Below are 144,179 nucleotides of genomic sequence, written 5' to 3'. Positions count from 1 at the left end.
GTAAAGACTTCATCTTTCAAATATAGTTATCAAACTCTGACTATTTCACCGCGATGAGTGAGAGTATAATTTTTGAAGCAAGTTGTTGCATTAAAAATTTTCGGTTCCGACACCCTCAATAGAGATAACGGTTCAAAAAAAAGTGTTATTCATTGTAATGTAGAAATCGAATTTTTTTCTCATCTAATTTTTTTATAAAATATGTTGCTGTAGAAACAATCACTTTGATACTATAATATAATCATATAATATATTACCTATGTAAAATATTTTATGACCGTTCCTTTTCTTTGCAAAGGGATTTTTGATTTTTCAGTATTCATTCCCGTAAACTTTATAAAAACTTCGACCCTTCTCGACACCTAGTAATCTGTCTCATCGTATTAATATTTTAATTATCAAAATATATCACAACCGTTATATTATAATATAATTATTGTTATTATAATCAAGCGTTTTCTGTGTGCAGTATGTTTAGTTTAAAAATTAGCCGACGGGTTACATGAGAACCAGTTCCACATACCTATATATGCATCACTTGGCCGGGTGTAACGTGGACCCGTCAGACAATTTAATATATATATACCTATACAAGGTGACTTGCTCGTACATCGTAAGTTTTCAGTCGATTTAGTGTAAATAATATTATTTTATCATACAACATTTACAATCAACAAGTGTAACCCGTGTAAGTAAAGCAGCATATATAGCCGATAATTAGCTAACACGGGAAGATATAAGTACAATAATAATAACAATAAAAATAATTCATTAAAAAATATGTAATCGTGTCGCGGTTCATCGAGCATAGGTGTCAACAGGTTGATGGTTTCGGTGATTCCGAGAAGCGACTAAGAAAAAAATGTCAAATGAGCGTCATTATATATTATTATTAACACGTGTAAACGTATCTCGTCTGCTGCTGCTGTTAATTTACTTTACAGTTCTGACAATGCTGCGAGTATTTCATAATTATCGGTGCGAACCGAAATGGACTATGTGATTCAGCGTTTATTCGAACACACACGATAGGTATTACCATACATTCTCTTTATCATTATTATTTTTTTTTTTTAACATTTTAAGTTTTTCCTTTTTTTTTTTTTTAATGTACATATATTTCTATTTGTACCTGTCCGGGCAACAACCGGTAATTATGAAAACTGGAAGGTTTCCATTAACCGAACCGCGTATGTATATAATACGTATGTATAATGTTATGGTAGACGAACCTTTAGGCTCAGACCGTGCAGTCATTTTCGACTGGTAATTTACACCGGTTTGGTGAAATAAAATCAAATCATAATGTATTTTTTCCGACAAAAATACCATTAGCCAGTTGAGAAATCCATTAAAATGGTGGCGATTTATTCGATCGAGGTTAATCAAGATCGTAAAAATGATTTTTATTAAATGCCTATTAGTGTGTGCGCGCGCGCCGGTAACGGGTTCCGTGTGACTATATTATATGCATTTAATTTCGAGCTAATTTCGAGCTGTTATATGGTACGTCTGGTCACGCCCGCCGACGATGTGATCCGGCCAAGAGTGAAAACCTATTCGACCGGGCACATAACATTATAATAGCATACAAGACGCTCACGCCACGAGTTTCCGATCGGCCGCTACCGATTCGACTTATTGGCGAAATCAGCTCGTTATTCGTGCCGCCAGTCGCGATGATCCACGCCGATTTATTATTAAATTTTCGATCGGAACCCGCAGTCGTCGATCCGATGTTGAACGCCTATACCCGCAGAGCGCGACTGCATCAGTAATAATAACTAATAATAATATTATAATACATGGACACAATATTTATGACGTATAATACATACCTACCGACTCGCATATTACTCTACGCGAGCGGTTAATGAAGTTTTACACACGCGTAGGCGGTACTCCGCGGCCGAACTACCGCAGACTAGATATTATTATAATAATGATGATAGTATTATTATAACAATATAGGTAGGTAATGGAAAATCGAAAAAAAAAAAAACATTAATTCGTAAAAAGTGTTACGAAAACCGAATAATTCCACCATAGAGACCATATTATAATATTATAATAATAATTATGCCAGTATTATTATTATTATTATTATTATTACGTCCTGCGGGTCGAGTCTCGCTGCTTTTCGTGTGCTACATTATTTCTTTCGTTTCTGGACAAATTCGCGGGGAGTTGAACACCCGTAAAGGCATTAACGAGCTCGACCGACGACGTGCGGTTATTACAGACATGACTCGAACAAAATATTTTTTTACTTGTTATAGAAATATAGACACAAATCCATGGTAAAATGTTAACGAACCAGTTGTGTGCGTATACAGACAAATAATATTATTACGGAGCGTTGTATGTGTGACGTATATCGTGAGCGCATGGAAATCACTTCGAATATTACAATAAAAATGAGCTATGGCCAAGCACTGCGGGTACCTATACGGTTTAATATTTTTCGATGGGCGTTAAAGACGCTTCGAATGTAAATTCCCCGTTAACAATAAGTAATAACTATATAGATATAGTAGCTGTATGTACGTATTACCTACAAAGTGGTTATTTTAACATGAAAAAAATATTTTTTTTCGGTCAATTTTACTCATGTATTTTTGAAAATAAAACTATCCTTTTTTAACATTTTTTTTTAATTACTATACTTACTTATTTTCTTTTTAAAACAATAACACGCGTTTACATAATTAAAATATTTATTTGAGAAATTTGAATAATTCAATTATTGTGAAAATAGAATTTCAAATCAGTAATCAATAAGTTTAAATTAGCGGAGTAGTGCACTAACATTTTGTGCGGTAGGTACCATACCATACTCTGTGTAACAAAATACAAAAATAAAATACTAATAATTAATTGACATACAATTTCAAAGTTTTATTTTCATGAGGAAGAAATTTGTCTGCTTCAGAATATCAAATTAAAAATGTGCGATGTAAACAGTAAAAGTTTAAAACGTAAAATACGACACTGATAAAAAAAATAAAACTTCTTAAGACACATCAATTTACATAGAAAATATGCGTAGGTAACTAATCCTAATTTGTGTTATACGGAAAATTACATTTTAAAAAGCGTATATAATGCCGTATGAACCCGCGATAGTTGACATTCAAATCGATGCAGAAGGTCGGCAGGTGGAGACGACACGGGGTATAATTACCAGCCATATACGAATCGGGTACCTATTATAATGACTGAGAATAAAGGAATATTGTTATATAATAATATGCCTATATATATATATTTATATATATTGTGAATGAACGGCTACAGAATATCTATTCAGAGCGGTTCGACTAATAAGTTAACAAAAGACTACGGAATTTCTAAAAATCATAACATAACACGCGTTATCAGACGGATGAAAGATATCGGAGGATGTACACGAGAATATTGTATTTATTTCTTGAAGAAATGTCTGTACGAAATAAATATAAAATAGAACACAATGAGTAAATATTATCAATTAAATTGTATGTATATTATATATATATATATATATATATAATATATTATGTAGAATTCATAGACAAGATACCACAAAAAAAAAATTCAATTATTTTCGTTTAAATGATATTATAATATACAGGATGATTCATCAAGCTTCATTCCTATTCTTCCTAATCTTTAATAATCCGTTTATTCAAATTCTGATTTTTTGAAATTTAAGTACCTAGGTTACCTATTGCTTAAAAGCCTTATTTTTAAATACTTAGATTTTTCTATTATTAAGGAATGTTTATTATAGTGCAACAAAATTATTTTTTTTAAATTAAGTTAACTGCCCTTTTCTGCTGTTATAGTTGTTAAGTGTATAATTTTTTAAATGCATCAACATTTACATCAAAATTTAAACGAGTTGTTTCTGAGTTATTAAGCTTTATAAACCAACGATTACCTAGTTCTTAAAAATGGTCTTTATTACATAACATATATGAAGTTGGTGTAATATTTAGTCTATATTACATATAGTAGTTTATTATATTTAGGCAGTTTTACAAATTATACAATTTTAGAAGATTAATATGAGTTGACATAGTTTTATTATAATCTATTATCTTTAGAGCACAAAGTTTATTAAACTAAGAACTATTAATTCAAATTTATATTCATATTTAGTGACATCAACATTTTCAAAACAATCATCTGCTTAACAATTTACAGTAAAAAGGATGATTCTAGTTTTAAAAAATAAATAATTAGGGAGCACCACAAGAAACATCTTAAGTGATATTGAATAAATATTAGTACTAAAAAAAATAGCTTTTAATACCTATACGGCTATACAATTCAAATCTGTTAACTATTTACACTTTAACAGAGTTACTAGAAGGTAAAATATTAACTACTCACACGACACAAATACAACAACAGAATATGAATTGAAAAATTTCGTTTATGGACAATGTTATAAAATACTATAAGACTCTACGGTTTGGAACTCTGGGCTCTGGACAGTTCAGTTCGTCATGCACAGACATCCAACCAACACTAACTCACTGGCCACTATATAAGGCCGGATATATATTATGCACACGGAAGGGGAGAAATCTTTAACCATCATAACATAAGCATAATACAATATAAGCCATACGCTGTTTAACAAATCAAAATTCAAATAGAGGATACACTTAGGAATGCTTCGTGATCCACCCTGTATATATCGGTGTAGTGAAAATATCGAATTATAGTTATATATAGTCCATCAGCCAGTGTATAATATAATGTGGTTATATGACGATCGACGAACATTTGGAGCGTCCGCATATGTGTATGCGCGTAAGGTTTGTGATTAATCGTTATGTCCTTTCTTTACGCCGAGTTTGAGAAAAAAAAAAAATTAAACGAAAACGTTCGGAAAAAAACCTACGAAAAGTCAACGCGTAAACTGTGTGAACAAACGCCCGTCAGATGTATAATAACAATAATTTCGTGTATAGGTATGAACAGCAGTCTGCGCGTGTGCGTTTCATCGATCATTATTTGTTCGTTAACCGTTCTAAGCTGAAGAAGTTAACACGAAACGCGTACATCATATAGGTATATCAGATAGACGATAATCGCATATTATTATTTTTAGATTAGAACGGTAAATCGGTATAGGTATAGGCCGTTATTATAATATTATTGTATCCCGTCATCGTCGCGTATACGGTTTTCATAATATGCCTATACTCAGTCAAAGAATTTATGGGATTTATACGAAAATGGCTAAAATATTACGTACCCACGCACATATATATGTATGACACGATCATTATCGTTTGATAAGAAACCGTAAGCACTAAATAATGATTGAATTTCTATTAGTCATTATCACTGCAGTCTTGGACTCTGGTTTAGGTCTGATCGAACCCACGTCGCGAGTGAAATCGCCGGTCGCCCGGTGTAAATTGAACGCAACTATATTGTTCTTGAAAAGTTTGTCCGACAGATGTAACAAGACCGACTCGGCCTGTCGACCAGATATATATATTATAGCGTCGCGTGACAGCTATTGCTATATTATATACGTATAGGTACCTAAATATATATATATTTATGCGGCATCCGCGGCGGAGGAATTCCACGGCGGCGACGGGGCGAACAATTATTATTAAAAACGCGCGAGCGGACATAATAAAATACGTCGTACCTACAGCTGCGTTATAATAATAATATAGAATGCCTATAATTATATGACTTATCATTGTTTCGGAACGACGATTCAGCGGTATCGGCACACTGTTGCACTGCACCGGTACACATCAAAGTGTAGGTCGCGTGCGATATTGTATATATATTCTGTAAAGTGTAATTAGACCGATCCCGGGCCCCTCTCGCGTACATAATTTTATACGTACTTGATACTAAAGCTGCAATAATTTCACTCGACTCCACCGTCTCCGGTAATAAAAATACTATACATTATTGTGCGTTCGTCGGCGGTGGCGGCGCGGTGCAGGGTATACCACACTGCAGCATCCGTACTTTAAAACGGCGCAGATGATAATAAATTGTCCTCCTTTTCGCTCGCGTGCAACTCTGCGAGGACGGTTTTCTTCTATTTTTCACAACATACCTTTGCGACTTGTTTACGAGCCGATTGCCGTCGTTATTATTACCGTCATCGTGGCCGGCATCGTCTATATTATAATACCTGACTGACTATATTATGTAGAATTGTAGAAACACGACGAGATTCGATAGGTGGTCGATAACCGACGGAAATCTGGAACAAAAGTATATTCAACTCGCCAATGTAATATAATATGATCGCTCCTTCGGGTAACGAACCCCGTCGCCTATCAGACAGATTTTGTCACCAAGTATACGGGTCCACGAGTTGCTGCTGCGTCATACGTCAGATCTACAATTTCAGCTAGTCGTGTTCGTCACCCCGTTACGTGGACCAACCGCAATTTTTTCTAACGCCCTCGTCCGGACAGCGATTCACAAAATGTCATTGGAAAACCTATTTTGTGCGTACAGATCGCCACGCCAGTAAAAGAGTATACCGTACCCATAACATTATGCCGGGGATCCTTCGCAATGCCACGTCGATTATAATGCAATAACAGTACTTTTAACATTTCCTCAACGTCCCTTGTGCTTTTACACACATGTTATTTTTATTTTTCGTCCACGTGGTTTCATACCTTGCAGCCTTTTTATATTTTGAATTATTGCGGTATTCATTCAAACGACGAGATCAAAACGACAAGTACTAACGTCCACAATTAGGTATACAACTTTCGACTAAGTAAAGCGACGGTCTCCGAATCGACGAACAAATAATTGTAACAAATTCAAACATTCTTGCAAAAGTTTTTGATTTAATAAACATGTCATCGCAGTGGAATAATTTTGAATTTCTCAATATCTAAATATACTTTATTTAATGTGTGTATAATATAATATAATATAATTATTAGCTTATCATGCGATCGTGATTATTGTAAACGTTAGAATAATAGCATCTATATATAAGTATAAAATGGTTTGTCCTGACCGTGAGTGTGAAATTTAGTCAACGGTTACGTTTTATGATGTATGTACTTACTTAATAAAAATTATTAAATACATAAACATCCGATCCCCAATTATAATATATTATATTGTGCACTACAATTCTTCGAACCGTTCTAAAAGATGTTCGATCAACGAATGAAATGTATACGATCGTGATTTGTCAAATATAAAATATTTATTATATTATTTAGTATTTGGAGTGACGTGCAGCAATATAAAAGTCACACGGTGTAATACCTTATAACGATAATTATCATAATGCCGGCTTGGCCTGCGAGACGCGGCATTGTAAATATTTTATTGTCTCTGTTGTCCAGCTGAAATTTTCATAATTATACGTTTTTAAAACCTGTTACCAATACAAAGAACAATGATAATATGATTTAGGTTGTCAAAACTCAAAAGTGACTATTACTTTTTTTAACACTATAGTTTTTAATACCCAACAGTAAAATCGATCACTCTACACGTCATCAAAACAGTTGAAGTGTTTGAAACATAACTATTATTATTTATTTAAATTACAATACGTAGTATACGCGTAAAATTTTAATTTCGATGTAAATAGTAACATATGATAACGTTGTCAATTATTTACATTCGTGAACTGCAATCTTATTTAATTTTATATTAGGTATAATTAATTTAAATAACATGATTTTTAAGTTATTTTCGTAGACACATAAATTTTAATTATATTTAACTGAATATTTACTAAATTTAATAATTGTATAATGAATAAAAAGCAACTTAATCGGCTTAATCCACGAAGCGTTTTATTTAAATTACCACTTTATAAAGTACCATAAAAAATGTGATTTTTTTTTATTTATGTGGCAACATAAAAGGTGTATATAATATAATATTATACTATATTATACTCTGCAAAGCGAAGCATATTTTAAAAAGAATCATATACTGAGATAGGTATAATATATAATATTAATCTAAATGAATATTGTTTGAAGCTCATAAGTTATAACTATTGTAGTTAAACCTCTACCAAAAAAAAATAATATTAGTGTTAATTCACATATTTGAAAATATAATCGATTATTGAATTTTGGTATTTTGACACAAGACTTTAAAATGTACGTGTATTTAATATTAAATAAATGAAGTAAATAATTCAAATTTTACAATTTAAGGATATAGTTGATTAATGGATACGTTGTATAATGTAGGTAAGTAATTTAAGTTGAATATGGTTGAGGTCAAAAGCTTTATGAATACCCAGTCTACATCAGTGATAATTAAAAAATGATTTAAATTTTGAATAATAAATACACTATTTTTTTTTAGTGACTGTGTGAAAAGTACAGAACGCAACATTACGATTTGAACATTTAAATGATATGATGTATATTAGATTTGTGGAAGTGTGGTGTGGTGTGGTGTATGGTGGGGGCGAGTGGATGACTTGTATAATATAATGGTTTGTACAAGCATTTTTGTTCTTTAGTCGTGGCTATTGTTTTAACTTCCATTCGAATCTAATGTAAGAAATCCAAATACAACCATATATTTATAATATTTTTATATTCTTTAATAGATATTTTATAAACTGATTTAAATATATTATGGATTAAATCAGATCTGATTATGTAAACAAATAAACCATTACCATTAAATTCCGTTATAACAAAATTTTTTATTGTTAAAAAAACTAGTTTCCACAACATGGCAACTGCAAGCTATTGGCTATTGCATAAACGTTTTACAATCAAACTGTCAAGTGCAGAATACTAGCATTTTAACATTAAAAATTACTTTTATTTAATTAATTTGTTTTTTATTGTCTATTGATCATTATTGATTAGTTCAATGCACTTTAATAAACTTTAAAGTTCAAACTAACGTTTGTTATGTTTTTTAAACAATAATCAAGACGTTATCCAGGTATTATCTCAACATAGAATTTAGATGAGTTATACAAAAATTAATTTATCTCTATAAAGGTTTTGCATTAGATAAAAATAATACGTTAAGTCTACAAGAATATACATTTGCTAGACAAAGAGATACCTACCGAGTTTGTGGTAAATGTGTTAAGCATAAGATCGTGATTTTTTTCTTCAAACATAATACGATATCACCTAATAGACAATTTAATGACCATGGCACGAACCTTGTCTTTAAGAACCTGTCTGCATTTACTATGATTACGCATTATGTTCACAAAAAAGAAAAACACACATATATGATACAGTACATATTTCAATGTTAGTTTATGCTTTATCTCTATATTTTATAAATAAGTTTCATGGAAACTCGGTGCAAGTATATTGTAATTATTTATAAGTAAGTAACTGATTTAAAAATTTTAAATTTATGTAAAAATATAAACATGAAATGTATTATCTATTATTGTTTTATATTATTATTATTTTTTTTATGGTTCATACAAAATCGTGGTGATATTTTTGTGCGAAAATAAGAATATAATATTATAGAAAAAAGTCGATAAAAAAAAAATCGTATTAATAATTTACAACTATGATAATTTTTATAATTACCTATAAGATGCAATGATGAGTATCGATTCGGATGGTGCATTTATATTTTTTACTGATAATTAAGACTCAATCGGGTATCATATTCGAAATATGTCTAAAATTATATCACATATCCAAATAAATTGTTGGGAAATCAACAAATCGAAACGAACGCGTACAATGGATATACACAGAGACCAATTGACCTAATTCTGAAGAGCTTAGACGCCTTATAGACGACGTTAAACAGTTCATTTTCATTTCGTATCACAAAAGTGTTTACGTTGCATTCTATTTGGAAAAAAAATGAAAGGAATATTATTGAAATCATTACATATCAGTATTATATCACATATCACTTATAAATAATATAATATATCAGTCGGACAACGCCTGAAGTGTTTCGGTTATCAGAAGCCGATACATAGCAATCCAAAAGTGTTATTTATTTTGCATTATATATTATGTCACGTTGCGTTCGATTCGCCGGCAGATATCATAAAGGTACTTGAATTGTTCGTAAATACTAAATTGTAAAATATTATATACTTTTACGTACCGCAGTAAAATACTGCAGAAATCTGGGTTTCTACGACCTCGTTGTCTCTATACAAATACATTTTGTAGATTTTAACATTTAAATGTTCTTTTATAAATTATTATAAGTACCTACATAATATTGCCGTTGATGCTCCATCCCATTGTATCCTTTAACTATGCATTTATTCAAATTCTAATTTTTGTAATTTATAAGTATATGTATATACTTACATAATATCTCTATACTTAAAGACCATAATATTATTTTCAAATACTTCGATTTTTTCTTCTATTTAAGGTGTACCTATAGTAAAAACTTATTTTTTTTCAAACAGGTACCTCCTACCTCATATTTTTAACAGTCGATTTTTGGGCAGATGTTGATAGGTATAAGTATTTAAATCGAAATTCAATTTTAAACGCGTATAACTCTAAAGCAGATTAATTACACGGTAAAAAAATACAAATGGAAACAAATAGGAACGCTATTATTATTTTCAATGATCACAAAATGTAGGTATTCGTTTACCTGCAAATCAACGATGGTAAGTAATACAATGAAAAAACTAGAGTACCTCATGAACAGTTTCACATGACACTGTGTAGGTAAACTATAAAATGCTTCGGTAAGTATATAAACAAGGCTGATGGAGGGATTCGCTAAGTCGTCGGGCTGATACGGCAACAATACGGCAATATAATATCATATAATACTTGGGTACACATATATTATATACCTATAAAGTGCGGACATATTGGGCTGCGAGCCAACGCGTATCGATACCGCGCCCGCGCATACACACACGACCTACCTGGTGTGCTATGTGTGTCTAAGTATATATATTATGTACATACATTGAAATATCGAATATATATACATATGTGTGTGTGTGTGTGTGTGTGTGTGCGTGTGTGTGTCTGTGCCTGTCCGTTTGTTGTATACACGAAAAAGATCAGAAAATTATGCGTGACGTCCGATTACAAATCCTGTCGACGACTTTGCGCGCACAACATGCACTGCAAAACGTATGGTATAATAATATAATATATTATTACAGTACGACACACTCGCGGTCGCCGGGTAATACGACTCTTGTACGTCACCGCGGTCGCCGTGTTCACAAACATGTTTATAATATAGTGGTCGTCACGTGTGCTTACCGGGTCGTATTATAATGTATATGCTATTATACCTATGCATTTAACGTTATTGCGTGTGTACAGTGTACTAAGGCATACAGCGCGATAAATTTGTGCCGTCCGTCCGCATTATATAGGAACTTACCGGGACCGCAGTGACTTGGTCGACGAGGTGGTCGTTTCAGACTAAATAGGCAATAGAAAGATCCCGGAAAAGAACATAATATTTTTGTCTGTGTACATTTTTTATCACAGGTTTTCGGCCGCGAGACATAATAATATATTCCACTGAAATCATTCCGTCGTTATCAATTAATGAACGTGGGTAATTACTAATTAAGTAAACAAAAGAGTTTTGTCGTTTAAACAATAACTGTAAAAATAACTTAAAAACAAGCCGTAATAATTGTGTATCTCTGGTCAAATTATTTTTAATAACAACGATAATCACAAGGTTATCAATGATTATTTACTAATTATTTTTAAAGCGAGATGTGACTAGTCCACACCCTTTTTATGGACGAAACTTACACACAACAAGGTGTACGATACAAGGAACCTGCAAGTATAGTATTATCCCGGTTGCCCAGGTCTTCGACTGTATAATGATAATAATAATAATCATGATACGCAGGTGTATTATAATATAAATTATTGTTCAGGTATTCAGGTGTTCAGACGCCCGATCCGACGACGATGACGACGAAGACGTGCCCGCGGTATCAATGATTAATCGCTCGGATGGAAAAGCGGAAAAAATCTCAAGAGGATTTGTGCGTCGGTCGGTCGGTCCACCAAAAACAAGGTGGTCGGGGACTTGCGATCGTCGAGCGATAACGTGGCGCAATCGTCGGATTCGCCCGCGGGAAAAATCACTAATGACGACGGTGATGACACGATTGATGAAACACCTCCGCCGATGGAATTTTTTTGCATAGTGCTCGTACTCGAACGGTTTTTCGTATTTTTGTTTTCGGGACAGGGAAAAGCTGCAGACGGATTGATAGAAAAATATCGTTTAGCCAGATAGCATACGATTCACCCAACTGCAGGTTTTCGGCCGAACAATAATATCATTCTCGCCTTTGGACGGAAAGAGTGATAAACGTATCAATACGTGATAACGATGACAATAGCAATATCGCAATAACAATTCGAAAAATTCGGAAAATTCTCAAAAACAAAACAAATCAATAACCGTATAGGGTAATTATAATTATTATTTTATTGATCATTATTGCGTTTATCGCCGTCTGTACATGGCCGTGTGCGTTTTCCTTTTGAGGCGGCGTACTGTTGTAAGATTGTCGCACAACAGGCAACAACTTACAGTATCGCTGCGTATTAGGTGTAATATATTATATTATTATGCAGGAAAAGAAATAGGATCCCGAATCTATATATACAGATATAAATAAATTCTGTGTCTAAGTGTTGTTGATGGCACTCGTTATTTCCGATGCAACGCTTCTTTTACTACCATACTACAACTACGCTCGTTTTGCTTTTAGTTGTTTTCACACTCTCTCCCCGCCGTTTTTATTTATTTTTTTCCGTTAATCACCGTTTGCTCATTTGAACTTTCAAACCAATTTTTAAATCGAATAACGGAAGAGTCAATTCATTAATCACCACAGACACGCTTATGTGAGTATTGCATTCGCACAAGCTGTAATCTGTTATGTTACGTAAATACAATTTCTCTAATCCGACAAAACGATTATAATATCTAAATATTATTTTTTCTCTGGCATGATATTGTTTGTGAAATCTAGTTTAAATACAATACAATAAGTAATACAATAAAACGTTTTGTGTATTTTTCTGCACAAGTTCGCGTTTCGGTGATCCTAATTTGATACGTCACTTTAGTGTCCACCCACTCAGTTTTTACGGCACAACACTATTGTGTCGTTGAAAATATCTTTTATGTCATATTATTGACTATTTTGTTTGAACTGTTGTGTATACTTTAGGTACTGTTAAATAATGTGGGTATACTTTGTACTAATTTTTAAACGATGACAATTGTATTTTTTTTTAATATATTCGCTATTTTATTCAAGTAATATTTTAAATAAATTCAGAATAGTTTAACTTACCAAACGTTTAGAATGAAATCGTCGCGAGTCTGGTTTTTATCGAATAAAAAATAAATCGGTTCCTCCGCGACGTCTGGGTCACACCCTTTTTTTTCCAATCACGAATCGATTGTGTTTGAATAATAATAAAATTTAATAATAGGAAAATAAAGAGAGGATGGACCACATCGGGTACTCGACCGAGAGAACAAAAAAAAAAATAAAATGTAAAAACTCTATACATATATAATATATATATAAGTATACGTAAAATGTAATATAATAATAAATGGTGGCCATAAGACAACCGAGGAATATGCTAACGAATGAATGACTATCTTAAAAATGATCTTGACGTGCCCTCACGATGATTTATCATTTTTTTTTCTCCTCGTTCTATCCTACTCTATGGGCACACCACCACCATATACCCGCCTGCCAATTGAAGTCCCAAGACCATTAGAACCGACGGTTTTCAAAAGGAAAACATTCCATTTCTAGTTATAGTAAATACATACACATACATAGGTATATTTATATACATGTGCATACGCCACATGCACTATATGTACCTATATTGTATATAATATAATAAAAATGCAGTCGCTATACATATATATATTTATATACATACCAATCAAAAGGATTATTATTGTATTATTTTTTTCATCTTATTATTATTATTATTATTTCTTTTCTTGTAGTTACTATTATTTAACAAGTTTCAGTGGAAAAAAATAAAATTGTCTCAGATTTACAGACGGATTAGATTTTTGTATTAGTGTAACCAAAAGACCCAACACGGTGCGCCCCCGGGGGCTGTGACTTCGGAGTGCGCACCTCCTACAGCGTGCGTGTGTGTTCGGTCTAATTAAATAGCGTGGCGATTCGTTGCGTTTATCGACGTGGATATTAAATAGATAATACTATAATATAAACGACAATACAATACGGCAACGCCGTTATAGTAATCTATATGATATTACAAGCGGGTCGAAACCAACAATTCCGAAATTACGCCTTTAAATATTATACTGTAAAGCGTTATTCATTCCTTTTCTCGTGGATATGAAAAATTCATTTAATCGATATGAATCCACATAAGTGATGAGATCTTATAAATAAGCCGTGACAGTGAAAGCGTTTACCGTTTAAACGTGAATTTTCCCCGGGGATCTCAACTTGTTAGGAGCCTTATATACTCTCAAATTTAAATTTATAATCGATATACCTAATATAAATATATAATTTAATTTGAATCAACATATATGCCGACAAACAGAACTCAGCGAGCCGCACTATTAAATTGAATTAGGATAAGTGCCAAAAAAAAAAAAAGAAAAACAACCTATAGATTAGGTGACGCGTTATTGTCATTTGTTGTACTAAAACAATTATGAAGTAAGTACCTATAAGTTATAACGTATTTCATTTGAACGAGTTGTTACAGGGGTAATATCCAACGGAATAAAGTTTAAAATAAATCGATTATCGTCGTCGGATGTTTTCGGACCCTTTGTATAAGTCACAGTATATTATTATTTATTACATATTATCGTCACCGATTATTCGAGAATTATTATGGAAGTTACGATTCCTAATGTTGAGTGGACGCCGTTGTAAAAAAAAAAATCCGCAATTAAATTATACTTATTATACAGTTATCACTATGATACCGTCTTGTTCGTATTATTTACGAAGTGCGCGAAGCCGATCGTATGCGTATCATTTTTACTGTGCAAACGTAAAAACGATTAAAATATTGTCCACGTCTTATTATTGATATCGCCTACGTGTATAATATTATGTATTTTTTTTAATTTCAATGAAGCAATTTCCAACAGTAAATCGTACTATTTTCATCGATCGTCCAAGTACCTATATATACCTATTTACAGCCGACCGCGTTTTCTAAAATCGATTTCTGTGGTCCGTTATATTATGTTCGCGTGCGTTAAACTTGAAGCACAACGACGTCGTATATATACACGTCCTACCGATCCGTGCAATGAACTTGATAAAGCGCTCTCGTATAACAATTACTTTTTGCGGTCCGTGCTCAGTTTTGACCTTGAACTTGGCCCCATCGTTTTGTGGGTATAAGCCGTAGACAAATTATTTATACGTCATCGTCATCATAGCACACGATAGTATCGTCGCATCAAAATCCAACACAATGTATTATATATAATATATTATAATAATATATTGTTGTACTATAATATACTAAATAGTATATATTTTACTCTGCAGCTGAAAGGATTAATTAAAGTGATACATATTTATAGAGATCCTTTATTTTACCGGATTTGCGTTCTATTACAGTATAAAATATGTCAATCGTGTGAATGATATTATTTCCATCTCACATTCTCATATAATAATTTAATATAATATAGGTACTTAATAAACGCGTACCTGAATCATAAAAAGCAAAACCTATAGACATATTTCAGGTGTATTAAAAAAAATATATGTTTAAGGCTTACCAACCTGCAATGTTTTAATTTTTTAATTTGTTTAACTAATTACTTCATGCATTAGTGAACAACACCGGTACCCGTATGATTCAAAATAGGGAAGCCATTTTCTGGTATCGGCTTTTTTGGTAAATATCCCCTCCAGCTAAGATGTTCTCTTAAACTGTTCTCGGTTTCGGATCGGCGTAATTTTCAACGTGTATTTCAAGAAATATTTTGGCATTCATTCGAGTCCAGTGTAAAAACGATTATGCTGAGTTCAAATATACATGTATACAAATATTTACGCGTATATAAAAAGTTTAAAAATTATTTCGGGGGACATAAAAAATTAACGCTGTCCACAGAAAAAAGCAATCTCGCTTCACTGTCAGACAGTGGTTTTTTTCACTTTAGTATTTATCGTGCGCAAACTAATGGAACCGTGATAATTTATACATAATTTTTATTCACTCGTTTAGAGGTGTCGACTACGTGAAAAAAATATAAATCGACAAAAAACACTGTGTAAAAATAACGCCCGACCGCATTACGCTACAACGGGTCATTTTCAACCGCAATCGACGGAAACGGCCAAAACGTGTGTAGGTATATTATACTATAAAATATAATATAATAAACTACGAGTGTCCAATTTCGGTGTGGCACATTCTTTCAGATATTTTTTTTTCTTTGATTTTAAATCGGCTTGGGGAAAAAATTGTCACCGATTTTGCAGGATCATCCGGATCCGTTTTTTATTTAGATGATTTGAAACTATATATAGGTAGTTGGGTGATATGCCGCCCTTGTACACAACGCGTCACTAGAAAAATAATATTTCCGGTGAGGGATGACTGGTGAGAGCCGGATTGAATGTGTGAATATTTGTTTTTTGACGTATTATTAACGAATTACGATTGCTACATAAATAGAATAAGTGTGTTAATGGCTTCTTACCAATGAAGCTTAACAAAATGTGTATTGATACGCGTAAGATGAATAGAATTTATAGCTGATATAATTTAAGTTAGATTTAGACCAATAGAAAAAGATATCAGCAATAATTAATAATGCATGCAACATAAAACATTTAAACTCTTGTAAGCAGTAATACAATTTTTACGTTGTTCGGTATTAATGCAGTGTTATGTTATTTGGTCGGACATTTGATTGAATTATGAAAATTGAATAGGACGTACTGTCTACGATGTACACAGATAACAGAATAACTCACACTTTTAGATAACAAACACCATTGATATTTATTTTAATGAGATTTTAACAGTTTCGTTTTGAAAAATAAACGGCAGACGAAGAACTGCGTAAAAACAGCGAAGAGATGACTTAGGTACCATACGACAGCGGGTAAACGTGGTTCATCGCGGCGGTGCTAATAAGTGGTGAGAGAGAGAGAGAGAGAGAGAGAGAGAGATTGAGAGAATACAACCCGTCGTTGAGGTCAGAACAGTAAACCGGGTGGTTTACGAGTTACGACGTGGACTATAAAAACAATCCCTCGTCGTGTTTAGGTTATACGTGTATATACTATATATACATATTATTATATTTTTGACCTTTACGACCCGTATTCCGTAACCGTCTGGTGTCCAGCTCGCGTCCCCGAGACGAAACAATATAATATCGTAATCATATTTTCTCTGCTTTTCTCTCTCTTTCTATCTCAAACACACATACACACACACACACACACACACACACACACACACACACTCATCCTCTCTCTGAAATTCAATACAATGTTGAATGATTGAAACCTCCTTAAAGCGGACACTATGAATATATTATGTTTTGATACCGAAAAGTGTGTGTAAGATAGGGTGAAAATATTTACAACCACGTACACACTATATACATCATATAATTTTCTTATCCATAACTCTCTCAATTCAACAACAGTGACATGACTTTCCATACCTACTTAATAATAAATATCAAGTAGGAAATCTAAATATAATTAGTAGGTAACGAATGGGATTTTTAAATAATCACCCCAAACAAATATAATTATACTTGTAATTAATGTAATAAATGTATAACAGCAGACTGTCTCATAACTCATAAAATAAATACTTAATATGGTGTAAGTACACTAGGTAGTACCTACAGGCTACAGACTAAACGCAGACAGTATAAAAAATAAAACATTTATTTTTGTATACATGATTCTAGATCACGAGAACCTCTGAATAGCGGACGTGGTCCTGTAACACGGTAAATAGAGATTCATTCAAAATAAACGGTCATTAGTATATTATACATTTTTCAAAACGGCGATAAAACGGTTATGTTAATTGTGTATCGTACACGCGTGGCACTTCGCCGGGAGACCCACTTCAGACACGAAATAACATTATAATAATATAACGTGGTCGTTTTGTTGACGTTTTACGCGGCCACAGCAGTTATTTATTTCGACCTCAAAGAGGGTAGTGTGGTTTTTTTTCAACCCTCGTTTACACTCTAAATTTAAACAAACGACGTCCAATTTTAAACCGTTTCACGTAGGTACGAACCCAAAGTATGATATACTTAAACCAAGCGCTAATACAACTAATATCCTTCTCGCGTGTCTCCGCACTATAATATACCTATATAAAACACAAGCGCTTTAAATATTCGAAAGTGAATTTAATAGCATCTTAAAAGAGTGTTATTATAAAATGTATATATACGTGTAACGCGAGTGTGTGTATAAAAATGCCAACGACCTCATAAAAAATGTTAAAAATAATTTTCTATGTACCAAACACTTAAGACTGACATGGTAATTTGGTCGTAACAATAATTATCGTTGAAATATTTATCTAACGACTAAATATTATGACGAGATATTCGTTGAAAATCCGATACAATAGTCGACTAACTAAACACGCGTCCCATATAATATATACAAAGCCTACCATCAAACTATTATTTGCCCATATTTATGGCAGTGAAGTGCACAAGTTCTAAACCGATATATCACAACGTTATATTATTTTAGAAGTTGTGAAAAACAATTTTCTAGCATCAATGAAAAATGATGTCGTCGGAAAACGTATTGAATTTGATTTAGATTCCGAAGGTCTCCGTTGTTCAGAAAATGAAAATCAATTGAATTTTTCAGTTGTATAGGTAGGATTACTATATACTCGATAAACGTAAAGTTAAATATCAATATAAAATATTGTGTTTACAGCTCCACGATAGTTAACTATTTCAAAAAAAAGGAATACACAAATAATGGACTGTTACGCACTAATGTCACGTCTACACAATACAACAAACTATAATATGTTAGTTAAATATATTAAAATAATATAGTACAAATCCACAATATAAGCATTGTAATGCAAATGTAACAATTGTATTTGTTTATTTATTTTGTTTTAAGACTCGTCTTCAACGGTCGGATCAAATGGCTCGCTATAAATTAGTCAGTCACTAACTCGGCCATTACTATAACATGGGCATGAGCGACGCGACCGATGATGTACAACTACGTGTAGATTTTTATTAGTGTACCAACGCACACGGAATGCCGATTTCGTGTTTGCGAATAACCGAACACAATATTATTATCAAAAGATATTATATTATTATACATCGAGTTATAACGCGTGTACTGTTTTAACTGCACTGCACACACACACTGTTAATATTTGTCCGTACAGAAAGAGATCACGATTTACGCTCAAATAGAGAGACGGCTAGACGAGACGCTGCAGTAGAGAAAGGGGCGCGGGCTCTTCAATAAAACCAAAGACTGTATAGTGACTACTATACAATATATACGTGACCCCGGTATAATATGCAGCAGCAACAGCAGCTATATGTAGTGGATGTAAATAATTCGAAACGACCAACGGCGTAATGAAAACGAGGATTGATGAGGGAAGGCTGTACGGCGAGAAAAGTGTAAATTGATGATGATTGGAATTTGACCTTTTATGATTCGTCGGGTTCAAAGTGATTAAGTCTCGGATATTTGATTTTTACGAATGCAATTGGTTTTTTATTATTATATTTTCCACACGTGTCGTGTAACACCCGAACGTTGATACTATAATATGGTAGGTATCTATAGCTGCTGCAGTAGTTCAATATCGGAACCCTATATATGTACAACCATAGAAATGTAGAATTACTTATTTAAGTTTTTGAAAAAAAATGAATGTAAATCGTTTAACTGTCCCACATTAGCGCCAGTTCGTATACGCGTAGCCTTCTGTCGTACATTAAACGAAATATATTTATTCGTATATAATCCAATTAGTTGAGATGTCGATAGCTTAAAATTTAATTTTGTTTTTCATCGACAGAAATCCATTTATACTTCACCTGGCGTAGGTATATGCTAGATTATTTCGAAAGATATTAACATTATTATCATTACGTACATGCACTATATTATAATATTATATATATATACGCGCACGTGTGTGTGTGTGTGTGTGTGTGTAGACGGTTTATAATACTAATTTAATATTCGAGATTTTTTTTCCGTAATAAATCGAGCGAGTGACCTGCACGGGGGTGTGGTCCTGACGGTACATTTTTCCACGAGCATCCGTCGAGATCGGAGGTACTGCAAATAATGAGTTACTGTCATCGTGTCTTCTACCCGTCGTACCTGTGCAATATAATAATATTCGTACGCTATTAATTACATTATAAGTGAACTGTCAAGGTGGTTTGGAACGGTCCGTACCGGTCCGGCAACGGTAACCTATACATATTATACCTACCTAATACCGCGCGATGTGGGATTTCGCGTGTGAACGAATACATTACAATAATTGGCGGGCTTTGATGTTCGTTAATGTATCACGTCCGAATAAAAAACATTGAAAGATTTATTACGTGTTTAATATGGTGGTACCTATTGATGTTTAAACTTTTTTTAACACTTTTGTTGTGTGCTCGAAATTATGATTATTCCGTAATTTCTTATTTGTATGTTCGTTATTTGTTGTTGTTACGATCAATAAACATAATATTATGTAGATATTTCTAACAAAAAAAAAAAAATTCTGGATATCGCTAGATCAAAGTATTCACACAAATGTTCACAAACGTTTTTCGATACGTAAAGACCATAGAATTCTATACAAAACACATAGAAAGTTAATGATTCCTCACAATCAATCAAAAGAAACCGACAAATTAATATTTTTTTATTTAAATGTTGTGGGAATATTATAATAATGTATACTTTATAATAATAATAATAATATACATGTTAGCGAGTTTAATGGATTTTTGTTATCAACACGTACTTTTTAAGTATGATATAATATATTATAGGTATGTAAAATTTAAATACATACGCGTGATATTGGTTGCCTGTTGAAAAAAAAAAAAAAAACGAAAAAATATAAATCATAAATCTTATTGAAACGTTATTTCTAAGCCGAGGGATTATAATAAATAATCGTAAACCCCAACATCCGTGAATACCTAATTTAGCTCGCAAAATGTGTTTAATTATACATATATCCGTTCCATGAGTATAATATACGACCAGCGAACAACAGGTTATAACATATACCTACCGAATAGTCAGTCAAATGTACAAATGGTTTTGCATATTATTTTTGGTAAACCGGTCGTGCTGTTGTTTTGGGTTTATTTTTTCCTCAACTTCGTTCGCCGCCGCATTAATGGATTGAACATTTCCTAATAGCTTATTTGGATACTCTATTATATATTATGACATAATAATAAAATAATCTCATTGTGACGGTTTATAATATTATTATTATAATGTAACTATCACTTGTTAGGTATATGATATATTATTATATTAGGCTCCTTGTGCGGACGACTAAAACACAATGCACATGCGCAAGACATGTTTGTTTTTATTTCACGCATGGACGTATATAAAATATAATGAACATATCCTCAAAAATTATTCACATATTATTATTATAATATTTCAAAATTGATTTCGAGGTTAATGATTCGCATAATTACACGCTACTATCTTATTTCCACTCCATCATCGCATACATAATAATATTATGTATAATATACTCGATTAGATTACTGACGTCGTGTACTTAGAATAATTATTATTAACTGATAAGTAAATGAAGTATAATATATGAACACTGAAACATCGAGTAGGCGGGTTATCTTGATAAAGTTGTTTTTTCTTTCCTTTTTTTTTTTTTGTTTTTTAACTCTGTCCACTTTTAGTCAGTATATAGGTGCACACGCGTTATCGCGGACAATCAATATAAAATTCACGCATTTAATACAAAATTATGTTCAATAAATTATTATACACGCGTTTGAATAATTCAATGAAAGCCTCGTGCATTTTTTTTTTAAATGTATTTTCTCTCCGAACGTTTTAACTCTCTGAGACGTATTGAAAGTAATTTCGCACGTATTGCCGAGTCATTTCAAGAAGAGAAATCATTGTTTTAAAAATATATTTCCTGGAATGTTACAAAGCGATGTATAAAAAGTTGAGATCGTGAAACAATATAGTTAGTAAAATTTAGAAGGAATATTATGTTTTGTTAGAAAAAAAAACAACAAAATAATAATGTTATATTATGCAGTTGACCAGTGATCAGTCTAATTTTATTACACGCAGTGAAGAGTGTGCGTTAATAAAGCTGAAACGGCTTTTAACTGTTTATGAAGATATATATAATATATTAATAGGAAATCCGTGGGATGACCCTCATAATGATAATATAACATCCTTTTTTTTTAATTCATTTAATCGCGTTTTAGTTTTATAAATTGAGAGAGAACGGTTGCGTGCAACCGGAAGAATGAACTTCAAAACTACATAGGTATTGTACGTAACACACTTTATTCTGCAGCAATATAGCATGATACTATATAATATTTTATTCGATTACCTATAACTGTATCGATATTTATCGTACTTTTTAAATATTTTTTCAAATTGAATATTATGAACCAATAAAATTATGACATACTATATTATATTGTAATTTATAATAGACAATTGGGATACATAAACTTATGTAGAAGAACTAATAATGATTGTACAGTAATGAAATCGCTCATATCGTAATATACAGGCACCTGCTTGATACCCACTATAATATTATTATACTTTAGTAATGTTTCGGGTGCATGCAAAACCGCAGTGATTCAATATTCTCGCCGCTCTTTCTGCTATTTAAAGTACACGCAAGTGCACGGTGTAAAAGTTTAAAACTGTATCGAATTATTTTCATGTACATTTTTGAAAAACACGAAAATCGACCGATGTAATACGAGTTAACTTAAAATTTGTATGCAAAAAAAAAATTGTTGTACATACTATTTTGGGCGTTCATAAATTATACTGATCTTTGTTTTCCCCCCTCTGTATACACTTTAATATATACTTACGTACACACAGTTTAACGAAATACAATGTTATACTCTTAAAGGAAGGTACATAATAATTTCACGTTTCGCACCTTGCCGTGAATTGCCGATTCGAAGACAATAATATTATTATACATTCGTGTGTCATAACTCATCTCCCCCCCCCCCCTTCTTCCTCCACCTATAGTAGGTGCCTGGTATTCACACATCTGCTCGCGTCCTGCAAATAGGTCGACGAATTATTGTTACGTACACATGTTATTAAATTTTGAAACCTAAGACACGTACCTTTGCGCGCGCACCCTGTATATGATTACTGCAATCTTGTACGTTTAATAATAATATAATATTATAGTCGCCATACGCGACAATCTGCTGGGACGGCGAGGACGGCGGCGCTCCGTCTGAACGAATAATATTCTATTATTTTACATTTTTTTTTTTCACAGGAAACCGACAATTTGAAAACGGATGAAAACGTTAAACACAATATATTTTCTAACGCTCGTAATTTAAGTCGTTAAAAAATAAAATAAAAATATGTATTAACATCAAGCGACTGCAACGCGCGTTTGTGTGTGTGTTTTTTTTGTGCGTTTGATAAATGTCAACGCCTATAATATTATGTGTGTTTAAACGGTGAAATTAAAATATTATTAAGTTTGATGAGATCATATCCTGCGGGAATTATTTACACGTGTGGTCAATTGCGGCCTTCGTGTAATAAGACGGAATAATAATATAATATCATTAGACCCATTTCTCGAGCAACGCTAGTAATAATAAGTATAATACCGATTTATCTGTTCAGATATTTGTTGTTTGAGTGCGTATGGCTTTGGACCTCTGGTCAAACCATTAAAATTATAATAATATTGACAGTACCAATAGTCATTTGAGTAAATTGCTTTGGCGTTCGTTCAACTATAATATCCCTCAAACCGAATGAGATGTACATTATTTAAAAATGAAAAAAAAAATTCAAACCACTACATTTTTTTGTTAAGACTTCCGGACTGCAATATCCAAATAATGTATCCTCTCGAGATTACGAAATAAAAAGTAATATTAATTTATTTGTTTGTCAGTATTTATAAATCAATAAAATGTATATTGTTTTTTTTTTTTGAAGTACCTAATAATGAATGTTGTAAAATGTCTAGCTTTATTGGCAAGAAGTGTAGCTTTATTAATCCTGCAATTAAAGGTAAACAAATATTTTAGTTTCAAGAATGTTATTTTAATAAAAATGTGTCTACTGAAGAATGGTATTAAATTATCAATAATGATGTAACAAACAATTGATAATTTTAATTTTAAATTTTTTATTTAAATGAAAGAAATAAGTATCGGGGAAATACAAGTTATATTTGGTTATAAATTTAAATTTTTGGATATTTTGTATCATACAAACATTAAGTGAATTAAATTCTTTATGACTAATAATACCATATTATAAATAAGACACTTTTCGGCTTCTCGTAGTGTATTCCGCTATAACCTAACTTGAAGTAGGATCTATATTATATTATTAAAATTGTATGAGTGTTTATAAGCTGATATAAACTATGGCCTATGGGTTTGTATAGAAATATAGTTTAGGTATACTTAGAACTAACCTACGTCATAATGAAATATTCAGTGGTGTAACTGATACGTGGTGTATTATACGATTAACTTAAAAAAAATTAATATTATTATCATGAATACTTGTGCAGTTGTGCCACTTATTTTTAAGACAGTTATGTTTTGTCATTTAAGTATAGACAATAATATATATTTTTAGCTATAAATTATAACATTTTTCTATGATCGACCAGACGTAAATAATTTAACAATCAATTTTTGCTATTATTTTTAATTTGTTAATTCATTCGTGGTGATTAAATATTAATTGTTACCTTAATTGTTGCTGTTTCTTTTCTATGTACCTATATAATAATATGTTATGTCAGTATAATATGTTTTGAATGGGTATATACCGAACAAATATTAAATGTATTACGTGACCTAAGTCTAAATTATTGAATGCTAATTATTCCACATAAATAACTAAATAATGTACCTATAACTCAAAGAGGCGGTGGCCGTAGCGTAATTTTTATTTAATTGATTATATTATATTTTTATGATTTCAACTATATATACGACGACCAATGCAAACCAGCGAAATACGACAAGCGATGTCGAGTAAAAAAATATAAATTGTTAAATTATGTATGGTATACAGCATACTCGTATTTATAGTCGTATAATACTGAACCGTCTGAATCTGAGCGCGGGAAAAAATTAACCCTTTTTACGACGTGATCTCGTTTACTCGATAATAATATATCCGCACGCATGACGCATCGTCACAACAAACAACTACTATGCTTTATTTAATTCAAATCGAACAGGAGAATAGTAATAATTATCGCTTCTGTAATTCATACATACACAGTACATACATTCAATTGTGTAGGAATTATAACTGTATCGTTCTGACCACACAATATTACGCTCACGAGTTATTGCCTCGTATTTTATGTACGATGATATAATATTTATAAAATAATTTATTAAATACTTTATATCTATAGAAGGTGATACAGGCACGCCGAGTGCATACATACGTTTGTGGTAAGTATATAAAATTTAGGCGCATTGGCGGGAATATAGAAATTCGAATAATGGACGAGTATAAAATAGTATGACGAGGAACAATAAAATATCATTTTTTATCCGTCGATTCTAAAATATTATATAATATTGTTATACTAAATTATTGTATTCATCTGATGTGTTTGATGATTGTACAAGGTGTGGTAGGTCGCATAAAGTGAATGATTGTCATGCATATAGTAAAATATGTAATCAATGTGGTTTAAATAATCATTTTAGAAATAAATGCAGAAAAGGAGAAATAAGTGATGTGCGACACATTGCAATAGTAATAATTATAATAATAATATGGTGGTCGTTGTGTTGGAGATTTCCCGACGGGATTGGTCTTACGGCCGGGCGATAAGATTCGGCCATCAACAATAATATTATTGTACAATAGCACAATATAATAATAATATATAGGTAGGTGAAGCCGTGAAGGTATATACCTCGAACGCAACTTAGGACGTTCTACATACTATAGGTACCATATACCTATATCTACGTACTGCGTATACATCAGTGGACAGACGTCTTCGTCGTCGGTCGTCGTGTGTACGCGTTGTATAAAAACGAAAAAATCAAAACGTTCTTACGGAATAGATAATATTGTAGAATACTCCGGGAACGAAGGATGTTGATTGGGAACGGCGGGGGGAGGGGCAGAGGACTGACAGAAGTTTTAACGAGAAGAATAATGATTAATGACGTGTAGGGAATAAAAGAAAAAAAAAATAGAAAAAATAAAGAAAGGAAAAAAATGTACAATAATATTTTATAGGTATTTGTGGGGAAGGCGCTGCGCACGCTTTACTGCAGGATAAATGTGTGTGTGTGTGTGTGTGTCTGGACGAATGGACATGAGACGCCGTGTTATGTGTATAACCTACCTATATTATACTATCGTCATATTATTATTATTATTATTTTATATCAGCGCACTTTTGGTCTTGTGTCCAACATTTAAGACGTCTGATGTGTGCCGTGTTTTATTGGTGTCGTGATCCGCCGAAACGAATATCATATACTAATGCGTGTTGCCTATATAATATGTATATATAGGTACAAGCCGCGCAGTTGTCGACGTATTAAAAAAAAAAAAAAAAAAAACAAATACACACTTGTAACATTCATGTTTTTTCCATTTTGTCTTATTCGACGTTTTAACAATGATCGTTGTATAAACAACATATACTACCTACCTTTACTGCACTATACTAGCTAGTATCAGTCCATAACTTTTCATTGACAACAACAAGATAAAATATTATTATCAAATAGAAAACGAATTTTAATATTACGATCGAAAGAATTCTATACATTACAGTTGTTTCTCTTACGCCGTTAACCCAACGCGAGCAATGTCCCCATACCTATGCGCCTAATAATTATTATGATTTTTTTTTGTTTTATTTCACGTATCCTTCGACTTTATTGCTTCGGTAAAGCATTTATTGCTTTTATTTTTTTTTTTGTGAAGATTTGCCTCCTGCTTTTATATGATCAACTCTTTGCACTTGCTATATGAAATAGCATGCAATAGGTATAATACGCACCTACACGACTTAAGCGTATATATTACATGCTTTAGTTAGTTATGGTCTTATATAATTATATTATATTAGTTAAAGTTCCAAAGTACATCATGCACGTATGTTATAGAAAACATTTATTAGGTATTACCTAGGTACTTTCATACACGAGGAAGTTGTATAATAGCAATACAATTTCCCAATACAATTAATAGTTTTATATTATTCAATATTATGACTAAGGGTCTTAGGATCCTATAGTAACCACGTAAATAGTTTTATCTGTTAATAGTTTATTGCTAACTATGTGATTTATTGTGGTATTTTTTATTTATTTGATCTATGTGCAATTGTCGATGTTTTAATGAATTTAGTTTAACGTTATTGCTGGTTGTTTATTCAAATTATGTAAACTTTAGATAACTCACAATTATTAATGTCAAGGAATTACCTTAGGAATACGAAAATATGATTTATATATAGGTTTTAGGTTGTTTAATAGAAAATATGTATAATTTATTAGCATTTTTTTCTTATCTAAATTTGTATTTCTGAAGTCTGTAAAAATAATAATACTAATAAAATGCTTATATTAAGTGTACTTATCGTTGAAAATGGTTTTAAGTCTGAAATTAAATATTTTATTTAAATTCCATATACGCAATATACAATAACATTAAAGTACATATTATTACATTATTGATAATCCCTATACACTAGTTAACAGTTACAATATGTCAATATTACAATATAATAAGTCAGAAAGGTTTAGTTTTGTATAAAATATAATAATAACAGCTATGTTACCTACATAGGATTTAAATATAATACGTTCGTTTAACCGAAATTCCGTTTTTTCTTCACATTTTAATGATCGCTTTCATGATTTTTTTATGATCTCGTTCCATCCACAACAAGTTCGACTCGATTTTCTGATAAATGCCGTCCAGTACGGCTTTCAGGTCGCCCGGTTTGACGGATCGCCTTATCTTGTCCATCTGCACCACAAAATCAATAAACATCATCAAAACTCACAATATTACGATGAATTGACGAAAATAATATCATCAAACTGGTGACGCATAATATTTACCACAACGATCTCTTCGTCCGTCGCCACCTTGGGTGCCAACGCGGAGTACACGACAGCGATGTACTTGTGCAGGTCATCGCCGACCGGTGACGATCGAATCGTGTCCAGTTTACGTGACAGAAACCCGACAAGGGCCTTAACACCTGCCGGTGTGGCAACCACGTTCTCGCAAACGGTTTTGAAGCTCTGCAAGCTCCCGCGGTTCGCAACGTCCAATCGCATCAGATCTAGGTGACTTGAAATTTATAGTTACACAATTAATACACGCTAATAATATATTATTAGAGGACCTATAGGTACATTTATTGTTACTCCATATCGCAGATCGATGTTGTAGTTAGATAGAGGCCAATATATTTTGCAGAGTATCTCTGATTTTAGTATTTCATTTCTTAAACGTGGGTAGTTATTTGAATTAGCGTTATAGAAACTCGTTGAATATTGATCTTAGCATTTGAATTGTTCAAATTATCGAGTAAATGAATATAAACATTAAACACTAAACAGGCTTTTATATAGTCACCTTCTATGGAATATTTTCATATTTTCATTATATATAGACAATTGTTTAAATACCACCACGCGAATAACTCTTAAAAGTAATTCTACTAAACCACTTCACTTAAAAGAATTTATATCACCATGTGTACATTTTGCTAAATGTAGCCCCTTATTAAATAGCTGTTGCCGTTTCATATAATGTCGTCACAATATTGTGATCATAAAACAATAATAATTAATAAGCATTACCTCAACAGCGTTTGCAAATTTTCAGCGCAGGCCAAAGCTCTTAAAATTATTTTTTGCTGCGACGGTGATCGTGTCGTCTTGTAGAGTTTGTAAATTTTCGATAAGGTTGTGAGGTTAGCTTTTTTCATGCCCACGCACAGGGCAGCTTCTTCCATTTCCGACGGTATTCTAAAAATAACCCATTAATAAAGCGCACACGTCATAAAAGTCGATAATAATAATAACAATATAACTGTGTAGGTACGACTTTTTCGGGACGAAATATTGTTTTTGGACATAGAGAGACAATAGTACTAATTAGAGATTAAGACTAGAATTATAGCCATCGTGTAGAAAAATATCGACGACTTGGTGCAAAAGTGTGAAGACACTTGCGTTTTTTTACAGAAGAAAGTACGTAAACTACACGATTTAATTTTATAATTGAAAAAAAAAATTGGACACCAAAACACGGTGGTGTGAGACGGAGTGGCAAATGCTCAAACTTTTCACCGTCTCAGGGTGCCCAAGGCTGTGAAACATGTCTTCTTATCGGACGTTCTTATTACAGAATTACCCAACACGATAAATATTTGAACATATTTGAACAAGTTTACAATGTTAAGGTGTGTGAAATATATTATTCGCTTGAGAGATAAGTTAAAAACTCGTTGAGATTTAGGTTGACGAGAATAATATTATTAATCGTTGGTACCTACGTATGTACTATGTACACGTAGGTATACCTACTATATTATACATTATACCTATATTATAATATATCACACATTGGCCGTTATCGGATTACAAAATGTCAAAGCTATAACAACAACACCACTCGACCAATCGTGTCGCCTAGAATGTAATATGCATTAATATAAATTCCTTCATATTTTTAAAAACCATCCCACTCATCGTATAGGTATATGTTTAATAATATTATAATGCCAATCAAAAATACGAAACTTCACTAGTTCGTACGATTTGAACAGTATATGCCGCTATTATGATCACCACCGCGTAATTATTGATTTATTCAAAACATTTAAAACTGTATAAAATTCGAAATGTTAATGCACTTCGTATATTATCGATGTGCACAATCACTGCAGCGTGGCACAATGCGGTATCCTACGCGTTCAAAGTGTGTACAGTAAATAAGGTTTTTTGCTCGATAAGTGTGTAAAATACACCTTAGGTACGTAACATAATATCTGTGCTTCGCACATGCTATAGACAACAATAACTCACTACATTATACTAAGGCAGATACAAAGGTGTATTCGCGTTGTCAACGTGTCCATATATATGTGTGTGTGTGTGGGTGTACAGGGTGATCTATTTGACTGGCAACACTGTTTTTTATTTTTTTTGTTGTGTACAATATTTTATCAAATAAGTTTTTCACATAATTTTTATGTCCTGATATCGCGAATGGCATTGATCCCGATGGATTGTATGGGACTCTGTGCAAAACTCGACTTTTTACAATTTTTTCCCACCGTTGATAAAGATGATTTAACTTACTCGTGTCCGTTCATCCACCCGTCAAAGTGCGTTGACGCAGATTTCACGCAACGCGAGTTGCCCATGTTACACGTCCACGACAATAGTTTGCTCCAACCTATTTTCGTCTTATTGTTGTGGATCTGATTTCCTGATAATTTGTCGTACAAAATGTCCGCCAAGCCCTTTGCATATTCCTGTTAGAAATTAACGTTTATAAATATTAAAATATTCCGGAGTATATAATACGTATTATATTATTATTGCATGGAAGAAAAAATAGTTATATTATAATAGACTATAGGGAGTACTTTGAACATTGAATATTCCGTGGGATATCGCCGGATCGCGCCCATGATCGACGACAATCCGGTGACCGCCGTGTTCCAGGGCGTCACGTGGTCCTCCATCAACAGGTACTCGAGCAACGAAGTGTAATAATTGTACGGCACCAGCGCGGCTCGGCACAGGTGAAACGCGTCGTCTATGATTTGAGCTCTGTTAAGCACGTGTATCCGGTCGGGTTTTGTTATCAACTGAATCAACAGGAGTTTCCAGTTTTTTTCGTCGTAATTCACTCTGTAGAACCCTACGTCACGTTGACGGATGTATAATATATCACCGGTATAATATTGTATCGTATTATTAGGCGTGGGTACAGTTACGCAGTTGCGTATGCTTACCGGACGATTGTATATTGAACATTATCCATCCCGAATCTTCGGGGACTGTCATTATTGTATGCTCGTCTGTGGGTTTCAGCCAAACGCTCGGCGTGAGCTCTTCGAAGTCCATTTCGGTCTCAGTGGTGTACGTTAAGCCTACAAACCATTTTACGTCTTCGGTAGTTTGGCGCGGATACGACAGAGAAAAACGTTTCTGCGGGATTATACAGTCGATTAACAGAGATCAATTATTTACGTTGCAGTACCACCACGGGGGCACATCATACATAACAATAAGGTGAATGCAATTTTGGAACTATTTTTTTTTTTCATTACCTGCGACACGTTGTAACGACCGTCTCCCGTCGACGTCACTGTTATCAGTGGATACCCGGGTTGTTTCGTCCACGAATCCATATACATATTGATCGAGACATCGTCTTCGATAACGTAGTCAAAGTCGTATAGCACGTAATCGAAAGTATTCCACAAGTCTGTCGGTCCCGCTACCATGTACCTGTAACAGTCGTGCACGGGTAATGGGTATATAGAAGTGATGGCCAACGACATAATTTTAAATATGGACTTGATTAACCACCATAAATAAATCGACATTATGAATTTCGATAGCTAATCAAATCGGAAACCGTTTTCAATATAATTATTATTTATTGTGTATATTTTGGTGATTGTTATTTTTTGTTGGATGATTTTTTGTTGTATGATCCTTTGAATTGATTTGAAGTAACTCAAATTATATTTATTGCCAAATCATCGATCGGCGTTCGTTAGATAAAATATTACACAACGCAGCTTTCAACCAGAACGGATTGGATAAAATTAATAATTCTACAACGATATATCGGTATTTTTTCTGTGTACTCACGCATAGTCATCGAGATATTTGTTCACCGAAATCCTGAAGTAATCCTCGCCCACTACGCATTCCAACATCCTAAACAGCGCCGCGCTCTTGTCGGATGAAATGGTATCAAAAGCATTCACGATGTCGTCGGGAGTCGACACTGCAAACGTCAAAGGGTGCGTATCGTCATACTCGTCCCAGGACAGTGCAAACTGGTGCACGTTCTCTACGAACGATTCCTCCATCTCCCATTCAGGTTCGAGCTACGACAATCGAGCTTTTGTATGTAGTTTGGAGAACAGTCGTATTTAAGGTTAAAGCCAGACACATACCATATTTGTTATGTAATAGTTCAAGTAATTGCACATGCCCTCGTTCAACCACTCGACGTCCCACCAAGGAGCGGTTACCATATTGCCGAACCACTGGTGTAGGATCTCGTGTAGTATGGTCATGGTTCCCTGTATTTTGTCTTCCGTTTGTGAATCCTCCGACAAAGTCACGAAAAATTCTCTAAACAAAAATAACAACGTAGCGCAAAACATAAATTGGTTTTCCGTTTTAAACGATAGGTACATATGAGTACGTAACCTGATCCTGTTATAGAAACTCATAATAATAATTTATATTTCACACAGTTTTTATACAATTATTATTATAACGAATCGCACCGTTAGGTATACACTACAATAATGATATGTTCATCATATTATTTTTGTCTCGATATTTTTATTTTTATAAAGATTTTCCAAACTTACTCGTAAGAATTCAGTCCCCAATTCTCCATATTGTATGCACTCAGTAAGGGAATGCCGACCAAATCCAACTTCGGTAACATGTACGGTATTCGAGTGAACTTTTCTACACCCTTGAGTAAGTTTGGTGCTTTCCCCATCATATACGTCGTATATTCGATGTACTCTTTGCGCGTATGCATGGCGATATTATCACCGTTTACAGAGTTTTTGTCGAAATCCGACACCATAAAAGCCACTAAATACGTGGGTATTGGCTTTGTGGTTTCAAAGTGGTCCCACACCATATCGCTTTGCTGACTGAAAAAAAAAATGAAACATACCTTATATAACATTGACACGTTGTACTTATATTATTTTGATCATAATTTCATAATAGGTTATAATATGTTTAAACGTAACGAGATGGCAGTATACAACGAGTATCGACCTGGGGACTATAATGGTAGACGTTAAGAGTGCCCAAGTGAAATGTCAAACTTACTTGAATTTAATGCGTTTAAGTGGCATATTGGACAACGCAGTATGTTGTCTTTCCCTGGAGATCGATATCGTATACGGAGTCTTGAATTTCGGTTCGTCGTAACATGGAAATACTCGTCTGGCGTATATTGGTTTGAACTGAGTCAGAGCTATCCACCTGTGGAAACATGATTATGACTAAGTTATATTCAATTTTACTGTTTTCCGACTAAATTATTGCGTGACATGTATGCGTAAACCATTTCCATACGTGGTACTTACAACTGGTACGGGGGTGGGCACAATAAAAACATGACGACTATCAATTTTTGAAATAAAAAATAATTATAGGATCTAAGTGTAATTATGTTATAAACGGTGCAGGTCTTTTGTTCCAAATTGTACATATTATATAAATACCTCGATTGATTGCCGGAGTCGTAGAAATATTTATGAAATCCGGTATAGTCTTCTCTTAGAATTCCGCTGAATACGACGGTAAACTTATAGAGTCGCGATGGCAAAATCAATTTTTCGAGTTTGACGACCAACCGTTCATTGCGCTCTTCGTACACGTAATCCTTTATCGCCAGGGTCCGATTTGTCTTCAAGTCCTGGAACGTGGACAACGACGACACGATCAAATCCTTCGAGTTTAGGATCACCTCGGCCGTGTACTGTTTCGCCCTCAGAACGATGTCAACTTGTCCGTGAAATGAGTTACTTTCGATGGCGGGCGTTATCCACAACTCGTAGGACACCGGTTCTGTGGTATCCGGTAAACGGTATGCGTCGCTTAGGCCGTCATTGACGACGTTATTTGTGTCTCCGGTGAGCGCCGCTAAGCCTTTGCCATTGTGAAATACCGTCGTCAGCGAGAAGACAAAAGTTAACAACAAGACTTTCGACATCATCGTTCTGTATTACTGTTACGACCGTCGTCGATAGCCCGATGACGATATGCGACTAACCAGTGAGTCCCGCACAGTAATTTGGACAATGCCGAGACATGTCGGAGTATATATATAATAATCGTAAAGCTTATCGGTGGATTAGAATCGTTTGGCTTAAACCATAATCCCGACTGAAGTGCGTGATACGTATATTGTAAATACATAATTAATTTGTTTGCAATTATGATTTAGTAGCGTAAAACAATATAGACAATACTTACAGACTTTTCTATATGAAATTCGTTTGCAAATAGTATTGTTTTACTTCAAAATCATTTGTGAAAAATGTGTCATTTGCGTCGTTTGCAGTAGAAATAAAATATATTCAGAGTAAATGGTATTTTCGATCAATATAACATGCGCTGCGCCGGGTAGACGATGTAAGCTTAAACAACTGGTTGTAAACTTTATCGCGTTGCCAATTATTCACAGGCACGTCAATAAAGGTATTGCACTACAACTACAGCGTAGAACAAAGAAATAATTAGTTGTTTTTAATGTGTTCGTACATTAATATTGGCTACAAATAGAATTCGAGTAGTGCGTTTGAGGTAGAATATTTTTCTTTTCTTATTTTAGTTTAGACAAAGGATTCAAATAAATATGTCATTACTGATAACTATTAAATCAAGAAATCTTTGTTTAAATCGTAATATACTTCAAACATAAGTTTATAAATGTACCCACTAAAATATTTATATTTGTGTTAGCTTAAAAAATATTAATACTTACCATTTTTAATTAATTCAATAATTGAGACCAATATCCAAAATAGTTCTAGAAGTTAAACGTTTTAATTAATTGATTATTATGCCTTTAATATTCGTGGATTTAAAAGCAACCGTCCATTATAGTACCTCATAATCTAATAGTTTTTAATATATTTGGATTTATCCGGTGTCTAGTTTTTTTAATTTAAATATCTTTCATGGTACTATTGAATTTCAAAATTACTTAAATATTTTTGGTCAAATAGTTGTGAATTAATTATATTCAAAGATTTGTGATCGCTTTGTATTCATTATGAATTATGAATCATAGATGTAATATTTTGTCAATTTTTTAGTCTTGGAAATAGACACGGGACATGTAATTTAAAGGCCAATTGTGTTTCTTAGTTTATAAATGTTGAATTATTTAATGATTCGCTTTTTTAATGTAATCCAATCATAACTGATGCACCCAAAAAAAAAAAATGATATTTCCTTGTTGAATTACTGACGGCTTACTTTTTATATTTAGAGAATAGTATTACTTTAATATTCATGTCTGACACAATACGATATGATAATTAATATGATTAAAATTGAATTGAATTTAATGTTTATACTTACACAATATTGTATATTTATATAAATTATGTGAAAAACAGTCATAATTATCAGAAAATAAAACGTTATTTTTCGTAATAAAATTGAAGTAAATATAATTAAATTGAAATGTGAAGAGTTAACGATAATGATTTCAATGGTCCCAATAAATCATTAGGTAATATAATAAAATATGTAAAAAACAAAAACACGAGTATTTAAGAAACATTGAATAATATTATTTAAATAATGCACACCTCCTACTCATATAAATAGAAGAGCAATAATTTAATATAAGATATGTTATAATATGATGACTATAATGGATAATTTATCAAAAATGTAAATTTGTTATATATTATAATTAAATCTACTGTCACAGTCAGGCGTACCTATATATACATTTACGTAAAAACGAGTAATAGGATTGCAAACTATAACACGAGAACATTTGGTAAGTTGTGTTCTAGTGTGATTGCCTACATTGTATTTAATTTCTAATAAAAAAATGATATTAAGTAATAACAGTTATCGAATGACGGTCATGTCGATAATGTGTTGGATTATGATGTCGCAAAAACGTAGGCGGCGGATCACATCGAATATTATGTAGTAGGTCGTGATTTGTGATATTTGAAGAACGAGCTCGTTCGTATTTGTGCAATAATAATGTATTATATTGTGATTTCTGAACACGTTATGACATATTTTATTTATTATTATGAATGTTATTTTTTTGTAAAAACTTTTTAAATAATATTTATTTAGGAAAATATACACTATCAGATTCTGTGCCTAAAAACACACTACGTACAAAAATTGAAATTCAGCCATTTGCAGTGTTTCTTTGACCATTCGGGGAACCACTTCGATCAATCAAAGCCCTAGTGCAACAACAACTATTGAAACGTGGTTGACTCTTTTCGCTCAATCATTACCCGCTGGATGTATCTAAATTAAGGAATACAATTATGTAAATTGCGACACACTTTGTCGAATGTGAAAAAAATGTTAAGTATAACGAGAGTCGGATGGGATCCTGTAGCTCGGGTAAGTGCAATTTGTTTGAGAAAAATTATTATTATAAGTTACAAAATAAAGTTATTTCTTAGTCAATGGTAAGAAAGTCTTTCATAAAACATTTTCGTTAATAGCATCGTTCCACTCAGAATAAAAAAATAAAAAACCGTAATATACAATATTTTTAATGGTACACATAATATTTCAAACATTTTATTACTTAATTAATAAGGAAAATAACAAGAAGGCGATAAAATCACGGGGGTTTTGGTGGTAAAAATTGCAAGGAGTTCGGAGGCATGTAAAAATAGGTGCAAGGATGTTCGACAAATAGCTATCAGTCGGTAGGAAAATAGTATAATAGTTTATCGTTTTGTTAAATAGATAGAAGAAAGAGAGAGAAACATTTTTAAAGCTGGCTCGTATTATGTTATATACAATTTATATATTTGTCATTATACATGTCATAGGCAAAAAATAATATATTAGTGATGAACTTAAAAACAATTAATGCATGCCTTTCGGATTATCGTATATTAAAGGCAAAGGTTATGAAAATAAATTAATATTAATGAAACAATAGGTACCTATATGAATTCCATACAATCATAATGGTTAAAGAAAAATGAAACAGCATTAATTATTTTCTGTAAAAATTGTTCGTTCCAAACCTTCCAATATCAATAATAAACCAAAAAATAATGGCACCAGCAAAGGCACGGTACTGACTGAAACAGTGCGACTGATTTTACTGATATTAAATTTAATATTTATATTATGATACAGTGTTGGCGCTAGGTCGGCAGTCACATCTTGTTAGAAATAATATAACATCAGTGAACAGCTCCGTTTCGGACGGTGACTTTTGCGAGGACGGGCCATTCCAGAGAAATAAATTATCACTAAGACCCAACGTATACAATGTACATACCGACCAATGATATAATATCAACGTACCTATGTAGAAATGTGGTAGGTAGGAGCGCATACAATATACGATATACCAAATATTATAATATGTTATGGACTTTTTTGCACTATATTAAATACTTCGGTATTTCATATTATCATAAAAACTATAGTACTACTATAATACCGTTTATGCACTCTCTTTTATACACACACACACGCGCGCGCGTACGATTATCTTGTAGATTATGACGTGTAAAGAAACTAATAATAATTATAATTATAGTATGGTCTTTAGAACAATTACAGGCGACGATATCGAATTACACGACCACCGCGGTGACCTTTTTACTCTCTCACGTGTATAATATAGTGCATAATGTATTTACTACACTACTATACAGACTTTTCGATACCTAAACCTATGTGTAATTCAATAAAGCTATTTATAGACAGTACGCATATTACAAAGTGGCAGCGAATGTGTTTATTTCGGTATGTTGTAATATATTCGCAATCATTTTTTTTTGTTTCGTCGTGAGTTCTCATCGTAGTTTCAGGTAGATACTTGCAGTATTTTAAGTTTTTTTTTTTTTTTGTTTGTTTTTAATTGCCACGTTGCTCTAGGAATATTAAAAACTGTGAAAAATTTAATTTTTTTTCAGTTATTAATTTTTTTTTTATCATTATTATTATAGACAGTCACGTCGCTAGATGTATGTATATTTTGTATAGGTAGCTATTATTATAATAATTTCAAAATGTATTATATAATCTTATACCATTATTATAATTTATGGTGCAGGATAGTTTTAGATCTAACAGAAAAAATTCAAAAGGGGAATATTGTGTTTAAAGTATATCAACCAATCTATATTCTATATATTACCTATAGTACATACTACATACATTATGTACTAGGTACTTAATTACTGATGAAATGTTTTGTTTTAGATATTTTTGTGAGGAGTAAGGAAACTAAAATAAAAATCTAATATAAAGTGAAACAAATGTTTTGTTGGTTATTTATCGTGATCCTAACACTAGAAACGCCAGCAAAATTTTCCTACGATATACACCTATAATAGGTCAGGAACACCGAAAAAATAATGGCTCTCCATTAATTTGATCTACATTCATTAGACTACACGTCCAACAACGTAACACTTAAAAAATAATTTTCGTATTAAATTGTTTTATTTGGTATCTACAAGGTTTATTGCTTGTTATATTAATTTTTTTTTGTATTTATATAATATCAAATCAGTGAATTTCAATGGTACCCATCGATTCCACTAATATAGCTTCGATCCCGCCAGTTCAAGTACATATACCTACCTACAATATACAATATACAAATTTCAATTGAAACCTAATGTTTTGTTTTTTATATTCATGAGCCATAAGTGCTTTTTTAAATTTAAATCTCTATGATTCCCGTGAATTACAGCGTGTTCCTGGGAACAACCCATCCAACGCTGCTGCAATTAATTATAACGATTAAACGCTATTATCATCGTTAAACCGAAGAAAAAAATTTAGAAAATTAATTGGATTTTTTTTATTATTATTATTATTCTGATTCTGGTTGATTTTGAACTTTCGAGAATTATTTTATAAAATAATCAAGAAAAAGTATATTAATTAGTTTAATGTCTGATCCACTTGTTTTTAACTTTATTTTCGCTGTATAGGTAGCTTTAAACATATTATTATCATTATTAATGTATAGTTTATAAGTCTCTTTAGATCTTCGAGAAAATTAACTTCTGTTTTGTGCATTATTTGTATATTGATGAAAGACTTTGATTTTTTAGACACAAGATCAAAGAATAACATATATTTTAAGGTTCATAGTTGTGTTACATATAGTAAATTGTGAAGACTTCATGTTTTATATAAATATAAATTATCAGTTTTAATTTGTAAATGTAAATGTAAATGTAGGTTAGTGTAATATTTAAACTCGGGTTAATTTTGTAATAAAACAATTTTGATCAATAATTTCTTCGGTGTTTTGAACTATTGAAGTCGAAATATTCTTAAAAATAATCTAGATTTTGCAATATACTTTTTGGTTTTTTAAAAATAAGTGTTTATTATGGATATTCATAAAAATCGTTTAACCGTTATTCTGATATAATATTTTCGGAATCGTTCGATATGTCTTCTCCTCCCTGTTAGAAGAAACTTATTTTAAATAAAAAATTACTTTTATAATTTAATGCTAAAAATTGCTAAATAAAATTGTACAAGCCTAAAAACTTGATCGCAGTATAATTTAAAAAAATCAATAATTGCAAGATGTTAAAAAACCAATTATACCATTCACGATACGATTTGAACATTTTATCTAATTTTCGAAAATGTGTGATTTATTTCTCGTTAATAAAACCATATTATGTTATATACATATAAGGAAATATTTATATTACGTTCACAAGCAGTTTAACCGACAAAGATAGTGCTAAAATCTGCAAAATAATGGCATAGTTATGCAATCTAGACGAAGCACTAGAATCGTCTTCCGACGTGCTCTGCGGAGTCGTATACTGCTGGGAAGGATCCAGTGCCAATCCTTTCGACAAAGGATTTATGTACTCCCAAATCGCTTCTGGACTACCATTGTCGTACCATTTTACGTTGTCCTCGATTTCTCTCCGATACACAGGGACGAGTGTATTTCTATATTCAACGGGCGTATTGCTTCTAAACGCCATTTCCATAATCTAAAACCGAACATTCTTACGTGATTATAATATCACGAATTTATTATAACTTTTAAACAACTGTAGATTTATAGTGTAACTTATACTGGTTGTTATCTAAAAATCATATCACCCGGTAGGTGGGCTAATTCACATATTGTGCGAACTGCGAATAATGGTCTCTGTGTGGCCGTGTATGTTATACCCTGAAGTCCATAGATGTCTTTATACGTTTGAATATATGGCACATTATAAACACGAATTGATTGTCATAATGGACTTAAACTTAAATTATCTCGAATGGTATGTTAAATAATTGTAATAGGTAATAGAAATTATAGAACAACATTATTATTAGATAATGTACCTACTATTATATAAGTGTTTAGTGCATATTGCGATGGCTATTAAATGCACAATATTATATTATAAAGTGCAGTCATAATAGGTACTATCATGAATGGAATTTTATATTATCAATTGTTATAACTAGAGCTTCACTATAGATATATAATAAATTAATAAAATGTCTCTTTACATTTTCGATTTCGCTCTCGGTGGAAGCCTTTGCAGCTAAGATTGAGTATATAGTCGTAGCTATATTTCTACCATTTTTTACGTTTTTGACAAGGTCTGTGAAATATTTGCCGAGAAAGTAATTCATAGCAGTTATCCCATTCGACGTCGAAGACAAAGCATTAAAGAAGTCCTCGTAATCACTTGGTTCAATTGGACATTTGTCCTCCATTATTAATGTCAAATACCTAAAACACGTAAAATATACTATTTAGTATTTTGGATACTAATTAATTTATCACTCGTTGTATTTCCATCATTTCAAACTATTGTCCTGGGTCGTTCGTTCCAATCAATACTGCATGGGTCTTACCCATACTATTTCGAACCGTACTACTAACTGAACATAGTACGTGTAATAACTCAAGCATTTTTAATTTTGAGTTACACGTCGTCTATTTGTATATACTTATATTTTATTTATTTATTTATTTTTTTATTGAACAAAATGCTTCAACGCCAATGATTATTAGCGTACAGTTATGGAGTTCCTTTTTTTTTCTGAACGATATTATTATTAATTTTTTTTAATACTTTGCTAAATTAAATTATATAATTCTATACCTATAATTATTATTATGAAATATAGCTATCCAAATTAAGATTGGACATAAAATATTTTTTGTGTTACGAGCATTTAAAATATTGTGCATTATCGTTGAACTCGATTATTATAAGGTCTAGACTTTGAGTTACTTCAATTATTTTCTAGGGATGTGTTAATAATCGAAACTATAGAATATTATAATTTATTACAATATGGTCACAAAAAAAATATTGTTCTCACGTCAAAAGTGTCTGTATGTCAGCACAGGGCAGTGCGTTAATCACCGACGCTCTTTCCGAATACGTTTTGGTGGTGTTGTATAAGTGTAAAAGTTTGTCCAGACTTCCTGAGACTTGTGACTGTCGAGCCCCGACACAGAACGCCGCGTCCTTAATGTCAGCCGGTATTCTAAAACGGATAAAAAAAACACACGCGCGTGCGTTATTATTTTACGTTTTACCTATAAAATACATTGTGACGATCGAATGGACTACCACGCTGGTGATAATAATATTATCACTATTAATATTATGAACTAGGATTTACTCTTCGCCGTTTTTCCATCGCCGAAAGTATTCCGGAACCGTACTCGTCCGATAGATGATATACTCGTCCAATTTACACGCCCACGTCGCAAACGTGTTCCAGCCGACATTGATGGGGTACTTGGGACTTTTTTGTTCGGCGACGAGTTTGTTGAACATTTTGAAAGCAGAGCTAGATAGGTTGGAAACAACGGCCTGCGTGAACACGAATGCGATTTAATAGGAATGTTATACATCATAATATTATAATATTATGCTGCGTCTTAAACTTATACAACCGAATGACGCTTTTACATTTTGCGTTATATTTATACTATTTTATTACTTGGCATTCGTATAGTGTTGCAGGACTAAAATAATTTATTTCAAGAATGTCGAGAATGTCCAACGAACGTGGATAGGTGTGCTCTTAAATTTGCATTATTAATGTACTTTAATTAATTGTTACTCTCATGTTAATTATGCATATGTTACAAATTGTTGCTTTAAAATTTATGCATAGCGTGTCACAATATTGTCATTTTATTATGTTGCGATTAAGCAAAAACTAAAAATTAAATTTTTTTAAAGTTGAATATTATACATTATACATGTTTGCAAGTTATTATGGTTTATTCTATTAAAAATGAAAACATAAAACTGAGCAAGTCGCTTTTATCGTCACGGCTTACGTTCAATACTTATATAGACATAATAATATTATATAGTTAATGCAGACCGTGAATAATAAATATAAGGCGCTGATCTTGTTTATTAAAGATGAACAAGTATTCAAAATTTAATGGGAAATGTATATTAAATCGTATCGTAAATTAGATACACGTTTACTCTATGATATGTTCATCATAGAATATACGACAACTGCAAAAAAACTAATTTAATAAATTAGCTGGTACTTATCTATAAATCTATAACATAAAAAGTTTCTTTCTGACCATGATGTATCAATGTGCTTTTTCAGCAAAATAATTAACAGTGACGATAACAGATTTGTATATCATTATTATACTATTATGTAATACCAGAATATGAGTAAAATGTATTTCAAGGTGATACCCACCTTGACATCGGGTAACGCATTTCTGCAACGTCTCATACGGTTTAATATATAGTTTAAACTGTTCATGGCCGAGAACCATGGTATTATGTCATCTTCCTTTTCCAGATACTGTGTGAAGCTCATTGGTATCTTGTAATTCAGCAGACCCGCTTTTGCCAAACTGAACGAATCGTCAATTAACTGAGCTCTGTTGAGAATGTGTACTTCTTTAGGTGAATCATTTAGTTGTTTGATCAACGACAACCAATTGTCTTCCGTGTAGTTTACCCTGTAGAAACCTAACGTGAAAATAAATACCTATAACTTATACAATATCATAACAATATTATGCTCAATGGCTTGAGCCCAGAAGTTGAAACGAAAGTATTATGAAAACTAGGTAGGTAATAGTTTGCGACAAAAAAGTAGTCCACCTGTTGATTGTACATTGAAAATGTACCATTCGACGTCATCGTCGATCGGGATAACTGTTTCGTTTACGAAAGGATTCAGCCAAACGGTCGGGGCGGACTTGGTGTCGAAATTTTTTTCTTTATTCGTCGTGTAACTCAAACGAATAAACCACTTGGATGTATCATTTGATTCCGTAAAACCGGATAAAAAGCGTTGCTAAAAAAAAAAAAAATGAATTGCTTGTCGTGATTGTTGGGTACTTGGGTTAGTTCTTACTTGAGTTAAGACGAGTGATTTGTCTTTTTTAATGACGTTCACAACGGGATATCCGGCTTGTTCCGTCCATGTGTTCATCACAGTGCGAACGCTGTTGCCGTTCAAGCCGGACTTTGTCCGGTCGAATAGCACATTGTCGAACGCGTTCCACAGTTTTTCCGGTTTCACTGCGGTATACCTATAATATTATGGTATTATACCGGATGCTACCTGCACTTATTAGATTAGTTTTCTCCGTATATCGTTATGATTGAAAAGTTTTTACGCAATTTTTGGATTTCAGATATTTTTCAAAAAATATTATTGTTGTTAAAATGTTTTTAAGGTATTTTAAAATTATAATCATTTAAAAATTCTGAATAGCTGAGAAGTATATACTTACTGGTTATGGGTCAAATACATATTAATGGATGTTTTGAACACTTCTTCACCCACCCAATCGTTGAGCATCATCATGATCGCCGCGGCCTTCTGTCCGGACAATCTGTCGGCCGTGTAATAATCCGCCTCTCCTGGCATGATTGCTGGCGCGGACAAAGGCCGTATTTGATTTCTGTCGTCATCCAGGGCCTGCCGTTGCTGGTCGACGATGAAAAAGTGCTCTAGTCGCCATTCCGGTTCCAACTGTAACAGTGAACACAATAATATGGCATTATTATTATCTTCGCGACGATATTGTATAATATTATTAATACGTTATGCACATGCCCGGTGCGCGATCGAGACAATGCCAACATAATAATGTGTGGTATAGACCACCGGTATTATTATACCGCATAAATATTACCGTTGCGGTGGCAAAGTACTCCAAATAAGTAGCTAGCCCTTTGTTCAGCCACGCAAAGTCCCACTGGGCCGGCGTCACTAAATTGCCAAACCACTGCGTCGCCACGGCGTGTCCCACCGCTGTCTTCGCCGACATTATTGCCCTGGAGTTCGTTTTCATGTCGACAAAAAGCGTTTTCTCCCTGTCACGCACAAACATGCCGTTAAAATGTAATTATTTTAGTACAAATACAGATGTGATTTGCAGATTAACCATTATACGAGACCGAGTATATGATTTCACTAAATGTTAACGAATAGTAATATTACAAAATACAAATTTAAACGGGTCGAAAGTTGGTAGTTATCGATTAACTCATCAGCTGAGACACTGAATAGACACTCTCTGTAGAATCAATAAATTAGGTGATCACGATACGGCATTTTAAGGTATAATCTATGCATAACTCTTAGTTCAAAAATCAAATAATTATTTTTTATTTTTTAATATTATTAACTACGGATTTTTTATTTTTTACTTATCTAAATTGCCCACAATAATAGGTACCATTAATTTGTTTGGTGTACCACGTAATGGCACGAATAAAAGATAAATACAATTTAAAACTGGGTGGTATTAAGTCTTAGATTACTATTGAATCGGAGTTTAAAAATGAATGTTTCTGCACATGGAAGTAGTTTTAACTCGAAATCTTTTTGATTTACCAACGCTATTATGAATAATAATATGATGCGATTCTCGGCCGTGTGAAAATGGTTTCCTCATGTACCTTACCGGTATGTGGTTAATCCCCAATTATTTTCAAATTGTCCTAAGCCTAGAATCGGCACGGCCAACAAGTTCAGTTCGGGCATAGCGTACGGTATGCCAGTGTAATTTTCCATGACCCCCAAAATGTCAGGTGCCGCTTTCGTCATGTACTCGATCTGATACAAACGGCCCAAATGAGAGTACACATTGATCTCGCTCAGGCGAGTGTTGTCGAATTTTTCGAATTCGCCGACAAAAAACGCGACCGAAGACGTGGACATGCACGGTGTCTGCGCAAAGTGAACCCATTTCCTGCTATGATATTCAACCGAACCATTCGCGAGTATCTCGTCCCTGCAACACAATGTAATAATATGGTTTATAAGTTAATTTTTAAAAGACCAATAATTGACACACTGTAAATATGTACACATCAATATAAAAATATATAATATTATAGCGTCATGACGTTGCTTGAAAATCGTGAAGTCTGAGTTAAACTCGTATGGTTTTTTTTATTCATATTTATTTTTAAAAAACAACAATACAAGACGGAAATTATCATACAATTATTTATATAATAAACTGTTTGGTTTAAAATAACAACAATGCGATACCTACATATTATTATAAACAAAGATAAAAACATCAATTTTAAAAATAGACGAATAAAAATATTTTTTTTAAAAGTTGAAGTGCCTATGCCTCCACTGGGAGGCTCTTCACTCTGTTTTCCAATATTTTAATTTATTTATTATCATCAAATAAACTTATTGCTCTAACTTGTAACAGATAACCTAATAAATAAATATGAGAAAAAAATATCTAATAACAAATATAATAAATACCTATTATATCAATGTCACACGAATATACACATAAATGACAACAATTCACACATTTTTACCTACAAAGTTTTTTTGAATAATAACCATTCCCAAGTCCCAACATATTATGTTCTATATATTAGCTGGTATTTATATCGTTCCATGCAAATGTATTATCTGTGAAGTCAATGTTTGTCTATAATAAACGATAGTCTTAACAGATAATAGCTGTATAACACACAAACACAGCATTTTTAAATATACGACCATGTAGGGATCTGTAGGCATTTAGGATAATCTAGGTTTCACATTTATGGGAGTGATATAACTCTTAACACATTGATAGATGATAGGATTATACAACAATATTAATATCACAGTCATTTTAATGCAAAATAACTGAAAATTCTTTGATTGTAAATTCTAATGGAAACATTGGAAACTATAATAAATTATAGATGCACGATTTGTAAACCAATTAAATCATATACCTAGTACTCGTAGTACCTTTTTTTTTCACAAATAGTAGTATATGTATACCACAATATTGGAAAGCTCGTTTTAAAATTTTAAGGGCTACTTCACAGTTGAAAGGTCGGTACTTTATGTACTAAATAACTATGAACTGTTGCATACGCCGAAATAATCCAATGGCGGGGAAATATCCAATCTTTATGAATTCTTGATTGAGTTAATGAAATTAAAATCACAAATTATTTTTATTTTGAATTAATACTAAATTTAGTTTTTAAATCTTATCATAATATTATTGGGTATTCAATCTGCTCAGATGTGAATTTGTATTTTATAGTGATATTGTGATATTTAAAATTGTGTTATACGAGGACACGAGGTACCTACTACCTATTACACACCTGGTGTAAAATAATTGTTTACAGGTTGTATATGAAATAAAAATATAAGTTAATATTATTGGAAAATTAATTTGATATTTAATAATTACATTTATTCAGAATATTATAGGTACATTATTTTATATTAAAAATATTTCTAGTCATAGGTATATCAGAATATTCGTAGGCGATAGCATGACTTTAAATATTAATTTACTCTAAACAATTGTTGCGTTACTGTGGGTTCTAAAATATTTTCTTCAATTATTATGCCATTTTGAAAATCGTCATTATTTTTATAATATGTGTTCAATTTCAGATAATTTAAGGTCTGCACGGTTCAGTATAGTATAATACAGTAGTATAGAAAAAAACCGCATTTGAACATATCTATACTTACACATGAATGGTATCTATAACTGGCATATTTGATAGAGCGATTTCATTCTCTTTAACTTTTATTGATATATTGAAAGGTGTTCTAAAATTTGGTTCATCATAACAAGGGAAAGTACTTCTAGCCAGTGTGGTTTGAAATTGGGTGGCAGCTATCCATCTGAAAAAAAAATGATTAAAATAAATAGCAACTATTAATATAATTACAATGTAATTATATATACTATATTAAATAATTTAAATATTGAATAATGTTTTAGGAATATATAAATTGCTGTTAATATTGTTATATCATTTTTAATATACTTGAAGTTGAGCACTGTAATTCATTATAGGTATAGTTTAATTAATATAGTCTCAATTCTGTATTTTGTGCATTAATTTATTACACCTGAATGTATTGAGTTGGTATATTAGCTTAAAATAGCAGCTTAAGGTTTTATTGATCAATATAATTTGTATACAAAAAAAATAATGTATAATTGAGCTTACTTTTTTCCATCCGAATCGGTTTCATAACCGCTTTTAAAAAAGCCCGTTCCGTCGTCCCTGAGAATGCCTTCAAACCTTATGCGGATCGTGTATCTTCTGTTGGCCAAGACGTGTCCGTCCATGGATATCACCACCTGTTCCCGGTCTTCCGCGTAACTCCAAGAGTGTACATTGATGTCCCTGTCGGTGTTTTCGTCCGTCACCCTGATGTCGTGCAACACTAAGCCCTTAGAATTCAGCGTGATCGTGGAAGTGGCGGTCATCACAGCGACCGTGATATCCACGCTGCCAGCGAACGAAGCATTTTCCGGTTTGAGGTTCGGTTCTACTCTCAGCACGTACGACCGCGGTTCTGTGTTGCCCGGCAATCGTCCGGAAACCACGGTCTGGCCATCGTAGCCCTGTACAAGGCAGAGAACTACGATAGAAACCACCGTCGTCCACAACATTGTGTATGCAGCGAACAACCACGGTGTTTGGATAAATATTGGTAACCACAGCGCTGTACGGTGAAAAAGTGTGTCGCAATGCAAATATGACTATACAATTAGTAATAATATATTAAACATTGTACTAGAACAATAAATTCGCTATAATCTTATCTATTGTAACGTCCGGATGAGTCTTCGTATCGGTGTCACGAAGTATCGACATGTTTGGACACTTCAAGCAATAAACAGTATTAAACCTAATAAATAAAAAATGATTGTTCTACTGTGATCGTGAAATAACAAGTACGTAAAGGCAGAAATTACGGCCCTGTATGAATGGTTTTTTAATTTTTTTTTTACCATACGTATATGATCACCTGGTAGGTAACCTACTTACTTAGGATTTACATAATACGTCCTATATCACATGGATATTCCCACACGTGGTAAACGTTCGTAGTAAACTTACTACAAACGTTGAAAATCAGCGACCTTGTGTCGTTAAGCTTTAGAAGTTAAGTTTATAATGTGCTGGTGTTGTGACTGCGATTACGTCATACAAATGAAGTAAAATACGTTTGTAATATTATGTAAATATTTCCATACCGTATCTATATACGTATCATTATGCGAATGTTCTCGATTAAATAGTTATCATTAAGCCAGAAAGTTGTAGGAGTTGCATGTTTTTATATAATCTTATTTATAGCGAACCAAGCTAATCCGTTATATACAATTACGAGTTTGAAAACGATCATTTAAAATTTGATACTTTTGCATATTTCATACATTTTAGGAAAAAAGTTTATAATTCTTAATTTTTATCCACATTTAATATTACTAATTTATTTTATTATCGGCTGTGTACTTTATGATCAATTATTCAAATGTTTTTTTCAGACTTGCAAAGTTTCAAAAAGCAAATTTTACCATTTTATGTAACAAAACTTTTTTATACAATGTCATATTATTTTATATCACAGTATACCGTAAATGCCACGACGAGGTATTGTATTTTTTGTCCATCTATAGTTTTCCGCCATATTTTATTAATATATATAGTTTTTTTTTAAAAAAAAATAATAATTTATACCTATTCTAATATTATGTAACTTATAAATGACAAGTTCTAATTTATGTTTGAACTTGTCATAACTTTTATTAGCTTTTTGAGTACATCTTTTTAGGTTTGTATGTGGTTTTTATTCTAACTTCCTAATCATCACAATTCATAGTACAATATTTTCGCTGTTTCATTAATCGATAATAATTGTGTAACATTGTGCATGCCGTGTGGCACTCGTATGTAGTAGAGGTATTATATTATGTCTTCCTTAGTTATGAATTTATGATAAACAATCATAAAATAATAAACTATTGACTTACAGTATTAAATATTCTAATAAATGCACTACATGTATTATAATTATTAATGAATTAATTTAGTGATTGTACATAATATTATAACGAACACGAATAATTATCACTTCACCAAATAAAATATAATAACACACGTTTCAGGAATATGAAAAAAATTATAAATATTTGCAAAAATACAATGCACATTGTACAAATAATTATTCAAAAGTAAAATATTTCACTTAGGTACATTATTTTTAAATTAGTAATTCTACATAAATCTTATTTATATTTAGGAACATTATTATGTCATGAATATTAATCATTGACAAGGTATCTCAACTCTTGGTAAGTATAATGAATTGGTGTTAATCAAAAAATTAAATAACCATTTAAAAATAATAGCATTTATAAACACATTTTATAGAATTTGTTCCAATACTATGAGCAAATTGGCCAACATTAATTACTCATTCGATTAACTGTACAGAAATAGTTTTAATAAAAAAATATACCATTTTTTTATTATAATTTTATTTATTAACAGGACAAATATTGTGATAAACTAAAACTTACCAAAAGAAAATTAACAAATGCTCACTGGATTATAGAAAATCAAAACAAAACTAAATTTATTTGATTAGTTTACAGAGAAATATTTACATTGTTACTGAAAACATTTTTCCTAGCAAGCTTATTCCAAAAAAATACTGTGCCCATTAAAAGAGCAATAATTATTAACACACTTGTGAAAATAAAATTAAATACATAATATGGTCGTCCATAAAACGATTCAGTGGACACAATCATTGGTTTATATGTTGACGTTGTATATTTGGTAGTAGGCACAAAAGGTTCCGATGTTGGGACATGTTCTGTTGATGTTCTACTGTATCTTATAGGAACAGGTTCGACTGACGTGCTTAATTTTGTTGTAGAATCGGTGTAAATTGTCGGTTGAATTGGTTCTGTCGTTGTTCCATAATAAACTGACGAAGATTCAGTAGCAACAGAGGTGGAAGTAGATTCTTGTGTTGCCACAGTTGTACTAGAAGACATTGACGAAGACTCAGTAGCAACAGAAGTAGAAGTGGACTCTTGTGTTACCGAAATTGTACTAAAAGATATTGATGACGAATCTGTAGTAACAGAGGTGGAAGTGGATTCTTTTGTTACCGAAATTGTACTAGAAGGCATTGATGACGGATCTGTAGTAACAGGGGTGAAAGTGGATTCTTGTGCTTCCGAAATTGTACTAGAAGGCATTGATGACGGTTCTGTAGTAACAGGGGTGAAAGTAGATTCTTGTGCTTCCGAAATTGTACTAGATGGCACTGATGACGTATCTGTAGTAACAGGGGTGAAAGTGGATTCTTGTGCTTCCGAAATTGTACTAGAAGGCATTGATGACGGATCTGTAGTAACAGGGGTGAAAGTAGATTCTTGTGCTTCCGAAATTGTACTAGATGGCACTGATGATGGATCTGTAGTAACAGGGGTGAAAGTAGATTCTTGTGCTTCCGAAATTGTACTAGAAGGCATTGATGACGGATCTGTAGTAACAGGGGTGAAAGTAGATTCTTGTGCTTCCGAAATTGTACTAGATGGCACTGATGATGGATCTGTAGTAACGGGGATGGAAGTGGATTCTTTTGTTACCGAAATTGTACTAGAAGGCATTGATGACGGTTCTGTAGTAACAGGGGTGAAAGTGGATTCTTGTGCTTCCGAAATTGTACTAGATGGCACTGATGATGGATCTGTAGTAACAGGGGTGAAAGTGGATTCTTGTGCTCCCGAAATTGTACTAGAAGGCATTGATGACGGATCTGTAGTAACAGGGGTGAAAGTGGATTCTTGTGCTCCCGAAATTGTACTAGAAGGCATTGATGACGGATCTGTAGTAACAGGGGTGAAAGTGGATTCTTGTGCTTCCGAAATTGTACTAGATGGCACTGATGACGGATCTGTAGTAACGGGGATGGAAGTGGATTCTTTTGTTTCTGAAATTGTACTAGAAAACATTGGTGACGAATCTGTTGGAATATCTGCATATTTCTTATTTCTTATTGCGTTCAGTTGATCAGGAGCCGCTCTCATTATATATTTTTCCAGATATAAGCCATCCTCGTGACTTAAGCTTTGACGTAATTTGCCAAGTTGCTTGAATTCACCAACAAAAATGTTAACCATAGATGTTGGAATTAGTGGAGTTTGAATAAAATGAACCCAGGTCTTGTACGTGTATTTGGTTGAATCTTTTCCTATGGGCTCATCTCTAGAAGTAACAAAAATTGAACTTTTTTAATAAGTGTTATGCCATTTATATAACAAAATAAATGGCGGGATGGGTGAATTTAGTACCTATAGAAGGAATAAACACAAGCGGACATATCCTTTTTCAGTTACACGTTTTATAAAGTACCAAATAGGCATGCCTAGTCTACCATAATAGGACTAAAAACAATGAAAAAAACAAATTATTCTAATTTATTGGTTTGATTTTGGGGATATATGACAAGAAAAATCTCTAAAAAGTAACATTGTGTATAATTTTTAAGACAATTTTTTTAGAAATTTTGTAATAATTAATTTTAAAGTGTTCAACATTTTTAACACTATATTCAAACTTTATAATTTCTGATGATTTTACTATTTCAGTGTATAAAATAAATGTTATTATTTTAGGTTTACTTATAAGAATTTACCTATATGTATTTTAACTCAATGAAATAATAATATAATATCCATTTAAATTTATAGTTTTAAAAATAATCAATTAAATGTAATTCTTACATGTCAACAGTGTTCAAAATCGGCATACTTGACAAAGCGATTTCGTTCCTTTTAGTTTTTATGGATACGTTAAATGGTGTTTTAAAGTGTAGTTCATCATAACAAGGAAAAGCACTTCTTGCGCGTGTAGTTTGTAATTGATTGTTAGCAGCCACCAACCTGTAAAACATATATAACAGTAATACAGTATTGACAATCTAAAAATGAATATAAAAAAAAAATCGAGCAATTTGATGAAATATTGTACTGTATAATATCATGTTTAAATACATATTTTATTCCCTCCAAATCGACTATGACACTATGTAGTCACTTTTATTCAATATGGCGATGTGCAACAACAGAAAGCGATAAACATACAAACCTACTTTTTTACACGCAGGTAGGCATCGTAAGAGGTGTGGAAAATCTTGGACGCATCGTCGTTCAAATAACCACTATAATCAATATGTATAGTGTATTTTCGTTTTGCCAAAATAAGTCCATCTACCTTGACTTTTACTTGTTCCAGGTCTTCCATGCACTTCCAAGAGTCAACCCTGACATCGCCGTTGGTGTTATCATCCGTAATCCTGATTTCGTGCAACACCAAGTCCTTTGAGTTAAATGTAATCTCGGCGGTGGTGGTCTTCACTACGATTGAGATGTCCACTAGGCCGGTGAACGAAGGGTTTACCGCATCAAAATCCGGCAACACACTCAGTGCGTACGATTCCGGTTTGGTGTCGTCCGGCAACCGTCCAAAATCCAAGTTAGGTTTTTCATCGTATCCCCGGACGTGCGCAAAAACGACGAAAAACGCAATATATGATCGCGGTCGCATATTGTCGAACAGGCACAACTAACTAATGACTAGAGTACTTACCGAAAATCAACGCTAAATTTAAGGTAATCTAAACGCAAACACCTATATTATATATATAATGATGAATGATGATATACAATTACCATTATCTTATCGGGTGGACGAGTAACGAGAAACGAGCTTCATCAACATGTCGAGACACTTATGTACACCGTAATGATTATTATAAACATGATTCGATTAAAGCCACGTCAAATACAACAAATTGTAGAGAGTTCACGACTAGTAGACTAGTACTGCACTGGAATAAATCTGCAGGAAATCTGCGTGTACGTAATGTATATTATAATGTTTAATGTACCTACCTACATATAATATAAATCTTTAAAGTCATATCGATTGATCGACGTATTTCGTACGATAACCAAAATCACAATATAATCATAAAACTTATTTCAGATAGTTAAATAGTGTCCTATCCAGTTATTTACTCATTTACATATAGGTAGGTACGAATCGTACAAACAATTACAATTTACACAATTAAATTACACCTATATGGTATCAAAATAACAGTAATGTCTGTATATTATGTTTTTTGGATTAATGGATATCATAATGTATCTATTTTTAAATACATCGATTATGCAGACAATTTTATTAATCAAATGGTTTAGAGTTGAACATTGATACAATATCGACTGAATTTGATGAGCCTAAATTAAAGGAGAAGCACATAGTATATAGCATTAGAGCGTCAAATTATAATTAATAAATCGTGGATTGCTAATCACACGAAACCGCTAATACCTAATAAAACAAGATTAATCTTTTGCGTCCTTTTATCAAAACACTCGAATTTTCGACATCGTTCTATCTCGTTTTGATTAAATAATTAATTGTGCATTATAGCATATTATTTGGTACTTACCCAGGTTTAGATAATAACGAAACAGTTCTTATAATTTGAGACATTAACTGATTATTTATTTAAATTTCGTATAGAATAGTACATAATGATATTTTTTTTTTATTTAAAAACTTTGAAAATGCATGAATATAATAATAGACTTTTAAATATTATCTAGACTTTTTAAAATTTAAAATTGTTGTATGAATGTTTTTACTGTCACCTGATAATATATTAAAGTCCTTAGGATAAACAAATATTTTTCCAACCTATATTGTTTTGCACGAGCTGGTGTCGTTCTTACCTACCTCCCTCCTAACCACTCAATTATTAACAATGCCAACACTTTTACCCTAGTGATCGAGGAACCAAGTTTATGGATTGTGTCAATAAATGGGAGGTGCGCGCGTAATACGATATAGAGAGCCTTGATATATATCGAAACTCTCTAGGACAGTACCTAGTAGTAGTAGCACCTACAGTAGTACGTATAAAATACATAATATTATTTATATAGAGATAACAAATTAGATTGCTAGGTTCTATACGCTTACCATGCAAACATTTGAATAAGTCATCACTAGTAGGTCACTCGTATCTTATCATATCATAGTTTTTGAGATACAAATATATTACTATGCGATTTGCATTTAGTCCAGCATAAAACCCATGTCTATTGTTGGTGCCAATTTTATTTTATTATTTATTTCATTTGTTGTCTAATAAATACCTTTGATTATGATTTATGACCCTTGAACGATTTCATGCAATTATTTATTTCATATTTTCATATTCTGGAACACTTATAAACATATAGGTACATTAAGTAGGTCGTATAGGTGTATTATACTATTGTCTATTTATAATATTTATGTAAGTAGGTACTAGCTATTTTTTTACCAACTACATTATTATTTATTAGCTAACTATAATTTTAAAATTTACATAATGTAGGTACCTGCATTTTATTAATGTTGCAATTTGACGTTGTTGATGATGTACAACATACATATTATTATATCTCAAAACACCCGTACAATTTTATTTTCTCTTAAATTACCTAAAATATGATGCTAATATTCTCTAAAAAACCTTCATTATATTCTCTTAAAAATTTAAAAAATAAGCTAAAATATGCAACAATATGCAAAAATAATCAATAAACATTATTTTAATAGTGAGGTATTAATTAGGTATTTAAAGTTGCGTATTCTAATGGAATACTATTGCACTTTAGTAAGAGTTGAAAATGATAAAAAATAAAAATTGTAAATGTTCAAAAAGTTTTTTTTTTTGGGCACCCTAATATTAAAATTCAAAATAAATACAAATTTTGTCTCACAATTTACGAAATATTCCAAAATATGTTAAATGAATTAAATATTATCTAACCCATAAAATATTCTTAAATATGCAAAAAAAAATTTTTTATACGCATTGAGAATTGAACGAATTGTCTACATTTTTTACTCTCATGTAGTCCCAGTAACGATATGTAAAAACATATAAATCCGGTCTTTATTCATATATAATCAACATTTAATTTTTTTGACATCAAATAGCAATCTATTTTGTATAAATTAATAATTATTATATTGATATCTATTGTATTTATCTAATAAATATTTAGATACATATAAATATTTATTTAATTTCCAACCACCCATAAAATACAATTTCCCCGGGCTATTACCTTTACAATTGCTACTAGAATATTTTTTTAAAGGTCTTATGGAATTTAAAAAATCTATACTAATACATTTATACTTAATAAATATTTAATAGGTATAATAATTAATAAACATAATATTAAACAATACATATTATAAACATAAATCGAATAAAATGTACACAGGTATAAGTTTTAACGTTAAACAATGTTTCCACATAATTAATGCACCATCATAAATTATTTAATATTCTATGTGACTATGTGTAGTCGTGTAGAAATGTAGAACGTACATTTACGGCATACATTTTCTATTTTGTTGTATTGATTTGTACGCATAATATAAGAATTTATAACATGACGTATAAGCAGGTCAGTCGGGATCTACATTCTACATATTATTATGATAAGTATACTTTTAACTTTCAACCATCTTCTATGAAAAAAGTGTCCAAACAAATATTATAAGTAGGTAGATACTAAAAATCATAAGTTAATTATATAATCACCGATAGTTTTAACAAAATAATTACTTTCTTATTTAAAATTATAAATGGTATGTCTATCCTTCACTCACGATACTATTTCGTATTTATTATATAATATATACTTATTGTTCATTGTGGTTTTTAGGTTTGGTTTAAATTTATATATTATATATTATTACGTATACGATATACCTATTTAGTTTCATGAACATATTTTAAATTAAAATTTTGTAGTATAAAATATTATGAACTATTATTTAATTATCTATTCCATGTACAATTCTTGCACCAAATACAGCACGAGTCTTCACGTCAAACTGTCAAGTTGGGGAAGTTTGGCGGTGGTGAAAGACAAAATCCATTAGACATTGAACAAAAACCCCTCTATTAATAATAATTAAAACATTAGATTCAGGATCTAACCAATTTAAACACGATACAAATTATATAAATCAAATTAAAGGCATTTCCAAATTACTGGAATAAAATAAAAAATCATTATCTATGAATCAAAAGGTATCACAAAACCGGGCAGGAAGAATGGTTTAAAAAAAATACATTAATTAAATATACATAATATATAATCAAACCTAAAGTATTTAGAAAATAAATATCGAAAACTGAGAAGAGCATAACGCATAAACATAATAAAAAAATATTATACAGGAGTTTAATAAATAAAAATAAAATTCACTTATCTTACCAACTTAATAATAAACAAATAAACAAACTGGATATTAAGAAATGGTTTATAATTAGTGAAACTATTTCTGTAGATTATGATTATTTTACATATTAAATTTAGAATATTAAAAAACCGGAATTTTATATTTGAATAAAATCATTTGTATTTAAACCCAACAAATTAGGCAATAAAACAATGAATTATAATCTGTATCTTTTCTATAATGAATTAAATATTATACGATGAAATATAAGTGGAGTTAACACACACACTTTTTGTTGAAGATCTACGCCAAAAGAATAATATAACTACAATAAGAATGATGACAAAAACAAAAATAAAAATAATACAATTAAATATAAAATGGGAACGTTCATCAAACGGTACTGGGGTAGTATTATCGGTTTCAGGAGTAGATGTTAATAAGAACTCTGTCGATAATTCTGTATGATCAGACCATGTAGTATCCAATTCTGAAGTTTCCGTGGAATATCCTGTTGAAGAATGAGGTTGTTTCGATACAGTAGACTCTCCAGGCGTAGTTACTGTGTATATATGTGTCGTTGTATCTAATCGTTCAGAACTTGTAGTATCTCCAGGTGAAGTTTCCGGAGTTTGGTCCTTTGTTGATAAAGAATGTTTTGTCATACTAGTTCCTCCAGGTACAGTTTCAGTATACATCTGTGTTGTTGTATCTATTGGTTCCGACAATGTGGTATACACAGGTGAAGTATCGGTGTGAATATGTTCAGTTGTATCTTGTCCTTCAGAGCTTGTGGTGTATACAGAAGAAGTTTCCGGAGTTTGGTCTGTAGTTGATTCAGAATGTTTTGCAACTGTGGTATCTCCAAGTGATGATTCAGTATACATGTGTGTGGTTGTATCAGTACTTGTAGACAATGTGATATCGGCACTTGATGATTCTGTGTAATGTTGTGTTGTGGATTCAGGATATTTAGATACAGTGGTCTGTCCAGGTGTTGTTTCGGTGTAGATGTGAGAAGTTGTATCTGTTCGTCCAGACCATGTGGTGTCTCCTGAATGTGAGGTTGTAAACTGATGCGTAGTGGACGGTGGATATTTTGAAACAGTGGTCTCACTAGGTGTGACATCAGAGTGCATATGTGCAGTTGTCTCAGTTTGTTTACTCCTAGTGTGGTCTCCAGTTGAAGTTTCTGTTGGATGATCTGTAGTATGATCCGGTTGTTTTGTCACTGTAGTCATTTCTGGCGTAATATCAGTGTAAATATGCGAAGATGTATCTGTTCGTTCAGAACTTGAGATATCTCCAGTTGAAGTTTCTTTAGTATAGTCTGTGGTTGGTACAGAAGGTCTTGAAACAGTAGTTTCCCCAGGTAGTGTTTCGGTGTACATTTGTGTGGTTATACCGGTTCGCTCAGACTGTGTAGGATCACCTGGTGATGACATCGTGTAATGATCCGTTGCAGATGTTGAATATTCAAATACAGTCGTCTCACCAGGTGTTGTTTGAGTATAAATGTGTTCAGTAGTATCTGTTCGTTCAGTCCTTGTAGGATCTTTCAACGACGTTTGCGTAAATACGTCTGTAGTGGGACCAGATTGTTCTGTTATGGTGGTCTCTCTAGACGTAGTGTCAGAGTGTAAATATACGGTTGTATCGGTTCGTTCTGGGCTTGTAGTATAGCCAGGTGAATACTTGGTTGTTGATTCCGAGTATTTTAAGGCAGTAGTCTCTCCTGCAGATGATTCAGTGTACAGCAGTGTAGTTGCATCTGTTTGATCTGACCGTGTGGTTTCTCCTGGTGATGTTTGAATTGATTGAGACGTAGTGTGTTCCGGTTGTTTTGACATGGTAGAATCTCCAAGAGTAGTCTCAGATTGAATATAAACGGTTGTATATGTTCGTTCAGTGCTTGAGGTATATCCTGATGAACTATGTGAAGATTGCTGTGTAGAGTGTTCGGGATATTCCGACACAGAAGTGTCTCCAGGTGATGTACTGGTGTAAATACGTAGAGTAGTATCAGTTCGTTCAAAAAATGTGGTATCTTCTTTAGAATATTCTGCCGTTGACTCAGTCGTCTCTCCGGGTTCTGTTTCAGAGTACATATGTGTAGTTGTATATTTGGTTTCTGACAATGTGGTATCTGATGGCAAAGTTTGAGTAGATTGATCTGTAGATTGTTCAGTATATTTCGTAACTGTGGTATCCCTGGGTTGTGTTTCAGTGTAAATACGTAGAGTTGTATCTATGCGTTCTGACCATGTGGTATCTGATGGAGAATATTCTGTCGTTGATTCAGTGGTCTCTCCTAGTGTCGTTTCAGGATACATATATGTGGTTGTATCTATGCGTTTTGACCATGTGGTATCTGATGGAGAATGTTCTGTCGTTGATTCAGTGGTCTCTCCTAGTGTCGTTTCAGGATACATATATGTGGTTGTATCTATGCGTTCTGACCATGTGGTATCTGATGGAGAATGTTCTGTCATCGATTCAGTGGTCTCTCCTAGTGTCGTTTCAGGATACATATATGTGGTTTTATCTATGCGTTCTGACCATGTGGTATCTGAAGGCGAAGTTTGCGTAGATTCATGTGTAGAGTGTTCAGTATATTTCGTAACTGTGGAATCCCCGGGTTGTGTTTCAGTGTAAATACGTAGAGTTGTATCAGTTCGTTCAGATAATGTGGTATCTGCTGGAGAAGGTTCTGTCGTTGATTCAGTGGTCTCTCCTAATGTCGTTTCAGGATACATATGTGTGGTTGTATCTATGCGTTCTGACCATGTGGTATCTAAAGGAGAATGTTCCGTCGTTGATTCAGTGGTCTCTCCTAGTGTCGTTTCAGGATACATATGTGTGGTTGTATCTATGCGTTCTGACCATGTGGTATCTGATGGAGAATGTTCTGTCGTTGATTCAGTGGTCTCTCCTAGTGTCGTTTCAGGATACATATATGTGGTTGTATCTATGCGTTCTGTCCATGTGGTATCTGATGGAGAATGTTTTGTCGTTGATTCAGTGGTCTCTCCTAGTGTCGTTTCAGGATACATAAATGTGGTTGTATCTATGCGTTTTGACCATGTGGTATCTGATGGAGAATGTTCTGTCGTTGATTCAGTGGTCTCTCCTAATGTCGTTTCAGGATACATTTGTGTGGTTGTATCTATGCGTTCTGACCATGTGGTATCTGATGGAGAATGTTCTGTCGTTGATTCAGTGGTCTCTCCTAGTGTCGTTTCAGGATACATATGTGTGGTTGTATCTATACGTTCTGACCATGTGGTATCTGATGGAGAATGTTCCGTCGTTGATTCAGTGGTCTCTCCTAGTGTCGTTTCAGGATACATATGTGTGGTAGTATCTATGCGTTCTGACCATGAGGTATCTGAAGGCGAAGTTTGCGTAGATTGATGTGTAGAGTGTTCAGTATATTTCGTAACTGTGGTATCCCCGGGTTCTGTTTCAGTGTAAATACGTAGAGTTGTATCTATGTGTTCTGACCATGTGGTATCTGATGGAGAATGTCCTGTCGTTGATTCAGTGGTCTCTCCTAGTGTTGTTTCAGGATACATATGTGTTGTTGTATCTATGTGTTCTGACCATGAGGTATCTGAAGGCGAAGTTTGCGTAGATTGATGTGTAGAGTGTTCAGTATATTTCGTAACTGTGGTATCCCCGGGTTGTGTTTCAGTGTAAATACGTAGAGTTGTATCTATGCGTTCTGACCATGTGGTATCTGATGGAGAATGTCCTGTCGTTGATTCAGTGGTCTCTCCTAGTGTCGTTTCAGGATACATATGTGTAGTTGTATCTATGCGTTCTGACCATGTGGTATCTGATGGAGAATGTTCTGTCGTTGATTCAGTGGTCTCTCCTAGTGTCGTTTCAGGATACATATGTGTGGTTGTATCTATGCGTTCAGATAATGTGGTATCTGCTGGAGAAGGTTCTGTCGTTGATTCAGTGGTCTCTCCTAATGTCGTTTCAGGATACGTTTGTGTAGTTGTATCTATGCGTTCTGACCATGTGGTATCTGATGGAGAATGTTCTGTCGTTGATTCAGTGGTCTCTCCTAGTGTCGTTTCAGGATACATATATGTGGTTTTATCTATGCGTTCTGACCATGTGGTATCTGAAGGCGAAGTTTGCGTAGATGCATGTGTAGAGTGTTCAGTATATTTCGTAACTGTGGTATCCCCGGGTTGTGTTTCAGTGTAAATACGTAGAGTTGTATCAGTTCGTTCAGATAATGTGGTATCTGCTGGAGAAGGTTCTGTCGTTGATTCAGTGGTCTCTCCTAGTGTCGTTTCAGGATACATAAATGTGGTTGTATCTATGCGTTTTGACCATGTGGTATCTGATGGAGAATGTTCTGTCGTTGATCCAGTGGTCTCTCCTAGTGTCGTTTCAGGATACATATGTGTGGTTGTATCTATACGTTCTGACCATGTGGTATCTGATGGAGAATGTTCCGTCGTTGATTCAGTGGTCTCTCCTAGTGTCGTTTCAGGATACATATATGTGGTTGTATCTATGCGTTCTGACCATGTGGTATCTGATGGAGAATGTTTTGTCGTTGATTCAGTGGTCTCTCCTAGTGTCGTTTCAGGATACATATGTGTGGTTGTATCTATGCGTTCTGACCATGTGGTATCTGAAGGCGAAGTTTGCGTAGATTCATGTGTAGAGTGTTCAGTATATTTCGTAACTGTGGAATCCCCGGGTTGTGTTTCAGTGTAAATACGTAGAGTTGTATCAGTTCGTTCAGATAATGTGGTATCTGCTGGAGAAGGTTCTGTCGTTGATTCAGTGGTCTCTCCTAATGTCGTTTCAGGATACGTTTGTGTGGTTGTATCTATGCGTTCTGACCATGTGGTATCTGATGGAGAATGTTTTGTCGTTGATTCAGTGGTCTCTCTTAGTGTCGTTTCAGAATACATATGTGTGGTTGTATCTATGCGTTTTGACCATGTGGTATCTGATGGAGAATGTTCTGTCGTTGATTCAGTGGTCTCTCCTAGTGTCGTTTCAGGATACATATGTGTGGTTGTATCTATGCGTTCTGCCCATGTGGTATTTGATGGAGAATGTTGTGTCGTTGATTGAGTAGTCTCTTCTAGTGTCGTCTCAGGATACATATGTGTGGTAGTATCTATGCGTTCTGACCATGAGGTATCTGAAGGCGAAGTTTGCGTAGATTGATGTGTAGAGTGTTCAGTATATTTCGTAACTGTGGTATCCCCGGGTTCTGTTTCAGTGTAAATACGTAGAGTTGTATCTATGTGTTCTGACCATGTGGTATCTGATGGAGAATGTCCTGTCGTTGATTCAGTGGTCTCTCCTAGTGTTGTTTCAGGATACATATGTGTTGTTGTATCTATGTGTTCTGACCATGAGGTATCTGAAGGCGAAGTTTGCGTAGATTGATGTGTAGAGTGTTCAGTATATTTCGTAACTGTGGTATCCCCGGGTTGTGTTTCAGTGTAAATACGTAGAGTTGTATCTATGCGTTCTGACCATGTGGTATCTGATGGAGAATGTCCTGTCGTTGATTCAGTGGTCTCTCCTAGTGTCGTTTCAGGATACATATGTGTAGTTGTATCTATGCGTTCTGACCATGTGGTATCTGATGGAGAATGTTCTGTCGTTGATTCAGTGGTCTCTCCTAGTGTCGTTTCAGGATACATATGTGTGGTTGTATCTATGCGTTCAGATAATGTGGTATCTGCTGGAGAAGGTTCTGTCGTTGATTCAGTGGTCTCTCCTAATGTCGTTTCAGGATACGTTTGTGTAGTTGTATCTATGCGTTCTGACCATGTGGTATCTGATGGAGAATGTTCTGTCGTTGATTCAGTGGTCTCTCCTAGTGTCGTTTCAGGATACATATATGTGGTTTTATCTATGCGTTCTGACCATGTGGTATCTGAAGGCGAAGTTTGCGTAGATGCATGTGTAGAGTGTTCAGTATATTTCGTAACTGTGGTATCCCCGGGTTGTGTTTCAGTGTAAATACGTAGAGTTGTATCAGTTCGTTCAGATAATGTGGTATCTGCTGGAGAAGGTTCTGTCGTTGATTCAGTGGTCTCTCCTAGTGTCGTTTCAGGATACATAAATGTGGTTGTATCTATGCGTTTTGACCATGTGGTATCTGATGGAGAATGTTCTGTCGTTGATCCAGTGGTCTCTCCTAGTGTCGTTTCAGGATACATATGTGTGGTTGTATCTATACGTTCTGACCATGTGGTATCTGATGGAGAATGTTCCGTCGTTGATTCAGTGGTCTCTCCTAGTGTCGTTTCAGGATACATATATGTGGTTGTATCTATGCGTTCTGACCATGTGGTATCTGATGGAGAATGTTTTGTCGTTGATTCAGTGGTCTCTCCTAGTGTCGTTTCAGGATACATATGTGTGGTTGTATCTATGCGTTCTGACCATGTGGTATCTGAAGGCGAAGTTTGCGTAGATTCATGTGTAGAGTGTTCAGTATATTTCGTAACTGTGGAATCCCCGGGTTGTGTTTCAGTGTAAATACGTAGAGTTGTATCAGTTCGTTCAGATAATGTGGTATCTGCTGGAGAAGGTTCTGTCGTTGATTCAGTGGTCTCTCCTAATGTCGTTTCAGGATACGTTTGTGTGGTTGTATCTATGCGTTCTGACCATGTGGTATCTGATGGAGAATGTTTTGTCGTTGATTCAGTGGTCTCTCTTAGTGTCGTTTCAGAATACATATGTGTGGTTGTATCTATGCGTTTTGACCATGTGGTATCTGATGGAGAATGTTCTGTCGTTGATTCAGTGGTCTCTCCTAGTGTCGTTTCAGGATACATATGTGTGGTTGTATCTATGCGTTCTGCCCATGTGGTATTTGATGGAGAATGTTGTGTCGTTGATTGAGTAGTCTCTTCTAGTGTCGTCTCAGGATACATATGTGTGGTAGTATCTATGCGTTCTGACCATGAGGTATCTGAAGGCGAAGTTTGCGTAGATTGATGTGTAGAGTGTTCAGTATATTTCGTAACTGTGGTATCCCCGGGTTCTGTTTCAGTGTAAATACGTAGAGTTGTATCTATGTGTTCTGACCATGTGGTATCTGATGGAGAATGTCCTGTCGTTGATTCAGTGGTCTCTCCTAGTGTTGTTTCAGGATACATATGTGTTGTTGTATCTATGTGTTCTGACCATGAGGTATCTGAAGGCGAAGTTTGCGTAGATTGATGTGTAGAGTGTTCAGTATATTTCGTAACTGTGGTATCCCCGGGTTGTGTTTCAGTGTAAATACGTAGAGTTGTATCAGTTCGTTCAGATAATGTGGTATCTGCTGGAGAAGGTTCTGTCGTTGATTCAGTGGTCTCTCCTAATGTCGTTTCAGGATACGTTTGTGTGGTTGTATCTATGCGTTCTGACCATGTGGTATCTGATGGAGAATGTTTTGTCGTTGATTCAGTGGTCTCTCCTAGTGTCGTTTCAGGATACATATATGTGGTTGTATCTATGCGTTTTGACCATGTGGTATCTGATGGAGAATGTTCTGTCGTTGATTCAGTGGTCTCTCCTAGTGTCGTTTCAGGATACATATATGTGGTTGTATCTATGCGTTCTGACCATGTGGTATCTGATGGAGAATGTTCTGTCGTCGATTCAGTGGTCTCTCTTAGTGTCGTTTCAGAATACATATGTGTGGTTTTATCTATGCGTTCTGACCATGTGGTATCTGAAGGCGAAGTTTGCGTAGATGCATGTGTAGAGTGTTCAGTATATTTCGTAACTGTGGTATCCCCGGGTTGTGTTTCAGTGTAAATACGTAGAGTTGTATCTATGCGTTCTGACCATGTGGTATCTGATGGAGAATGTCCTGTCGTTGATTCAGTGGTCTCTCCTAGTGTCGTTTCAGGATATATATGTGTGGTTGTATCTATGCGTTCTGACCATGTGGTATCTGAAGGCGAAGTTTGCGTAGATTCATGTGTAGAGTGTTCAGTATATTTCGTAACTGTGGAATCCCCGGGTTGTGTTTCAGTGTAAATACGTAGAGTTGTATCAGTTCGTTCAGATAATGTGGTATCTGCTGGAGAAGGTTCTGTCGTTGATTCAGTGGTCTCTCCTAATGTCGTTTCAGGATACGTTTGTGTGGTTGTATCTATGCGTTTTGACCATGTGGTATCTGATGGAGAATGTCCTGTCGTTGATTCAGTGGTCTCTCCTAGTGTCGTTTCAGGATATATATGTGTGGTTGTATCTATGCGTTCTGACCATGTGGTATCTGATGGAGAATGTTCTGTCGTCGATTCAGTGGTCTCTCTTAGTGTCGTTTCAGAATACATATGTGTGGTTTTATCTATGCGTTCTGACCATGTGGTATCTGAAGGCGAAGTTTGCGTAGATGCATGTGTAGAGTGTTCAGTATATTTCGTAACTGTGGTATCCCCGGGTTGTGTTTCAGTGTAAATACGTAGAGTTGTATCTATGCGTTCTGACCATGTGGTATCTGATGGAGAATGTCCTGTCGTTGATTCAGTGGTCTCTCCTAGTGTCGTTTCAGGATATATATGTGTGGTTGTATCTATGCGTTCTGACCATGTGGTATCTGAAGGCGAAGTTTGCGTAGATTCATGTGTAGAGTGTTCAGTATATTTCGTAACTGTGGAATCCCCGGGTTGTGTTTCAGTGTAAATACGTAGAGTTGTATCAGTTCGTTCAGATAATGTGGTATCTGCTGGAGAAGGTTCTGTCGTTGATTCAGTGGTCTCTCCTAATGTCGTTTCAGGATACGTTTGTGTGGTTGTATCTATGCGTTCTGACCATGTGGTATCTGATGGAGAATGTTCTGTCGTTGATTCAGTGGTCTCTCCTAGTGTCGTTTCAGGATACATATGTGTGGTTGTATCTATGCGTTCTGACCATGTGGTATCTGATGGAGAATGTTCTGTCGTTGATTCAGTGGTCTCTCCTAGTGTTGTTTCAGGATACATATGTGTGGTTGTATCTATGTGTTCTGACCATGTGGTATCTACCGGAGAAGTTTCTGAGTGAATTCTTTCAGATGTATCTGTACTTGCCGGCAACGTTATTTCTCCACTTGTTGTTTCCTTGGTAGGTTGAGTTATTATTTCAGTTTTTGATTGTATTTTTTGGGTAGATGTTTTGTGTGGTTCATCAGTCGTTGTATAGTCGGGTGAGCAACCTGTGTTTTGATTCACTATTTCGTGATATTTATTATACCAGTACAGGTTGTTATCCACTTGCTTATATGATTCATTAAATGCTTTTCTGAGGTTTTCCGGTGTATTTGTATCGTCTTTTAAATTTTTTAACTACATTTGGGAAATTATTATTTTTAATTTTGTTAATTTGTTTTTTTTTTTATTGTCTTTTTATATTTTATTACTTACTTTATTTATTTCAGAATCAAGGGCTGCTTTTGATGCGCATATTGAATAGATGAATATTGCTATATTATTTCCGTCAGTAAGTCTTTTCGTAATTCTATCTAAATTTTGCACTAAAAAATCTATTAAAACTCCAAGTCCCTTCGGCGTAGAGGATACTGCAGTAAATACATCGTCGTAGTCTTGTTTTCTAATTGGTCCATTATCACCCTCAAAAATATAGTTTAAATATCTATAATATAAATTGTTTGCAGTTAATATTAATGTTCATGTATTAAAAGATTAAACATTACAAGATTGCATTAAAACAAACTCTTTGATTATTTTCCATTTAAATTTAAATCTTATCTCACTACTTTGGTTACCTCGATAATAGCATATCATCTTCTGTGCATGCCATTGCTGTTTGTGCTGACTGTTTTTCGGAAGGTGATCTTGTCGTCTTATACAAGTCAAGCATTTGTTCCCATGTTGAGGTGTCATTCGTTATATGAATACCAACACAGAAGGCAGCGTCTCTAATATCTGAGGGTATTCTATACAAATACGCAGGTAAATCATTTTTACTATTCTTACCGAAAATTAATTTGTATCAATCAAACAGTATTATAATATCACTGTCACAAATGTTTTATTCTTTGAGATAGATTTATATTATGCGAGTCAATTTCCGCATAATACTATTGAACTTGTTGTAATTACTTTTCTCCATTTTGCCATTTGGTATAGTAATCAAACGCCGATTGTATGCACATCTCATTATTCAATTCGCACGCCCATATGGAGAATGCATTCCAGCTGGTTAGGATAATGTGGTCTGTATTTTTTTCTTTAACTACTTTGTCTTCGGTTTTTTTATAAATGATACCTGCCAAGTTACTGACACATTCCTATTTAATAAAAATAAAGTATTAAATACTATTAAGATATAAAGGGTAAGATTTCTTTAAAACTGTTTTAAAACTATTATTTTAAAAAATGTATTGATTTAATAACAAATTGCTAGCAAAGGCATTTTATAGTTACAGTCACTTAATTTCTAGGTTAAAAATTTAAATAATTTCGAAATTTCAAATTATAATTGGCAATAGATAATAGATTATACTATATTGTTGATTAAATTATTTAATTTTAAGTAGTTCAACATTTTAGATTCTCAGCGGAGCGATGATGTATTGATTTTACAATGATGTGCTTTGTTTTTGTGTATCTATCATTACCGTTTGGGGCGATAAAACGGCCTTGATTTTTTTCAATAGTATCTTGTTCAATAGGAAGTAAATTTAGTTGGAGCATTGAGGAGGTTAAAATTTAAAATTTCCAATAGTTTCCAAAAGCGCCGTGGAAAACAAAATAAAAATTAAGAAAAACGGAAATTTTTGCGCAAAACTGTTTTTTGAAATTGACAGTTCAAATATTGACTAAATACGTAAAAATAACGAAAATGTGCAAATTATTATGAGTTTAAAATGTTTTTTTTTTTAAATCTAAGATTTGAAAATGTAATACAAGGTTCTCCATAAGTTTGTCTATCTTATCAAAAAAAAATGTCTGCAAGAAAGTCAAATTACATTTTTATGAGCGTTTGAAGTCATATTTTTACAACATAGGATATTCACTAGATTTCACATGTAGCGATTTTCTTATGTTGTTGTAATTCAAAAACGAATAATTGTAGACTGACCGTCTTTGCTAAGAATCGTTTTATGACATTTTTCAAAAAATAGTCAATTGTATAGTTTACTATGGATAATATTTTTTATTTCATTTAAAACTTTCATAAAATAAATAGATGAAGAATGTAATACTTTAAAGTTTAAATGTATGTTAATAGTTTATATTACTTTATACCTACTATTAAATTTGAATACTCCGTATCATTGCGCCGCATGCGTTCTATTAGGTATGAATATCCGTTTATCGCAGAATACCATGGTAACACGTCATCTTCTATTTTTAAATATGAAGATATTCTCAGTGGAAACGAATAATGTAACTGATCAGCTCTGGCTAAGAAGAACGAATCGTCAATCAACTGAGCACGATTGAGTACGTGAATTTCATCAGGCGTCTCTTTTAATTGTCTGATCAATGACGACCAATTGTTTGTGTCGTAGTTAACCCTGTAAAACCCTAGTTATTCGACAAATACATGATAAAATAAAATTAAGAACCGTTTTTCGAGTGATGAAAATCAAATTACCAGCAGATTGTATATTGAATATGAACCACCCCGGGTCTTGTGGAGCAGACAGAATACATTTGTCCATTGTCGGCTTACACCAAGTAGCCAACGTTAAGTCTTCGAAATTTTTACTCAATTCGGTTGTATAAGTGATCCCAACGTACCATCTTGATGAATCGATTATCTTGTCGGGAGTGTCCATCAGGCACCTTTCCTATACAAAAGCTTTAGGATTACTACTCACCAAAGTCTGAATCTACAGTACTATACGTACTTGAGATATGATAAACTCGTCGTTGACCTTTACTATATTTATCATTGGGTATCCAGCCTGTTCTGTCCACTGTTTCATGAAATTAGTAACTGTGACATCCTGCCCAAAATCAAATTGATATTCGGATATAGTTTCCTCGAATGACGCAAACAACCGGTCGGGATCTACCGACCCGTATCTACATTGACGTCAACGAAAAACTGTGGTCACTAATATATTTTGCAAAAAGATACGACCGGTGGGTAAAGGGAACATCTGTTTATCTGACTATCTGTTTTGATAGTAAATGGTTCGATTGAACTATACAACTTTATTAAAACGATAGTTATTATTAAAAACTAGCTGGACACGATAATGTGTTGCTATTGCTAGGTTTTTGTCATTATGCGAGAAGTATATTACCAGGTAGGCAATCTGGGTGCGGTAGATCGCAGTCCCTGAGTGCTGCGTACGTAATTGTATAGTTTAATATAGTTGAATAGTGTAAGTATAAAAAAAAATCGAAAAATTGGTCCACCGAGACCATGGTTTGAACTCGAAACATTCTGTACTAAGCTACACAAGCTTATCACATTAATAATAATAAAAATTAATTATTAAAACCAATAGAAACCATTTATAAACAATAATACTAATAATAATCTCAAAATCCCTGTTTGAGAACATCCCCAGGTTGGACCTCTTATTTACCTTTTTCGAGACAAAATGTAGCCCATATTATTCCCTGAGATCTAATCTATCTCTGTACCAAATTTCATCGCAATCTGATGAATGGTTTAGGAATGCATAAAGGTACAAACATTTTTTGTCTTTTATTTTATAAATATTATATATATATATAGATTTCATACATTAGTATTATATTATTAATAAAGTCCACTCAATGTGTTCCATGCCAAAAAACACAATGACCGAAAAGGCACCATATTATCTTTATCTCATCGACATTCGTTTGATAAAAATGGAAAGAGTTTCAGCAAACAAGACCAATATTGTCGTATATTAATAGTAAGTATATAAAAAAAAAACCGGAGTACATACTTGTACAGTTTCAAAAATCGGACCAATGACTGTTCGAATATAGTATCGTTGGTGCAGCACTTTAACATCCGCAAAAACGCAGCAGCCTTGTCTTCAGTCTGGTCGTAAAATATCTCGGTGATGTCGTCTGGAGTTTGCACGGATGCAGTAATCGGACGCCTGGGCGCTTGGTCATATTCCAAAGCCCGCTGGTGCCGTTCGACCACGAACATCTGGTTCATCCTCCAATCAGGGTAGACCTAAGTATACCAAAATTATATCTGGATTTGCATTATTCATCTCGTAATGATATAAAATTAGAGGGTTTGGGACTTAGAGCACTAAAAAACACTAAAATGTGGTCGACAAAAATAACTACAAATACTTATAGCATAAAATCAAGCAAAAGATTTTTTGTAAAATACACATTTGTAAGATTTTCGTAAGAATAACATAATGCAATATAAAAAAAGCATCACAGTTTATAATGTACCTATAAACAAAAGTTTTTTCCCTACAAACTGATAACAATTTAATGTAAGAGCAAAATTATAAATTAATTTATTATATATACGAATTAAGAAAAGTTAAAAAAATATTGCTACAATCGTACTTAAACTTTATATTTAGTGATTATTAGGTATATTAATTATCAATCAACAAAAGTATAAGCTATCTTGTTTTTGAAAATTCGTGAAAAGATCGAGAAAAAAATAGTTTTAAACAGAAAAAGTTAAATTTTCCCTTGATGTATGGGTATCAAATTCTTAAAACATTAAAAAATAAACAAAATAAAATTTCAAATCTGAACTATCTGTAGTTCAAAGCGTACCTACCTATAATGTAATTTATATTTATCTAAAATGTTTTACTATATCTGGAGCGGATGTACAATTGCTCCAAGTTCCAAACCATGTGGAGATGATGTATAACAGTAATTTAATAAAACAAAATCAACAATATGGCAAGCGTGTGTGGGGGATTTGACGATTTGAACCAGGCCTTTTCAGCCGAATTAAAACAATACCTGATACCGGAAAGTTACCCGAAAAAATTACAATACTTGATACCATATCAAACCTGATATCAAAATATTGGCAAAAACCAACATAATTCATATAAATCCGAAAATAAAAATATAAATTATTCTGGTTTTTAATGTAAACTATTTTCTATGTCAAAATACTTTAAGAGGCAATGAAAAATTAAAAAATTGGGTTATTCAATATTATTTTAATTACACTATATGCATATTGCTAATATTAATTCTAATAACTTTTAGTAAATATATTTATTAATAAACAATTATTGTTTATATTATTATGTAGGTATATATAAATATGATAGAAAATATGTAAATTTATAAAATGACTGTAAAACAGTAAATCTATCACATTGATACAAGTGTACAACATTTATAATATAAACCCGATACCCAGCTCGAATTCTTGTATCAGCACCCGACATTTTAAGAAGATATTATGATTACTGGTTTTTCATTTTGGCAATACCCGATTTCATTTTGAATACCTATACGGCAATACCAATTCTTGAATTCTTTATTTAAGGTGCAAAGACCTGGTTCAACGAAAGCAAATTATAATTCGAACGATTGCCGTATTCTCCGGATGTGCTAGATTTATACTCGAGTCAATCGGTCAGCGGCAGCCGTACGCCCGTACCGTGTCCGTGGAAAAGTACTGAAAGTACGCAGCAAACGCGTCGTGCAGCCACAGGTAGTCCCACCAGGAGCACGTGACCAGGTTTCCAAACCACTGACGGGCCATCTCACGCTGAACCATCGATAGTCCAAGTTCCTTGGCTTTGGCGCTAGATGTATCGTCCAGTAGCAAATACTTTTCACTGAAACGAAAATGGAAAGAGCACATCGTACTATGTCTGTTGCAGAGAGTAGTAAATGTCGCTTTCTTCAGCACGCCCATACGGTTTCGTGAGAAAATTATAGTCTTTTCGCATTTACCTATTCAAAATTTGATTTTTCACCAGTTAAGTTTACATTATTTATAAAGAAAAGAAACTACGTTAATCGCCACAGGACATTCCTTGAACGCAAGATAAGTATTTTTAATTTTTTGAATATAAATTAATGATTTGAAATTGTTAACGACATGACAAACGATTGTTATCGACAAACCGTACGATTATTTATCACTCGGTGATCATGGATTTTAAAGTTACGTCATTTAAAATATATTAAGATGGCACAAATTTGTATAATATATAATACAATCGACGAGCAGTCTTACCGATACGTGTTCAGTCCCCAGTTTCCCATGGCGTCCGACTTGAAATCCGGCACGGCGAACAAGTCAAGTTTGGGTAGCTCATACGGCATTTCCGTGAAGCTCTCCATGGCCGCCAGCAGCTTTGGTGCTTCACCGGAAACGTATTTCACCTGGTCTAAGCGGTCAACGTCTGTGAACACGTATACGGGGCTACTACCGGCAGTACTTCCGGTCGTCGTCGAATTAAATCCGCTGATGACGAACGCGACCATATGCGTGGAGATCGGCGGAGTCTCGACGAAAATGTCGTGCATCTCTTGCACGGATGTACTGAAATCATTTTTCATGCACACATAAACAGCTTTATTCACGTAATATAATAACTATTAAATCTGGGCCTTGCACCCAAACTACTTTATTATGGTTTGGAGTGTTGGGTGTACTCGGATGCCAAACACTGCAATAACAAATTCAAACAACCATCAGATTAATTTTGGTTAATACAGGTTTTCGAGAAAAACTTCATTTGAAATTACGAATTTTATGATCCGAAGGGCGACAATATATTGACTTAAGTTCGCGATTGTGCTTTGCTCATTCCGACGTCCAATCATGATCGACGAGTCATGCACGGTAGACAATAGAAATATGCTTGACAATACGAAACGCACAGTGACGCTTATCTTTGTATTAATGTTATAATTTGTTTATTATTGTTATAATGTCTTCATAATAAAATAAAATAGTTTTTAATATTCGGTTATGCATATTAGTTGCGTCTCAAAGATATAAATTTATATAAGTACAATATGAATGACAACCACGAATTGTACCTTTATAAGTTATAATAATCAATAAAACATAATATTATATCGATGGTAACTACCGATTATTTTATTATTTTATTATATCATTTTGCCCCACCTGCAAATGGACGTCGTATTCATTATATTTATTTTAATTTGACCGTCAAAAGACAACCGCGGTAACCGTATGTATATATAAATTGCACGTGGAACCCTTAGAAACCGCTTCAATATTATTATTGTAAATTGAATAAATTAAAATTTATAATTATAATTGAATTAAAAAACCTTTTTTAGTATTTTTAAAACAAATTTCAGCTCTTATTTTATAATTGTTTAAGTTATTTTTGCTGATATTTGGGTTTTATTTACCTATTAGTATTTTTAATCTACTTTTTTACAGTTAAATGTTCAATATTACTACTTGCATCCCGCATTGTCTCTATTATAATATATGTTTTCTCGCGCCTCCAATTCAGCATTGCTGATTCACCAAACAATAACATAGAACAGAGTGGAGGAACCCACCCTTACTAGCTAGTATTTGATATAATATTAAACTAAACGTAACATAATAATATACATTGATATGCGTTCATGAATATTAATCTGATTTGGACATTATCTTTCCTGCCCACTGCGTAGCGAGATTTCCAGTCTTTCGTTGAAAAACATTTACGTCTGGTGGACGAAAAAATGTCGATTTTTCAACGTGCAGGCGTGACGAAAAATAATATTTTACATCTGACGTGATTAGCAAAACCATCACCACATATTATATCTTTAAATTCGATAAACTGGCGTATTGTTGCTAAAATATACTGTTGGGATTCAATTGATTCGTGGTTGACTGATCAACGGATTTTGGGATGCAATACGTTTTGCACACAAACCATACAATTACAATTTATAACTATTGCAACAAGAGTATTATACTCACTCGTAATAACTCGTATAAATCGGCATGTTGGATCGTGAAGGTTTGTTTTTCGGTCTATCCAACGTTATGTTGAAGGGCGTTTTGTGCGCCGGTTCGTCGTAACACGGAAATATACTCCTGGCCCCAGTCGGTATCAAATACGTCAAGAGTAACCATCTACGAACAAAATAAGTTTTTGAAAACAAAACGATTATAACACGTAGGCACGTAAACAATGGGGTTGCTCGTCGCTACGTGACAAGCGATACGCTAATATTATAATATACAGAGTGACTAGGTCTAACTTCCAGCTTTGGTTGAGCCAAGGAAAACCGATTGGAACTGCCATATAAAATCGTTCTGTAAAATACTAGGTACTAGGTAGATATTATAATATACCTATCCACCCTATTTAATATTTATTTTTATAATAAAACCCCGCTCAAAATAACATAACAAATGAGCCTGAAAATCTAGTATATAGCAGTCATATTTTTAGTACGACTTAGTCTATATAAGAAGCGTCTATATCAGTCTTTAAGGTAATGATTTTTATATCATTCAATAAACACTTACTTTTTATCTTTGTCCTTATTGTATGTACTTTTGTAAAGTCCTTCCATATTGTTTGTATCGATTTTCACGTGATATTCGATGTTTACCACGTATTGCATTCCAACCTTTAATTGGGATTTCAACATAATGATGCATTGCTCATTTTGTTCATCGTTACGGACTTGCGATACGTCAACGTCGTCTTCTGTTATTTTTTCGTGCACATATACCACGTAGACCAGAATATCTTTGCAGTTCAACGTTATCGTCGAAGTTTCGGATTTTACGTCGATCACAATTTCTACCTCCCCGTCGAAGACAACGGCGTCCGTATAGTAATTGTAGTCCGGCATGATTTTCAAATCGTACGAGTCCGGGATCGTATCGCCCGGTAGTCGGTAAACGTCCATTTCGTTTGGACCGTTGGCTCCCGCGGACGAGCGTCCATCGGAACTGAAAACGCTCGCAAACAGAACCACAAACCACAACGATACCACTAAGGTTTTTGATAACATTACGTTATTGACTCGTAATATACTATGTCATGAAAAAATTCTGACCAACTTTGGGCATCGCGCAGTGAAGTAAAACCGAGTTAATCTTATATCCTTGAAATGGAGTGTCGTCAAATCACATTAAATCGTAGTTAATTATAATATTAATAACTGCGGTGAAAAAACATTCAGCGACTCAAGTAACCCGTATATTTATATACTTTACTGAGTACTTATCTATTGATCCACTCCAAGATTATATAAGTGTGTGTTTCATTAAAGCAGATTTCTGTAAATATTATATTTTTGAATTTGCATCAGTGCCATTGGTGGTTGTCGCATGATTTACGCTCAGCGGATAGGTATGCAGTTATGTCAGAAGATCACTTGAGTTGCATGAGACATTAAACAAAGCTTATGCAACACTCTGAGTGTAGTTAATGGATTGTATGTGAAACGCTATTGGGTGTATATAATAATACGTTCAGACACTATAGTCAATGGTAAACAGTATAGGTAAACACAATATTATGCACAATAGCGAGATGGTATTTTTATCGAAATCAGTCGTAACGATAATAAAATGGGTTCGTGAATACTGTGATACGCGATATGAACGCGAAACAGACAATCAAACAAAATTCTAAGTGTGGAGGTCGTACAAAACGGCGATCCAAAATGATTGTATTACGTTTTAAAGTTTCGGTCATCATCTTTAAATCACATCGCATTGAATAACTGTTCAAGTGGCATAAACGTGTTAGTATTCAAAAGAGGAAAAAGAGTTAAGAGTAGGTAATAATGTTACAACAACTACTACTGATGTTGTGCGTAGTCGCGTTCATTGCATTGATGAGAATTAATAAAAAGACGTTCAGGCGCCACCGGGTTTTCGTTGTAAAGAAAAAGTTTATTGTTAGGTACCTACGGATATTTATAATGATATAAATTTTATTTGGTCATTCACTTGATACAAAGTACACAAGTAGGTACGTGTTTTACTTTCTAACTAATATAATACTATAAATAAACAATACTACATATCATAATAATTATGTCGAACAATTAAAATTATAATATTGTTCGCCATTTGTACAAATTACAATACCTAATAACTAAATATTGTCGTTTGAATCAAATGAAAATTAACTTTTGCGTTAGTGTATTATTTTTCATTTACCATACGTGTTACTTGGAGCTTATATTTTGGAGCGATGCCCATAACTATATTAATTTTAAACTCGATAACTTGACGAAAATACGCAGACACCCTGTATATTATAATATTATTTTCGTTGTTCTCATAGAGTTCGGAATACGTAATTAATGATTCACAAATTTTCAGAGAAACAATCAATTTAAACAGGATATAAGCACTAGGTACACCACAATTAATAGAAGTTACTATCTCTCTCTCTCTCTTTAGCTCTCTCTTTCGCTCTCTCTCTATCTATCTTTCTGACCGAGAGCTATATCTCGTATAACACATTGAGCGTTAGTGAATTTTAGATACATAAACCTATAACTTTAACAAAATACAATAGTTGGGATCAAAATCAATCACAATAAGACATAGGTATTATGGTATAGTTAGTTTTACAAATTGCACACAATCGTGTTTCAGTTGTTTGATTGTGTATTGAAATACTATTAGGTAATAACTCGTTCTTTAGCAAACACGTTGAAGAGAACCAATTATTAAAAACGACAGATAACTTTATCTTTTTATAAAAAATAATAGTAATAATATCAAGTCAATTAACTGCCGTATAATATTAGAGTTAAATATATTACCCATAGTGTGTATATTAACATAATTATCAGACTCAGTTCTCGCATTCAGCGATTGTTAAATTTGTATGCTGTGCGATCGATTGTTGGACACAAATAAATATATTATTATAATATTAAAGTGGGATAATGGTACTAGGTCATAGAGTCAAAGCTTTAAAATCCAAAGAATAACATAAAAAAAAAAAACTAATACAATAGAGTTTTTTCTTGCGTACTCGAATTTGACGACACACATTAAATTGTTCACGTTCCTAATTTAGTTGTGTTTCTTAGAAGTAGATACACAACTGACATAATTTTCGGAATAATATCTCATAATATATGCCTGTAATAATGATTTGCAAATCACATACAATTCTAGAAATGCTATACGATAACCTGACCTTTTACACCGTGTGTAAGTGCATATAATACTTTACGTTTTATACACAATTTTAAATTCCAATTACAGTGGAAGAATTATTAGAATATTTTAAAACGGTGTTTTGTTATTATATGTATTGCTCAATCTGCCGAAAAAAAACTTGATTAATTTCATCATTTTCTCCGATAACCGTAAAAATGGTAGATACTTTGTAAAATATAATGTATATGACTATAAGCACAGCCTGTATTAATGGTAAATACCGGTAAATATAAATTATTACATTTCTATTAAAATTCTATTGTTTTGAATCTTATTTGAATTTTTAAAACAAGTTGCATTTAGTTATTATTTTTTTGACTTTTGGGTAGAATAATACTTCATTGTTTGTGTTTACCTCATAATATATATGATTTCTAATAAAAAGTGTATTTTAATTTTTAACTTTAGTACTTATTGCAACGGTATAACATATTTTTACGAGTAAGTAACAACTCAATTATTTTAATGTTTTTCGTATACGTATTGCAGTATGCTATTGTTTTAATAGTAATGTACTAATGTGACAACTGGCAACACTACAACAGATAGTTTTATAATATGAAACAATATTGGAATCTATTAAAGTATCCCATCAACATTTATATTACAGGTGAGGTTTATTTAAAACAATTTTGTTATCGTGTTCATAGGGAATTTTTTTTTGAATAAGTAACTGATATTTCAATATTTGTATATTCAATATTTTTAATTAGTACCTATTTATTATATATCAACACACCTACCTACATATTTTACGTTACATTTTGTATACTTATTTATATTATAAAATTAGATATTATTGTATTTTTAATTTCGCCTTACATAATTTTAATTAATACAATAATCAAATAATATTATGCATGGTTATCGAAAAATAAAACCATATCTAGAATTATCTAAGTATACAAAAGTGAAATAATTAGAGAATCTGTGGCTACTTAATAAAATATTTTGACGAAATTGCTCATTATTTTTTTAGCGTATGCATCTTGTTTATCAGTAAGCATTTGATTATAATAACTGTTTTTTTTAATGAAAACCAATTTACGAACTTTTAATATTCTAATGAATATATTAATTTGCATTTTTTTTCATTATCTAATCTAATGTTTATTTTGTATGTGTGTTTAAAAACCGTATAAATAAATATTAATAGGTACCTATGGCCTATACCTATAATTTTGCTTCTTTGTAGGTAGCAGCTATACACAGTGTACCTAAACTATTTGTTCGTATATCGGAAGGTATTACGATGATTGAAAACTCTTTTGAATACAATCAATTTAATTTCATAATGTCATTGCAAAAACCCGTGATAAAAAAAAAATCATTGTTTTCAATAAACACAAATTTGAATTATTGTAGTACCTATGTGTAGGTATCTATAATGAATAATTTATAAAATATACTGTCATTGTTAACATATTCTAAAGTTATATACAATAATAACACTACACTTGATCTTCTCATATAACTAAGTGGTTAGTTTTAATTATGACTGTTATTTTACATATTCTAAATTTCTAAGTAATAATAACTACTGACATTGTTAATATATTATTGGTTCTCAAGTTCTATACAGTAATCACAGTAGGTACTTGATTTGCTCATATAAGTGAATAGTTGTTATTAATAACAATAAATGACTTAACCAAAACAGGCAAAGTATTTATGGTATTGTAAAGTTTGATTACTGACTAGGGAATTATCAAGATTAACTACTATGTACAATGCTTACTAGGCAATGTTGAAATGAAAATAATTAAATAACCTTAAAACTGTGTAAATTATAATTTAAATTGACGTAGATAATTTATAAGTAGAATTAAAGTACATAATTTATATTTGGTGTAACTGATTTAAGTATTTAATATGTATAAGTCAACCTAAAAGTTATTCACAATGCATAGGTATAGGTATAATAAAGTAACATATTTGGAACAATCGAATATTATATAGGACGTGGGTACAATATTCATTATAACACATTTGAAACAAAAACATAGGTAACAACACATTATTATTTAATTATAATTTAATGACAACTTATTACTACTCCATGCTTGTAAGTAGCACAAATTAATATATTCAAATGTATTATCCAAGTATAAAAAAAAAAAATCCAAGAATATTAGCGGATGCCTTTTTTTACAATATCTACAAAACGACCATAATTGTTGCCGTGGTGACAACGATAATGACGAAATACAAATTACTCTGACACGACGATTGACCAGATTTATCGGGACACTTAGAAATTATGATTGGACCTAGTGTTTGGTTATCGAAATCAAATGTTGGATACGCCGTCTGTGGTGGCATCGTTTGAGTCACCCCCGGCACAGTTGACGACGCGGTTGTATTACTTGACGTTACTGTCGTATTCGACAATGAGACGGTTGTATTCGACGATGATACGGTTGTATCCGATGATGACACGGTCGTACTCGATGATGACACGGTCGTACTCGATGATGACACGGTCGTATCCGATGATGACACGGTCGTAACCGGTTCAGACGTTGTAGGGTCCAACGGTGCTCCTGTCCATTGATTAATTGTGGTGTGGTAACCTTTATACCACAGGAGATTTTGTTCTACTTGCAAGTACGATTCGTCGAACGAAGCTTTAATTTTCGGTGGCAAGCCAGCAGCATTCTTCAAATTTGTCAACTGAAAAATACATTTATTAAAAATATATAATATAATTAACTATCATATTATTATTATTTTGTAAAGTTTCTACAAACAGTCTTATTAAAAATTTGTTTTGTGTTTCCTAAGATTTTCATCTGACAAAGGGGTACCCATCAAGAATGCAAAAAGTTATAATAAAAATATCATAAGCATGACTGTCCATGATCTGTAAGATCTTATTATTTATTATTATGACATTTTCCATTGTAAAAATAAATTTCAACTTTTTATGTATGCTGGCATTTAACTACATAGTTTAACCACATAGTTCATACACATAGTATTTGAAATTATATGAAAAAGTATGTTATCTACCTTAAATTATTTATTTTAAATGTTGAGCCCAAAAATATATAGTTATCAAAAAACTTCGTGGATCATATTATATTTAAAATAAATATGTTTTTACTATTAGTTGTAAACAATTATTGAGTATTAACTATTTATTTTGGACCTCACCTTAGCTATTTCAATGTCAAGAGCTACTTTTGAAGCTAAAATCCTATACATGTACGTAACAATACTCTCTCCGGTAGGTATTTGCCTTAGTATTCGTTCTATGTTGTTCATTAAAAAGTTCGTTAACGCTTCAATCCCTTGGGGTGTCAAAGACATCGCATCACATATATCCTTGAAATCTTGTAAACGTACTGGGCCACCAGTATTGCTGTCAAATAAAAATTCCAAGTATCTAAAATAAAATAAATAAGAAATTCAATTATTGCTTTCATTTGGAGTAAACGCGGTAAGTACACAACGCAAGTATTAAAAATAACCAAAAAAATATTATTATAAAACGAGTTTTTTTAAAAAAATATTTCAAACAGACGCCCTATTTCGATTATTTCTTGGAAGTTTTTTCTGATCAATAATATAATATTTTCGAAATATATTAAAAATACTGTTTTTAAATATTTCGTTGAAATTATATTTACATGTGAAATAATGTTGCACATATTTTAAAATTATCGTTTTTTACGAAGAGCAAATAATATATTTTCTTTGGCATTGTCAAATAAAAATTTGGTTCGCATAATCGCATACTTATATAATGTCATTGTGTCTTGTGAACAAGCTAATGCAGCCTGGGCTGAGTTTTTCTCCGAAGCTGATTTAGTGGTCATGTACACATTGAGTACACCTTTCCACGTATCCACGTTGTTACTGACTTTAATTCCTGTACACAAGGCAGCGTCTTTAATGTCGGGCGATATTCTGTTTAACAAAAATAAGAAATAATTTAAAATTAAAACCAATAACTAGAAAACATAATATTTTCATACCTTATTGGCCATGCATTGAACGTTACCTTTCTCTATTTGTCCATTTTTGGAAATTTAACATTGCGTTATTCGTGCAATATTCGCCGTCCAAGTAGCAAGCCCATACAGAAAATTTATTCCAGCTCGTTATGGTCGTGTGATCGTCGTTATAATGTTGAACAACTAAAGTTTCAGTTTTTCTGTAAACATAATCGGCTAATTTCCGAACGTAAGACTGTAAATTACAAACATACGTTAACATATTAGGTACTCACCGACTACAATATTGGTAATACTTAATAATATAATATTTTAACACCAATGTGCATTAACTAATTTATTATTGTGTAATAATGAATCATCGTGGTTTCTCATTTCTTCGTTATTGTTTTTATTGATTATAACTAGAGTTGAAATTATACAGCTCTAAAAACACTAAAAACTAAACGAAAAAGCACTAAACATCTATATATTTATAAAAAAAAGTTGGTTTAGTTACACCATTTATAACTCAAGAACGGCTGGACTAATTGTAATAAACTCTTATTTGTTGGATTCTTCTCCGCCCAGAATAGCAGAATAACTATTAAAATATAGCACCGAAAACGTAAGAAATATGGATTGAAAAATACAACAGTGGCACCATCTGTCCAGTAAAAAAATAAACTAAATAATAATTTATTTTTGTTTATTGTAATGTTGCGATGTAAGGTTATGATTGAATATAGTTTTACACCTGTATAATATTTTTGGTAAAATTCCTAACGCTAATTTTTCCACCGTTGTCCCGAAAACCTACACAAACACATAGTAAACAACTTGTTAATAAAACATTTGTAATTACGTACGCAACTCAAAGGGTAGGTAATCCACCGCAGGTCTACCTGAAAATAGACTGTTCGCAAAATCATAAGAGTGTCTCACGGACAACGTCGGGTGGGATGGCTATAATTAACCGAACGTGTCCTTACTGACTCATTGGCTGATTAACGTAGAGCCTAAATGATAGCTTGAGGCTTGCAATATTCACCGTACCACTATGTAAGTGTGCACTAAGGAAGCATCTTCCGAAATTCGCATTTTAAAGTGGTGATTGTACAATTATTTTGAGATTCAATATGATCGATAAAAATGCTTAAGTTTTGAATACCGGCCCATACACCGAATATTGAATAACGAATTGAACTAAGTTTGAATCATAAAGATTTGGCACTTTTAACGAGCAACGATGAGATCGGCTATTTTTTTTTTTATGAAAAGCAAATTATCATGTCATGCCTGTTTACAGTGAGTATTACAAGGATTTAGTAATACATTAGCAGTAGAGTAACATTATTCCACCCCACCATTTCAAGGTCACATTACGTAATTTTGTATAAGATATGTAATATATAAAATTGGTTACAATATACCTTTATGTAATCGTAACCCTCAGCACTACGACGCATTCGTTCAACCACGTAAGACAAACATTCGATGGCTGTGTACCACGGTATTTCATCGTCTTCCTTCATGAGGTAGGTCGATAGGTTCAGAGCTACAGAATAATGCAACATTCCTGCTCTTGCAAGATTGAACGAGTCGTCGATCAGCTGTGCTCGATTCAGAACATGTATATTGGTATTTGATTCGTTCAACTGTTTTATAAGTTGCTGCCAATTATTGAGATCATAGTTCACCCTATAGAATCCTGCCAATAATGAAAAATAAATTCCATAAAGGGATACTAACATAAACATTTGAAGGGAACAATACCAGTGCTTTGCAAATTGAAAATTACCCAAGTACAAAGGCTTGAATCACGCAAGTACATTACTGACGTGTAAGGTTTTAGCCATCTAACTGGTCTTAGGTCTTCAAAATTTCTCGCCAAATTATTAGTGTAAGTAAGACCAATGTACCAGCTGGTAGTATTATCGTCGGATGGCCAAACCGAAAATTTTTTCTAAAAAAAATGCAAATGATTTATAAATAAGTTTTTATATTTAATAAAATTATACTTGATTGATTTTAATATTTACCTGAGTAATTATGTACGTGTTTTGATTTCTAGTAACGTTTACCACTGGATAACCTGACTGATCAGTCCACGATTGTATAAAATTGGTGAATTGCACATTCTCTGACAACGAGTATTCAATTTCAAAGTAATAGTTTTCATAAACTGCCCACAAATTACTTGGAGTTACTGCACCGTTTCTAAACAGAACAATTTGAGGAACCATAAAGAAAAATAATATGTTACCTCGCTTAACCACAGAAAATAAAATGTAAATATGACGTACTTAAAGTTTTTCAAATACAACTTTAGGGGTTCTTGAAAATTGTATTCAGTAACTATACATTTTAACATTCTTAAAACAGCCGCAGCTTTATTGCAAATCACTCCTTTAAATATATTTTGGATGTCGTCAGAAGTTTTTATGGACGTGGTTATCGGATGTCTCGGAGTCTGGTCGAACTCCATGGCAGTCTGATGCTGCTCTACGACAAATAGTTCTTCTAACCGCCAGTCCTGATTCACCTGGAATACGATTCAACAAATACAGACCATACACGCACATAGTTCCGACAATCGTTACGGCTGAACTCACCATTTCCAACGCAAAATACTGGAAATACCGGGCAAACCCATCGCTTAACCATAGGTAATCCCACCACGCACAGGTCACCATATTTCCAAACCACTGGTGGTTGTTAAGGTTTTGGATCACCATTTGAGACTGCTCTTTGAATTTCATTTTTGCATCGTCGTCGAACAACATGTACTTTTCCCTGTGTGGCCAATGAAGAAAATATACATGCACGAACACACACGCGCACAAACCAAAAACATTTAACGTTATAACATAAAACCGAATTTGATAACTGGTTTACATACCGGTAAGTGTTTATTCCCCAGTTTTCCATTCCATCACCGTCAAAGTCTGGTATCGATATGAAGTCCATTTTTTTTAATTCGTTTGAACTATCTGTGTAATTTTGCATAGTTTCAAACAACGTCGGCGTTTCTTCCGTAACGTACAACACTTGATTCAAGTAATCATTGTAAGTGTAAACATTGACATCGCTTCCTTCTATCGCATGTGATTTTTTCAAGTTTCCGACAAGTGCTCCCACTAAATACGTTGGAATCGGTGGTGTAGTTTCATAAAGATCCGCATACCAGCCATAATATCCGCTACGAGAATCAAAATATGGCATCCAGTTAATGCATTTCCATGCCATACAAATATATTTTTCAACAGGAATTTTCTATTTCGATGCAATATAAATTTGAAATTTTTTTGAGTTATATTAAAAGAAAACCACTGTGCATTATTTAAATTTATATCGGATGAATAAACGTTATGTTATGATTATTCGATACTTTTTTTTTATCTCGACGATTATTGTTATTTAAATTTTTAATGCTCGACATATGACCTCACTCGAACAAACATCCGATATAGAGTGTCATCTGAGAGTCGATAAATTGTCCATAAATCAATTTACCAATTTTCCAAACATTAAGTAATATAATGTACTAGCTTCAACTTTTTTTGAAATTATTAGGTATGTATAAATGACTTCCTGATTTTTGCTTTCACTTTTAATATTTATATTATAACACGAATTGTATTTTATAATAATTCTTTGAAGCTTATTTTTATTCTCATTTGAATATAATTAATAAATTATTAAGGTGTAATAATTAAAACTCATAATTTTTCTATTTTCGTCATTGATAAATGACTCAATAACTTTCCTATAACCCAACGAAACCAAAATCCCTAGAACATAATTATGTCATACTATAACAATAAAGTTTAAACAAATAGAATTAATAAATATTCTTATATGTATATAGATAGTAACAATGTTAAGTAGTGAACAGTAATTATTTATGATAGTATCCAATACACGTGCAATCATAACGAATCAAAGTATACTACTTCATGAGCACGTATGTAGAGGATAATATTAAAGTGAAAACGTAAGAAACCAAATCGTTGCGTTAAGAGGACGAAAGTTATAGTTTATTTCTGAGCAAACTTGATGACTCACAGATCCTGTGTGAAGTATATAGGCATGTTGGATAACGTCATTTGATTCATTCGTTTACCCAGTGATATATTGAAAGGAGTTTTATACTCAGGTTCATCGTAACAAGGGAACGCTCTTCTCGCGTACGCGGGCTTGAATTGTGTCACAGCCATCCATCTGCAAACACAACATTGAAATAATATTACATAACGGAATTATTATTAAACATATAGAAAAGGCATGGAGTCATTTTATCTGTATTTTACGGGATAGCAAAAAAAACTAAGTTTAATCATTGAAATCACAGAAATTGTACTACATCGGTGATGAAGTAGAGTAATTATAAACCGAAGCATTTATGAAACATATTCATGTAAAATATATTAATCATATTCTTATATAGTTATATCCCCATAAAATAAAAGTATAAAAGCATTTCGCGAACTGCGACTGTGACTCAAATAAATGAAACGTATAGGGCATTTTATTGTACATTTTGATTTAAATAAAATAGTAAATATTATTCTTTTGAATTTATCATTGGAAATCTTTACTTAACGGAATAATATATTTCCAATTGAGTACAAATTAAAATTACACACTTACAATAATATTGCATGATTAATTTATAATTTCTGAATTGTTGTTCGATGCTCGTCCTATTCTTTATACAGAAAAAATGATTTAAGCATTTCATATTTTAGTACTTACAACGACACATCATGTATCCAAACCTACGTTCCCACACCCCCCTCCCCCCAGAAGGACCCCTTAGAATTTCGTATATTCTTGACTTACTTGGTTACATTATTCTCCTTGTACATGCTCCTGTAGAAACCGGTCATGTCAGTCCTCAGCAGTCCCTGGAAAACAATCTTCACCTGGTACCGTCGGTAGGGTAACAGGTTATTCTGTGCGTAGATGTACAGAATCTCGGCGTCGTTGTCTAATTCGTAAGAGTCCACCACCTGGTCCTTCTGGGTCTTCAGCTCAGTGATGGCCACGCTCTGAATCTGCATATCCTTGGCGTTCAACGTCACGTTTGGTGTGATACAATTTATGTAAATGAGGATCTCCACCTGGCCACCAAACGTGTATAAATCTGAGCCCTTGTCATACTTTGGCACTAGCCGCAATCCGTACGCTAACGGCTTTGTGTCACGCGGCAACCGGTACGACGACGATGGGTCCGATTTGGCTTGCGCTCCGCAGGCAATCGGATGGACTGCGACGAGTGCGGCAACGAGTGCGACGATTGTTGTTACCGTTTTAGTGCACATGTTTGTTGTTGACGCCTCTGACGATTCCGTCAAACAGACGATGGTGTATTGTTAAAGTTTTCTGCCGACACTCCAAACCCGATCGCAAATAAGGTCTTATCTACAGCGTTTGCACTCGAACTGTGATACCATGTCAATTTATAGTTAACGCCCCACTCATTTAGATGGTTTTGCGGAATCGATAGGTTATTTCGTATACGCTGATTATTTCGAACGCATACGTACACAACAAAAAAAACACATTCATCCAGTTCACAACGTTAATACTTATTTATAACAACTTATCTGGTTGTATAGTGGTCACAACAACCGACCACCATAATATAATAGAATAACTTTTCATCTTTTTTCCTATTCCTTATATAGGTAATACGATAGCTTAAACTAGACGTAAATGCTAACTAAGAATTATTCTTAATCAAGCTTTAAATTCTAATATATAATGTTTATAAATTAGAACAGACGTGTTCTTTAATTTAGCCTAAATACTATATATTATGTTAATAAAAACTACTATTATGTAATATACTTACATATTAAAGTAGGTACTCATCATTTGCATACAGTATGTGACGATTACGAAATACATTCCTGTATGTTTAAAAAAACAAAAACACTCTTGTGCGTCGAGTGGCATTATGTCGAGTGATTATTTTAGAGAAGCAAAAAGTTTTCTCTTAGAGCTTTTAGCATACGTGAAACGTGTTTATTTTGGTTTTTCTCGTTGATTTTTTCTAAGATCTCACCCCAGTTGTATCCAATCAATAAAAAAAAAGTGCATATATTGTTATAATTCATTGTACTTACCGATTTCACATTCCGAATAATTAATAACTTAGTTATAATAACATATTATATTGAAAATAAGTCATATGTTTGTATTTGAGGTTGTTATATTATTTCGTATACATTGGAATAAATAAATTAGTCAACAATAGCAGTCTGGTACTCTGTTATTACGATAGTTTTAATTTTTAAATGCATAGATGTTTTCTAAGATGTCATGATTTTATGCACTAAGCTGGAGCTCAAGGACTGGATGCAGATTCTTTGATAATTATTGTTTAATAAACCAATTATTATTCTATTCTCAACAACGTAATTTTAAATTCTAAGCCGAGGTATTTTCATATATTTACTTTTGTTATTAAATATTGAATTGTTGGATTAATTAAATTATGTCTATAGACTGTAATCCATTTTGAATACTACTTAATACTCATTTCAAGTAATTTAATTTCGTATAAGACCTTGAGTTTTTAATATTATTGATATAATTATAATACTTTTTACAATTATTACTATTTATAAAATTATTAAAAATATAATTTAACCAAGACAATAATTCGAATTTTTGTGCAATATATTATGAAGTAATTAACTTATAATCTTATACCAACATACAGAAAATTTTGAGTGAATTGCGTTATATTTATATAATTGATATACATTTTTAATAGAATTGGAATTATTTTATATTTATATTTATAATTATATTATTGGTTTCTGTTCACTCCTTATATTTTTAGTGAGAATCAAGATACATTAATCTTCACATAGCATATTATTTAATGTATGTACATTGTACATTTTAGGCAATGGATATAAGTGACATATTGAAAATCAGTTGTAAACATTTCCAGAAGTTTAGAAAACTATCTTAAATCTGTAAAAATACCATTACTTTTACCAATCACAACTTTTTTGAGAATATATATTTTTATTTAATATTTTATTAATATTAGTTACTATTTGATCGAAAAATATGTTAGTATCAATTCTTATATAGATACAATATTACTTTAATACGTTGAATAATCATATGGAACATGAAATAAGTGCAAAATGCGTTACTTTTTTTTCATATAAATTGTCTAAAATCTAAATAATACAATATTGCCATAATAATTTCAATAATACATTCAATATATTATTATTGAATATAATTATTTATTTGAATATTTCCACGTTCCACGCTATACCTATGGTTACGTTTTAGTCTGCTTATAACAATTTTAAATATTATACGAATGTCGGAATATGTAAATATAAGTGTTCAAGTTTAACTAAAGTTAAAAGTCATCAAAATCAACACTTTAAAAAATGTATTTCAACACAAAGAGTAGTGACCTCAGATTGGTAACCATTGTGGTCTTTGTTGGGAGTCTATGTAAGTTTTCACAGAATGCATGTGGAACAGCAGGAAGGGCCAAGTTGTTTTTCTAATCCCTAATCTATATGTATATAATATAGTTTAAAAATAATATTACAATAATTATTATTTATTATAATTTGTTTTAATTTGGTGTGAATCTATCTAAATTAATATAGTGATAGGAATTTGTAATATATCTCCGATCCTTCGGAGTTAGGAATCCTCCAGAAATTATCGATTCATAGTATTGTATTTAAGGTTTACTTTATAGGAAAAATAATCACACCTCGTTAAGTAGTCAGAATTTAATATTTGTTTTATTTTTTTTTTGAAAAAGAAAACTGTATTTAGGTTGCATTGATCTCCAATTTTTGATTTATCTTTAAATTACAACACGGAAAAATAAATTTTAAAATATTCAAACATTTATGATTATTTAACTTTATTACAAATATATACTTCTCAATATGAAGATTTAAAATCATCCAACACAACGTGTATAAAGACTTTATCTATAAAATAAAAAAGGTGAATAAGTAGATGTTGCTCTGCTGTACAGTAGGTTAAAGTGGGTTACTGTAATGGATGGTGTTAAATTTGAATCCAATGATATAATATCATTGTATAAGAAAAACAATTCTGAGCGAAAACGGTCAGTCAGCCTATGAAATAAGTATATTTGATGATATTATTGTGAATAAAGTAATTTATATATAACCTATTTAAGTGGAGCCTTGTTTTAAATTTTCAATCCTTAGCCATAAAAGTTAAACATTTTATACATTTTTAACTACAAAATAATTAATAAATTATAAATTTGATAAATGTTGTCAAAATTTGAACTTTAAATGCTTATAAAAAAAATTTTGCCTATGTATTTTTAATATTTTTCAACTGAAATTGTAACATTATATCAGGAGCCTTGCATTAAATTTTCACGCTTTTTTACACAACAAATAACATTTTATTGATATTTATAGAAAAAAAAACTAAAAAAATTGAAAACTGACTATGTCTGTAAACAGTTCAAAAAGAGCCAAATTATTTTCAAAATTGTATGGTGTATAGAAAATGCTAATATAAACATTCAGTGAAATTTTCAAGTATCTACGGTCATTCGTTTTTTAATTACAACAAAATAAGAAAATCGTTACATGAGATATCCAGTGAATATCAAATGTTGTAAAAATATAAATTTCAGACGCTCATCAAAATTTAATTTAAGTTTCTTGTAGACATTTTTTTTTTTTGGTAAAGGTAGAAAAACTTATGAGTAATCTTATATTACATTTTCAAATCTTAGATTTAAAAAGAAAAATTTTTATGAATTCTCAACTCAAAATAATTTGCTAATTTTCGTGATTTTTCCGTATTTTGTCAAAATTTGAACTTTAAATGCTTACAAATAAAAACTGTGACTAAGGATTTTTAATTTTTTTCATCTGCCTTTGAAACAATAACCTAGGAGCCTTCTATTAAATTTTCGAGCTTTTTTACTCAACAAATAAAATTTTATTGATATTTATAGAAAAAAAACTAAAAAAAATGGAAATTGACAATGTCCGTAAACAGCTCAAAATAAGTCAAAATATTTGGAAAATGTTATGGTGTATAGAAAATGCAATTATAAACATTCTTTAGAGTTATACCAAAAACAAAAATCAATTTTCTCGAAAACAGATTTTGCGTAAAAATTCCCGTTTTTCCTTAATTTTTCTTTTGTTTTTCACGTCGCTTTTGAAAACTACTGGGAAATTATTACTTTTGACCCCCCAAAGTACCAACTAGATTCACTTTCCTATCAGAAAAGTTACTGTTGTAGAAAATCCAAGCACTTTTACTGTCCTAAAAGGTGATGACAGACACAAAAAAAAAAATAAAAAATAAAAAAAAAACACACATTGTAAAATCAATACATTCATCGCTTCGCTCAGAATCTAAAAAAATTCGATATCTGATTAAACTATTTTACCAATGGTGAGCATTTTTCTTGTGAGGAATTTTTTTGTAGATACCTACTTACTAAAAACGCGTCGGCTCAAACACCCTTGATTCTAATAAATGATTTATGAATATGAAAGTAAAAATAAATATTCTAATTTCAATACACTGAAGTTTCACATCCAATTATAATGCATTAACAAAATATATATTCCTAAATCTTAACCTACCAAAAATAGCATAATATATTATACACCCGTATGTAAACCTCATAATATATGTATAGTAGATACGTGAAACTTAAAAATGATTATATCAGTTAAACTATTTCACATTTAATTTTCAAAGATGTACCTACTCATGATATTTATACCAAAATTCTAAAGTTGACCAACTGCTTAAGAGAATATACCAACTCATGTTAGGTTATTTTATGCTGATACGCTTATGATTATAATATACAACCGAACTTGATAACTGGTTTACATACCGGAAAGCGTTTATTCACCAGTTTTCCATTTCCCAAAGTCAGGTATCGACTTTAAGTCCATTTTTTTCAATTAATTTTAAGAGGATGCTACCCATGCATTTGTTGTCTCCGTCTTACACACGTACGACATAACAAATTTTCGTTCACTAGTTTCAATATTGTGCAGTTAGTTTTGATATTAGAGCGATTTGATCTATTATCAATTTTTAAATCATGACATTATCTGTGCTTAAGCGTTGGCTTTTATTCGATATTTTAATTTTCAAGCGAGATATGAGCATTTTTAATTTTTGATATTTCCCATACTCATATTTTGCTTGAAAATAGAGATTTTTAAAAATCGCCAACGTTTAAGCACAGAATGTTCTTACCTAAAAGTTTAAAAGTATTATAATAGGTCAATTCGCTCAAGTATCAAAACGAACAGCACACTATTGAAACTAGTGTACGACAATTTGCTATGTCGTGGGTGTGTAAGACGGAGACAATAAATGTATGGGTAGCGTCCTATTAACTATCTATGTAGTTCTGCGTAGTTTCAAACAACGTCAGCGTTCTTTCCTTAACGTACAGTTCTTGATTCAGGTAATTGTTTCATGTGTAAACATTGATCACGCTTCTTCTATCGCATCTGATTTTTTCAAATTCCTGACAATTTCTCCCATTAAATATGTTAGTATTCTTGGTGTCGTTTTAAAATGATCCACCCATTCTTATCCGACGCTCTATTGACGAAAGTAACATTATACAACTTGTATACTGGATGGTTTAGATGTGGTCATCGTCACATATTTAGTAACTAGCATAAGATAAGTGGTAGACAATCGTGTGGTACCTATTGAGGTTGTAATATACGTTTGATTAACCATCGTGGATATTTCAGTAGACATGTGTGTGTAGTGGTTTCGGTTGCTGTAGTATGTGGATTAGGTTCTTGATTTTCTAATGCCCATTGGCTGATTCCATCTGCTTACTTGTTGAACCACGCCAGTTTATCATTGACCTTTTTATAAGATTTTTCAAACGACGATCTCACAGAAATAGGAACAGTGGAATTGTTTTTTAAATTTCTTAGCTAAAATAATGAGTACTAAAATTATTTTCAAAATAATTATTCGTTGTCACCGAAGTCAATCAATATAAATATATTATAGGAAGTCAACGAGTATCATGATAACTGAGGTTCTAAACATAAAAAAAAATAATTAGTAGACGGTATAAGACTTCAGAATTGTTACTACTAGTTAATAGAAAATGGGTAAATATTATAACATAAGGATTTAAAAAAGTATAACATTAAATTATTTTACATTAAAAAAAATAATAATAATAGGTGTTATGCGATAAAACTATTGTTAGGTTAACGAAAGGATAAGGAGTTATAATAATAGGTCTGGTACCAACTTTCTCAATGTAGTCATTCTGTTGGCCAGGGTTGAGTAAATATACGTTATGGTGTCTTTGACGTCAAGTAGCTCATTCAGAGTACTGTTTAAATTAGTAGACAGAAATTCATATAACACGTTGAGACCTAACGTGGTCGCTGATATTGCAGATGTGAAATATCTAAAGTATCTTTTTTCAATCAAACCATCTGATATATGGTTCATGTACCTGAAACGAAATTAGCAGTTACAATATATTTTGTAAATAAGAGGACACTGGCGTTTGAAAAATGAGTGTGTGCAAAATGTAGTAAATAAATAGCTTTAAACTGAGCTCTTAGTTTATAATATTACAAATATATAAAATTGAATATTCTTAACTTTATACACATACTCAGTTAATTTTGTCTTGTTAGTAGAACATCCAAGAGCCAACTCAAAGGACATTTTTTCTGAAATCGATTTCGATTTCTTGAACAATTCAAACATTTTAATAAAGATCGATGAACCAACAACTCCAACACCTTTAATTTCGGCTGGTATTCTGTGCAATAACATCATTTAAGTTATACATTTGGATGATTGTAAGGAAGATAGCTACTGAATCCTCTCCAGTTTGCCATTTATCAAAATATTCCTGTACTTTCGTCGTACAGTATTTGTTCTCCAACCTACAAGCCTACGTCGAGAAAATTTTCCAAGCACTCATCACCTTAAACTCAGTGTAGCTGTTCGACACGAGGAATTATAGTTTATTGTATATGGTTCCCGCCAAGTCGCTGACATAAACTTAATTTAAAAAAAATATTTATATAATCTGTGATCGTTAATTATTTTTATTTATCATCATCAAGTCTCTACAATATTTACCTTGAACTTTACGTAACATTTTAGAGCTGCGGTGCACGCGCTCTAACAAGTACGCGAAGCCATTCAGTGCCGAATACCACGGCGTAGAGTTGTTTTCATTCTTCAGGTATTTGGGCAAGTGTAACGGCACTGAATTGTCCAATTGGCCCGACCTCACCAAATTAAACGCGTCACCTAACAGCTGGGCGCGGTTGAGGACGTTGATATCGTTGGGGTATCGTTCAACTGCTTGATCAGCGCCATCCAGTTATCGTCTTCATAGTTCACCCTGTACACACCTGATTGATAGACATATCGGTATGAGATCGATTATTATTCGACTCTGAAGGTGTCACATCAACACTTACCGACGGATTGTATGTTGAACATGTACCACTTTATACTTCAGGGGGCCTTTATAACGGTCGACGCCGATTCTTTGTTTATCCAAGCGGATAGTTTAACATCAATGGAAGTTTTGCTCACGTCGGTTGTAAACGTGAAACCAATGTGCTATGCTGCCGTTTCTCTGAAGATTCCATCGGTCTTATTGATATACAATTGACTCTACATTAAAGGTATAAAAAAATTAGAAAAAAATATTTAATTACGCCGTTCAACTGATTTGGGAATGAATACTATCCGAGTAAAATATATCATAAGTACTCACATGTTAGCATTGCCATGTTGAATAATAGTCCATATATTTAAATGTATGATAATAATATATTATAAGTATTGCATTACTAATTAGATACTATTCAGTATTAAATTAATTAAATTTAATATAAGAATTGAACAAATTTGTTTTCTTTACTTGAATCACTAAACATGTGTTTGTAGTGTTGTATTTCTTGTGATATTCAGTACCGGACATACAAATTGTAACGTCCAATCGGACATCAATTCGTTTGCTGTCAATTCATTTCCAATGTCATAATCATATTCGTATAACACAGAGTCAAATGACGAAAACCGGTCTGAAGGCTTTGCTACACTTTGGCTATAAATGAAAATCCTCAAGTAATTTTAACTAACTCAATTTAATATCATTATTGGTATATGCGTGTATTAAAATAAAAAACTTTAAATGTTCTTAACCCTTAATATTGATATAAAAACATATTGAACATACCTCATGGCTTGCAAATATTTTCGAAGGGACATTTTGAACTGAATAGATATGTGGTCACAAACGTATTCAACATTCTCAGAACCTACTTTGCCTTTTTGTACGATATCGGTTTAAATACGTTTTTGATCTCTTCGGGAGTGCTAACGGACGTGGTTATCGGATGTCTGGGGATTCTGGCTATACGCCAATGCATCCTGAAACGCTTCGACCACAAACAGTTCTTCCATCGGTCCAGTTGGTTCTCGCCTACTGGCTACTCCGACAAGAGCAAACGAGTGTATTTCAATTGTGAAAATAAGAAAATTTAAGAAAAAAAAGAAATATAATACAAACGACATGATAATAAGTCGTTTATATTGTATACCATATTACCATTTTGGTAGCAAAGTATTGAAAATACTGCGCAAAACCCTCGTTTAGTCATAAATAGTCCCACCACTTACAGATGACCAGGTTTCCGAACCATTGATGAGTGAATTCATGTTGTACAATTATGAACACATGCATTTTCATTCTCGTTTTCAAATCAAACGATAGCAGTAGATAGCTTTCCCTGCAAAAATTCAAAAACACGCCCGGAAAACATAAACTATATTAATCATCGAATCCACTCGTCCGTCGTGCCTTACTTATAACTATTGATTCCCCAATTTTCCATCGCCCCAAAACTCAAATTCAGTACGTCCAACAAGTCCATTTCGGGAATCATAAATAACAAGCCCGTATACTCTTCCAGCGCGCGTAGAGGTTTCGGAGCTTCGTCCAAGACATACTGGGTTTGATTGGATATTTCTCGGTATGTGTAAACCGTCATCGTTATCGACGAATCGTTCTTATCATTTTTACTTGGTACGAATTCACCCACGTAAATGACAACTAAGGAACTCGACATCTGAGGAGTTTGTGTGCAGCGAACCGTTTCCGATTGGTTCAAACTGTATTCGAGATTTTACTATTAATTGTTTAATGACTTGGTATAAATTACAATTTTATATTTTAATTGAACAATTTACGACAACCTAAGCTTAAGTTTTAAATCTCATAATAAATCGCAGAGTATAATATTTTCGTGTTGGCCATTCAGTGCTGGTTATTAGTTTTAGTAAAATATTTTATTATCTATACTCATTAAAAAATGTATATTTATGTTGGTTTGATAAAAGCTTAATTCTATAATATTATGGTGTAGACACAAATAATATTATACAGATAATATTTGAATACTTGAAGTCTTGAACTACAACTAGGTATTGAACCTCGAAAATTATTCTCTTTTTGTAGCTAGTTTATTAAAAGATCATTAGTTATATCAATATCTTACAAATTTTGGATTTCTTAGTTTCTTAGTAAAAACAATTTTAAACGTAACTTTTTTTATATAAATGTTTATCTCTTGTTTTATTTATATTGTGAATGAAATTCTATAGCGTTTAACCATTTCATAGTATAACATGATCTATTTAAGTTCAATGTTTTTAATTTATGAAATACCCTCGACACGTCAATATACTTTATTGATTCGTCATGGACCAGAAAAATTGTAATTTTTGATGTAATATAAAACTATCAAGAATCTATCTACTTAAAGTTATTGTTAAGCGTTCATAAATATAAATATTACATTTAATAATACGAATATTTTAAAACATCGTGTTTTAAACACAACTTATTGCTGTAATTCCATTATTATTTATTATACATAGATAGTATGTTATTAGGTTACCTATTTGTAAATGTTTTATATATTTTATTACATTTTAAAAGTAATTTTTATTTTGTTCATTATGTTTTATTTTTATAGTTAAAAATATAATAAATTAGTTATTAAGGAACATTATTATTACGTATTATGAACACTTCTTAACAACTATTTGTTATGCAAGAATTTAAACTTTTCTATATTCGATTAATATGTCACCTTAAACACACTTTGATCATATAGTATACAGTCGTTCGACTATTGGCAGGTCCTCGAGTACAAGTTTTAAAAAAAACCTACAAGTACCTTTATCTTGTTGATTTACGGGAGTGCTGTTTACTTTTTAAATGAATCATTAGTGTTCACAATGTAAGATCAATCTTTTTTATTTAATTTTAAATAGAAATGGTTATAATGTACAATTTAACCATGATAAGTATTTTTAGTTCACTCAAGTTTCGTTTTAACATCACTTTTTAAATTTAAAGCAGAGCAATGATGTATTGGTTTTACAATAATGAGTGTATTAATTTAATTATTTCTTTTTTATATATATAGCCTGATTTTGTCTATTGGAAAGGTAAAAATTATGTTTAGACTTTAACTTTGAGGTGGGTTTCTGGCAGCAAATTTATTATAATTCATAAATCTGGGATTTAAGTAGCAAATTACCAGTGCTTTAAATAATGATCGGGAAAAACTAATAAATAGGTAACAGAAACATTCGGTGATATTTTCAAACGGTACCAGCTTAAAGTTTTCAACAAAATTTCATTACATTTTTTAATGTAATTAAACAAAAATAATAACTTTATAACGACTTGAAATGTTAGAATTTTTATGTTAGCATTTTTATAACATGAATATATTTTCAAAATAGTTTGAATCTATTTGAGTAACTTATAGACATTTGAAATTAGTCGATTTTTTTAGCTTTGTATTTATTTATTACTAATAAAAAAATATAGGCCATAAGCTTGAAGATTGAAAACGAATTTCTCATTGAGAATCCTTAAAAAATAAAAATTTAAAAATCTAGTTATTTTTAGTATAATAACAATTATTTTTATGAGAGTTAGAATTAAGTACAAATGTTGACATATCTTGTAAAAATCACGAATATTTGTAAATTGTTTTGTTGCTAAAAATGTATATAATCAATAATTATTCATTTTAATACGGAATTGAAAAATACTGGTTTATAATAACTATAACTCAAAGAAATTTTAAAATATCTATATTACTTATGAACAATAATTTTTAATTGAATTTAAAATTCTAATATTGATAACATTTGATATTGAAATTAAAATAATTATTTTTCCTCCAACGAGTTGAGCTATTTTGTTGTTATTCAAAAAATATTTTATGTATCGATTTGAATCTTTTTGTTTTCATTACGTATATTTTTATTTTGTTATTTATAAGTTAAAATAAAATAAAATTTTCAAAATGTTTACACTAATTTGAAGTTACTTACCATGAACCTATCACACCGTTCTATGGTAGGCACGTTGATATTTACTTATAAGTTAATAACAATAATAAATTATATATAAGACATTTTGTCAAAAAATAGTTCAATCTACAGTATTATAGTACCTATTGGATAATACAAATTCCTGTTTACTAATAGTAACTAATATCATTGTTATAGTTCTATGTTATATAACTATTTATAATCAATGGTAGGTAATATGTTTAGGAATACAGGCAAACCAACCGTCTCCGCTCAGAAATTGTTTTCATCGTACACAATATTACAATGAATTTTGATAGATTCAAATTTATCTCATCCGTTGACCATTTATATTAATAATGACCTACTAAATGACGAAGTACACACGAAACATTCTATGCATCAGAGTGACTTCCACGTTTTTTCAAATATCTGCAGCATAAAAATAATACTGTTTAATAAAGACAGAAAGAAAACTAGGTACCTATATAGGTCTCAATATTTTGTAAGACATTAGACAACTGAATATTCATAGTAATTACTCAATCCCATCATTTTTTTTTTAAATTTAAACAAAATATTACACAAGCCTGGCAATCACTGAAAGAAATAAAATCATGACGAAAGCTTTATACAGTCAATGCACTGACTAAGAATCTAGCCACACCAGGTTCGCACATAAATAGCTTATAAGGGGAATAAAGTCTAAAGGATCCAATATTTATTGTATTCATCGTGTATTGTGAAATATAAAAAATAATACTAATGAAATGTTTAAGTGTGGGTTTAGGGAGAAATAATGAAATAAAACTTCTCGATCTATCGTCAGAAATAGTCGCAACGACTCTATCTTAAATCTCCAAAAATCTGGCTTAGACATGTAAATCTAGTTGTGTTATAATATTTATGTATATTATAATAATAATATGGCCATGCAAATAAAATGTAGAGCTTTGTTAAAAAATAATAGTCCTTGTTGCCCAAGTTAAGTTTGGAAAAAACAATAAATAATAAAAATGTAAATTTAAAAATATATCATCTTGATATAATTAATACAATATACTTTTTGTATATTATGTTTCAATAAATACTAATTTTTTTTTTAAATTTTTTTCGTAAATATTAAGATGACACTTTGTTAACGCATTATTTAAATATCCTACTTTAATTTCCGAATTTAAAATGTGAATTGATTGTTAATTAATATTAAAGTAAATTTACCTTTTATAAAATGTCAAGAATCTAACAATAACCAGGTTCTAGATTATCTCTAAGCTATAGTAGTCTAGTACATGTTTTTATATTTTTCAATTTTTAAATCGAGTTATATCAGTAGACAAACTATAACGATTTAAATATTTTCTTTGCTCGCTTTTAAATTAAAGTATAAATAAAGCCGTCAAATGAGCACGTGGATAATGTTATTCACTCAATAAACATTATTAATAGCAACGAAATCGTATTAGAAAATATGAGTAACAATAATGAAGTCATAATAGTTGTACATATGTTATATCCTCTTAATTAGAAGTTTCGCGTGAGTAAAAAATTACTTTTAAATATTATAATCCAGCTATACTTATCATAAGAGTATAACTGTAATAAAACCAGAACTTATCTATAGTTTTAAACTTGCCACTGAAATAATTTCATTTTGTATACTTCCGTAATAGTTAACATTTATTAAAACGGTTTTAAAACAAACTCAATATTTCGATTTCGATCCAAAAAGTATAAACAATTTTGGTCTCGTTTACCCGGGTTTGATGTATTGGATCGGCATGTTAGACAGCGCGATCGGGTGTTTTTGTTTGCTTTTTTTAACCAATATGTTAAACTTTGCTTTGTACACGTGTTCGTCATCGTAGCACGGGAACGCTCTTCTCGCATAAGTCGGCTCGAATTGCGTCACAGCAAACCACCTGTTGCGTTTCGTTAGGACCATCATAATTTAGCGTATATTTCCCCGCTCAAATCGTCATAAGAGTAATAATGCTGTACTTACTTAGTCGTATCTCGCTCCTCGTAAGAATCCAAATACAAACCAGTCACGTCAGTTCTAATATTGCCGACGTGCATGACCAGTGTTGGGAATTATCTAGATAAATTATCTAGATACGATTTTTTGAAATAAATTATCTTTTAAAATATCTAGATAATTATGTTACGATTTATCTAATGTTTAGCTTAGATAAAAAATGAGCTTATCTAGATAAATATTATAGCGCCCCTAAAAAATTTTAAAACCAATGTTACTAAAATTCTAATATAATATGAATTATTTATAAAATTAGAAGAATATATTTCTTGTTATTATTAACGACAATATTACGATAATACGAGAACCTGCATGCGGGCTTGCACTATACATCTTTCTCTACTAGCCATAATAAGCATATTAAAATTAATTAGGTATAGGTTTATTTCCCCATTCATTTTAAGAATAAATTAAAATTAACTTCGTAGAACTGTATTTCAAAGGCTCAATTTGTTGTTATTATAAATATTATGTCATTATACTGATATAAATATAATATTACAAAAATACTATAAAACAATAAAAATAAGTGTAAAAAGATTATATTTATAAAGATATTTATTTAGATAAATATATTGTTGAATTTATCTTTATCTAGATAAATTACATTTATGTTATCTTTATTTTTATCTAGATAATATTTTGTTAAAATTATCTTATCTTATCTAGATAATTTTTTAGTTATCTATTCCCAACACTGTACATGACCAACATCCCCTAGATATTTACCTTTCGGAATGGACTTGTTAAGATGGATTTCGAACTGTTCGTCGTTCGTCAGGTACACCCACTTGCTTATTTCTAAATCCAAGGGTTTGTCGTTATATATCCGTCTCCGTCACGGTGGTAACGTTAAGGTCCTGAAGGTTCACGACGTCAGTGAACATGATGACAATGATATTTATATTCACCACGCCACTGAACGTTAAGTTATCGGTACCGTTGAAGTCCTCTGCCACTCGAATTGTTAAGTCGTCATAGTGCCAGGCAGCCGGAACACAGTGTTCGTGGTATTCATCAAGTTCGTATTTCCAGCTTGTCCGCTCAACTGCCGGACCAGGGCATACAAGCACAACATGTAGACCAAAACAGCAATATTGGCCACGATATAAGATCGGAATAATATGATAAACGTTTGAATTAGTCATATAATCTATATGTGCAGGGTTTCTGTATTTTTGTATTTATGAAACACTCACAGTAATATTATAAAGGTCATGTATATCAATAAGTGACATAGTGTGAGAAAATTCTGAAGTTATATGGTCTTATAACAACTAATATTTTGTAACGTTACAGTAAAGTAGTATACATTATACAGTTATATAACATTAATGGAACAAAGCAAGTTCCGTTTTATTGGTTTTTAATGTCTATATAAATGGTTGTTTTATATTATTATTTGAATTGCAAAAAATGCATCGTTACAATTAAAATATTTCATTTCCACTAATCGAGTAAAGCCTAAACAACTTCCCGAATGAAATGAAACTATAAAGAGTCAAGACTTTGTAACTAACTATATACTTGTGGAAAATGTACGGTTTCGATTTTTAGTTTGTTGGTAATTGGTGGACAATATAAAATTTTCTAATTTGACAAAAACGTAATCCAACTTAACGACTTTTGTGTTTATATAAATAATAATCACCCACAACCTTATGCAAGTGAACAGTGGTATATTGTTATTATTTGGAATGTTGATACTTAGTATAAAAATAAATAAAAATATCTAAAATCATCTGCTATCTTTCAGTTTTATATGTTGTTGATAAATAATTTATTGGGTTTGGGACATAAAAGAATATGCTATTTTATTTGCATGACTTCAAATCTAGTGTGCTATTGAAATTTATGTCATGTTACTATGATTTCAAGTATGAAAATTTGAAAGTGCTTTTGTCGTAATTTTTTTTTTTAATGCTTTTCTAGTTTTTTTGCATATTTTATACTATAATATGGCGCAGACTATTGCCACTAACGTTCAAAAATGATTTACCTAACTCATTCCAAAAATAGATGGCTATAATGTATTTTACAGGAATAAGTAATACATTTATATTTTACATTTATACTACTAGGCGTATAGGGTATTAGCCATCAAGATAGCTTAGTTGTGGACATAGCTAGTGCTCACAGAAAGTTTTCTCGTTAAGTATTATTATGGTTGATGGTTGATAATAATATGGGAGAAATATGTGACGTTCAAATTTAAAACTTATTCCAATCAATAATTTAAACCAGCATAATCATTTAATCCATATCAATACCTACATGGGTAAAATCTAAAAGTAGTTTATGTGGCCTGGAATATATATTCTGTTTGCCTAGTAAGAATTTTAGAATTTTAATTCTCGTCATCACACTAATTGCGTATTTTCCGCGGGCTGACATTAATAAATTTGCTTAACATAACGAAATCAGAACTATTCATCTTATTATTGAGCTTCAGCTCTAGCCTAATATTTTCTGTATTTATAAATTCAAAAAACCCCTAATTATAGTCATGGTTGATATAAGCACAGCAATTATTAATTTGTACAAAATCGAGAATATTTTCAAAAAAAAACATTGAAAATATGTTATAAGTAGATACAATATTTTTCTAAAATTTAATATCGATAGAATGTGGATTATGTGAATATAAAACAACAATATTATACTTTATATAGGTAGGTGTTATATATTTATAAATTTATAAATATTCATTACAAAAATACAAGACGTATAACTACCTTTTTTATAAAAACAAAACATATTATTAAGAACAATAGTGTTCAAACTTATAACTCGTGGGTAAGTAAATAATATTTTACTATAAAATATAATCATTTTCTATGTGCTACACCTGCATTGTACCATCATACAATTTTCTATAAAATAATAGTCTATAATTGTCGGTCTACGTGAATTTTACGCGTGCGTTAGTATGTTTATTGCGTAAAACGTCCACTGGGGAAAAACGTTTCAGAATAATCATCGACATCATCGGAAAGAAAAGAATTTTTAATATTTTCACGCACATCCGGAAAGGCGACCGACACGGAAACGATCACTGTGACAACAACAACGACAGACGTTGAGTGGGGCACAGGCACAGCGCCACCGACGTGAACAAGACCCAAGTGAACGCCGACCCCTCAAGAGACCTACTGGCGGCGCTGGACGTGTCGTTCGACCACGATGGGTCACGGCCGGTGGAGTTTCCAGTGGAATGATGGATGCCTGGGTTCTCTGACAATCCAAGCCTGAGCACAGCAGCCGAAGACCATTCACCGATTGTCGAATGGTGCGCTGCGAACCACGCTAGATGTCCATCCACCCTGCTGCGGTACGACGCGTCGAATTTCCGCCGGAGACGTTCCGGTACCGATAGGTTTTTCCTCAGGTTGTCAATCTTTCAAACATTATGAAGTCAAATAATATATTATTAATTTTCGGTGAATTCTTCTCAAAAACATTTTTTTTTACATATATTACAAAGGCCTATCCGTAATGAGTAGTGACCTATTTTTATTAAAACATTTGTGTGTGGCACGAGCTAGTTAACTATTTTCATGTAAATGACGGTTCTATCAACAGCGAATAGCCACTGAAATTAAATTTGAAAAGTGCTAATACGGGATTTAATTGTTCACCCATTCCCTTACACAAACTTTAAGGGAAACGCCACAGGATATCCCACCACCAATGCCCCTCCATAGGTTCATATGTTAAAGGATATTCTGTTATAGGTTTGAGACTTTGAGTACCTTTTGTATTTCTTCGTCACCAGCCACTCTAGAAGCCAACAGCGACTATATAGACGTTGCTACTTGTTCCCCGTTGATTATTTCGTTTACGATCCGATCGAGTTTGGTGGTTAAGAACTCGATCAATGCCCCGATACCCTGTGGTGTCGATGCCAACGTGCGGTATATAACTCTAAAGTCTTGTGGCAGTATTGGACCGTTGTACCCTTCAAACATGAAATCTAAATACCTATGAAAATAAAATATTCGTCAATATGAGCTATGAGATAATATGTTGTTTGACAACTAAAAGCAAACGCCATATTATGAAGTAGGTTAAAAAACAAACAAAAAATGTACTCCGATATTTCCGTGTAGGTACTATTGCTTTTGCAGCAGATACCTACTATTTCCCAATATACTTACTTTGACAGTTGAATCTTATCTTTAGAACACGCCAAAGCCAACTGAGCGGACTGTCGATCGGACGCCGACTCGGATTGGACGTACACTTCGAGGACGCTATTCCACACTTCTAAATCGCCATGTTTCACGCCAACGCAAAACGCCGCATCCCTGATATCGGCTGGTATACTGTAAACAAATATAAACATCGATTAATATAAGACACGTACCCCCTTCCACGTTGACTATCGCTATAGGTTAGGTTAGATCTCGTTACTTTTTGCCCCGGCGCCATTTCCGGAAGTAAGACAATGCCGATTTCGTGCACGGCTCGTTGTCTAGCCTGCACGCCCAACTAGAGAACGCGTTCCAGCCCGTGTTGACGGTATGGTCTGTGCTATTGTGGTTCACGACGAGATCTTCAGTTTTAGCGTATATCAACCCAGCCAAGTATCCAACGTAAGCCTACAAGTGTACAAGATTCAGCGACATAATATTATAATTAATAATATTGTGTATATGCCTAGTTCCTTCTTTAAAATCATAATGAACTATTTTGTGTTTCAACCTAATGTACCTTTTAACTCCGATAAATTATATACAAAAAACAAATAAATAAATAAAGAAGTAGAAGGTCGAAATCATATCGAACCTGCAGTAACCGACACTTACTTTCAGTTTCTTGTAACCATTCGGACAACGTCGCATACGGTTCATCAAATACGCGAATCCATTTTGAACTGAATACCACGGGATCGGGTCGTCTTCATTTTTCAGATATTCTGACAATCTCAGAACCAGTGCATAATCCACTTTGTTTGCCTTGGCCAAATTAAACGCATCGTCAATCAACTGAGCCCGGTTGAGAACGTGTATTTCTTTGCAATCGTTATGCAGCTGACCGATTAAGGCGTTCCAATTTTCTTCCTCGTAATTAACTCTAAAAAATCCTAGTTTTCATTTAAAAAAAAAAAACAGTTGTATTTATTTTACAGTAACTAAAAATATTCAAAACCGATAACAATTTCTGTTTATACACTTTACCGATTGACTGTAAATTGAAAATATACCATCCGGTGCCATCTTGATCCGTCAAAATGGTCTTGTTTTCTGTCAGCCAAATGTTGGGCAAAACCCCGTTGAAATCCTTCCGGTTTTGTGTCGTGTAAGTCAGACCAATAACCCATTTCGTCACATCATCATCGGTAGAATCATTCGAACCGTGAACCAAAAACCGTTTCTGAAAAATCATAATTTTTTAATTGTTCTACTAACCACCACGTGCATTGACGATATCGCGCGTATCTACCTGAGTTATGACGAAAGCGTCGTTTTCCTTGAAGATTTCGACCAACGGGTAACCGGCCTGCTCCGTCCAACATTTCATGAATTTGGTGACGGTTAAGTTTTCCCCTAAATCGTATTCGGCGTCGTAAAGAACGATTTCGAACGCGTTCCACAGCTCTTCGGGAGTAGCCGCTTTGAACCTAAATAATATAACACGAATACGATTTTCAACATTTATTTTAAAACTTTAAGACAGACACACTCGGAAAATCGTCAGCGCTCACTCATTCTTCGTCAAATACAGGTTCAACGCCTTTTTGAAATTGTCTTCGGTCACCACGTACTGTAACATCCGGAGCACCGCCCCTGCTTTGCTGTAGGATATATCGTCGAACATGCTCCGGATCTGTTCTGGGGTCTCAACGGATCCCGATATGGCGTGCATCGGGCTTTGATCCGCGTTCAAAGCCAATTGGTGCACTTCATACACAAACACGTCCTCTAAACGCCAGTCTGGTTCAACCTGCAGTAAAATAAAATTATCGCTGTTAATACTTATGATTATTGTTGTTCTTCCACTCTTGCCGTCGAACGAGTATGAATATTTCATAATTAATATTATACCATTTTCGTAGCAAAATATTCGAAAAACGTTGCGAAACCCTCGTTCAGCCACAAATAATCCCACCACGCGCACGTCACTAGGTCTCCGAACCACTGATGAGAGAGTTCATGTTGCACGACTGTCGTCACAAACTCTTTTGTTTTCGCCCTGGAATTTTCCGACAACAGTAACAGTCTCTCCCTGTTGGAACGTCATTAATATTTTTGCTTTAAATTTCATTAATTAACAATATTTAACAAGAAGACCTCGCAGAGAACTTGTTTTCTAGTTTTAACTAGGTACCTATTACGTCCATAATTCAAAATCAAATATTCAACTCTGCATTAATTTGTTAACAACGTGAATGTGTATTATAAAATTCATGGACACTTCTCGAGTGCTGAACACTCGTCATTTTTTTTATCCCATTTGTATATTGTAATCGTTTTCTTACAATAAACATGATACACAATCAGGCGTGGATCCAAGGGGGAGGGGGGGCAAAGGTCCATGCCCCCCCGTAGACTGGTGAATTTTCTATTATATATATTTATTTTTGTTTTTATCAGACTTAGGCTGAAATTTTATTTAAGATGGCCCCCTCCCCCTCTACGGTAAATATGTTCTAGATCCACGCCTGTACACAATTTCATCAAATCATGTATGTATATTATTGCAGGAAGTACCGTAAAAATGTGTTGTTTAATAAATTAGGATAGTGAGGATTATTGTTATACGTGGTAATCGTTCATCCATTACCTGTACGTGTTCAAACCCCAATTCTCCATCGCACCCGCCGCGAAATCCGGAATCGCTAGCAAATCCAGTTTGGGCAACGTGTAATCCACTCCGGTGAACTCCTCCATTGCTTTGAGTAGTTTCGGTGATTCGTCCGCAATGTATTCGGCCTGTTTTACGTAACTCCTATGCGTATATATCCCGATGTTACGGGTTCTCATGGCGTAAAATTCACCCACGAAAAACGCCACCAAGTACGTGGACATCGGCGGAGTCTCCTGGTAGTGATCCCAGAACATGTCTGTATGCTGTCTGTGTACGGGGCAGGAAAAATACACAAATTAATATAAGCGGGGTACGAACAATGTTGTTCGGACGGAGTTAAATACACAGGTACGCATTTTGCCCATTAATTGTGGTGAATCCAGTATCGGCCTGGCCATGGCCGCTGGGCCGCGAATGCGGCCGGGGCCCCTCCTTTTTTTTTTTAGTGTCGTCAATTTTGTCCAGCATTTCCCTATGGCCTATAATATAATGAATAATAGTACAATGAAATTGTCTAGTAATAAGTTTAGAGGAGGTTTTTTTTGGATTAATTGCACTACTGCAAGTTAAGTTAGGTTTTATCTTTATTTTTAAAAACAATGGACTTGGACGAGACCACGAGGACCCCGCTTGCCCGACCCTGCAGGGGCCCCAGTGGCCAGTGCCCCGCTGTTGGATTCAGCAATCATGCAAATATTGCATAGAAAAAAATGTATTATGTATTTATGTATTAATTTACAATACTATACGTCTATAATATCTGTATAAATGTATAATATTTAAATATATAATAATGATGAAGGTATGACATTTACTTTTGAAAGTGACTTAAATAATATTATTCTTATATAGCTTACGGATATGTCTCCTAAATTGAAATTGTATAATAGAATAATAGAAATATAATTTTAGTTTTCGTAATTACATTTCTGTGTAATTAATAATTATTATTTATTGTTTTGTAGCTTAAAATGTTTCAATAGTTTCATAGTTTATTTTTAAACGAATGATTTCCATCGTATCGGCTTTGCGTTAATATTGTATTATAATGCTATTATTTATAAATATTATATAATGTTTTTCTCGCATCCCATCGAGTATCGACTATAGTTATTTATAAGAATATTGTCGACTAATATAACTAGGATAATAGTGATAATACGTACACAGCTAGTAGTCGTGTACTCGCGTGCTGTCGATTATTGTTATTTGTTATGCGATATATTTGATGTTATACTGTTGTCTATTGTTAATTTATTTACCGTGAATTTGTGCAATTAATATATGAACATGAAACGTATATATAAATCTGGGGCCGTAAAAAAGGCAGAAAGAAATAAAAAAGCATTATTATTATCCCCACATCAAAAAAAATTAAGTTTTCCTACACTGGAACAAGTGCAGCGTGTTAAGATTGCTGATAATAGTACGAAAAGTAAGTTTTAAATATGTTGATTAAGACTTTTTGGGTTTTATTTTGGATATTGTGTATGCAGTGAATAAGAATTTCTTGTTTTTTTAGACTAAAATATACACTGTCATTTTAATAATAACAATAGAATTCTGCAAATTCACAGTCTTTAAGACATGAATATACCTAAAGGATGATTTAGTGCAATTAATATTTGCACAGTTAAAAAAAATTATAATATAAAAATTTGAAACAATTAAAATATGTTTATTGCAATCTTGCAAAATTATAACAAATTTAAATATAAAAAATTTAAAATCAAAGTTAATGTATTCGGTAGGTAATTGCAGTCTTTAGTAGGTATACAGAAAAGAACTGATAGAAATTAACTATCAAAAATTGATAAAGACGATACCATATTCATCTAATGAATTAAAAAAATTACTTATTTAAAAATTGTGTTTTACTATTCAAAATATTCTTACTACCTATTTCAAAAATAATTAGTTGTAAAATTGCTTTTATATTTAAGTTAACTCATGAATCATGATTATGATATATATTATATATTATGATCCATATTGGTAAAAATGTAAAGTACCTATATTTAAAGAAGTATCTTAATATGTTGTTTCAACAAAATACAGTGTACATTTTTTGGGGGGCCCCTTAAAAAAACTGATCCATGGGCCTTTGGTATGCCAGGCCGACACTGGGTGAATCCGATTATTTCGCCAATTTCTCCACCACCACCCCCCCCCCCCCCCCCATATTGATGGTGAAAAATCCACGTTTTCTAAATGTTTCGTGCAGAACGAAAGTGGCGTCGAAATGCTGTCTTTCATTAGAATGACATGGTTAAAATCCAAAAGAGCTAGTCGACGCGTGTAATACGATCGAACAAAAGCAAAATAAGGAAAACTTATAATATTTTGCTTACATTTTGGAGGAATTCAACAACGGCATATTGGACAAAGATATTTGATCAGACCGTCTTTTGATGGACACCGTAAACGGTGCTTTGAGCGCGGGTTCATCGAAACATGGAAATGCTTTTCTTGCGTGCGTGGGTTCAAATTTTGTCACAGCCAACCATCTAAAACCACATAAAACAATAAATGTTATAATATTCGTAAAATTTAAAACTATGTATAAATAATCGTTATACGAGTGGACGACTCGTACTTTGAATTTCACACCGCCCGATAAACATATTATATAATATTATCATCATTATTGGTAGGTATATTAAACCACTTCAAACCGTTAAAATAATAATAATAATAATAATATGCTTTTTATCAATTCGATTAGTATAAACACATTGTGATTTGAAATGTATAATATATTATTACACTCTATACGGACGACAACGTGGTGAACATATTTATTATACACAATATACCACGTACTTAATAGTAATAGTTTTTTCGTAGTAGAACCAATATAAACGCGTGCATATTAGGTGTAAAGTTAGGAAGTAGGTACTAAAATAATTTGTTATATCTACATAAATATTTATATTTTTAAAGTGAATAAATACAAAAATTCAAACAACGATTAACAAACGGTTCGTAAAATATGTCAGGTAGGTTGATATAGATACTCGGGGAAACGGCACCTACCTAATAAATGGTTTATTTCAAACCCGTGGGTGCTAAGCACCCATATAACTTACGCTTATACTATTCTTATGAGTAAAATGTACGATTTTCAGACTACACTCGTTGGCTTTTCCAAAAATATAATATGTTATGTGCATCTTAGTCATGGAATAATATTACATACAACAAAAATACGCATGACATATGTCTAAACGAGTGCAGTTACTGTAATTTTCGAAGTCAGATATATTTTTGTAAGGGAGACGTGTTCTCAAATATTTATTATAATTCTAATTTTTAAACCATTTGGGAAATTCGGTATTAAAATTTGAATATCACATAGATATGGTTCTATAAATGATTTTATTAAGCTAAACCAGGGAACATATGTGAAATATGGAAACTTAAAACCGAAACTATTAACTCTAAAAAACAAAATAAAATATAGAATTTTAAATTGTTTTTTTTTAGAAATTTTGTTTTACGACTCAAGAAAATGTTTTTGAAAAATGACAGCTCCAATACGATTATGCTCCAAATATATCGTGATACATGTCAGCCGTGTCGAATGTGGAAAATGTTGTAAATTTAAAGTGAACTAAACTGTTTTTGGTCTAAACTAGTATTTAAATGGACATTATGAAATTTTGTAATAATATAAACCGTAGGTTTAGAGTTATATGACTCATATGACATACCTACATAACATTTTATGAGTTTAAATTATATTCTAAGAAATATCCCAATAATTAGCAGAGTGCCTTCCTACATGGTTCACAAATTAAGTGTTTCATGAACTACTCAACGCCCATATTATGATCACAACAATACCAATATCAACCAAAATTATAATAACGAAATTCCCGGAAATGGTCGTTGAAATTATTTCTACATCTGAACACCTGAAACCCGAATAAACAATGTTTGCGAGAAGGCATACTTGGTGACGTTTTCCTCCCGGTACGAGCTTTTGTAGTAGCCAGACATGTCGTCCCGAAGCGGCGCTTGAAAGTCGACGGCGACCACGTAGTATCGGGTGGGTATCAGGCACCGACCACCGACCGTGACGATCAGCTGCTCGTCGCCGTCAACAAGTTGCCGGTCAACGACAGGCAGCGGAGCACCCGTGTTCACGTCGGACACCCGGACGGCCGTCACACTGACGTCTTTGGCGTTGAGCACGATCCGGCATAGCTTGGGCGACACGGACGCGGCGATCACAATCTCCACGCTGCCCGAGTACGACAGCCTGTCCAGGTCGGTATCCACACGCAGCGCGTACGACACGGGCGTCACGCCGCCCGGCAACCTGTACACGCCGGCGGTACCGTTAGTGGCCGCCGAACTGTCGTTGTTCGCCGACGCGGCCACCGCATCGAACCCACCGGCCGCCGCCGCCGCTTTAAGCCCGTCGGCCACGTCCGAGTGGTACGACGCGGAGAAGTCGTTCGACTGGCCGGCCGCGTCACGCCGGTGCCGCGGCACCACCGCGACAAAGAACAAAACGAACGTAACGAACGCGTAACGAGCCATCGTCGAGTTTCGACTGATCGTCGACGCCGCCGCCGCCGCCAACTCGGCACAGATCACGCGGCCTACAAGATAACGTTAATCCGGCATGTTCGCAGATTATAATACCTATTAATTTATGGTGTACAGGTCTAATGACATGTCGCCATGTTACATTATTATCATTTTTATGGTTGGTTTACGATGACACTGATATCAAATATGGCGCATTGTGCTAAAACGGTTTCGCATTTCATAGTAATATATACTTCTTCTACCAATACTTATACCGAGGATGGGAAGGGGTGGGGAATTCGTTCAACTTCGACTATAACATTATCGAAATATAAAAATTCGATAGGTAATTAGACTAGAATATATTCTATTATGTGATCGGGTATGATATGATGATATGAGCTAGAACCCCGAAGTTTGCAGAAAAACCCAAACTATATAGTATTTTGTATAAAATTATGCGGTTGTAATAATCCAAAAAAAGTTTTGATCATACTTCATTATTTCTACGAAATAGCAAAAAATAAACTCACGTTAAATTCACAGCCATACAAAAAATTATATTTTTGTAATGTATTATGAAATTATATATTTTATGATACACTATGCATCCTACAGTTCGCAAAACTGATATGTCCATTACAATCCTCATAAAAATAACAATTACCGGCTAAATAGGTAGTATTATTATTGTTATTATTGAACTATCGTTGGTAGGGTTATTCAATGCATTCAGTATTTTCAGAACATGTTTTGTACGCTGTGAAAAATGTTTAAAATAATAATTAATATTATATTCTGGGTATCTAAAAAATCTTAGAAATAATTTTCAAAATCATACTTGAAAAAGATAAACACGATAAAACACTCTGTATAACTATGTATCAAACCTAATCCGTCAAAAATTATTGGCGGTAATGAAAATAGAACAACAAGCTCTACGCACACACTCAAAGATAAAGCGTCATAACCAACTCTTCAAAATTTTTAAATATTATAGTTTTATAGCTCTTAAATTATATTATAAAAGCACACTCGTTAATCGTATCATGGGTACGTTACTATAAGTTCGATATATTATCTAGACGATGAATTGAATAATTTCCACAAAAACAACAAAATCATAAGGAATTCGATCAAATTATATAAGATACCTATTATAATTTTCCCCACTGTTATTTATAATGGCACATGCGCATAATTGAGGAAATACTTTGAACTATTTTTTTATTTTAAAGCCAGTCTAAAATAAAAAACTGAAATTCCTATAAAATTTATTGAAGTGAAACTTCTTTTTTGAGGTGTGGGTGGAAAAAAATCGTAACGAAAAATGAAACGACACGTTTATTTATTTATTTATATATTATGTCCATAGCAACCGTTAATAAACAAAAATGTCCATCGTAAATTACATATTTTTTTATTGTATTGATTTTTCTCACTCTCTCCCTAATTTACTTATAATTTCACGGACCCAATTACTTATGAAAGAAGTTTTACTTCCCCAGAGTGTAATGGTGGACTCGCACACTCTCTCACTTTTTTTTTTAATTTAAAAATGTTGGGTTTATTGGAAATTAGCAACTTAAAGTCACGCCTTTTTCCACGTTAAGCAGACAGAGATATTTTTTCTTCATTTTGTCAAAAATCAATCGCCCGAAGTCACCTAGAGTGACAAAATATGTAACTCTATAACACGTCGGGACAAAAAAATATTAACCTATCTGACACGATTTTTATGCCCCAACGTCGTAAACATTTTCTGATCGCAGGTATAAGATCAGAACGAATATCAACGACGCAGCTATACATTTCGGTTTACAGAATTTATTTGTCTATACGGTTATGCGCACGTATAATAACGGCCAACGAGAGGATTGTAATAGGATGGATTTTGCCACACTCGTAAAGAAGCATAACACCGCTATGATAATACTTAATCCTAATGATAAATATGAGCATTATAGACAGTATAATAGCTCATCGTCGGAATTATACTTAGTAAAATTATAGTAGGTAAGTATATTATTATATACGCATATCGAAAACTTAAAATATTAGTAATAATCTAAAATTAATGAAATCTCCACTCACAATTATTATCGTATAATATACGTACTGATATACACGCTCGTATATACCTTGGATTTGTTCGGTATATTGAAATATAAAGGCATAATAATATACCAAAATATTATTTGAGAACCGTAAAACTTTTCGTAAAAATAGCTTTTACGCGATATCTAAAATAAAAAAAAAACGATATTCATCAATAAAGTGCACATATGAGCCTCACCGGACACGCAGGTTTTCGTGGGTTTATTTTTAACGACGGCCTTTAATTTATTTTTTCCTCAAAACGTTCGTCAAAAAATTAAATGACGGCTCGTTTTTAAAACTAAGAAAACGCGTCGCTGGCCCCTTCACTTTAGCACTTAAAAACGCCCAGGTGTTTCGTTTCGAAAACCATCGGAAAAATATGAGTAAAAGAAAACGAATGACGGGGACAGTCGGACGGAGTGCGGTGGCAGGGAAGTGTAAAAAATACTCGTCGTCGAATATGACGTTCCTGACAGCAGTTCGCCCTCGCTAAAATGATATTTCGAACATAAACAAGGCACTATACGAACACATTTTTGGACGCCCAACTCTTTCATTCGTATTGTGTAAAACACTTCCTGGTTTGGGCGTGACCTTAGAAAGTACATCATCGTATATACGCGCATTTACCTTCTTCCCTTTTTTTTTTCTGCCGTTACATCGACGCTATTTCCTATTATTTTCGATGAAGTTAAAATATAGACACAATAAGTAAAACAAAATTTTAACGTCTTCCGCTCGACACTTATTCTCGCTGCAGTCGTTGTAAGATAGAACAAAATAAAACGGCGACCCGTTTAATCGATCATCGTATATCCGATTGTGTGTATTAATATTTTATTATTTATTTTTTATTAATATTGTATTGTTATTGTACCTACCTACGCTCTTGTGGAGTTTCTTTTCCTCCGAGACAACGGTCCGCACGCAAACGAAAAATCCAATTACACGATTTTAGATGGTCTATAACAGTATACCGCAGCGGTGTAGGCAGGCACACCATAATATAATATTATCGTTATGCAATGAACCAACATATTATTATATATAATATTATTATGTACCTATACTGCAGGTCGCGCGTGTACGGTTTAAGTCTTACGGCCGTCTAAAACGTTAAATAATGGTAAGAATGGCAAAATAACATGATTTACTGGCTAATAATGAATAATGATAATTAAAACGGTGAACCCGTAAAATCGCGTGCAAGACAATATTGTTATATACGCTCACTTATGACAGCAATACAATGCAATAATAATATGATGTATATGTGACGGACGGCCGCTTCTATGCTTATATAATATAAGTACCTACATCATAATATTATGAATTATACTCAGTAGTCAGTACGTAAGGTATTTGATGCATTGCAGGAATTTTCTCTTGCCACTAAACACTGATTTTGTCAATAATTTCTTTCGTTTTTGAAAGTATTGTATAATTTTGTTTTCAAAAAAGTTTTGTTGTAAATAGGAACCTACTTTTAATATTGTATTGTACGAACAGAATAAAATAAAATTAATATACCTAGAAAATATTAATTGTTTGTTGATAAAATAAAATACACAATTTTTTTATAATTTAATTATCTAATATACTAATAATAATATATAATATACATAACTACCTATACGAAATAAATCATGTTCTCGTGAGCCGAAATGCGTAAAGATTAATGTTTTTCATCAAACGTCGAATGTCTCAAACAGTATCAGATAAAAATATATAAAAATATGTATTAATATATTATTATGTTTGTCCGATGCGACATCAATACCACACCATCGTATCAAAAAACAGGATACACGCAAAGCTATATATTTTCTGCAAATGACCTAGTGAAATGTATAGTGATTTTTAAGTCACTTGACGACTACGAACGTATCAAATTTAAAATCTCCAGTTCGTATTACTATTTTTGTTATTGTTATAACCGGGTGCCTCTACCTTTGCGTATTTGTTTCAAACCGTTTTGCCATAAATCGTAATGCTGTTTGGTAGTTTTTTCGCAGCTTTCCTGGAAACTGATGTGAATGCGTGGTCCTCTCTAATGATATGCACCATCTGTGTCCGATTTCCGATCGATAGACAGGGCTAAAATAAAAACTTTTTGAGCATACTCTTTTTTCACTGGTAAAAGTGTTTGAGGGACACAAAAGAAATAAAATAATGATAGTAAAAATAAAATGACACAACATCGTAAAACCGATATCGTATTCTCCTCGTGAACCTTAAAACGACGTTGGATCTATGATCGTAAAATAAATATTATATTATATATTGTGTTATATTATTATTATATAACACACCATGAGGATAGCACCTACGACTTGGAGTTATCGCAGTCGACCGAAATCAAAAAAAAAAAAATGTAATGTACCACAATACTAGGACTGCACTATAATATATTTTACAGGTTTTACTATAGTTATAAATTCACACGTTCAAGACAATGTTGGACGAAACAAATAAAATTATGAATCAAGTGTATCAATATTATATCTTTAATTTTAAATTGATATATTTCATAATATTCATTAAATTGTACAATGGAAAAAACTAGTTGGCGAATTAATCAGCCTCCATGGTTAAAAATTTAATCATTATTCTGATTTAATATCGTATTTCTAAACTGTCATTATATTATAATACATATTACATTTTTTTTTTTTATTAATCTAAAATTCTAAAATAAATTTCAGTGGCATAATCAATTAGTTATGTACTATTTTTTTTTTGTAAACTATAGTTAGTTTTGTAACATTGTTCAGTTTAGTTTTTCTTAACAATTGTCATAAGTTTAGATAATATGTTTTCGTAGTCTAAGACAGCGTTCACCAAACTATTCTTTCGCCTGACCCCTCATAGAGTAAAAAAAAAATATTGCGGACCCCATCATAAAAATAATCCATCCTAACAATAACAAATATCAATATAACTCGCGGACCCCCTTCGGTATACATTAGGTTAGGACCACAGTTTGGGAAACGCTGGTCTAAGGTGTTGGGTATTTTAAAATCTTCAATCTTTTCTATTTGTACATGCAACATTTTATTAGTAGCTGGTGAACCGTTAGTGTTACTCCGCAGGTTTCGCATATAGATGGATCATTTTTTTTATTATTATTTCATTATAATAATTAATGAATAAGTAGTAATGACCCATTTTATACGTCTTAATAAATCCAATGAATTCTAAATCATTAAAGTATATACAGATAGAATCCATATAAACTTTAAATATCGATTAATAGTTTTTTTTTTGCCAAACCTAATGTTTGAGGAAATAATATTTTCCATCGCAATCGCTGTAGAAATAACTCATTTAGATACAATTTTCCTCAGTGCGCAGGCAGTTGCTCGTGAATTCTACAGAACTAAGAATTAGCGTGTTTAATTAAAAAAAATGTTGAATTAGTTTTGTTTATTTTTTTATCATCCCTCATATTATTTCCATAGTAGTAAAAGGATTTTTTATACGAATGAAAAACTGACGTTAAACCATTTTCTGCGAAACATTTATGCATTGAATTTAGTTTAATATAGAGTTCCATTGAATTATTCAATCGTATACGTTCGCGGAAGGGTGCTGCAAGTCTCCAATAGCTATTTCAACTTCCCTCCCCGTTGAATATTTTGTTGTATAGAGAGAGCGCTTTCAAAGTTATATACGTCATGTTCTCGTCAGTACTGTAGATCATAGTTTGATAAAGGGTAATTTTTGCAATTTTCAAGAAAATTGGGAAAAAAACTACCGAAAATTTACTACCCTAACGACAGCACACGAGAGACCCGGTCCGAGAAAACTTTTCCCATTATTTTACAACTTTTTAATAATTTCTAGACACGCGATTTTCGTCGATTATTTATTTATTTCGGTAGGTACCTACTTTATGGACGTGATATAATTTTTTAAAAATGTTGAACATATTATATTTTGAGCTTCTATGTACAGAATGTCAAATATGTATTGGTTGTTTAAATTGTTTTAATCCAATTACTATAGCTTTAATTACGTAACGAAATAATGTTAAATTTTAAAATAATATATTTAGATAAAATGTGAATAATATTATGTATTATAGGTACAACTATATCTTTTGTATCGAATTTATAGAAATATGTTACATTTGTGTAGTGCTATTGAATTTGAAAATAATAATAAATTATAATCATTGATTTTCAAAAAGCATTACGATTAAAACCGCATATACACGTACCTATACTATATTTCTTTGTATTGATTTAAATATATTACATTTTTCCAAGTCGAATGAGAAGCAATCCAATATATATAGAAAGGTCTTTCACAATTTCGTAATTTTCAAGGTGACATATTTCACAAGCAATTGCATCGACAAATTAACATTATAACTCTGATCTACTTATCTTCGAGTATACGACATTCAAAGGTCGGCTGAGTTATCTGAGTCTTTGGTCGTTAAAGTTCAATCTATCTATCGATGAAAATTGTAAAGGAAATGTGCAATCCAGAATCTATAACTCTTTTCATAAGGGCTACAGCTTGACCATAATTTTGAAATTGGATTTTTATAATAAATTTTGACTTTATATGACAGTATGTTAACTATGTATTATAAACAAGATTTACTAATCAAATTCTATAAATTAATAGCACATCATAGGTTATTTTAAACAAAACTGCATTATAACTAATTTTTTATTTAAGCAATTAAATTAAATTTAAATTTTATCACAAAAAATTAAAAATTAAACTGTTTCTAATTTATTTTGCTTTCTAGTTAAGTTTTCATATTCTATCTTACTTATACTCATTAAATTATGTGGTGGTACTTTGATATAATTTTAACAAACCATGCATGATAAATAGATACTATAAAAATGGACCGTCAACAATGGTGTAGCCAAATTGCCTATCCACGACACCGTGTTACCATAATTATAATGATAAAAATAAACATTAAAAAAATATCGTACGCGTCTTATGAAATATCGGGAAAATGACAATGTTGAAGCATACGGAAGCGCTGTGCATGTTTAAGTCAGTCATCCTCGATATGAGCATTTAATTGGAGAGAATTAACCAAACAATTTATATAATTTCAAAAAAAAATATTTAATTTTAATTTTAATTTTTTGACCCAATCAATAATTTACTATACTTCAACTGTAGGCTTTTGTTATGTTGTCTTCGATGATAATTAAACATGATATTGTTAGGTATGTAAAAGTTCTTTACATAGAATAAGAAGTCTGTTGAGATTTTAAAGGTGTCTGTTACAGAATGACTTATAAGTAAGCTTGACCTCTTTTGACTGCGATCGATGTCAAACGACTGAATACGTAGTGTTATTGTCATGGTATTACATTTTATAAGTTACAAACAACGGAATGTGAGAAATGTATAGTTAACATTAGTCAATTTTAAATTAGAAAGTATCATCGCAACGTTGTGATTGGCTGTACTTTTATGTTGTAGGTAGGTACATTAAAACCTTAGAATTTCGAGCCAATAATACAATCGTTTTTAATATATTATATTAGTAAAAGCATACTAGGTATTATGAAGTTATAACACTATTGTAACGGTATTATATATTTATTATGTCTCAGAATAATTAAATTACGTTTTTATTTATTTATAATTCGAAGAAATTATGTAATAAATGACCTAAATGAACTTAAAACTTATGAACTTTTAATGCTAAATTTTTATTTTTTTATATATCTGCAGTCGACCACACGTATACACCATACATATTATTACAGTTTGAAGAAGCCTTATAAAATGCCTCGTAGACAACATCACTATTATAGCTGTATAATATTATTAAATCGATTTATTTCCTAGTTTGAGTATGGCATTACCATAATTTTATACTTTATGCATTCTATGCAGGTATATGTATTATAGTGACTGATTATAAATTAGTGGTAATACCTTTACAGTCAGTTTATGTATTATGTATATTTATCATTATTGATTATTTAATCGATAATTAAACAATATACATTGTGTTTCTATAATTTTCAAATATTACTGACATTATTATAAATGATAATAAAACCGTATAGTTTAGATTTCCGGTGTTAATACTCGTATTATGTACTTTTACATTATACTCGAGCGTATACAATTTGTTCATGCGAATATATTTATTTATATTTATACGCGTTAAATATTGTTTTTTTTTAAGTACAATTCCCAGAATGTCGTAGCACTTTTGGGTATATTATTACCTAACCTATGTAATTATACGTTTAAGATTTAAATTTATAAAAATATATCACGCTTGGATGTCATTCTCCAACTTTGTCTACACATAGAATTGTGTTTGTTGCGCTTTTTTCTCATCCGAAATGTTTTTAGACGTTTTTCTATTTCAATGTGACTTGTGGTTTTACGACGAAAACAATAATCGTCCGTCATCGCGGTCGTCGTCCGGTCGTATGTGAAAAACAACAATGTCTTCTGACGGCGCATGCGTACTTGGGCGGCAACTGGTACAGCGCACAGCCGATATTTCAAAATAATGATTTTCCATAGATTACCGGAATCACTGCGAGGTTCCCACCGCATCCGACTTCCGATTAATACGACACATTCTACATATAATATCATGTTTTATTACCCGTGCCTACACATAAAATATAATAATAATAATGAGCACGCTCCCGTCTAATATAATACATTACGATTCTGAGTTATTCGACGTCGTTGTTCACAATCACGGGAACAATATAATACTCACGTGATATTGTGTGCGAGAGTGAGTATATTTTTACCGGCGGCACAATCCAGCCATAGTGACGTATATTATGTTTAACGGTTTTCTATAGATTATTTTAATGGCTTTAATTTCAAAATGATGATTGAAATGGGTTAAGTAACGCGTTTATTTTGTATACGATACCCCATATTATGTCTATAAATATATATATTTTATTTGGGCACATATATGCCTATAAGTTACCCGAGAGACGTACAAGAATATATTATTATTATGAAAAGTCGGTCCTGTTGTAGCTGTTGTTGCCAATAATTATTGGAATGTGGTAAAAAAAAAAAAATAATTGACATGACGCGTGTACAGTTATGAAAATGGCTTTTAATTTATAGTGAGTATAGGTACATCTACACAGAGATATTTTAGTTAATAGTAACATGGCTTTACGAAAAAAAATTACCGATTACCTATGGTATAATAATGTAGGTCCTTTACAAACAGATTTTTTTCAGGATTGTGTAAATGTGACCACCAAAGCTACGCATTCCCGTCAAACTGATCGACAAAGTGTTTTCTAGTTTGAAAGACGAAATGTGACGTAAAAAAATACAAAAACTAAAATCCATCACAAAAATAAAAGTACATCAACTACGTAATAACTCCGTAATATTTATGACGGCTTATGGCGTGGGCGAGTCCTACCGCGGGATAAAAATACTATTCAAAGCTTATAGAATATTTAATGGACGGTTCATTTTTTATGTTTTATTATTTTTAAAACACTTTTCGTTAGAAAACAAGAAAAAAATCAATAACCATTCGAATCAGGCTAGCGTTTGAATGTGTATAGCTTGAATTTTCAAAAGCGATCTCGCGTAAACATTATATTATGGTATAGGTCGTAGGTACTAATCAATAAATTAACAACCGTGGAGTACACAAAATATTTAGTCAAAATAATACATATGTATATCATGCGATTTCACGGTTGGTAAGCTTATTATATATCGTCTTAGTAGGGTTGAAATATACACAGGGATTGTGAATTTAAATATTATTAACCATTGTAGTAACCATGATGGAAAATTTACTTAAAGCTTATTCACATACAGCTATACGCATATTATATAGGTACACATATTCACACAGCATCGCATTAGTAAGAATCAGGTTGATAAAGTTATTTCATATTTCCCTCCCTGGCCACGATTACAACCAGAAAAAAAAGGTTGATAAAGTCAGCCAATTCAGTCAACATTTTTCGTAAACTATTATATGAATTATGTATCATTTATATATTATGTAATTACGTTGTTTATATTATGTCTTATTAATATTTATAATGTGATCACTATAAGTTATAACCGATGTCTAATATAACGTATTATTGTTGACTGATATACCTATAAAATTGAGCTTTGGTTTAAGAAAAATGCATAATAAATATTATATAATATAATATACTAATAGTTAAATTTCACCTTTATATAATTTGATTTTTTCAAAGTTTTAAAAAGTGAAGTTGGAAGAAGATGAACTTAAAGTCATCAATAGTCTCTGACTCGAATCGAATACAAAATTAGTCAAAAACGTTTAACCTAATATTTTCAGTGAAAACTGTTATGGTCTCTTGGCCATAAATCATAATTCCAACTGACTATCGACTATACAGTATACCAACAATAAATATACTAAACAGCGACGATTTCGTCTGACGTGTATAATATTATGTGTTTTGGGTAAGACGTAATAATTATCTACGGACAACGTCAAGTTCACACAAACTGTGTATAATACGGCGGAGATAAAACTATCAATTTGATTATTAATCATTACACGACGGGTTATCCGGTCAATTCAATATTACCCTGTACGATGGTTAATGACGAAATTGACCCTGCAAGATACCACGGTTGATATAACCCACATAGCATTCATCGGGTTACCGCCCATATCTTGCGCATTTCCTTTCCCCGTGGGAATTATGTGTCTGAAATCGAAGCAATCGCATATCGTTTCATTCCCGGGCGAAATATCGGTGATACAATAAAAGTAGGTACATAATGTATTAATAATGAAATATATTATTATAGTCCTTTGTGATAGAGATTGTATTTCAAAATCAATTCAAATTACACTATAGATAAGTAAATTGACATACATTTTAATTATTCGAATAAATTCACCAACAAATATGCTAAATGCCACTATAGGTAATTTTTCTAATCTGTAGATATGTTTAATACTTTAATTATTTTAATATTAATTAAAGCTAGGTGCTCGATAATGGTTAAGTTAAATTTTATAATGTAAGTACCTAATAAAATTCTATATTATTATTCATATTATTCTTTCATACTGTATTACTGTATTGTGATATATATGGAATTATCATTATATAATATATACAGGAACACATATAAGGTGATCCGTTTAAGTGCCTTTAAGTACTCATTATTAAAAGAAATTACAACTTTACGAAAATATTATTTTTACACCTATAATTTGATGATATTGCAAAACAATATTTTTGAAATTTGAAATTTTTTGAATAATTTTTTAGCTATAATTTTATGTTTCTCGCTTTTTAAAAGGCAGTATACATTTTTAACTATTCTCAAGCAAAATATTTTTCAGAGTATTTACATTCATAGAAATCAAATAAACAAGTATTCAATTAGTTATAAGTATTGAAAGTTTAGATGAACGGAGTAGAGTAGCACGGAGGGATTCCGCAAAATGTTGGTCCACTACAATTAAAACTTTTTGTAACAATGAGAGTGTAGACAGTAGATACTTAAATGAATGACCCCTTAGATCTATGTGTGTAGCTGCTACACACATAGACCTAAGGAACTCCCCCCAAGAAAATAATACATAGGTTCAATAATTCTTTATAATCATCTCTTGGTTGAAACTCCTCGAGTTGTTTTGAAGCAAAAATGATCGTATCTGTAGAAATATTTTCGATTTCATTTAAAGTAGAAGCACCGGATATGACAGTTTCAAAATGTTCCGACTGAATTGTGTTACAAGATTTTTCAAGTCTTTTAAACAATAATATATCTGGTCTCGATGAACACCCAATAGCATGAACAACAACTGCTTCTAACATTATCACCACGATATGATGACGACAGGCCAAACATAACATATTTTGTCCATATTTTGCTCAAGTAGAATACATGCCCCATTTCTCAGTTCAATATTTACTGCAGTAATGTCAAAGCTCGTACATTTAATTTACTCACAAAGTCCCCAGGATGATGTAGTTTGATATACTGCCAAAGATATTGATTGCTCCGCTCCGGATATTAGTTTTGGAATAGCAAGAAGTTAGCCAACACTTTTACCAGATACTAAAATTGGAAGACAGTCTACGGTTTCACGTCCAATTATATCCTCAATAATTTTTCCAAAGTGAATTGTAAGTGGAACTTCTGATATAAAGACATTCTTCACAGATTCGGCTATCTCTTGTCTATACTGTATACGTTGACGACGAATAGATGAAGTGTTAACATTGTATTCTAAAGGATCATTGCCAAGTCGCTTAATAGTATTTGTCAGTACTGCTGCTGCTTTTCGATCACTTAATTTGTTTGATTAATTAATTAAATTTAATCTTTATGGGTCTATAGAAATTATCGATTATATCTATTTTTGGGGTAATTGTAGCATTATTTTATCTACTGGTAGCGACCTTTAAAACTTAATCATTACACCTGAAACATTTTCTACAGCTCATTAATATCATGTAGAACAAATTGACAAGGTGCCCCAACAATATTTGAAAAGTTGAATTTTAAGCACCACCCTATTGTAGCATGTATTTATGATACATAATACAATGGTATACATTATATAATAAGTTCATAAGGTGAATGGTGATTGTTTTATTATCTAACACTCGGTATTTCTTAACCTGTCCTAAACAAACCTGAAAATTAGTGCGAACTTTATTCTGGTTGCTAGATCAGCTGGTTAGGTTATTAAATATTTTGTGTACCCGTGTATGAGCTTACAGCAAAGACCACCAGGCTGATAATAACGCATTACGACGACTATGGAGTTGTATAGTGTAAAGACGTGCAATGTAAATGCGTAAATAGTATAGATGCTTGCTTCCATCAAAAGTATTATTATAATATTAGGAAAAATTACGATTTTGGACGCGTATAAGAAATGGCAAAAATTACCATCGCCTGGATTATCGATGCGGACAAACCAACGATCGCAGTCCGTACAGAGTGTATATCATTATAATTTCTACCACCGAAGCTGGCTCAACGTCGGCCGCACACTACGCGCGATTATTCGCATTGGCGGAAACGGTACATTCGAAGGCGATTGCTGGAAAGAATTTAAAAATAATAAATACCGTACATAAAATAATAATAACATATAATGCGTACGCTAGTAATATTATCATAATATGCTTCGTACACGCGCAGTGTCGTCGGCGGGGGGTGCCGGTGTAACACGAGCGACCGGCGTACATATAATAGGTATAATACCTATATATATATATAAGTAGACAGAGAGTGCAGTACCTATAATATATTATTATTATACGTTAAATAACAATATATTAAATAGCTGGCCGTGTGTGTTATTGTAGAGTACGTCCTCTGAGCACGGGTATGTGTGCGTACCTACACACGAGTATAATATTATAATAATATATATATATATGTATACATGGTCGTAGTTTATGCGTATATAGTATTATTATTATATTATTGTCGTAAGCGCCCGAGCGGTCTATCTCTTATAATGAACGGTGCACGCGGCCACACGCAAAACGCCGCCATGACTTCTTACGCAATAATTAAAATCTCGCGAAATGATTTATTCGGATCGGCACGTACGACGGGCGACTCGGCCGGGTTCAGCTGCGACTGCGACAGCGACGATAGATATCGGACCACCCCCGTCGTAGTCGTACCCGAGTGCGGCCGCGTTCACGACGTTCGCTGTACGGCAGCCGAGTGACGACGATGGCGACGGCGACGACGACGACGATAATAATAATAATATCGGTACGGTGCGCAACGCGCCTACTATACACGCGACGTGTTTGCGATCGTAGGTATACCTTATATATTTTACGATTTTATATTGTTTTGTTTGCTTTGAAATCGGGCGCGACTTTCTACGGCGAAATCCACGACATTATAATATTAATATCATTTGTGTATAGGGATAACCGACACCGTGCGCAATAATTAACGACAAATTCACGAGAATAATTAATAATAATACGTAAGACGTACGTACATGATTTATATACAGGTCGATTCACCGAGTTTGCTTACCCCTATTTTTTCGATCGATATTGAATTCAATCAGACTCTGAGTTTTGGCATTTTTAAATACATATAATATAAATAACTAAAGACTATATTTTCAAATTATTCAGAAGTCGTGTACTAGGTACTTGAGAAGTGTCATGTGGCGAGAACACCCCTCATTATTTTTTACTTAAAATTATTTAGTTGACGTTTTTTTTAAATATATATTGATGTAGTTAATTCGAAATTCGAACAAGTAGTTTCTCAATTATTAAAATGCTTAATATACTAAAGATAATGACTATAGTCCTTACTCCTTAGAAAGGGTTTCATAAAAATACAATATAGATGTAACATTGGATCTAATATTTATTATACTTGGGCCATTTTTACAAATTATGAATGTTGATAGATTAATATTATGTAAGTATACTTACTGTTAAAATGTTCAAATCACCATAATATTCTCTATGCTATTTTCCAAAGCCACTATCCTTAATAGATACCCAAAAATAAGCAACTCTATAATACTTATTGTTCAAATTTTGAAAAAAATTATATGCTACATAATTTACTTTAGAAGAGAAGCGACCTCATTGTTACAATTTATTGGTGATACATCTTATTACCATCATTAAACACAATATTTCAACTGTTTTTGTCATATACATTTTAAAAGGTGTAATTCTAGTCATTATATTTATTATAATAATATTTCCTTTAACAGCAATATTAATGTGGCTAATGAATGGCTAATAGACCAAACAGATGGGTTATGTCGTGTATACATACAATTATAACATATATTAATGTTGGGTTTTGGAACGTTTTTCTCTGAATTTCAGACAGTGTTTATACATTTTTTTAATTTGTAATTGTTTTTGCCTCAACAGTTGTTTTGTCTTTAACTGATTTTGAATGAATTTTCCTATGCTTCATTAGTAACGATGAAAATTATAGTTATTATATGTATAATTGGTTATAAATTATAATTACATTTATTTAAAATTGTATTTATCTCAAAAATATTGATTTTGAACATCCCTGTTTATTAATTAATTAATCATGTGTCTAAAATTAACATAGTATATTAGTATTTAGTATTATTATTTATCATACAGGGAAAGCTACAACAATTGTCATAAATGATGATTTAACAATTTGTTTACCTATTTTGGACAATGATTAAATCGGAGATCGCGAAAAATATAAACACGTTTCCACTCACGGCTATTATATATTTATATATTAAAAAACCGCGGTGTTCCAAATAACGTAAGTAGATACGCTCTGCAGTTATAACAATATAATTGTTAGTAAAAGTTTAATATTGTAGACGGTGATGGGTTAAGATAATTCAATCGAAAAACGAATTGCAGTACTATAACATTACTCGTTATTTATACAGTAGGTAGGTACTGCAAGTTCCTCGACCTTTTTCAATTTCGGTGCCAATAAGTTCAATCCGATCAATAGTTTTATGAAAAACGTTTCCTAGTCTGTAATATTTTTGTACTTGTCTATAAATCTATAGTTGTGTAATATAATTTTCATATTCCGTAAAAATCATGTTATTGTTATGTTAGGTATCAAAACCAAATTAATGACACAAAAATCTAAAAACATTAATATTTGGTCATCATTTCTTTTTCTTCAAATTTTCGGTGACAAATCTCATCTGCCATGACACGACGCACAACTGCGTTAAAAATGTATAGGTATATTTCCTTAAAAGTTCACAAGAAAAACACACGCTTAAGTACGTAGTCCAAACACGTCTGCTGCCCCCGAGGGGGTCATAACATTCGTTCATATAATATATTATTATTATTGTACAGTGGTTGCACATCATTTTCAGAGGTTTCCGCGCGAGTCTTATAGGTGATTTCCAGCATCCCTTCCACGCAGCCATATAATTGCATGTAGGTACTACCTACATTTATTATATATATATAGGACTCGCGAATATAATATATCATTGTGCAGCTGTATCGACGACCGATCACTATAATAATAAAATACATGTTAAGCGATTGGTTTCGATGTCATAATAATTTTGCGAGAAAATAATAGCGATAACGGAATAACTACAATATTACGTGTAATAAGTAATAACGCGTATGATATATCATTATATACACTAACACCATATTATAATATTGTTGCACGAGATTAAGAGGTCACCTGAAATTATGTATTATTCCGATAATATTATAATAATATGCGTTCTCAATTTTATTTTATTATTATTATTACCTACTATTTTTTTTTAAATTTTTAATACGTTTTATTTGCTTACATAATATTTCGAAACGGAACGGTACAATATAACCATTCGAACCAACGACGCAAACGCAGTCGTCTCGCGAGAAGAATATTATAATATATAGTCACATAAAATAAAACAGTTTATTAGTTCTTCTCGGAAAATGTGATCGTATTTTTTAGTACGAATTAAGTTATAATATAGCCAATACAACCAATATATATATTATAATGTGTTATAATAACTGATTACTTATGAACTGCAGCAGTGCAGCCATTGTTAAGCCTACCAACTATTATAAAAATATATTAATATAATAATATGTATAATGAGACTGAGATAACGCCGTACATTTATAATGCCTTTTACATAATATTATTATATTTGTATAATGTGCGTCAGAATGAAAATATTCAAATTATAAGAGATTGCGTAAGGTTTTTTTTCTCTGAAAATTAATTTGAAATGATAAGTCTTTGACAATATTCATAAATAATTTATAATAATAGCACAATTTTCTTCACATTTTAAAAATAATGTTTTTATTGATTCGCCAGTTTGTAATTATTTCTATAAATAAAAAAATAAAAACAATTAATATAAATTAAATATTTTTATCATTTTTTTCGAAGGGAAAATAAAACCATCTGTCTAAAGTAAAGCATCTCGCGTTAATATGAAGTTCGCAGAAACTGATCCTTTTTGATTGAACAGAAAATATATTGTAATTATTATAAAAAATAAATTTCGTGTACTATAGTGTTAAAACAAAATGCATGCATTAGCATAATAGCTAATAAATACGAACATAATTCATACGTATTTCCAGTATAAATAATGAAATTTTATACGCTCTAAAATTTAAAGCCACTGGGCAAAACGAAAATATCCCTAAGACATATATTTACTGTTTAGTTTTTATTTATAGGTATTAAGTTGGCAAATTGTTATCTTACAGATGACATTATTACAATGTTGTACACAAATTATCAAGGTAAATTAGCAAGTATAATTTATAGCGTAGTATAAATAGTATATATATGTAAATAAATTATACAAATTACAAAAGAAAATCAACCGTAAATTAGTTTACTTAGTAGAAGGAGATTTAAGATATAATTTTATAGATAGTAAAATGTCAACCAAACTATAGTTGTATGGTGTACACTAATATTGTATCTGTACATCAATATTGGTCAATGAAAAAAAAAATTCTTGAAATAGTTATTGAAATCCAATTGAACCGAATTCAATTTGCAAAAATTGATTTTTAACGTGCTTTCGTTTTTAACCGTAAAAATGATTTTGTGGCGTTTTAATACTTGTCGTTTAGTCGACGATAACATCGACCTGATAACTGTATAATACCTAGGTAGTCGGAGTCCTGAGATGTCTAAAAACCTCACTGAAGTGGATTCCCCGCATTCGCGTGAAACGTGACCCGCAAATACCGTACGTACAGATAGGTATCATTGTATTATAGGATTCGATTAACCTACAGACATATTATAATATTATTATGTAAGTATCATACAAATGTGTGTCAGATATAAAGCATTTGTATGTTCACGAAACAATCGCCGTGATCGTTATTATTAATAAATGTTATTTTACATCGGCGAAATGCACAATATAAACGATCGTCAAACTAGCCCGTTAAATAACAAAATACTCTGGTTGCGGCCTCTGAAATTTATCGAATTGTGTAAACGCAGATTAAAAAATTATTTATTTATACGCCCTGCGATGACCGTTGTCGTGTAATATTGTGATGTTTTCTCAATGCATGTGGAAAAGGGGTTGCGATAGCCCTGCAGTTTAGCTCACCCCTACTCATCTTACCACCGTACTCGAAATTAGGTATCAATAGGTATACTATTTTATTATTCGGGTGTGTGTGGTGCATAGTTTGAGCTTTTAGTTTTTCGCAATTTTCTTTCAGCTTACTCAACAGCTGAATCATATGTCAGTATTTAAGTAATAATAATAATAATAATATACAAAAGTGTTCCTTCAGTTAGGTTACTTACGTTTTTGATATAGTAATCTATATTTATTTATGTTTTGTAATTTATAATCAACAGCGGAATATTTTTCTGAAAATATTGAATCATAAAATATACCAAGTACCTACATATTATTTATATTTCACCAATAGCTTATGATTATAATGATTTATGTTATATTTTGAATACGAGTGAAAAGAAATTAAGTTGTTGCAGTGGTCGTTAATACACTGTAAGATTCCTGTATACTCTAAACCATTATACAAAATGTAAATTATCCTAAATTGGGATCTAATTACTCGTTATTCCATAAATGTATTAACCAGACGATATAATACTATAGTTATTATTTCAGGATAAAAAATAAAAAAATTATAGAACTAATATATCTGTCCCTTAAAAATATATAAGAGTTACAATTCATTATGTTTAAAATGTTTCAACATATTACATTATCAATGTTATTAGAAGTTTTGATCAAATGTTTACATTATATTATATATTATATTGTAAATATATGTTACGTGTCTTATTGTATAAACAGTATTGATTATTAGTGAGTGGTAACAATAGATATAGGACTAATAAACATAATTATAAAAAATATAACAGTTTTTTTGTGCAGTAATTATTTATTATCGTGAGAGTTTACGAAGTCTTTTGATAGGAGTATCTACGTCGTGTGGCAATCGGGATTGTAGACGTCTGTTTTTTGTTTTGGTTCTAAGTCCGTACTGGGTTCCTATTCTGATGTTTTTAGTTTTGAGTGAACATTTTTAAATTGGGGTTTAGAAAACAAATGACAAAAAATGAATAAATAATTAATTCCTGTGCTCAATTTTTTGTGTTATAATTTTTCAAAAATATATTTTTATTTATTTACCTAAATTCACGTTGAAAACACTGTCGTTGTACTATATATTCCATTTAATATTTATTATTCAGACTTGCACACGTTATGAATTATGAACTTTAAAAATATTGTCAAGTTAAAAATGTTTGGAGGTGACCCAGCACACTTACTCCACTCACTGAAATAATTTGCCACTATAACAGATTACACCTTCGGTAAAATAAAAAAATAACATTCAATATCTCGTACTGTGCAGGAGAGTATTTCTGGCCGTTTACAATATCTCCAATGTTAGGAATATAGCCGATTTTCTTACAACATTTCAAACGATTAGTTTAAAACGAGGTTATTCCGTGACGAAAAATTAACTTCATGACCGATGTCTGAAGTTTCGACTATAAATGAAAGCACAATTTTTACTTATAACAATTACTTAAAAGTCAAAATGATAAAACCTAATATGATCTAATCACAACTGGTACCTTTTAAATCAATTTGATAAACTGCAAAACAAATTGTTACATTTCAGTACTAATTTGATAAATAAAAATTACAATTACAACTTTTGTTGTAACCCCATTAGTCACTAGCCTTAATTATTAAAATGTTTACATTAGATTTAAATTTAACCCTAATATGAAAATATCCTGAAGAGTGTTTACGTCAACTACTGCAGTATTCAAAGAATTGTTCTACAGAATAAGCATTGTCTGGTCTTAAATGAATCAAGAATTATTTTTGTTCTTCGATGATAAAATATTGATTTAATTCATTGACAATATGGTATCAACTGAAAATGCTTTGACTAAGCTATTAAATAAATAATAATGAAAATATCATCGATGGTTTATTTACAAAAAAATGTCAGATGCGAATTGTTATAATAACAATTATTTGATGTTTTTTGTAAAATAAATTAGGTACCTATACTAATTATATTTTTAATTCGTCGTGTAACGTACCTATATACTAATGTCATATAAATTATGATATTGGTATTTTGAATGAGTATTTTTTTTAAATAATTAAAATGTAAATTTAATAATTATCAGTTTCTTAATATTATTATACATTTTACATTAATACATGATAATATTATATGGTATTAGGTATACATTAATAAATTTAACATTATAACTTAATTAATATGTTATTTATCAACTATTTTAATAAATAATCCAGAAAAATATTGATGCAGTTTAAAACTTATATTTGGTTTCTACCATTTTTTTATTTAGTTAGACGGATTCGATCGGTAGATAGTAAAAGCTGTAGTCGGCGCAGGCGCAGGTTAATATATTCGCATTTTTTTTTATCAAAAAAGGATATTTTGGGGAATTGATAAATCACAACTTAAGTATGTAGTTCCGATTGTATGTACCTACCTACATACATTATTTTGACGAGTTTTAATTTTTTTTTTTTTATAATTGTTGCTGTATAATATAATGTTAATCCATATACAAATTTGTTTCATTTTAAAATAATACAGAATATATCATTTTTCATTTTTCATTTTTCGTACTGTATTATGTATTTTAACCTATTCTTTTACATAATATTTACAAAATTAAGATTTATTATATAATATAATTTATATTTCATACATACTTCAAAACATATCGTATTGTCAATGTTTTACATTAAAACTTTAAGAATCCTAGCCTTGTTCGTTCGTATATTATTTTAATCTTATCTAAAAAACGTATTTAGCCGGATTTATCGTATGTTCGCCTATTTACCTGTACAACTCAATTGCCAATTATCAGTTGAAAGTTACAAACAATTATGAAAGCTTGAACAAAATTAAAAATCACATTTTTACCTCTTTTTACATTATATTAAAGTAATTAATTAAAGTTATTTTGCAATTTAATTTTGTCCACGTTTGTAATATTGTAATATAAAGTTAAAATTATTTTTATTATTATATTTAAGAGTCTTTAGGCACTTTTTGAACATTTTGTAGGTCATCGATATCCTGCCTCTAGTATGTAATAATTTATACCGATTATACAATGTCCATAGATACCTATGTAATAATAACGTTTGACGCACGTCTGATATATTTTAGTATTGTAAGTCGATGCGCGTGCAGCACCTATCCTGCACCCAACCGTTTTTATTGTGTTTATTTTCTACCGCGGGTTAGGCGAATACGTAGACGAAGAAAACGGGACGAAAAAAAATAAATACCGCCTACGTCTGTGGTGCACGGTCGGGTGAGAAGAAAAAAAAAATTTACGTGATTGACTGACGTGCGGCGGTCCGAGATTAATTTAAAGCCGTGACTGTTCGAAATAATAAATAATATAATTCATGTACGACTATATAGGTGTAGGTACCTATTATACGGCATGGTATGGACCGCGTGTCACCGAGTTTTCGGATAAATTTACACGCGGATTACACAGGTATATAGAGTCATATAGAGGTATAGAGGTATATACTATGCGGCGTCCGGACGAGAGCTGTGATATTATAGCGGCGAACCGGTGTGCCGCCGCCGCCAGAAACCGTTATTCGTTTTCCCATCGAAAATCTTAGGACCTTTACCCGTCGATATTATTCGTACATCATATTTTAATAATACGGCATATTAATAATGTGTATTATGCTCCGGGCGCACGCGCAGACCCATATATTATATTCCTACTCGTATAATACACTTATATATATATATATATATATATATTATACATAATAAATAGGATAATAGGATATACCTCTACTTGTGCAGTGTTTAAATAATATATATATATAGGTACGTGAGACTGTCGTGAGTGTACAATGACACGCCAGCCCCGTTGTGTGTTTATTCGACGGACGGCGCCCGAGACTAATGCGTTGCGTGGAAATCAGCTGCTACTGCTGCGAAAGATTTCGGCGCGAAGGGGTTGTTGAATCGATCTCGGTGATCGCTGTACGAATTTGCGTGTGAGTGTGTGCATTATCCCGTCCGTTTTATATTCGCCCCACCCCCTCATCCAGTCGTATTTAAAATGATCGGGAGAAATATTTTGTTTAAACGTTTTGTCGCATTATAAGCCGCGATACGGCCGACAGGAACCGTACACACACACACAAAACGATATAGTTAGGTATCCGCGGTATACCTATATCATATATAATTTTGTTGTAATAGAAGTGGATACGCAATGACACCGCCCAAGCCCGTCCCTTCAACGTACGTTATTTTCTGCACGATGGGCATCGAGAAGATCAGCTAGTCCCCCGACGCCACCCTTTTATAATAATATATGATGTCTTTGCACACTACGGATGCTCATCAGGTCTATATTGATCGATAGTAACATTATAAATAAAAGCTTTTAAAGCTTAAACAATAGCTTTTACATTAGGTACGTATTTACCATATCAGTGCCTTCACTGATCTATTGACATAATATTATAGTACTATATAATATGGTGAAATCAATCGCAAATACACACTATAGTAGCTATACTAACTACGAGCTGGTTACTCAAAATAAAACGAAATGATAATATTTGTATAGTACTATTAGCAGAAAACGCATCGGTCGGCGAAATTGGAAAGTAATAAAACATTAATTATACGATTTTCAATCGTTTCGGTGTTTTAATTTACGTTTTAAAACTAAACACACGACTTGAATTAAAACTCGGTCAGTTACGATACATACTGCTGATGCTGCATTATTATTCTAGTGCGTTTGCTTATATAACTTGCGTATTTATATTTTATACAGATCTGGCAGACGTGACTTCTTTTCTTTAAGTTTATACACACACATATATAAATACTTTCCACGCGAGCGTGTCGACCGCTCTGCAGCGGGGTCCCGCGAAATCGCAATGGCTCGATGCAATTATTATTATCGGAAACGTGTTCATAATATATTGTTGTGTTTAATCGGATAAATATATAGAAAAAAAAAAATAGTGTATGTTTATTATATATGTGGAAAACGTGTACGCGAGGAAAGACGACTATTATAGTCGTATAGTACCTACACAACCACGCAAATTATTTTCAATATAACGACATGGCTTTAACATGTATAATATAATAATATGTATGACATGATTGTACATCTATAGTAAAAAGGTGAACAAAATGCGTAAAACCGATTAAAACTATAAAAATGCAGTTTGATAAAATAAAAAGAAGTTAGTGAGTTGGTTGTGTTTTTTCCGTACCTCCAAACGCACGAGTGGACTTTGCGGCGTGTCGAGAAAAACGTAACCATTAACTATGTAATAATATTAGTGTCGTTATAATTTCAATGATAATTAGTGCTATGTGAGCGTTTCGCCAACATAATATTATATAAAATACAATTTTAAATAATTAGTAGTTTAGTAAGTACCTACTTTAAAAATAAATTAATGTTTTGTTGAAAATTAAATGGTTTTAAACGATATAACGCGTGAGGAACTTTTAAATGTATCATTAAGTGGGAATATATTAAATTGTTTTTAACATTTTAAAATCAACTATATTATAAGTTAATTATAGCACTACAATAATGTTTTGTATAAAAACCATGTATCAACAAATAAATTTAAACAATATATATAACAATTAGTCTGAAGACTTCCACATCTTCATCTTGTGTTCCAGTTACACAAATCTTACGTCGGTTTCGTGTATTCGTGTGTTTTTTTTTCACATGATGACTATTTATTACATGTTGAACAACGAGCCTGTAAAAAACTAAAAATCATAATATTAATATGTTACAAAAAAACCAAAATAAATGTGGAGTCGTAAACATATTATACATGTATACAATAACGAGTAGCTCAATATCATCTTCTGTTCCAGTATTCTTATTTTGAAAATAATGATAAATAAAATCCCAACAAAATATAATCCTGGATAAATATTTAGATCAACCAAACACATGTATAATTAAATATTAATAATATTCGCATTATTTTGTAAAACAACTTAACCGTGGTATGCCACTATACCAGTGATCTCACAAATCATATAGGTACCTACTGGGGAAGACAACTATATAATACACAATACACCTATATTCGTGTTCGCTGCTTACTTATAAGTTATATGATAATATGACGCATACATATATTATATTATCGTGGTGGTCCACGGTTTTATAGATTTCGCGAAGGTCCTCGACGAAAAAAGAATCGTCAAAAGAACTAAGCGATACCGATCGAAACGACTCGACCGATACTTTACCGCAGTATAATAATATTTCATCTGGGTCGACGGTCGTTAACTCAACGTGGTGAGTGCCCTCAGACTTTGAACTCTGCTCTCCGGTCTTCGAAAGCAATTATCGCGAAAACGCAAAATACTATACACCAAACCGACAATCCGATAAATGTTTAACACGTCGACCGTACGTGCAGAAACAGACGTTATAATAATACATAGGTAGGTATTATACATTATTGCGGTTTGACGTGTGGATACTGCATCTGGTACAACACAAAAAAATGTTTGTGTATCAAACTGCAGTCCGGTGTAACACTGCTTAATTAAGATTTTGAAATTTTTTGAAATTTTTCATAGATGTGAAAAACAAATATTGAATCTTAAATATAAAAGCTCTTTAATATAAGTAGATACTTTAGTGAATATTTAACATATAAAGAAAAAATCACGTAAATTTGTAGTTACCTATATGATTTTTGTTTAGCTTATTACTAACTCTTAACACTTTTTAATGATAAAATTGTAATTGTCGTCTAATATCTTATACTTTCAGATTTTATACTTAGTATTTATTATCTATTTATAAATAACTTTCTATTTAAATAAGATACATTTAATCAGACGTACAATGATTGATTTAAATAATAAAAACATCCTAAACAAGTATTAAGATAGATATTAATCATTTTAGATTCTGAGCAGCTGAGCAATAAATTTATTTATTTTTAATTGTTGTTTGTTGTGTTATTGGGTGTCTATCTATCATCACATTTAAACATTCGTAAAAATACTTAGATTTTCAATTTCAATATGTTTTCTGGTAAGAAAGTGAATCTAATTGATACTTCAGTGGTAAATAAAAAATGATCAGTATTTCATTAACATTTGGGGAAAATAAACAAAATTTGGTAAAAAAAAAACAGGAATTTTCACATAAACATTTTTCTCTCAGTCAAAAATCTTGCAAGTTTATACAATTTCTACAAGGTTCTGCATAAATTGTTATTACAAAATTTTTTTTAAATTTTTAAGGTTCATTATATGCACGATTTTTTTTTGTAAATTTTAAATCTATTTTTAAAAAAATTCGTCAAAATCAAGACAATTTGTAAATAATTTTGTAGTTAAAAATTTATAAAATATTCATTTTTTATAGTTAAGACATGAAAATATAATACAAGATTCTTCATGAGTAGTTAATAAATGCAATATTTTTGGCAAAAATTAATTCAACTTGCAGTATTACTAATCATAAAATAAATTACTATAGTAGAAATATGAATATAGCCTAAAATATACTTAGTATTGGTGCCTATAATATTATAACTTCTGCGCTCAGAATCTTTTTTCCGTATGCAATGATTTATTATTGAATTCAAATTTGACACATAGTTTACAGTAGTTTACTAACCTACTCTCCCCCTTTTCTTTATCATTGTTATCAATAGACAATAGTATAGCTGCTATGTGTAACCAATATTATTATGTATATCATATATATTATGTTTTGTACCTACACAAACTCACAATATACCTATGCATGGTAAGAATTAAAGCACGATTTGTATGCAAAGGTATATTTATTCTGGTTGATAATATTATATGCTAAATAAGCACAACATTTATTTTATCGCATACCTACAGATTGAAAATATAAATCTTTTTTATTGCATATTTTTGCATAGTTCGACCTTTCGATGTTTTAAGGACTTGTTTTACAATCTTAACTGCATATTTAATCTTTTAGTGCAAATTTAGGTGTCTTTTAGACATTTTCTAAAAACTTCAAAAATAATAAATTATTTCCAACATCAAAAAAAAATTATTATTTTAATTTAGGTTTTATATATAAAATATAATATAATATATATTATGTATAATATTTTTTTAATGATATTGAAATTATTGTTTATAATAGGTGTATACGGATTTCCTGGATATAACCCACTTTCATCTTGTTTATTGGGTACTTTAGGTACGCATACTAAAGCATCATTATTTGCTTTTATATAATATAACAATATACAATATAAATATCATATTATAGCGAACAGCGTATACAGCGGATATCTCCCGGATTATTAGTTAAATAATAACAATTTTTATATACGTATAAAATATTTAGTACATACAGGGCGATTCCGAAGTACGATCATGAGTGCACTTGCTTTTTTTCTACAGTAAATTATTTATCGGATAATTTTACTAAAAATTTTGACGCATCAGAATTATATAATATTCTTACTTCTGAGTTTGGCGATAGGTAAATTCACTCTAAAATTAAACTGAATAAAATGAATTATTCAGAATGTACAATTTGCTATGTTATGCGTTTGTAAAAAGGCGGGAGACAACGCATGTGACTATGGAGTCCTCTTAAAAGAAAAAAATGGGGGTAAGCAAGCTCAATGAATCATCCTGTATGTATGTATGTATAGCAAGGACATGAATTAAAATTATCTGAAAAATGTATAAAAAAAAAAAAGTAGCGTCAAACAATTAAACTATATTATTATTGTTATTATCTGAAACATTTTTACCGTATAATCGTTTGACACGGCGAATCACCTCGACCCCTGACCGAACAATTATAGTTAAAATTGACAGTAAAAATATAGCCGAGATACGAGATAACTATATGAATACACACGTTTTCGAAATTTTGATTCGATAGCATAACTTTTGATGACACAATCTCAAGCGTGTTTTAAGTATAATTACATCATTACAATAATTGTCAGTAAATAATTAGGTAATCTATACTTGATTTAAAATGTATTACAGAATAAAAAAATCTAATAACCTCAAGAAGACTGAGGTGAAGAATTTAAAATCAAATAGATTTTTATTTAATCTCTCTGCTTAATTAAGAATACAAACGCCTTATTTATGGAAGAATAATGTTTCACAAAAATATTAAACTTCTCGGATATTATATTATTTTCTAGTAAAAACTATAAAAACTGGTTTATAGGTTTGTATATAAAAAAAACATTAGAACGATTTGAAGGACCATTAATGATTCATAACCAAAATTATAATTCTTCGAGAACCATGTGTTCCGATAACAAGTGTCTGATGTGGACAATAAAAAATAAAGATGAAGAAGAGCGGTCTCTTCTGAATAATATTTCTACTCGACGTTCGTAAATATTATTGGAAAAGATTATAAAAATATTAGAATTTATTTAACGACCGCTTTTTGATTGCGGATCCAACGGTTGGCATTAATTTTTTTCCATTCTAAAATTATATTATTATCATTATTGTTAGGTACTTATACGATTTAAGAATATTAGTTTTTTATTTTCCATCGTAATAAAACATGATAGTATTATTATCTAATAACGAATGACTAATAATATAAAATCATATCGTTGCGTCCAGCCCTTATCTGTACACAACTGAACTGGAACCCGACGTAAAACGCGTTTGAAAACCGACAATATATATTATGCTGTTATACGCTGACATTTTGAACTCGACATAGTATTATCATTATGGCCCACGTATAAAATATAATATTTTACTATTATAACCGTACATAAAATGTTATTAACCGTTGTAAAATATGTTTATTTCTGATGAATCGTATCATTCAGATTCGTGTCAATGTGCGTGTAGATGTATACACTATACATATTATGACAAAACCAAAGCATATTATTATTATAGAGTAAGCAGGTAATATCGATATGCCATAATATGGACCGTTGGAGAATGTACCATTCCGGGACTTTAAGTCGTCGCAAACTGTCCCGCGAATTCAGAACCATAATCAATAATTAAACGAGCAGTACAGATCATTATTTCGGCATCGGCCTCGGCGGTGCAGGAGTCGACTGTCTCTATATATATAATATCTACTATAATATATTATTATTATTATTATTATCATGTCGAGAGCGTACGAAAATTTTGGTGGTTTTCGGCAATGCCGTCCCAAAGGCCTTGAACGTCTACCGCGGGAATTCGTTTTTATAGAGGAATTCGGCTGCTGCAGGAGCAGTCGCTCGGTGTGTGCGTATAATAATTCAAACCGATTAACGATCGTCGTAAATTTTGCACCGGCGGCGGCGGGCACAGACGGAACGTTTTTGGATATAGTGGAAGCATATAATATTTTATATTGACTACAGGTGTATAATTTATATTATATTTAGGTAGGAACGCATAAATCCGTAATCGGTTTTAAAGTTTATTTTTTTTTGTTTTGATGAAATCTGATTACCTAGATAATAATCTTACCTCAAAATTGTGTAAGAAGTCAATTCACTCTAATTTTTAAACTAACGGAGCTGAACGTCTTCTGCTTAGCGTACAATATTTGCTATGTTATACACTTGTAAGACGGAGACAACAAATGTCGGTGTAACGTCCTCCTCTTAAGGTAGATAACAAAACAATGCTGCATGTAACAAACACCAAGTATTACAAAAGATTTGTTTTAAATTTTCCATTTTTCTCCGTTATCAAAACAGTATTTTACTGGTTTAATTATAAAACTTACTACAGATTAATTAATTTAGTACCGACCTTAGTGTGCCTACCTGCTTTTAGTTATAATATAGTACGTAAACGAATTAAAACATTTTGTTTTCTATAATTAAAACGGTATATTGTGATGAGAGGTACATGGCTTGTAAAAATTCACTACAAATTTAAAATAGCTTTACTTAAATAATAATTAACTGTAATGAGTAAAAATTGTAACTAATCAAAACGCGGAACCTCGTAGGTACATTACACATTTTTAAATTGTCGAAAATAGCACAATATGAATATATCCTTATAAAGTTATAATATTCTATTATGATAAAACTATTTTATTTCCTGACAACATTTTTCTACACTTACCCAGCCGTCCGAGTGAACAGATTATTAAAATAGGTACAAGTTGCAGAATATTAATTCCTAGTGTTTTTTTTTTTTTAGTTTCTGGTCTGTAGACTGAAGGTTGTCACCTGCTCCAAACGGGTAATACGGTGGTTATATTAAAATATAATGTAAATAATTATATATATATATAAATTATATTTGTAATATTAACCAAAAAGTCGGCCCACGCATCAGACGCCGTAGCACTATATGATGTATATATATATACTGGTTTGTTCGAGTCGAAAACCGATTTTTGAGGGGAAAAAACACGTGTACCTATACGAGTCCCAGCTAGTCCCGCGATAATATTTGACGTGCGGTGACTGCAATACATACATATATAGGTATATATTATATGCAGCTCGCGTCGTACGTAATAATCCGGTTTTTCGGACAATAAATATACACCCGAAAAGTTGGACGCAGACACACAAAAAAGACCCAAAAAATATCAGACCAGTTTCGTGGTTTTTTTTTCTTCTCGGTTTTCGATTCCCGAAAAAATATTTCTTGTCTTTTGTCTCGTTCGGAGATTTTCTTACGCAGTTCGTGCGGTTTTTTTTCCCCCCTCGCAGACAGTTCGCGTCTCGGATGTCGGTAAACCGACAAAAATTTTGCCTCTACACGAAAATATCCGAAAAAAACTCGTTACTGTTTTGACGCTATACATGTATATATACATGAGTCCTGCAATGAACTGAAATTCTTACGTTTATTATTATTATTATTATTATATTTTTTTTCCTCGTGTTATAACCACGTCTGGACTCGACATTTTCAAACATTATCGTTGGTAAATAATATAACTCGCAATTTTTTTTTTTTTTTTTATTAACATTTTCGCCAACGAATTATTATTAAACGTACACACAATCAAACGAATGGTATTCCGGCACGAGTTTTTCGGGATATGAGAAAGAAAGAAAAATTACACGCGACTATTCGAAACATGGAAGAATGCCCATTAAACACAGTGCACATGTCCGATATCCGTCAGGACAAAAACCTGCAGCAGTACGAAAATCGTACGCCCAAAACCGTAAAAATCAATTACTTCACGCTGTATGTTCGCATATTATATACCTATAATGTAATAATAATATAACACCGCCGCAGTGGCAGTCGGCGGCGTTGCAGTTGAAATTCGAGTCCGAAAATGTGTGTGTGTGTGTGTGTGTGTGTGTGTGTGTGTGTGTATGTGTGTGTGTGTGTGTGTGTGTGTGTTACTGTCGTAGCTGATAATCATAATATTATTATTACGACATTCGTTTGACGGAAGAACCAAATCGTAAAACAGTATATAATATCATATTATTATAATTATGTATTATACAATAAATATATATTATATTATAATATAAGAGAGAAAAGAAAACGGCGTTCGCACACGGGTAGAGTGTGTGATGTGCATGTTATTATTATATAATATTATTATGTATGATATACAATACATATTGTGTACTTGCTATGTATCAGCTCTTTATTTTGTTGTTCACGAAAACGGCAATAGTTCGACAAAAATGTATATTTGGCTTCGATGTGTGCAAAAATTGGCACTTGAGAGCCAACGATAAAATATAACCGTCTCTATAAAGTATATATAATATGGCGGGAACATAATTTAACGTTTCAAGTGTAAAATAAATATTTACAGACTATAATATAGAAAATGAATGTTATCGAAACTCATTTCCTTAGATGACGTTTTAAATGTCTGGTTCGGAGTAATAAACTATATGATCTTTAAATGAAAAGAGCGAAAATCCAATTTAGGAAACACATTTAAAATCGATAAAATGTTTTTACAGATTTCCTACAAAATATATAAAAACAAATTACAAAATTAAGTATAGCGTTTGTCTGCATAACTATATACACTATAGGTATATAATATGTATGTGATGTATAATTATATACTTCAAAATATTATAAGCAACGTTCAAATAATAATATAATAAAAATAATTAAATATTAGATTATGATGTACGAAACACGCACAGTTGTATAGAGTTACATATCATTGAAATATATACAGCCAATTAATGTTTTTGATTTCAGAATCAGCTATTACGGCCGTTTGCTTTAATTAATTTGGGTCCGTACACGTCGTGTTTTATCGTAAGTGGATGCGTGTAAATTGTAAAGTATTAACGCCGAACATCAGTACTCAAGAATTGGTAAATAATAAGTATATATCTATAATTATTATACATTCTTACCAACATTGTATTCATGATAAATAACAAAGACGACGAGATTGAATTTTTAGAATTTTTTTTTTTCATCACATTAATATTATAAAGAACATTTACAAATAATATACGAATTGTCATAAATCATAATACAACAATATAGTATAGTGTCCATTAGTTTTAATTATTCTCGACAGTTATAGCGATTTTACATTTAAAAAAAAATAAAAATATTTCTAAGAATTTAGTTAGTTAACGATTGTAATTATTATGTTCTTATACAACGTTTTCATTTTATAGTAATTAGATTAGATTACAATGTATGACATTTCATTAAAAAAAATTACAAGAAAAAGATAAATTATACATTTTATCGAATAAAATTAAAATTCCGAAAAATAAACAAATTAAAATATATATTATTGCTATAAATTCGACTTATGAAGAATGTGTAACCAATTATAATTGGCAATTGTACGCAATACTCATAATTCAAATATAATATGTGACACATTAAAACATTTGATCAATTTGTCATTTTAATTATCGAACGCAATAGGAATAATTACCATGTACCATGTATATTATATTATAATATGCAATTATATTGTAGAAGTAAAATTTTACAGACTTCTATTTACAACTAGCTAAATAACCAATAAAATAATGTAGGTAATAGGTATGTATACCAGATACCTACATTATACATGGTACGGTTCACCCAATTATGTTATATATTTTAAATTACCTTTTTGATTTTCAGTAAAATTAAAATTTCAAAATTGTATTTGTAGACATAATTTCAATTCTCTACTTCAAAAACATTTTAACATAATATTTTCAACCTATAATATTTTTTTATATACAGGGTGCCCCGCGAGAATTTACCCATTTCGATATCTCCTGAGATAATGAATATATCATATATCTGTTTCTTTTTATTAGAGTCACAGAGACAAGGATTACAAATATTACACAAAAGATATATTTTTATTTTTGAAACAATTGAAGATAGACATTTTATATAGTTTATTTTTGAGAAATTCAAAAATGAACGGCGAGTCCCCCTTTACGGCTTATCTCACAGGATACCCTGTACCTATATACAAATAACTCATAAGTCTAAAAACGACGTTTTGAAGAATATCAAAGGCAAATGAGTAGGAATCGTTTATTGATATTTTCATTTTTGGAGTGATATAACTCCTCCAAGAACTCCCTCTATTTGCATAAGTTTGGATTTTATGCGTATATCATAATATATGTAACCGTATTAATTCGTTTATTATAATATTATTATGATATTGATACAAATTTAACATAGTTCTCGTTATAAAATTATAATATCGTTCATATGGTATACCTGCCGTTCTGTTACGTACATATACTGGATGAACTCAGCAAGACGACAACCGATTCGACAATATAATTATAATAAGTATTATATTATATTTTATTTTATTCCCACAAAATGTTAAGCTGTTATAATTAGAACGAATAGTCGTGCCGATAATATTATTACTGTATATATTGTGACGGTTATTTTTGAAGAAAAAAAGCCACACGTGTGCGTCTTTTCAGCGGGATTACGTGACTGACATTGATTTGCTTTACCGATGCAAGTATACAGTTTTTTCTTTCATTCAACATATTGCCAACTCGTTCGATAATCATGAGGTCGCACACAATATACTCAAATGTATAGTGATTCGAAAAGCTCTTTTTCTCACAATGTCCTCGTGTATTTTTATAATAATCGACGATAATGATAATAGGTAAAAAAAAATTCACAATAAATATTAGCATAAAACGGGAAGTTTTTTTTTAAATCACACATTTCGTATTGGTTCGCTCGTTTTATGAAAATATACATAGCATGTGATTGTGCTCACGAAAAAATACTAGTCGATAACACGTCTAATGAAACAACCACAGTTTTAATGATT

The 144,179-nt window shown here is 32.1% G+C and overlaps 6 protein-coding genes and 1 pseudogene across 10 annotated transcripts; all 7 read right to left on the bottom strand.

Moving 5' to 3' along the window:
• Positions 1-27,914: 27,914 nt before the first annotated feature.
• LOC132938001 (thyrotropin-releasing hormone-degrading ectoenzyme-like) lies at positions 27,915-34,372 on the bottom strand. Its single transcript, XM_061004654.1, has 12 exons — positions 33,792-34,372; positions 33,394-33,549; positions 32,913-33,209; positions 32,487-32,667; positions 32,176-32,417; positions 31,626-31,806; positions 31,308-31,503; positions 30,936-31,213; positions 30,646-30,821; positions 29,140-29,307; positions 28,390-28,624; positions 27,915-28,294 (listed from the first exon to the last, which is right to left on the bottom strand). Exons 1-12 carry the CDS (start codon positions 34,283-34,285, stop codon positions 28,157-28,159), a joined length of 2,742 nt encoding a protein of 913 aa, XP_060860637.1. The 5' UTR covers positions 34,286-34,372; the 3' UTR covers positions 27,915-28,156.
• Positions 34,373-39,910: 5,538 nt separating this feature from the next.
• LOC132938000 (aminopeptidase N-like) lies at positions 39,911-48,346 on the bottom strand. Its single transcript, XM_061004653.1, has 12 exons — positions 47,775-48,346; positions 47,287-47,442; positions 45,230-45,559; positions 44,456-44,636; positions 44,051-44,292; positions 43,669-43,846; positions 43,413-43,608; positions 43,000-43,277; positions 41,941-42,134; positions 41,635-41,802; positions 40,810-41,035; positions 39,911-40,292 (listed from the first exon to the last, which is right to left on the bottom strand). Exons 1-12 carry the CDS (start codon positions 48,221-48,223, stop codon positions 39,990-39,992), a joined length of 2,901 nt encoding a protein of 966 aa, XP_060860636.1. The 5' UTR covers positions 48,224-48,346; the 3' UTR covers positions 39,911-39,989.
• A 1,574-nt stretch (positions 48,347-49,920) lies between these two features.
• Positions 49,921-53,878, bottom strand: LOC132938002 (mucin-2-like). Its single transcript, XM_061004655.1, has 3 exons — positions 52,729-53,878; positions 52,361-52,519; positions 49,921-51,842 (listed from the first exon to the last, which is right to left on the bottom strand). The coding sequence occupies exons 1-3, from the start codon at positions 53,181-53,183 to the stop codon at positions 50,210-50,212; spliced, it is 2,247 nt and encodes a 748-aa protein (XP_060860638.1). The 5' UTR covers positions 53,184-53,878; the 3' UTR covers positions 49,921-50,209.
• A 1,968-nt stretch (positions 53,879-55,846) lies between these two features.
• Positions 55,847-74,961, bottom strand: LOC132937998 (mucin-2-like). Of its 5 annotated transcripts, XM_061004647.1 has the most exons (12): positions 74,319-74,961; positions 73,764-73,919; positions 72,039-72,347; positions 71,454-71,634; positions 69,793-70,031; positions 68,752-68,929; positions 68,496-68,691; positions 68,148-68,425; positions 66,995-67,182; positions 66,658-66,828; positions 66,296-66,524; positions 55,847-66,217 (listed from the first exon to the last, which is right to left on the bottom strand). In XM_061004647.1, exons 1-12 carry the CDS (start codon positions 74,810-74,812, stop codon positions 57,146-57,148), a joined length of 11,691 nt encoding a protein of 3,896 aa, XP_060860630.1. In that variant the 5' UTR covers positions 74,813-74,961; the 3' UTR covers positions 55,847-57,145. The 5 variants fall into 5 exon arrangements, with proteins under 5 accessions (XP_060860630.1, XP_060860631.1, XP_060860633.1 ...); XM_061004648.1 differs by lacking the exons at positions 72,039-72,347; positions 73,764-73,919; positions 74,319-74,961 and having other exon boundaries at positions 71,417-71,545; XM_061004650.1 differs by lacking the exons at positions 71,454-71,634; positions 72,039-72,347; positions 73,764-73,919; positions 74,319-74,961 and having other exon boundaries at positions 68,752-68,850; positions 69,793-69,932.
• A 4,033-nt stretch (positions 74,962-78,994) lies between these two features.
• Positions 78,995-86,360, bottom strand: LOC132937999 (glutamyl aminopeptidase-like). Its single transcript, XM_061004652.1, has 12 exons — positions 85,775-86,360; positions 84,998-85,153; positions 83,832-84,131; positions 83,545-83,725; positions 83,236-83,474; positions 82,972-83,149; positions 82,706-82,895; positions 82,363-82,640; positions 80,998-81,185; positions 80,733-80,903; positions 80,148-80,379; positions 78,995-79,664 (listed from the first exon to the last, which is right to left on the bottom strand). The coding sequence occupies exons 1-12, from the start codon at positions 86,254-86,256 to the stop codon at positions 79,149-79,151; spliced, it is 3,111 nt and encodes a 1,036-aa protein (XP_060860635.1). The 5' UTR covers positions 86,257-86,360; the 3' UTR covers positions 78,995-79,148.
• Positions 86,361-91,812: 5,452 nt separating this feature from the next.
• On the bottom strand, positions 91,813-99,448 carry LOC132938100 (aminopeptidase N-like; annotated as a pseudogene).
• A 2,616-nt stretch (positions 99,449-102,064) lies between these two features.
• On the bottom strand, positions 102,065-110,793 carry LOC132939251 (aminopeptidase N-like). The gene is made up of 12 exons (XM_061006326.1): positions 110,173-110,793; positions 108,569-108,724; positions 106,194-106,484; positions 105,455-105,635; positions 105,115-105,353; positions 104,853-105,030; positions 104,588-104,783; positions 104,216-104,493; positions 103,821-104,008; positions 103,565-103,732; positions 103,160-103,388; positions 102,065-102,804 (listed from the first exon to the last, which is right to left on the bottom strand). The coding sequence occupies exons 1-11, from the start codon at positions 110,763-110,765 to the stop codon at positions 103,205-103,207; spliced, it is 2,652 nt and encodes an 883-aa protein (XP_060862309.1). The 5' UTR covers positions 110,766-110,793; the 3' UTR covers positions 102,065-102,804; positions 103,160-103,204.
• Positions 110,794-144,179: the final 33,386 nt, after the last annotated feature.

The sequence above is a fragment of the Metopolophium dirhodum genome, chromosome 2 (assembly GCF_019925205.1).
Source record: "Metopolophium dirhodum isolate CAU chromosome 2, ASM1992520v1, whole genome shotgun sequence".
Lineage (NCBI taxonomy): Eukaryota > Metazoa > Arthropoda > Insecta > Hemiptera > Aphididae > Metopolophium > Metopolophium dirhodum.
The sequence above is the reverse complement of the archived record's forward strand: the minus strand, read 5'-3'. Positions and strand labels throughout refer to the sequence as shown.

Coding starts and splice junctions, on each gene's coding strand:
- LOC132938001 (XM_061004654.1), bottom strand. CDS start 34,285: ATGATGTCGAAAGTCTTGTTGTTAACTTTTGTCTTCTCGCTGACGACG. Junction 32,668..32,912: donor TGGGGACTGAATTCTTACGA/GTAAGTTTGGAA, acceptor ATTTTTGTTTAG/AGAATTTTTCGTGACTTTGT. Junction 28,295..28,389: donor CGGACGAAGAGATCGTTGTG/GTAAATATTATG, acceptor TTTGTGGTGCAG/ATGGACAAGATAAGGCGATC.
- LOC132938000 (XM_061004653.1), bottom strand. CDS start 48,223: ATGTTGTGGACGACGGTGGTTTCTATCGTAGTTCTCTGCCTTGTACAG. Junction 43,847..44,050: donor ATGTATTTGACCCATAACCA/GTAAGTATATAC, acceptor ATAATATTATAG/GTATACCGCAGTGAAACCGG. Junction 43,278..43,412: donor TTTCAATGTACAATCAACAG/GTGGACTACTTT, acceptor TTTTCACGTTAG/GTTTCTACAGGGTAAACTAC.
- LOC132938002 (XM_061004655.1), bottom strand. CDS start 53,183: ATGCGACCGCGATCATATATTGCGTTTTTCGTCGTTTTTGCGCACGTC. Junction 52,520..52,728: donor GCCTACCTGCGTGTAAAAAA/GTAGGTTTGTAT, acceptor TATGTTTTACAG/GTTGGTGGCTGCTAACAATC. Junction 51,843..52,360: donor ATTTTGAACACTGTTGACAT/GTAAGAATTACA, acceptor TGTTACTTCTAG/AGATGAGCCCATAGGAAAAG.
- LOC132937998 (XM_061004647.1), bottom strand. CDS start 74,812: ATGTTATCAAAAACCTTAGTGGTATCGTTGTGGTTTGTGGTTCTGTTT. Junction 66,525..66,657: donor GATGATATGCTATTATCGAG/GTAACCAAAGTA, acceptor TTTATATTATAG/ATATTTAAACTATATTTTTG. Junction 66,218..66,295: donor TTGATTCTGAAATAAATAAA/GTAAGTAATAAA, acceptor TCCCAAATGTAG/TTAAAAAATTTAAAAGACGA.
- LOC132937999 (XM_061004652.1), bottom strand. CDS start 86,256: ATGTGCACTAAAACGGTAACAACAATCGTCGCACTCGTTGCCGCACTC. Junction 82,896..82,971: donor ACACGTACATAATTACTCAG/GTAAATATTAAA, acceptor CATTTTTTTTAG/AAAAAATTTTCGGTTTGGCC. Junction 82,641..82,705: donor TTTCAATTTGCAAAGCACTG/GTATTGTTCCCT, acceptor CATTATTGGCAG/GATTCTATAGGGTGAACTAT.
- LOC132939251 (XM_061006326.1), bottom strand. CDS start 110,765: ATGGCTCGTTACGCGTTCGTTACGTTCGTTTTGTTCTTTGTCGCGGTG. Junction 108,725..110,172: donor CGGGAGGAAAACGTCACCAA/GTATGCCTTCTC, acceptor ATGTGGTTTTAG/ATGGTTGGCTGTGACAAAAT. Junction 103,733..103,820: donor AAATGGCGCCGGGGCAAAAA/GTAACGAGATCT, acceptor ATTTGTTTACAG/TATACCAGCCGATATCAGGG.